The sequence below is a fragment of the Myotis yumanensis genome, unplaced genomic scaffold (assembly GCF_028538775.1).
Source record: "Myotis yumanensis isolate MYYU_CA2020_CCGP unplaced genomic scaffold, mMyoYum1.0.hap1 SCAF_18, whole genome shotgun sequence".
In the NCBI taxonomy this organism is placed as follows: Eukaryota; Metazoa; Chordata; class Mammalia; order Chiroptera; family Vespertilionidae; genus Myotis; species Myotis yumanensis.
In genome coordinates this window covers 28,169,091-28,308,066 of record NW_027223769.1, presented here as the reverse complement: position 1 = coordinate 28,308,066, position 138,976 = coordinate 28,169,091, and the positions used below count along the sequence as shown (strand labels likewise).

Below are 138,976 nucleotides of genomic sequence, written 5' to 3'. Positions count from 1 at the left end.
GTGTGCCCTTCGGAGGCCAAAGCTACAGGCTGCGGGGAGATGGGATAGGCATGTGAGTGGGGATTGGTAGAGAGATTAAGAGTTGCAGATATGCAGGGGTGAGGAGGAGTGGAGAGCAGAGCAATGTAAACCCAGGTGCCTGTCTTCTAGAAGCTTCTCAACTCATTCTGTTTGTTGGCTCCTTCTCATGGCTTCCCAACAAAGCCTACCATGTTACAGATAATCCTGAGTTGGATACTCCACCTATTAAGTGCATGGGAACTTCAGTTAGTGGGAGGCAAGGCCCCATTTTTATTGTTAGGGGCTAAATCTGAAGGACTTTACAGTGAAGAGCACTAACTGTTTAGGACAGTTTAGTTATGTGCTGTCCAATGGGGTAGCCATTAGCCACACGAGGCTAATGTGACTGTCTGAGATATATCATAAGTATAAAGCACACATCAGATTTTAAAGACTTAGTACAAAAATAGAATGTAAAATATATCAATTTTAATATTTTGATTACATGTTGATATGATAGTATCTATATATATAAAAGCCTAAGCGACTGAATGACCAAACAACTGAACGACCAGTCGCTATAACATGCACTGACCACCAGGGGGCAGATGCTCAATGCAGGAGCTGCCCCCTGGTGGTCAGTGTGCTCCCACAGCCAACCTCCCATGGTCCCTCCCACTGGCTGGCCGGCCCCGATTGGCCTTGATTGGGACTGGGCGAGATGGCCCCGATTGGTCCCATTTGCTGGCTAGGCCGAGGGACCCCACCCATGCACAAATTCCTGCACCGGGCCTCTAGTTTTAAATATATTGGGTTAAATTTTAAAAATTGTTAAAATTAATGTCACCTGCTTTTTTATTTTTTTAAATGTGGCTACTAGAAAATTTAAAATTACATGTGTAGCTCACATTATATTTTTATCGCATCCTCTCCTTTTATCCTTAAAGCTCATGGGAATAACCAGCTGCCTCCCACTTGTCAGGTAACCTCTCAAAGCCTCAGGCTCCTCACATGCAAAGTGGAGACAGTAAAATCTGGGAGGTAGTGTGGTAGAATGCTTTCAGTAAATACTGGCTGAATGCATTAGGTTGTGCTGCCTGAGAAGAGTCTTTAGACTAAGAATTGGCAAGCTCCATTTTCTCCAAGCAATTGTTTGTACATTTAGGCAAGAATCTGAGTCTCTGAACAGGCCTTAGTGAGGAAAGTGATGGAAATGTGTGAGGCTGTTGATTTGCTTGATGGCTGTTCATTCTCCAGCTGTATTTACACTCAGCTTCAGTGAATAAATACAGCTTCAGTTGTGCCAACCTAAATGTTTATTATTTTTGAAAACACCATTTCCAAAACATAAGCACTTGTTTTACGATCTTTTTTAGAAAGGCCAATCCACATGATTCTTCGAATACTCTACCGCACACAATTTGGAATTTTGGAATTGGACCAAACTCATTGGCCTCTGAATGGTTACCTCCCATTTAGAAATTGTTTTCAGTTATATTTTGTCTCAATTTGGGAAGTGAAGACAGCAAAGGAGTTAAAGGGTTTGATAAATGTTTGTATTACAGGCTTATGTAATTTAGAAATGGTTCTTCAAAAAAAAAAGTGCCTTTGTCTCTTTGGCTTTCTGTAATGAACAAGTGGCTCCTTCCTTTTCCCACAAAGCCGTGCCTTGTTAGAGTCATCAGCAATCTTGACATGCCAGGCCATTTAAGTGATTTTGTAGCCACTTGTAAGCAATTCTAGTAGTCCATTCTTGGGGTAGTTGAAAATTTTTAAAATGCAGGTGGGTAGTTTAAAAAGGATACTACAACCACTTGCACTGGAGTATGTTAAGCATTTTGATTTCTAAATATATAATAACTTTTAAAAGAAAACATTTAATTATTTAGTAAGGAGTTTCTATAAAAACATACATTATAAATGTTCTCATTCCTACATGACCCAGACATGCATGGTCTACCTCAGTTTTCTTCTAAGAGGTGTTGGGGAGGCACAGTTGGTAGCGCACTGAGCTGCAGTGTGGCTTGTTGGGTCAGTGAATGTGGAGATAAAATAAGTAACACCTTGTCCAGACCGTGGGATTAATCTGAAGACTAGCTAAGGGTCCTTCCCAGTCATCTTCCAGGAAAAGAAAAAAAAAAGTGATTGCAGTCTAGCAGGTGTGGCTCAGTGGTTGAGTGTCAACCCATGAAACAAGAGGTCACTGGATTGATTCACAGTCAAGACACATGCCTAGGTTTCAGGCTTGATCCCCAGCAGGGGGTGTGCAAGAGGCAGCCGATCAATGTTTCTCTCTCATTGATGTTTTTATCTCTCTATCCCTCTCCCTTCCTCTTGCTCTAAAAATCAATAAAAACATATTTTTTTCAAAAATGTCATTGTTAAAAAATTAAAAATATACTAAAGATAAAGCACAGAAATGATTTCTATAATTTGGAGAAAATTTAAGAAAAAAGGCAATGGTCTTTGGTGCTACTTTAATGGTTACAAGTAAAGGCATTTAAAGCTGTTACTCACAATGAGAAAACAAGGAGTCTTGGAAAACAGAGAAGTGAAGGCAAAGGAAAGATTATGCAGTTTGGAGGACTTTTTGCTTTGCTGTAAATGTTGTGGACTTAACAGGCAAAATGAGAAGTAATACTCTTGATCAATCTTTTGATTTTAAATCTCAGATACAGTGCATATAACAAACCCTATAATTTATAAAGTTTTCACCTTTTAAAATTCAACAACAAAAACAGTATACGCTTAAAATAGGATTTTCAAGAGTCAAGAGCATACTCTCAGGAGATGGTAAGTCTCATTCTGGGTCTATGTTGGCTGCTGGTATAGATTAGGCAGAATCAGGATGAAATCCTTTATTTAGAACATGCATTCTCAGTGTATTCTTACTTTAACTTACTCATCACACTTTTCCATTAAGAGGGTCATCTTAGCAACCAAAATACAAAACAACATTTAGTGATGTAAGGCCTATGTTTACTGATCACCACTCCTAGAAGATAAGAGTATCTTACCTGTAGCAAAGGCATCAGCTGCAAACCCAGTGCTTGCTCATAGAGCAAGTTCAGTTCTGCACAACTGGAGAAGGAGAGTTTGGAGGTGTAGAGGTAATAGTGCACGTGCCTAAATGTGGAACCATCTCTGTCAATAAACAGCCTCTGGTTTTCCAAAGAAGTCAAAGCTGAAGCCTCTTTCCACAACAGGGAGTCTGGGAATTGAGCGAGTTTGCTTCTGGGAACTGAGAAATGCCAGCCCCCAACGTTGAAATGAAACAAATCCTCTGCTGACTCGTGAGGCATGCCAGGCTCCTCCTAAAGGGGAATGAAAAGAGAGCTATGCAGGAAAAGAAATAAAAAGCATCCATATTGGAAAGGGGAAAGTAAAACTACCTCAATTTATAGATGACATGTTTTTTTTCATATAGAAAAGCCTAAAAAATTCACTAAGAAATGGTTAGAATGAGTTCAACAAGGTTAATCAACATAAAAAGAAATCAACTATATACTATCCAAAAATGAAATTAAGAAAACAATTCTATTCACAATAGTATTAAAAGGTGTTACTTATTTTATCTCCACAATCACTGACCCAACAAGCCACACTACAGCTCAGGGCACATCCAACTGTACCTACCCAACACCTCTTAGAAGTACAAAATATTTAGGAATACGTTTAACAAAAGAAGTATAATACTTATACTCTGAAAACTTTAAAACATTGTTAAAAGAAATTTTAAAAGACCCAAATAAATGTAAAAAAATAATCCCATGTTTATGGATTGGATGACTTAATATTGTTAAGATGGTAATATTCCCCAAATTGATCTACAGATTGAATACAATCCCTATGAAAATTCCAGCTGTCTTTTTTTGGGTAAAAACTGACAAGCTGATGTTAAAATGCATATGGAAATACAAAGGGCCCAGAGTAGTCAAAACAATCTTGAAAAAGGAGAACAAAATTTGAGGATTCACACTTTCCGCTTTCAAAACTTACTACGAAGTTACAATAATCAAGATGGTGTGCTACTGGTATAAGGATAGACATATGAAAAAGTGGAATAGAATTAAGAGTCCAGAAATAAACCCTTACATTTAAGGTTAACTGAATTTTGAAAAGGGAGCCAAGACAATTCAATTCAAAGAATAGCCTTTTCAAAAAATGGTACTGTGCCCTAGCTGGTTTGGTTCAGTGGATAGAGCGTTAGCCTGTGGACTGAAGCAGCGGTCGCCAACCGGTGGTCCGCAGACCACTGGTGGTCCATGACGTCCTAAAGGTTGGCAACTGCTGGACTGAAGGGTCCTGGGTTTGATTCCGGTCAAGGGCACATGCCCAGGTTGTGAGCTCGATCCCCAGTGTGGGGCGTGCAAGAGGCAGCCGATCAATGATTCTCTCTCATCATTGATGTTTCTATCTCTCCCTCTCCCTTCCTCTCTGAAATCAATAAAAATATATTTAAAAAGAACTCTTACAACTCAATAATAAATAGATGAATAACTAAATTTAAAAGTTGGTAAAGAATCTAAATAGACATTTCTCCAAAGATACATAAATGGCCAACATCATGTGTAAAGGTACTTAACATTATTAGCCTTCAGGAAAATGCACAAAATTCACAACGAGATAGCACCTCACACTCACTAGGATGGCCTGAATCAAAACACTAGATGGTAATAAGTGTTAATAAAGATTGCAGAAATTGAAACTCTCATATACTAGTGGGAGTATAAAATGGTGCAGCTGGCTCTGGAAAAGTTTGCTGGTTCCTCAAATCGAGTTACTATATGACCCAACAATTCCACTTCTAGGTATAAACTCAAGAGAAATGAAAACCTATGTATGTCCACACAAAAACTCGCAGACAAATGTTCATAGGAGTGGTAAATAGTGTATAAAATTTTACCTAAGAAAGAACCATAAAACAATGTTGAATTCTAGGTAAGAAAATTATGCATGCTGAAGTGATTGGGATACAATGTACTGATATTACAACTTATTTTGAAATGCATAAAAAATAAAATGGATTAATGGAGGAATAGATAGATGAACATGGACTAAAACAAATACAGCAAAATGTTCATTGTAGAATCTAGATGGTGGGTGTAAAACGTTCACTGTACAATTCATTCAACCTTTCTGAATGTTTCAAAATTTGCATTAAAATGTTGGTGGGAATAAAGAGTGTTAAAGTAAGAGGTGCTTGCCTAAGAGAGGAAAAGTCCATTTCCCCAACAAAACCCTGAATCTCCAATTTTGACAACTGAGGAAGGAAAAGAAATGCTTGCAACAAAGAAGGGTGTGGGGTTCTTTCCTCTCATAAGCAGCCTGGTCTCAATATTCAGATATAAAGAAGAACAATTCTGGATGTCACATTTGAGGCTAGAAGAGTTTAAAGGGACTTAAAGGGAATTACAAATTGTAAAATGGTGTCGTGACTCAGAAGCGGAGCTAGAAAAGCCAAGCTAATGAGTTAATCTAGGCTTTTGAGTCCTGACCCTTCTAAATATGGGTAATATGATCAGCTGAGAGTAACTAAGGGCCTCGCCTAGACCAGAAACCATAAATATGCAAGGACTCTTGACTTTGCTTTCTGTTCTCCTTAAAGGTGACTGGATGGTTGAGAGCTCGGTGAACAGTGCTGTGAGCGTGCAAATTTTAGATGCTAAAGAAAACCTGCTCCTGAAGGTGAGCCATAGTTCTGGTCTCCGTTCCTCTTTTCTTATTAAGGATAGAGTTTGACAAGAGGGTCTCAGCTTAAGAGTTTGCCCCCTTCTTACATATGCATGCCCCATTCGAGAGGTGGCTGCTGTAGTGAGGGTAGGGGTTAAAGATGTGGTTGTTCTTTCCAGTTTTCTTCCCCAAGACTGCTCAGAGGCTGGTTAGTGCTGAACTGTCCCAGCTTGGGGAGAACCCTTAGTCACTGGCAAACTTTGGGGCCTGCAGTCCTTATAGGGCAAAAGGCCTCTTGCCAGACCGACTTCAGGAAATGGACTAGCTCTAGTATAGCCATCTCCACCCCCTCCCAAAGAGCATCTTTCTTTTCCACACTGATCTCTCTCCCCCAGATCAATTTCTAGAGCTAGAACCACCTCATGCTCTAACTTCTCAGAGCCAAGTTCCCCAACGTTTCCCCTCATGACTCTGAGGGCTGCTTCCCCATACTTCAGATCTGGATCCCCTGCTCTCCCCCCACCCTTTACCTGCCCACCCACCACCTAGCCTCACAGTCAACATCCACAAGCGCTGAGATGTAAAGACCTTCACCCGTCAAGAAGCACACCCCACTCATCAGACCTGGAGTCCCCCAAATCCTCAAAGCTGGAACACTTGAGCATCCTTCCAATGTTCCAGACCCAGCACCCAGAGCCTTCAAAGCTGGGGCCATATCCCCCCAGCATGTCCCAGAGCCAGTAACCAACCCTATCCTCCACCACACCGCCCCCAAATTCGCGGTTTCAATAGGTTTGGTGCCCCAAAAGAGTGGGCTCCATACCATGGTTCGGACTCCTGCAGCAGGCGGGTGGGCGGGCGCGTGACCTGGCAATAACGGCCCCCTGACGAGAGGGAGGGGCGGACAAGGGGCGGGGCCTGGCGGCGAGGGCGGGGTCCGGGACGCTGGGCGGGGCCTGGCGGCGAGGGGCGGGGCCTGGCGGCGAGGGGCGGGGCCTGGCGGCGAGGGGCGGGGCCTGGCGCGCGCCGGGCGGGCGCACGGGCGTCAACAGGTGAGCGGAGAGGACCGGAACGGCCCGGCGGGCGGGCGGGCGGGGATGGCGGAGCAGTGGGATCTGGACGAGGAGGGCATCTGCCGCCTGGGGGCGCTGAACCTGGAGCACCCGGGTAGGGCCAGGCCTGGAGCCTGGGGTCTGAGTCTGAGGGGAGAAAACTGAGGCAGAGGCAGGGAACCTGAGGTAGACTCGGGGGTTGGGGCTGGGGTGGGGGCGGTGGAGGCGAGGGCCCAGAGGCGGAGGAGGGGGTTATTGGAGGAGCTGAAGTAACCGGGGAGTCCGGGCCGCAGGGCGAGGAATTGAGAGAGAGGAGCAGAGACACAGGATGAACTCGACGTTGCGGCCGGAACGCTGAACTGGACTGGGTCTGGTCTAGTGGAAGGAAACGGAGTCTCAAGAGGGGTGTTGGCGGGAAAAGGAAGGTGCAGAGAAGGGCGTTTGAGGTCGGGGTGCTATGGAGGAGGCACGAAGGGCGGGCCGGTTGGGGTGAAATGCTCGTCGTCCACTCTCTGCCTTAAGAACTGGGCCATTTCTCGGGCCCACCTGGATGCGTAGCTTCCTTTTAAGAGAGACTCGGAAAGGGGCCGGAAGCGAGAGGAATAGCATTGGGTCTCTCAGCACCTGGGTCAAGGCCCCAGCCCTGACTTGGTCCTGGAGGTAACGCTGGCTGAGCGACTCCGGACCCAGCCTTAGCCCTGGGGTCTGACCCACACAGGTTGCTTTCTGAGTGTCTAAGGGATGGAAATGTTGGGAAAGTTATCAGCATTTCTAATTCAACTTTTACCCTTTCTAAATATATTGTTAGTGCCAAGCCCTGAGTTAGTACTTTCCTTGCATTATTCAATCCCCCAAAGAGCTTCTGAAGCGGACGCTGGCATTGTTCCCATTTTACAGAATTAGGTTTAGACTCTGGGCGCGTACTCCAAAGTCGCAGAGCCCCAAGGGATGCAGCCAGGGTTTATTAACCCCAGACTCTGATCCCAGAGCCTGGGCTCTAATCGGAACACAAAGTTGCCCTTTTTGCTTCTAGTACTTTTTATTTGTGGGATATGAAATAACTCGGTTTGTTTTATTTAAAAGTTACTATTTTTAAAAATTGATATCAGAGAGGAAGGGAGAGAGAGAGAGAGAGAGAAACATCAATGATGAGAGAGAATCATTGATTGGTGGCCTCTTGCACGCCCCCTACTGGGGGTCAGCCCGCAACCTGGGCATGTGCCCTGACTGGGAATCTAACCGTAACCTCCTGGTTCATAGATCAATGCTCAACCACTGAGCCACGCCCTTCAGGATAAAAATTACTATTTAAAATTTATCAAAATTAGCCCATGTTAGTAACAGTCAAACATTACATGAGTGAATAAAGAGGATATTGCCCAAGCCAGTTTGGCTCAGTGGATAGAGCGTCAGCCTGTGGACTGAAGGGTCCCAGGTTCGATTCCGGCCAAGGGCACATCCCTGGGTTGCAGGCTCGATCCCCAGTAGGGGGCGTGCAGGAGGCAGCCGATCAGTGATTCTCATCGTTGATGTTTCTATCTGTCTCTCTCCTCCCTTCCTCTCTGAAATCAATAAAGAAATATATTTTAAAAAATAAAGAGGATATTAATTTTTCCTTCCTCTTGAAATCTTCCTCCCACCCCCACCCAAAGATAATGGTTTGTTGTGTGGAAAAATAGATGCAGATATTTCAGATTTATTTTTTTCTTTTCGAAACTACTTTGAACTTCCTTATTTTACAAGTTAGCTGAGAAAAGCTTGGCTTACACAGTTTTACACCTTTCTTGCCTTTAAAAAATAATTCTCAATTTGGGGGGGGGGAGCGCATACCCCTTCTATACTCCAGCTAGAGCAATATATGGCAGATTTGTTTTGTTTGCTTGCTTGTTTTTATAACAGACATTTGAATAACAAAATTGTACTCATTCTAACAATTCAAACAATACAAAAGTGTTTAAAACAAAAGAATGTTCTAAACATAAAATTTAGTGTTGGGCAAAAGCAGCTAACTAGTCAAATACCTGAACATACTCTCCCTCCTTCCATACTGTTCCAGTTGCTTATAGAAACATATACACATAGGTATCCTTTTTTTAAGAAAAGGAATAAGAGCGTATGTATTATTTGGCAATTCACTTTTTTATTTACCAATAAAACACGGATGTTTTTCAGTTAAATGAATGTGCTGTTATATGCATCATACAATTCTTCTGTAAAAAAAAAATCACAGAGGTTATCTTTGGGGAGAAAGATTTTCACTTTTATTCTGTACTTTACTGTTGAAATTTTCTGAATGTATAGTAAGTGTTACTTTATTTTTAATGTCCAAAGAGATCATCTTGATAGTGAAATTACAGGCCTTTTTGTTGGCTTGTTTTCTTTGTTATATTTCTCTGTACTAAAAAATTCCAGTAAACATTTACATTAATCTTTGTCATGCAGAAAATTTTCATTTTAAGATAGTCAAGTTTATTTTTCCTTATGATTTTTGCTTTTTGGGTCTTATTTATGAAGTTTTTCCCTATACTGGTGTAATAGGCTCCTGTATTTTTTATAAAAATTACGCAGCTTTGTTTTTTCACATTAAGCCTAATCTATATAGTTTGTTTTTATATGAGATGTATGATATATGATATAATTATATATTTTTATGCTGATAGCCAGTTGCCACCCTATTGTCTGTGTCCATGGATTATGCATCTATGCATATAAATTCTTTGATCTCTTCCCACCCACCCTCCCACCCACCCAGCTCTGCCTTCCCTCTGAGATTCAACAGTCTGTTCCATGCTTCTATGTCTCTGGATCTATTTTGTTCATCAGTTTATTTTGTTCATTAGATTCCACATATAAGTGAGATCATGTGATACGTGTCTTTCTCTGATGGCTTATTTCGCTTAGCATAATACTCTCCAGGTCACTCCATGCTGTCTCAAAGGGTAAGAGATCCTTTTTTACAGCTGCATAGTATTCCACTGTGTAAATGTACCACATCTTTTTTACCCACTCATCTACTGATGGGCACTTGGGCTGTTTCCAGATCTTAGCTATTGTAAACAGCACTGCTATGAACATAGGGATGCATATATTCTTTCTGATTGGTAGTTCAGGTTTCTTAGGATATATTCTTACATGTAGGATCACTGGGTCAAATGGCAATTCCATGTTTAATTTTTTTTCTTTTTTCTTATTTTCCGTTTTTTAATTTTTTGAGGAAACTCCATACTGGTTTCCATAATGACTGCACCAGTCTGCATTCCCACCAGCAGTGTACTAGGGTTCCCTTTTCTCCACATCCTCGCCAGCACTTGTCATTTGTTGATTTGTTGATGGGTAGCCATTCTGACAGGTGTGAGGTGATACCTCATTGTCATCTTAATTTGCATCTTTCTGCCTTTTTGAGCATTTTTCTATATGCATTTAAGCAGATCTTTGACCCAGGCATGATTTTCTAACATCATGCATTGGTCATTTGAAAAATATTAACTGGCTGAGATACAATATCTTCCAAATATTGATAAATTTCATTATATAACATTAAAATCACGTTAATATAATCCCCAATCTCATTTTAAAAGTCTTTAAGTGTTGGGAAACTGTTAAGTTCATGGTGACAAATACAAGTTTTCCAAAATTCTAATTTTTGCTTGGAAGCTCAAATGTTATAATTAACAATAATTACTATTGGTTCTTTTACTAAAGTGACAGGCTCACTCACTTTGTTTATTTCCAAGAAAATTTCTGTCAGATATTAGGTCTGAATAACCATAAATTATCAAGTTTTGTTTTTTCAAGTAAAAATGGTGTTCCATAAAAAAAGTGACTGGTTCACTGGTATCTCAAAATTCACACAAGTGTTTTTCCTTAAGGTATCCACCATATATTATTACGAGGCAGAAGTACTTCATGCATACTTCCCATTTAGTCACACAATACAAAAAAGACATGTACTCAGGGGTCAAGATATAATAAAACTAACCATTTTTACTGCTTTTTCAAGGGCATTCTTTTTAAATATATATATATATATATATATATATATATATATATATATATATATATATATATACTAGAGGCCTGGTGCACGAAATTCATGCAGGGGGGGTGTCCCTCAGCCCAGCCTGCACTCTCTCCAATCTGTCCGGGCAGTCGGACATCCCTCTGACAATCCAGGACAGCTAGCTCCCAACCACTCGCCTGCCTGCCTGCCTGATTGCCCCTAACTGCTCTGCCTGCCAGTCTGATCACCTCCTAACCACTCCCCTGCCAGCCTGATCGATGCCTAACTGCTCCCCTGCTGGCCCAATTGCCCCTAACTGCCCTCCCTTGCAGGCCTGGTTCCCCCCAACTGCCCTCCCCTGCAGGCCTGGACCCCCCCAACTGCCTTCCCTTGCAGGCCTGGTCCTCCCCAAGTGCCCTCCCCTGCTGGCCTGATTGCCCACAACTACCCTCCCCTACTGGCCATCTTGTGGTGGCCATCTTGTGTCCACATGGGGGCAGCCATCTTTGCACACATGGAGGCAGCAATCTTTGACCACATGGGGGCAGCCATCTTGTGTGTTGGAGATGGTCAATTTGCATATTACCTCTTTATTATATAGGAGATATATATATATATATATATATTTTATTGATTTCAGAGAGGAAGGGAGAGGGAGAGAGAGAGAGCATTGTTAAGTGTATAACTGGCTTCTTAAAAAAACTGCAAACATATGATAGTGAAGAATACAGTGACTCACCTTGTCATGGTATACTCTAAGAATATTTCAGTTCTTTTTAATCTATTTATAATATTAATAGGTCAAATGAGAAAAATCAGAATCACCTTAATAGATACTAACAAGACATTTGATAAAATTTAAAATTTACTCCAGATTTAAAAATTAAGCAACAATAGAAACACTTAGCAAAATACATATATATGTTCACATATATTTATATATTGTACATATTAACTATGATGGTTCTAAAAATAAAGCATTTATGACTAAAAAAAGAGAATACAATGACTATGAATGACATTTAATGCTACTGCTTTGATATAAGGCCCCCAAAGTTTTTAAATATATATATATTTTTATTGATTTCAGAGAGGGAGAAAGAAATATAAACATCAATGGTGAGAAAGGACCACACTTTGAGAACGCCTATATTTTGTCGCAATATCTTTTAGCTTTTTTTGAAATATTAACTTACAGTTTTCTTTTGTTTTGTGGGTGTTACTTTCTGGAGTGCTTTCATTCTTTAGGGATGTTATTATGTTCTTTTTTTTCTTTTAATAACCTCATATAAAACTTGACCGTCATTCTTTTCTGTGGCTCTGTTTAAGTGCAGTAAGTTTTCCTATACATTTGGATGAGAATAGCTTTTCTAGTTTCAAGGTTTTGGAGATAACTTCTGCTTGATTCACAAAGTACTAAAAAAAGCGCTTTATGCTTCCTGAGATCTGCCATCTTTGCTTCCTTCCCACACTTGTATCTAGTCTTTCTCTTTCCTTTGAACTTGTTTCTCTGTCCCATTCAATGTGAATTCTACTCCCATTAATTTCTCCCTGGAATAGGTATTGTCTTGAAAGGGAGCTTCAGCCGAAGCCGGTTTGGCTCAGTGGATAGAGCGTCGGCCTGCAGACTGAAAGGTCCCGGGTCCGATTCCGGTCAGGGGCATGTACCTGGGTTGCGGGCACATCCCCAGTGGGAGATGTGCAAGAGGCAGCTGATCGATGTTTCTCTCTCATTGATGTTTCTAACTCTCTATCACTCTCCCTTCCTTTCTGTAAAAAATCAATAAAATATATTTAAAAAAAAAAAAAGAAAGGGAGCTTCAGTTTATTACTTTCTAGAATTTATAGCTCCCAGCCTGCTCCAGCACCTTAAGACCTTTAAAATGCAGTTACACACACACATACACACACAAACATACACAAGCACACTTTTCCTTCACTTAATGTCTTGGAGATATTTCCATATGAGCATCTATAAATACACCTCATTCTTTTTAACAACTGCATAACAATAATTAACACACATATATATTCACCATGTGTCTGGTACTGTTCTAATCCTACAACACCTTATGAATAAGTACTGTTATTATTTTATTTTACAGATGTGTAAACTAATGCACAGAGAAGTTAAATGACTTGCACAAGGTCACAGATCTACTCCATTGTCCATTGTATCAATGTACTGTTCTTTAGGACTCTAGTTCTACTCTTCTGCTGTTAGACCCTTTGACAATTTTCATTTTCTTTTGTGTTCAAATTACCCTAATTTTTCTGCAGTTGACATCCTTGTGGTATATATTATATGCCTTGAAAAATGTTGTGAGTAGTATCTACAGGGCTGAATCCTAGCAATGGGATTTCTGAATTTCTTTTAAATTTTGTTTTCAGAACTTTTAGAGACTTTTATTATATCCTTCAGGGTAATTAGAAAAAAAAACAACAAGGGTTTTGTAAAAACAAGTTTTATAATGACTGTATTATACTGCATTGCTGCTTTTAAAAGAAAGATCTAATCTTCTTATGAGCCTTGGATGTAGGGCCCTTCACAGATGGGATATGGGAAGAAGGAAGTCCTATTTTCACTGACTCTACTATTGATCCAAGCAGAGAGCATAATATATCTACTGATGATCTCTTTTCAGAATTGGTGGAGTCTCTTTCATTGCAGGGATCTTATGCTGGAAAAATCCACTCCATTGGTGATGCCTTCAGAAATTTTAAAAACCTCCGGTCCTTAGATTTATCAAGAAATTTGATCACTAGCTTGAAGGTAAGTTCTGTATTCTCTGCTCAGCCAGTTCAGCCCAATATATTAGTTTTTTTATGGGAAGAAATAGATCAATAATGTCAGCTAGAAAAATATTTGATCTTCCTTTTAAATGTATCCAAACTAAATTTTATTATTCACTGTAACATTCTTTCAACTTTGTTCTTTGTTTGAAAAATTTTTTATTATAAAATATGGGAAAATTTTCTTCTATACTCAGGGAAAACCATATTAAATTATTATATTCTAGAGCAATAGTACACATTTTAAAGTGTATACAAAATTTATGAGGAGCTCTTATAAAATTACAGATTCTTAATCCCTCCTTCAAGAGAGATTCTGAGTTAGTAGGTCTGGCCTGGGCTCAGGACATACCCCAGGGGTTTCTGATGATGTTGTACATGGAACACACATGGAGAACACACATGTGAGTTTCTCTAAGGAGGAAGAGGAAATGGTGGTCTTGAAAACAAAAATTTCCAGGTCAGGGAATGGTGGAGCAGAGGGCAGTGCAAGAAAGTGCATCTGTAGGGGAGGCTTGAACAGAGTGTGAAGATTAGTAAACACCCCAAAAGAGTTCTACGGACATAAGCATACACACACAGAGATGGAAGTTTTGTTTCCTTTGAGGTAGACCTCCAAATGGTGTTTCTTCCACATGTTCCCATTTTGCCCCGCTGTGTACCTGTCTTGATAAAGCCCTTCTCTGCAAGACTAAAAAAGATGAAAGGCTCTCAGATGCTAGATAGGACTAGTTCACAATCTCCTGGATTATTCTGTCAATTTGTCACTTCGTAGGGGATATTTGTTCAATAACAGAAGCCAGACCCAATGTCAAGGTCTACAACTAAGGGCCCTAAAAAGAGAAAGTCCAAGGAAGATCAGATTTCCAGCTAGGACCGTAAAAGCAGAAACTCCAAGTTGACCTGGGGCTTTAGACTATTTGGTAGCAGCCATTTATATTTGGCCCATCAGATTCAGAAAGTATTAGTACAGAGTTACTTAGGTCTTCACTTTTCACATGTATTTTTTTTCTTTTTTAGGCTAAAAAAAATGAGTAAACATTGCCGTAATTTGTTTTTATAATCCCTTTTTTCACTTCTATAAATGGACATAAAACTATTTTGAAGATTGATTAAATTAGCTTATGTAATTATATATAGCATATATAAGACTGTTGGTACAGCGCTTCAAATGGAAGCACTTAGTAAATGTTAGTTTTCTATATTCTTTTGTATCTGATTTATTTTCATATATTAATTTCTATTAACTATGAATCATTTTACTTAGTTTTCCCAGGGGAGATATGTTTTGTGATTATTTCTATTGTAACTTTGGAGAATATATGAATACATGCCAACTAGTAAAAGTGAGAGGCGGTTAGAAGTAATTTCCTTGACTTTTATGCTGAGAGACATTAAAAGATTACTTGAGCCAGGGCATTAGACACACTTAAAGACAGTCCTAATGGTGTATTCCCTCAGTGTGGGGCCAAAGGCATCAGTAACTATTCTAACCACTGACCCTTTCACAGTATAAAAGTTAATGGAATTGAAAAAGCCAGAAAAAATGCTTCAAAGTGTAAACAGGCTTCTGTTTGGAAATGTTTTACACATATCTTTGAGTTTTCTGTATTTCCTGCAATGAGAAAAAGGTAATTTTAAAGTGAGAGAAGAACAAAAACATTATTTTATAAATACATAATAGAAAATAATTTTACCTTCTTGAAGTAACTCCTAATGACAGACTTTCTTTTATGGTAAGCATTTTTATTACTAAAAGTATGTGATTATGCATATATGCACATGTTTTGAAGTATTATCCTGAAATTTAGTGTTGGGAAAAAGCAGCTAACTAGTCAAATACCTGAACATTAAACAGGTATTTTCAGTAATAGGTTTCAGCAAAGGAGGAAGATTGTGGCTTTTCCTCTAAGTTTCCCATCCGGATTCTGTTGTTGCCAGATAAATGGAAAGGTGGGGTTGCTAATTCCATGGGAAGAGAACGGAAGAAGGAAGAATTTGCTTGTGTGGGGCAGTAATTCTGAAAGGGGAAACAAGGACAAGAGGGGTTCCAGACTAGTCTAGAGCTGTAGGTAGCATTGTTTTCTTTTCCAACTGACCTTCTCTTCTAGAACCATCTTTTTTGCCTACTTCCCTTCCTCTTGTAAATTGAGGTGTTTCTGGGGTCAGGAGTGTGGTTGTGGCAAGGGTGAGAGAAGTGCAAAGGTCACTTGGCCTGTCTGCCACTGGGAAGGATTGGATTGGGAGAGTGATCAGGGAGCAACAGAAGTAGAGAATTGATTGCAACTATTTAAATGTCAGATTTTGTAAAGGAGATGTATGAGATCTGTGAATTACTTAATGTATAGAACATCCATTGCCCATGGGCTGCAGTAGTCTTTTGTAAAAAAAGTATGTCTTTATTGATTTTAGAGAGAGCAAGGGAGAGGGGTAGAGAGATAGAAACATCTCTGAGAGAGAAACATTGATCAGCTGCTTCCTACCAGGGATCGAGCCCACAACCTGGGTATGTGCCCTGACTGAGAATCAAACCGGTGACCTCTTGGTACATGGGTGGACGCTCAGCCACTGAACTACATCAGGCGGGTACAGTATTCTTATCCTCAGGCAACTAAATGGGAGTTTTTCTCATTGGTGATTCAGGTTACATGTTTAAGGATGGAAAGTAATAGATATATTTCCACCTTTATTTGTGAGATTCCTAGTCCTTACCGATGTGCAGTTTCATAATGTGGCCTTTTCCTTGCAGGGCATCCAGTATTTATGTTCACTCCAAGACCTGAATTTATATTATAACAACGTTCCTTCATTAGTGGAGGTGTCCCGCCTACAGCCTTTACCCTTCCTCAAAGAACTAGATTTGAGACTCAATCCTGTTGTCAGGAAAGATACAGATTATAGGCTCTTTGCTGTGTATACGCTACAAACTCTGGAGAAATTGGGTGAGCCCCTCCTCCCCTGTTCTTTGCCCCAGAATCTTATTTAAACCAGCTGCCTCTTAACTTTCTGGATGTTAGCCCAGAGTGTGCACTGGAAGGATATATTTGTTTATTAGTCAATATTTATGCAACTCTTTTGTTGGCAGGATGTATTGTATAACAAGTCCTTTTATTGTTTATTGAATGACAATCTATGATATTATCAGTTACTTCCAGCTTTAGTTTTCTTCAGTTGATGGTTTCACCACTACTTCCTCCCCAACAAAAAGTTTCCAGATTGAGATTTATTTTTCCAGGTGCTCCAAGTTTGCAACTGTATTAGCAATAGAAAATGAATATAACTCTTTGGGGCTTAGATGGCAAGGAACAATAAATATTCCTTTCAAATGAGCTAGTCTGTATTTATTTATAATGTTACTGCTGAGTATATGTTTATTGATATAAAATTTGATTTCACATGTTCCTGGGAAAGTTATTATAGGGAAACTAAGTGAAGTCTTTCGTAAGTGGTGTAACTTTCAGCTTCAAGATTGGGCCATTTGGGCTGTTTGCGTCCCAAGCTCTACTTTCCTGCAGGGCTAGTTACACCTATGTGGCAGTTGTTGCTATGGTATCCATGCAGTCTCCCTGAGTTACTACTTGCTTCAGTGACAACATAATAGCATTATTTTGTGACCTGTCTCTAACAAAAGATAAGACTGGTCTTTAGTTTTTACTTTTGAATAGGATTTTCTGACTCATTACTATATATTACAAAAAAAGAAACATGCTTAGATCACGGTTTTTGCCTCTAGATGACCGAGTCGTACGAGAAAGTGAGAGAAAAGCTGCCAAGCTACATTTTAGTCAGCTGGGCAACAGTGAAAATTTTCTTTTAGAGGTGGAAAAAAGGTAAGAAGAATCTTTAAAAAAATTTTTTTTAGTTTAGTTCTGGACAAAGGGAATAGTGAATTCCTGTTTAACTTTCATTTTCTAGCAGAAATCTTCTTAAGTTGTAAGAATCCTCAGATCAAGAATAAAAGTATCTGTTAACTTAATGAGATTTATCTGAAATGAGAATCTGACCCTCAGTGGGAACATTTCTTCTTTCTTAAACTATTGGGTCTGCTTTGAATATAATTGTTGTAAATTCTCTGAAGTTGTTTTCAAAGCTTATAGATAGAGATACTATGAGATAGCTTACCATCCCCACAAATGCTTGCAAACCCTTTCTTGGTAGAGTTATGATCATTACATGGTATTTTTCTATTGAATTAGGAGCATTACATTACCATGGGCAGGGTTGTTTGAGATAAATTTGTTAAGGGATAATAAGGGAAGCATTTCTCATCAAAACCAAAAGTAAAATAGACTTTGAAGCTCTAAAGTAGCTGAATGGTTGAATTTCTACTCTTTGTTACTAAAAGCCTATCAAAATAAAATACCATATCTTCTGCCCCAAAGCCCATGCTTTTTTGTAAAGTGGCTTGTCAATTATTTTTATTTTTTTGTAAATATTCACCTGAGGATATTCCTCCCCCCGACCCCCATTGAATTTTAGGGAGAAACAGAGAGAAAAAAATATTGATGTGAGAGAAACAAATCAATTGGTTGCCCCCCACACGTGCCCTGGCCGGGGCTGGGAATTGAGCCTGCAACCAAGGTATGAGGTACTTGCCCTTGACTGGAATCAAACCCTTGACCCCTCAGTCCGTGGACCAACACTGTAACCTCTGAGCCAAACAGGGTAGGGCAGGCTTTACAATTTTTGAGAAATAGAAGTTAATTACAAACAATTTAAATAATACAGAAAAGTACAGTAAGAAAGGTCAAAATCACCCCATGTTCTGCTACCAAGAGTTAACTACTAGCATTGTTTGATATATATCCTTCTAGACATCTGTGTGTCTATAAATAACATGTAGAACATGTAGATGTATCTATTAGTGTTTTTTTGAAGATAAAAGTAATGCATGCATATTATTGAAAATTTGGAAAGTACACAAAAAACACAAAGAATAAAATGGTAACTCATAATCTCACTACTCGGAAATAAACACTAATTATATTATGATAAATATCCTTTTAGTTTTAGGTATATGTATGTGTGTGTGTTTTTATAAAATAATATATAATAGTATATGTTACATAATAATAAAATTAATAAGATATATTTAATTTATAGTATTTCCCTTTTTAAAAAAAATCCCTATTTTTATTTTAATCCTCACCAAGGATATGTTTTTATTGATTTTGAGAGAGAGAGAAACATCAGTTGGTTGCCCCCCATACATGCCCAAACCCAGAATTGAACCTGCCACCAAGGTATGTGCCCTGACCAGAAATAAAACCTGTGACCCTTTTGTGTATAGGATGACCCTCCAACCAACTGAGCCACACTGGCCAGGGCTAGTTCCTTATTTTTAAATCGGGTTTATTGAGGTTAATTTATATCAAGTAAAATTTACCCTGTAGTAGAAAGCAATGGAATGTTTCTTTTAAAATTATTTGTACACTAGAGGCCCGGTGCACAAAATTCATGCATGGTTAGGGTCCCTAGGTCTGGCCAGCGATCAAGGCCAATTGGGGCCTTCTGGCTGCTTGCTGGGGCCTCCCTTCCCCGGCTGCCAGCCTTCCTTCCCCCAGCTGCCAGCTGCTGGCCGGGGCCTTCCTTCATTCTGTGCCACCCCCTGGTGGTCAGCACACATCATAGCAAGCGATTGGTCTCCCAGTTGAACTCCTGAGGGAACACTTTTCGTATTAGTCATATATACATATATATATATAGACTAGAGGCCCGGTGCATGAATTCATGCACCAGTGGGGCCTGGCTTCCAGGATTGGGCTGAAACTGGCTCTCTGACATCCCCCGAGGGGTCCCGGATTGCGAGAGGGTGCAGACCAGGCCGAGGGACCCCACTGGTGCACGATTGGGGCTGGAGAAGGACACAGGAGGTTGGCCAGCTGGGGAGGGACCTTGGGAGGACTCCAGGGCATATCCAGCCTATCTCGCTCAGTCCCGATTGGCCAGACCCCAGCAACAAGCTAACCTACTGGTTGGAGCTCTGCCTCCTGGTGGTCAGTGCACATCATAGAGAGCGGTTGAGCAGCCTTAGCATATTATGCTTTGATTGGTTGAACGGATGACCAGACAACTGGACACTTAGCATATTAGGCTTTTATTATATAGGATATGTATTTTATAAAGTAATTCCTATTTTAAAGGCCTTGGGGTACCCTGCTTCCTATAGAAATACAGAGATGAATTAATGTATAACTGAATAAACTTTCTAGTAAGGCAGATAATTAGTGCCATCATATTTCTGTTTAGTTACCATATAATGATTGCAAAACCAGGGGTAAAATGTTACTAAGTATTATCTTACAAGCTTTCCAATCTTGGGTGAAAAAAAATTTTTTTAAGCCTTTCTTAGTCCCAGTTCCCTGAACCCATAAAATGGGGATAATATATCATAGGAGAGCTTTTATGATTAAATGAAATGTTGGGTATAAAGTGCCTGGCTCATAGTCTAGGTCAGTGGTCGGCAAACTGCGGCTCGGCAAACCGTGGCTCGCAAGCCAGATGTGGCTCTTTGGCCCCTTGAGTGTGGCTCTTCCACAAAACACCGGCTCTTCCACAAAATACCAACTTCTGCGCATGGGCCACAAAGTTTCAATCACACTGTACATGCGCGCCCGCACATGGTATTTTGTGGAAGAGCCACACTCAAGGGGCCAAAGAGCCGCATGTGGCTCGCAAGCCGCGGTTTGCCGACCACGGGCTCTAGGTTGTTTGCTTACTGTAGTTCACAATTTAATTTAGTACATCAGTGAAGTGCTAATACTTACTTGCCTTTCATGTCTGTTTTTCTAATTAATGGCTGTTTGTCTCTATTATAATTCTTGGCAGCAAAACCTTCCTTTCTGTGTTTTGAGTTTTTAATTCCAAAGAAAATATCTTATTTCCTCAAAATCATTCAGACCTAAGTCTGTATCAAGAAGACAGAATGCCTAAGTTCTGAATTTTCTGGCTTTAATACTTTAAAGGCTCAGCTATAAGTGCCCTTCTCTATCATGTTCCCAGTAAAAATATGACTTTAAAAAAATGACTTTAACTGAAATTTTGTGAAATTAATATGTTCTACAGCATTTAAAAATGAGATCATATCGCTTCTCGGCCTTTTGGCTAAGATCAAGTGTAGTATCTGTTCTTATCAGTTTAAAAATGAGATCACTGGCTCAGTGGATAGTGTGTTGGCCCACAGACTGAAGGGTCCCGGGTTCAATTCTGGTCAAGGGCACATGCCTGGGTTGCAGGCTCAATCCCTCGCCCTGGTCAGGGCGCATATGGGAGGCGGCCAATTGATGTTTCTCTCTCACATCCATGTTTCTCTCTCTCTGTCTCTCCCCCTCCCTTCCACTCTCTCTAAAAATCAATAGAAAAACATCCTCGGGTGAGGATTAACAACAACAAAATTTTTTTTAAATGAGATCACCATGAATTAGTATTTTCTAAATAGCATTTATTGGTGATCTCAGAAACCTTTTGAGTTTTAAATAAATTATTCTACATGGCAGCTCTAGGGAGAAGACCATGAAAAACTGTGTGACAGATGAGAGCTCTGCATCAAAAGTCAGTGCTGATGTTGATAACAGGATTGAAACTGGTAAGCTTTCTCTCTCTCATCACAAATGATTAAAACATTAGTTGTTTCGGCATTTGTGGCCAATCTTGGGTAGAATGAAGACAAAACAGTTGAGAAATGACATAGATTTGAAGCAAACACAAGATTTACTGGCTGTTTTTCCTCCTTCCTCTCCCTGCCAGAAGGACCCTATTTATTGAGCAGGCCTAAGCTAGAAGCCATCAAAGCACAAGCTGCACTCAGAGTTCAATTTCATTTATATCATTTTGCATCATTAGTACATCCTAAAAATTGCATTGCCAGTCCCCATGGGCCCTTGGCATTGCCAAGGTGATTGATTCATTAGCCAGAGACTTGTGACTCCTCTGCATCAATGTAGCTCACACTCTGGGCCTTCTGGGCTTTTCTACCTTAAACCTTTGCAGCTGCAGAATCTCCTGTGTTTTGTGCTGGGAGTGTTCCCTGTAAGCATTGTTGGTAATCTAATATGACTAAAGTGGTTATGCCACATTAATGATAGTGCCACAGGATAGGAGAAAGCTTTCCACTGGAGAAATTGCATGCAATGGATCCTTGTGGATTAACCTGGCACTCATCAGATGACCTTTTACTTGAGACAGCTTTCTTCTGTGTTGAGGCCTCTCTCTCTCTGAAGGATCTATTGAATTATATACAAACTCTAAAAATCAATCCTAAAGTTCCAGCAATAACTTTAGTAGATTGACTGTGTAGTTTAGGTATTAAGGGTTTATAACATATAGTCTTTTGTTTTCCTAACTTATCTATTCATGTGGACATTTATTGATGAGTCATTTTTATAGTATTTAATGGTAAAATAAGTCATAGATATGATTTTTATTTTCCTTTCTTGGAAGTCTCAATGCATGTAGCTCATGGACCATGCATTTCTTTATTTCATTTTAAATAGCATTTTAAATATTTCAGAATTGATTATATTGTAATAATTTTGAAAAATATTGAAAAGCATGAAGAATAATATTTTAATCATTTATAAACCTTTTCCCTAAAGAGAATCCCAGTTAATTTGGTATACTACCTTCCTGTCATTTTTTTAGGTGAAAGTGTTTATATATCCATTTCCAGAAAGACAAAGATACATTGAAGCATAATTGGTCTTTTCGTATGAGCTGAATTAAATTTCACCTATGTCATATTACATCATTAGCACACACAAAGATTCACTCCATGAATTAAAATGTTTTATAGTGTACAATCTCTGCTGAGAACAAACTGCTTTACTAGACACAGGCCCATTTCTAAAGGTTCTTAGAAACTCCAGCTGTTGCCTGGATTTTAAAAAAAATAAAATTTATTTTGTTATTTTGAAGCATTAGGAGCTTTGCTTCCACTGAAAATTATGTTTGTACTAGATCCCTGGAGAGTTTTGCCTGTAAGCACTGTTGGTAATTCAATATGACTAATGTGGTTATGCCATGTTAATGGTCCTGCCACAGGCTAGGAGAAAACTTTTTGAAGAATATCTCTCACTAGCTCAGTTGTTCAAAACAGTGCTTTCCCATCAACCATTTAGACAAGGGAGGGAAACTCCACTATCTTGGATCCTCATCTGACTCTTCTAACCACATAACCTTTGTCTCTTTCGAAGGTTCCTCTCCCTTTCCCCATACTCCTAAAATAAGCATATCTAGACTGCCTTTAAACTCTCTTCTTTCTCTACTTTTTGCCCTTATAGATCTGATCTATTCCCACAGTTTGCTTTATTTCCTCCCTGTAGATGACTCTTAAATATATTGGTCTAATTTTGACAAACTGTATCAGTCTCTCTCTGCACCAGTCCCCCATTTCTGTTGACCAAATAGTAATATATACTTAGAATCACCATTGGATAACTTTCCAGTCCCTCAATTTAAACATGTTTAAAAAAAACCCACACAAATGAACCCCTTTCCTCCAACTGTTAGCACCACTTTCCCATTACTCAGGCTCAGCACCTTAGCAGTTGATGTTGCTTTCTTCCCTAAAGCCCAGCTGAATGTCCATACTCATGATCCACAATTGACAATCCTTCCTTTCCTTTTTAAAAATAGTTTCTTAGCAAGTAAGCTTAGTAGCTATCATTTACTGAGTGCAAATGCTGGGCCAGGCCCTGTGCATTATCTCATTTAATCCTCACAATAACCTTGAAGATGGTTATAGTTATCCTTGTTTTACAGATGAGGAAACTGAGAACCAAAGAGGTGCAATAACTTGCTCTAGTTTTACAGTAAGTGGCAGAGCTGAGATGCAAACTCTGGTTGATCTGTCACCAAAGATCTCTTAACCATTACACCATGCTGCCTCCCAGTCTCTTCTTCCTTCAGTGTATTTTGTACATTCCTGTCAGATTAATTCTCTTAAAACTCAGCTGTGATACTCATAGTTGCCTGCTCAAAAACTTCCATGGCTCCCACTCACCTACTAAATTAAGACTTCATTGGTCTGACATACAAGCCTTCCCCTAAACTCTGGCTGCAGTTTGTCTCTTCAGCCTAACCTGTAAACTTATCTATTTCTCAACTGCAATGTCCAATCCTTCAATCAAACCAAACCACTCCCTCTTCCTCAAATAGTTCTTCCTTTCTCCCTCCTCTGCCCCTGAACTAATGCTGTCCCTTCTGCTTGGAATGTTTTAATCAAAATCCTACCCTTTCACCCAGCTGGCGTGGCTTGGTGGTTGAGCGTCACAGTTTGATTCCTGGTCAGGCACATGCCCCGGTTGCAGGCTCTATCCCCAGTGTGGGACATGCAGGAGGCAGCCAATCAATGATCTCTCTCATCGTTGATGTTTCTATCTCTTTCTCCCTTTCCCTTCCTCTCTGAAATCCTATTTTTTTAAAAATCCTATTCTTTCTTTATGACCCAACTCAAAGTCCATCCCTTGAGTGAAACTTTTAAAATTGCTCAACCAAAAAAAAAAAAATTTCCTTTTGTCATAAATCCACATAACTTATCTTCTGGAAATAGAAAATAACTTTTTACTCTGTGGATATTGTTTTTAGATGTATAACATTTTTAATGAAGTCCAATTTGTTTATTTATTCACTTAGGGAATGTGTATAACATTTGCCTTCTTCTTAATTTCTATTGAGCCTTTCATAATTTATGAAGCTGTTTCATACCCATTATCTTGTTTTAGCTTCAACTCACCCTAAGACAGTGGTTCTCACCTTCTGGCCCTTTAAATACAGTTCCTCATGTTGTGACCCAACCATAAAATTATTTTCGTTGCTACTTCATAACTGTAATGTTGCTACTGTTATGAATCATAATGTAAATATCTGATATGCAGGATGGTCTTAGGCAACCCCTGTGAAAGGGTCGTTCGACCACCAAAGGGGTCGAGACCCACAGGTTGAGAACTGCTGCTCTAAGAGATAGGCAGGTTAGGTTTTTATCATAATGTTTTACAAGTGAGGTGACAGATTCAGAGAAGTTAAGCAATTTGCCCATTTACACGTGGTTTCCAAGTAGTGTCACCAGAACTAGCTCTCAATCTTGTGACTTCCCTCCTAGTATCTTTCCACAGATATGTTGCCTTTGACATCTGGTCAGTGCTCCATTGTATGCCTTTTCTTTTAACACAGACTCAAACAAAGGACTGTTTATTCCCTTCCCCAACCGGGAAATAAAGGATTCCCTCACAAGCACTTCTGCAACCCAAAGCAACAGTATCCCAGATCAGAAATCAGACACTTTCCCACTGGGGACACAGGTAACGTATTCCCTTTCCTGCTGATGCATTGACTAGTCAGTGATAAGTACTAGTAATTCAGTGGACTCTCAATTATTTCTGAAGATCTAATAAGACTTGTTTGATCAGGGCATTTTAGACCCTTAAACAGGAAAAGGCAGGACAGGATACAGAGGACCTTCTGCATTAATTTTAATTTCCCCTTTCCCACTCCCCACTAACCTGTTATCAAATGTGGTATATTTATGCATATAACTTTAGCACATTTCATGCCAGGTGTTTTGGCCCTCACACAGGGATGCAGCTGTTATAATTTTTGGCTGGTTTTTCAATGTCTTCTCTCTACCCAGTGTCTCCATCTCCTATTACCTTGTTCTTAAATTTTCTACCTCTGCCTTTTAATTACTGAATCTTACATCTCAAAGCTGGCTTTCCCAACGCTGCTTCTTCATTGGAACAAACCAAACCAAACCAAAACAAAGCAAAACAGAAAACAGGTAAAGATGGCATAGAAGCCCTAGCCGGTTTGGCTCAGTGGATAGAGCGTTGGCCTGCAGACTGAAGGGTCCCAGGTTCGATTCTGGTCGAGGGCATATGCCCGGGTTGTGGGCTCAGTCCCCAGTGGGGGGGCGTGTAGGCCAATCAGCGATTCTCTCTCATCATTGATATTTCTATCTCTCCCTCTCCCTTCCTTTCTGAAATCAATAAAAAAATATATTTAAAAAAAAAGATGGCATAGAAGTTGTGGGCAATGGAAAGGTAGAGATCATACAAGATGGGGGAAATTTTAAAAATAAGTTTTTAATGAAAAGCATTGGTGGGAGAGAGAATACAACCATTATGTAAGACTTATTTATAAGACTGAATATAATGCAGAATTGACTTCCTTACATTCAACTTCTCCTTTTGTTCTATATTTTTTAAATATATTATGAGCAATGAAATTGCTGAAAGTAGCCAGAAGGAGCGGCTACTTAAATTAAGCAAAGGCTCTGATTAATCCACAATTTGGGTAATCAGTACTGAACTAGTAAAAAGTTAGTAATATTTTTTTAGTTTGAGTATATAACTTTATCTTATAAAAAGACAGATTAGCATTTAGTTGGTTTCTTTGTTTTGGGGAATTCTACTTGGGTGACTTAGGAACTATCTCAGTTACCATTTTTAATATCTTAGTATTGATTTAAAGGAAATGGAAACAATGGATACTCCAATCTACAGTTGAAGTTAAATAGCTCTTTTTAGGTTAACATACCCAACTTTAAAAAAATTACTTCTTGAAGTGAAAGAAAAAAGGAAATTGAATAGCTTGCTGTTGTATCCTTTTTCATTTAAGAAATAGGAACTTGGATTTCTTTCTTTGCATAACTACCAAATATATACTAAATACTTTAAGATGAGTTTTGAAAAAGCAAACCCCAGATGGCTTCCTATTTTGTATCATCCTTGCTTAATTATGCTTCAGATTAATGTTCCGCCTATTAAAACTCCCAAAAGCTCCTGTGGTCAATACCCAGCTTTACCAGAAGGTAAAAATAAGTGTGGGAGTTCCTCAAAAAGAAAAAAATAAAGGTGGAAAGGGTGGCACCATCTAACTTCTACGCTGTGTTATCTAAGAAGGAAAATAAATAGTATTTCACGGGTATGGCTTTTACTATATAAAGATATTTTGTATTTTCTTTTCTTTTCTTTTTTTTTAAAATATATTTTATTGATTTTTTACAGAGAGGAAGGGAGAGAGAGATAGAGAGTTAGAAACATCGATGAGAGAGAAACATCGATCAGCTGCCTCCTGCACATCTCCTACTGGGGATGTGCCCGCAACCCAGGTACATGCCCTTGACCGGAATCGAACCTGGGACCTTTCAGTCCGCAGGCCGACGCTCTATCCACTGAGCCAAACCGGTTTCGGCGATATTTTGTATTTTCAAGGAGTCTCCTTACCTACTCCAAAGCAACTCTGGAACATCTTTGTATTGTGGCAGTTTTATTTATTTTTTTAAATATATATTTGTATTGATTTCAGAGAGGAAGGGAGAGGGAGAGAGAGGTAGAAACATCAATGATGAGAGAGAATCATGGACTGGCTGCCTCCTGCATACCCGCCCTGGGGATCCAGCCCACAACCTGGGCCTGCGCCCTGAGGAATCGAACTGTGATCTCCTGGTTCATAGGTCAACACTCAACCCCTGAGCCACACCAGCAGGGCATTGTGGCAGTTTTAAAATAGGCTTAAACCTGGACCTTTGCTTGAAGGCCTCTTTCCCTAGTCTGCGAGGATGGTCTTGATCACTAATAGAAAAATATTCTGAATGCCCGGTGTAGTAAACTCACCTTCTCTTAAACTTTCAAACTTCTTTTTAGATGCAAGAAGTGGGAAGAAGGGAGATGCCAACTGATAATCATCAGGAAGATGGTAAATATTTTGCTCACTGAGTATTTCTCACCATACTAATCAGAGAGATCTAGATGTGATGGGATTTGGGAGAAGGAGATGTCTCAGCCCTGGGGCCCTTTGTGGTCAACAAACTCTTTTCTGCTTTTGTGAGGGGCTGCCCTGTAAAGCATTTCTGGTTGAAAAATGGGTATTTTGACTTCCTTTGTTCTTGACTTTTTGTATTAGTTGACTATTCCTTATTTCTTTTTCTTACCTTTCTTGCCATCTTTTGGATTTATTATGTTTTTATTCGTCTATTTTTACCCCTCTACTAGTTTGTAAGTTATACACTGTTTCTATACTTTTAGTATTATTTCCAAAACTACAATATGTGTTCTTAACTTACACAATTTTAAAATTAATCAATACTTAAATTTTTCTCTCGGATAATTTGAATACCTTAAAGTACTTTACTCCTTTTAATCCCTCCTGATTTATACTATTATAGATTTTAATTCTATTTTTTAAAACCCACAAGATATTTTTTATACAATGTTCATTTAAATTTGTCCACTTTATTTGCCATTCATTTCTTTTTTTATCTCAGATTTCTCTTCCCCAAGACCATTTTCTTCTAGCTTATAGTACATCTTTTAGAATTTCCTTTGGGTCTACTAATGATGAACTCTTTCAGTTTTTGTCTGAAATTGCCTCTATTTCATCATCATTATTTTTAAAAATAAGTTTTTATTTATTTTTTTAGAGAGAGAAACATTGATATGATAAACATTAATTGGCCTCCTCCTGCACGCACCCCAACTGAGGATCAAACCCACAACTTGGAATCAAACCAGTGCATGGGATGATGCTCAACCAACTGAGCCACACTGGTCAGGGCTTCATCATCAGTATTATCTTTTAAATATTTTTTTTTATTTCAGAGAGAGGAAGGGAGAAGGAGAAAGGGAGAAAAACATTAATGATGAGAAAGAATCATTGATCAGCTGCCTTCTGCATGCCCCATACTAGGGATCAAGCCTGCAACCCAGGCATGTGCCCTGATCAGGAATTAAATCGTGACCTCCTGGTTCATAGGATTTCTCTCAACTACTGAGCCACATAAGCCAGGCTCATCATCATAATCATCATTATTAAAGGGTATTTTTGCGGGGTATAAATTTCTAGGTTAGCAGAATATGGATGGTTCGACTGTATTCCATCTTTTGTGGTTGCTTTTGAGGAGTCAGCTGGAAGTCTGTGACTCCTGCAAGGATAATCTCTTTTTTTTCTTTGGCTGCTTTTAAGATTTTCCATTTGTCTTTGGTTTTCTGTAGTTTTACTATGTCATGTGGATTTCTTATTATCCTGTTCTATATTTATTACACTTGAATCAGTGAATTGTGTCTTATTAGTTCTGGAAAATGTTTCAAATATTCTGTGTCCAATATTCTCTAATCTTTCTGGGACTCTTGATTAAATAAATATATGTCAGAAATTATTCACTTTGTCTTCTTTGTTTCTTACTCTTTCATCATTTTTTGTCTGGTTTCTTAATTCTGGATAACTCCTTCTGATCTATCTTTAAGTTCACTAACATTCTCTTCATCTATAGTCTAATCTGCTGTTCGATGCATTCTTAATTTCAGTTGCTTTAGTTTTCAGTTCTATAAATTTGATTTGGTTCTTTTTCAAATCTGCTGGGTCACAGATTGCGAGAGGATGCAGGCCAGGCCAAGGAACCCCACTGGTGCACGATCGGGGCCGGGGAAGAATGTGGGAGGTTGGCCAGCTGGGGAGGGACCGCAGGGGAGGGACTGCGGGAGGGCCCCAAGGCGTGTCCAGCCTGTCTTGCCCAGTCCCGATCAGCCAGACCCCAGCAGCAAGCTAACCTATCAGTCGGAGCATCTGCCCCCTGGTGATCAGTGCATGTCATAGCAAGTGGTTGAGTGGCCTTAGCATATCATTAGCATATTACGCTTTGATTGGTTGAATGGCCTACCGGTTGACTAGACACTTAGCATATCAGGCTTTTATTATATAGGATAGTGTCTAGAAAACTGACACTACAGTTTCAGGAGGAAATTCCTAGGGGATTAAGTTGACATGAAATTGATCTCAAGAATGTTATAGATTCTTCACTGTTTACATAATGTCCAATATGGTGGGGGTTTTTTGTTGTTGTTGTCCGTGCAGAAGTCCTTTCATCACTTTATGCTACCATTTATCAAAATTATAAACCATCTATTCCTGAGAAATTTTTCTGATAGAGAGAGATATGTCCAGTGTAGTGAGGTATCCTAACTGGGCCAAGAAGAGTTCTCATTGTATTTTGTTCCTTTTATTTTCCTTGGTGGTGGTTAGAATTCAGACACTACTCACCTCGCCAGTCCACAGTCCGATCCCCAGAGAAGATGGCTAAAGAAGGGTACCGAATATCTTTTGTGGACAATAAATCTTCAGGTTCTTCTCCAGAAAAGGACATGCTACCAAAACCTGATGCTTATCAGCTTACCCATGATGCCTTATTGGGTAAACGCTTGGATGTCGGTGATTCTAGCCAGATCCATCCCTATCAGTTACCTTCAGATATTGGTCTAGACAATTATGATAGTCATTATTCTCACACTCTATCCCTGCATGGAAGTCTTGGTAAAAGGCCTCAGAGAAGCAAGAACTACCGTGAATATAACATAAAGCCTTCAAATGACATGAAGGCTACCACATCCCATTCCTGTGGAGACTTACTGACTCCTCTGTCAAACCCTGACTCCAGCACTGGAAGGCTTTTGAAGCTTAGTTCAGGTAATAGCTTCCTGTCAGTTTATAGGCCTTTTCATGGACATGAAAATGAAGGGTATAACTGGAAATTTTGGAATTCACATTTCTTAAATTGCATTAGCATTACTTAAATTGTGTTCAGAGTTGCCAGTGGTCCATGGAACCTCCAGAAATCTGCAGAGTATGAGTTTAATGTGATAGATATATTAGAGAAATGTGAGATATATTATAGAAATATATGTAGACATGTGAGCTTCATATATGTTATTTTAGTTAAATAGCAACCCAAGACATATTTCTAGTAGCATCTAGTCTTCTCTGGCCACAAATCACTTCTATTCTGGTAACTTTTTCAGAAAAATCTAGTTTTTGGTAAGTGACAGAGGTACCCTCTTTAGTTATTTATTAAGTATACAAAAATTATTAAATACCTACTATATGCCAGATAATGTTATAGCTCTGCAGATAAAGTAGCAAATAAAAATAAAGTTCCATCTATATTTTACCATAATAATAAAAAAGTCTCTACTTTCATGGACCTTCTATTCTAAAGAGGGTAAGACAGATGATAAACAAGTTAGCATATAAATGTATGTCAGGTTATGATAAGTGCTATGAAGAAAAATAAGATAAGGGTATAGAGTGTAATAAGGGGGAGATGATGTTTTAGAATGATCAGGGGAAGTTTCTCCGATGAAATATAATAAAAGCAGAGACTTGAATGAAATGAGAGTATAAGCCATGAGGATAAGGGGAAGAACTTTCTAGACAGTGGAAATAGTAAGTGCAAAGTCTCTGAGGCTGGAACATGCTTAGTATGTTTAAGGAACCACAAGGAGGTCAGTACGGCTGCAGCAAGGTGAGCGAGGTGAAGTGTAAAGAGGAAACAAGCAGTCCGACTGTTACTCTGGGTGAGATGAGAAGACATTGGAGAGTTTGTAGTAGAGGAGTGACATGATCTAACTTAACAATTACTGTGGCTTCTGGGTTAAGAATAGAAAATGGGAGCAATGGTAGAAACTTAGAAAAACATTTAAGAGGTTATCTAGTGGTAGAGGTGGTATTGATTCTGAATATATTTTGAAGACAACATCCCATTATTTATTGATGGATTGAGAGAAATGAGGTCAAGGATGACTCCCTCTTTTGAGTCTGAATAACTGGAAGAATGAAGTTATCATTTGCTAAGATGGAAAAGAGTGGGACAAATAGGTTTTAGGGTAGATATCAAGAATGCTATCTTAGACATCTTAAATCTGAGGTGCCTGTTAAAACTTTTCAGAGATGCCAGTTAGATAATTAGACATATTAGTTTTGTGTTCAGGGAACCAAAAGTGTATGGATGGCATTAAAACTGAGACTGGATAGGATCTCACCTAAGGAGTGAATGTAGAAAAGAGATCTGAGGACAAACCCTGAGCTCTCTAACAATTAGAAATCCAGTAGATGGAGAGAAACCAGCACAGAGAGCAAGAAAGAAGCAGCCAATGAGGTAAGAGAAAAAAAGCTGAGAGGGAGTGGTCTCCTGGAAGCCAAGTGAAGAATATATTTCAAGGAGGAGGGAGGGAGTGATCAACATATTGTGTCAGATGTTTTTAATAGGAAGTGAGCCTGGGAGTGAGAAGTGATTATAGCATTTGGCAATGCATTAGTGAGCAGCTTCAGGAGACTCGTGCTTAATAAAAGCCTCACTAACGTGAATTCAAGAAAGAATTGGAAGAGAGGAAATAGAGTTACCAAATATATACAACCCTTTCAAGGAGTTTTTCAGTGAAGGGAAGCAGAGAAATGGAACTATAGCTGGAGGAGGGATGAAATTAAGGAAATCATGATGGAGATGATCCAGTAGAGGGAAAATTGATGATGCAGGAGTAAAAAGGGAAAAGTACAAGAAAAATCCTTAGGTAGTCAAGAGGAGATGGAATCCTGTCCACCAGTGAGAAATTGGCCTTAGATGAAACATAGACAGTACACCAATTATAACAAGAAGGAATTCAGAGAATTTATACAAAAAATACATAAATACATAGATTTGGTGGTGGAATCACATAGATGTTTCCTTTGATTGCCTCTGTTTTTCTCAGGGAAATAAAGAGATTAGTACCTGAGAGTGAGGAGGGAAGATAAGTTGTTCAAAGTTTCAGGAAAAGAGAGATGTGAAACGGTCATCTCAGAGAAGAGAAGAGAAAAGTAAATTGACTAAAGTAATGTATTAAGACAGCCAGGCAATACAAGAGCCCAGTTACAATAGCGGTCATGTATGTAAAGTGAAGACGGTGAGAAGAAATGCATGTTCTCCAGCTACTTCTCACTGCTCTGGTGTAGGCCTGAGTGTGTGGGCAGTTGGATTTAACCAGAGTTGGGGTTTCGTTGGGTGGAAGACAAGAGTCCAGAGAGTTGAGGGCATATACTAGGGAGATTATGACTTTTGGACTCTGGGTGGGGTAAGGATGGAAGTGAAACAAGGGAGAGTTGAAGAGCAGATTCATCTCCCAGCCTGTTCCTTTCACAGATCTGTATGCCACAACCCATTTCAATAGTGACCCTGCTCTGCTGGTCAATGTAGAGCAACAATTATGCACCGGCCTTGGGGATTTGACCCCAGCACATGGTCATTTCCCAAACAACTCCGTCCTGGGAGACTCTCTACGCACACTGCTGTTGCCTACTGGGACTTCAGAAAACAGAGAGAGTTTGACCAAGAGGTCACTAAGCCCATCGAAGAGAGGATTCAAACGGAAGGACCATATCTTTGCCACACTGAATCCAAAGCATGGTTTCAGAGATGCTACAGGCAGCGAGGCAAGTGTTGGCTTGTTTGTGCTTATGAATGAAACACCTCAGATGTAAGACGAGAATAGGGTTCTTTTTGGGGGTGGGGGTGGTTCTGACCAAGAGCGCTAGAAACTCAAAGGGATTTTCAGAGGCCAGTAGTTAGTACTGCCAGGCCAAAGCCTGGGATTCTGCCCTTGGGAAAGTCGTTCCCCTTCTGCCACATTGCTTAATTGTTGTCACAGGGAGAATCTACTGCCAGAGCATAAACATTATGGGGAAGTACTTCGATAATAATAAGTGGCAGACAGAGTTTACCCAAGGAAGGAATGCAAAAGTTGCTTGGGGCTCAGGGGTGGCTGAAGAGTGATCCCTGTGGCCTTGTTGTTTATCATGTTTATACATTTGCTTTGGCCACAAGCAACTTGCTTGAAACGTTTCTTCTAAAAGCATTACTTTTCTGTCTAGAAAGTAGAATTATTCCATTTGTTCCCCAAAGTAGCAGCAGCTAGAAAATGAATTAGATTATCCAAGGTATTTTTAGCTGAGAATGGTTCAGAGAATGAACAACGAATCAATAACCATTCCCACATATACAATATAATTAATTTTATAAAGTTATAGTATGATAGCAGTGTACTATGGAATGTCATTGTTTTTCAGTTTTTATTAGGTAACTAAGTTTTGTCACTGCCTTTGCATGCATTGTCTATAAAGAATGCCTTGTACTCTCATCTGTTTGAGTTTTAATTTTTCTCCAGGCCCCACTTCCATTATGAAGCCTTTTTCTCTTTATTTAAAGAAACCTCACCTCTCATGGCCCTTTCTTTCCTGGAACCTATGGTCCTTTGCCATATGAATCATTTGTTATTTAATCATGTGCTGTCTATAAGGAAGCAGTGACTCCTTCTAGTCACTTTGTTTTCAGTTGTGGGAAATCTTTTTGAACATTGGCATGGGTTTACAAGTTTGATTTTTTTTTTTTTTTTTTTTTTTTTACTGTTTAAATACTTTCTGTTCCATTTTCAAAACTTCAGAGGTGGCTGTAATTTTTGTATACCAAAGGGGGCAGTCTCGTAATACTTTCTTTGCTTTCTGGTCCATTTGTCCCATTTTCAGTCACTATTTTTCCAGACAGCACTGTGTGTTAATGTATTTAGGTTCAGGAAGGTACAGGAACACTTAGAATATTTGGGATGCTATATTAATAAGACATGTTCTAGGAAATTTTTTCACCTCTACTCCATATATATTGTTAAAATAGCAATTAAAATCTCAGTGCACTTTCCTGGATAATCTTACAAACTCATTCCTTTTTTCTGTTAGATACTATTTTTATTTTTATGAAGATCTGTAAAAGAGCAACTTGGATGTAAATATAAAAGAAATATACTGTTCAGTTTCTAGAAAAGTATAAATCAGAAAATTGCTGAAAAGAGCATTTAAAAAGTTATTAAAAGTAATTCCATGATATGCAAAATTAAACTGAACATGAAATTGTGATTAGAAAATTTATTTTTGACCAACTGACTTTAGAATCATAAGCAAATAATAAAAATTTATTTTTAAAAGCCATGAGCCATAATTTGCTAAAAATGTAAAGACTCGTAAAAATTAATAAAATTATTCCAAAGTTTATAAAAATTATCCCCAACTCTAACCACATTGTGATAAATGAAAGAAAATCTGTAAAAGCATATATGTTTCCAAGTTGTCACATGATATACACACAATTATCAATACATAAAACCAAGGGCAATCAATGTTCATTTTTGACGAGTTAGGCCACATGTGTAACTCACATTATAAATATCACTGTCTTTGGTGTTCTGCTTCACAGTTGGTGGGTATAACAGCATCAGCTAATTAATCATCTATAACTTTTTATATCAAAAGAGCCAAAGATTGAGAAATAATTTGGCTGTTTTTTGTTTTGTTTTTGTTAATCCTCGCCAAGGATATTTTTCCATTGATTTTTAGGGAGAGTGGAAGAGAGAGGGAAAGACAGAGAGAAACATCGATGTGAGAGAAACACATCGATTGGTTGTTCCTGCATGAGCCCCGACTAGGGCCCAGGATAGGGAGGAGCCTGCAACCGAGGTACGCGCAGTGCCCTTGACCAGACCCGAACCCGGGACCCTTCAGTCTGCAGGCCGCCACTCTACCCACTGAACCAAACCGGCGAGGGCTAATTTGGCTGTTTTTAATATATATCAGCTTTCTTGAAGTCCATAAATCAGAAAATTGCTCTTTTAAATGCTCTTTTCTTGCAGACCCCACAGAGAAGATTGGTAAACAGATCTGTCCAGTAAAATCCACAATTTCTTAAATCATTTAGATATGTCTATATGTATTTACTCATGTCAGACTTAATAAAAAACAATTGTGAATTTTACGAGACAGATCTACCTATACATCTATATATAAAATTTGTACGGAATAAGATGTCTTTAGTACTAGGTCCAACAATAGCATTTAACATTTAAAATGTTATAAGCTTATTGTAACATCATAACTCATAAGGTTATTATGAGTTATGCTTTTTATTAAATTACTCCCCATTTTATTTTATGATATATAATAACTTTCTGAAAATGTTCTGCAATTTAATCTTTTCACATTACATAACATAATATATTGAGTCACTGATGTAGCTGTCAAAACATTTTTTGTTTTCTTCTCAAAAATCTCTACAGAAAATCATGTAAGAAGATACTATTAGCTTTGAATTTGTCCTTGAATATATTATCATATTTGCCTTGGACATAGATAATATTCTATTCAAATCTCTTATTTTTTCTTTTTCTTAAAATGTTAACACTTTAAACGTCTGAATTCTTATTTCCCTTATTGTGTAAGAATGACGAATGGTTGGGTCTTTTGTTTTTTTCTTGAGCCTCTCTCTAGTGACCTGGGCAGTTTGCACGGTTTGCCAGGAAACCACAGTTCCCAGATCTCTGCCAGAACCTCCCATGTGGCCACTGTCCTCAGACAGCTCCTGGAGCTCGTGGATAAGCACTGGACCGGCTCCGGCTCCCTCCTCCTCAACAAGAAGTTTCTGGGTGAGTGCTTTCTCAGTTCTGGAAGAAGGGCTCCGACTTTGCTTCTGTTCTACAAGGCAAACTGTTCTCGTGATCACTTACCAAATTTCTCAATAACACAGTAATGGAAAAGTCTGCATTTTTCTCATAATCTTCTTCCTGTTTGTTTTATCAGCACTCTTACATCATGTACCAATTATTTTGTTCCTCCTGTCATTTTTTTTTTTTTAGTAGTCTTTGGGTAATATGTAGAGTGATGAGATATGTTAACATGACAGAGTGGTCATATTAACGGTTACAAAGGATTTTATGATCCTCAGGAAAGTGCCAATAATAAATACAGTAGAAATTAGGTTTGATCATCAGAGTTCTGAGATGCCTGTTCAGATGTTATGATTTGAAAACTTCCACTGAATAAATTACCTGGGCTATTTTTAGGGCATCTTTCTTTTTAGGAATTTGGGGAAAATGGTTTGCAAACCTTGGCCCCATGTGTTTAATAGTTGTTTAATGGAAGAAGAATTCAAGGAGTTCTTGGTGGTGGAAAAGTTTAAGTAAAAATTAGAAACTTAGAGTTATTTGGACTTAACTTTTTTTTTAATTTCTAAAGGGATATACAGGAGAAGAAATCTTAGCCCAATTACTTTTCTTCCCACATTGACCCTTTGTTCTCATTTTGTAGGAAATTATCCCCAGGAGCCCTCCTCAGTGACTAGAGAATAGCACAGAGCCCACATTCCAGAGGGTCTGCTGTTGTTTCTCCACAGAGGATGTGGGATATAACTTCTCCAATCATGAAACACCTTTTACAGCCACTTATGAAATTCTCGTAAAAAGGAGATATTAGATTACCTTATTTATGCTGCAGAGCTAGTAGTTATTGACTAGGAATTCTGTGCTTTAGCTTTAAGATTGGCCCATGTGCCCAACCTGAATCTTTGGCAGGTCCTGCCCGAGATCTGCTTCTGACTTTGGTAGTCCCTGCTCCTCCTCAGCAGTGGTGTCGCTCACATCCTGAAGATGCGTCCAAAGCATTCCACAGGAGGGAGATGGAACTGAAGGAGGCTGGGCAGGTGGTCCCTAATGACATGGTATGCCTCTTTCATCTCCCTTTCCTACTTTTCCTTTACTAGAAAAGGACGGAGCAGCAAGACTAGAACAGCTCTGTACCATAGAGGTCATCATCACCATGAACACTTAGATGTTCCTGAACCAAAATACAGAAAAGTCATTCTGGGCAAATCAGGAACACAGAACTTGCCAGGACAGGGACAAGTCAGAGGTTCTACAGGGATGACTCCTTAATCCTAACCCTCATCCAAAAATTCTAAATAAAGACTTGAAATGGGAAAAGAAGAAGAAAAAGACCCTAGAATGAAAATGTTAAGGATCATAGCCTTGAAGGTCATGGTTTGATTCTGATGAGGGAAGGCACATGTCTCTGGGATTGTCTTTCTCCCCTTGATGGAGCAGAGAGCCCTGAGCCAGAGGCCAGGCCTCAAGCATCAAGCTGCTGGCTCTGGAAGAGGAAGAAGGGACTCATATCCTTAAGTCTCCCCTCAATTTTAAAATGTATCCTTTTGTTGAAAGTATAACATATGTCCTCTTTTTTCCCCATTAACCCCCTCCCTTTTTCTTAACATTAGAGGATTCTGAAACATCAAGTTCAGTTTCTACAAACTTTAGATAAATGACTCAGAATTCTGGCCACTTGTCAAAACGACCACTTGTTCTGCAACAGTAGTGGATAAATCACAAGAAAAATTGCAACTCTGTGTGATAAATTTGTTTGCTGCACTTGAGCTATGTTTATCAATGAATTACAATTCTAGTGAGAGACTGACCTCCATTCCATTATCACTAAACAGGGGAACGATTCTTTCAGTCTCTAAAAGCACTTCTTATAATTTCGGATTCTTAATGTGTTTGTATTTTATTTATTGACCCAAAGGAAAGTTTGAAGCAAAAATTGGTCAGAGTGCTGGAGGAAAACCTCCTTTTATCAGAAAAAATCCAGCAGTTGGAGGAAGGTGTTGCCACCTCAGTTGTGAGTGGGCACCAGCCCAACACTTACGGTAAGTTCAGGAAAGCAGGGCGTGGTGTGTCCTAAGACAATTGTTTGTTTATAGATGACCCAATTAATAAGCTTCATTATCTAAAGCTCACATGGCTACCTAAATGGAAACCATCACCGTGCCTCAGAGGGTTGTAATGCAGGTGACTTGAGTTATCAGATGAAGCTCTTTGTCATTGTAAAGCAAGTACAAATGTTGTTACTGTTTTTCAGAATACTTTTTTCTGATTATAGCAGAAGATTGTGTTCTTTATAGAAAGTTTGAAAAAATATAAGAAAAACAAAACTCCACTACCCAGCAAGAACTACCATCAGTGTTTTGGTATATTTTCTTTCACCATACTCCTATACATATATTTTTAACTCAAAATTAAAATTTGTGCCTTGATTTTTAAAAAATATTACAATACAACAAAATGCACACATTTTAAGTTTGATGAGTTTTGACAAATATATACACTCATTTAATTCCATCCTAATCAAAATACAGAACATTTCTGTTACTCCAGAAAGTCCCCTTGTGCTGTTTCCCCGACTCTGTACCCTAGGACAATGGACAATTTGATTCTACACCCTAATGTTGTCAATTTAATAGTACAGGCCAAGCATGTCACACTCGTGGCCGGCGGGCTGCATGCCTTAAGGGAGACATGCGGCCCCCCGGCCGTGAGTCTGACATGCTTGGTATAGGCATTTACTACAGTGTCACACAAATGTGCCTTATTTATCTAGTCCTCTATATAGTTGTTTTTAATGTTAGCGATCTATAATAATAAAAGCATAATATGTTAATTAAACCGGTTGTCCTTCTGGACGAAGCCGGGGCTGCAAGGGAAGCCCAGGCCCCGGTGCCAGCAGCCAGGGGAAGGAAGGCCTACTCTTGCACAAATTTCGTGCAAACGGGCCTCTAGTTATAAATGAAGCTGCCATTGTTTATAATATAAATAATTTTAAAGAATTCCCAGCCTGGCTGGTGTTACTCAGTGGTTATGCATCGACCCAGGAACCAAGAGGTCACCCGTTCAATTTCCTGGGCAAGGCACATGCCTGTGCTGCAGGTTCAATCCCCAGTTAGGGGGTGTGCAGGAGGCAGCCAAGTAATGATGTTTCTCTCTCATCAATATTTCTATTCCTTCTCCCTTCCTCTCTCTCTAAAAAAATCAATAAAAACATATTAAAAAAAGATTTTCCAAACATTCAAAAGACCTGAAATGAAAGAAAAGACATTAGAGTGAAAGTGCTTCTCTGAGATTGTCTTTCTTCCCTTCTGCCAGAACTGAGTGTCCTAATATTTATACTACAATAAATAATGCAGCTAATAATATCTATGTACATAAATCTTTGTGTTCATTTCAGACTATTGTCCTAGGGACATTCCTGTCAGTAGAATTAGTTGGTCAAAAGATGGGGACATTCTTTTTAATCTTTATTGTTTAAAGTATTACATATGTCCCCTTAAGATGTGGACATTTTTGAAGCTTTCATTATACATTGCCAAATCACTCCCCAAAAAGGTTTTTTTCAATTTACACTCACATCAGCAATGAAAACTATCCTTGTCCCCACTGGGTAGTTTTTAAATTTTTGCCATAGTTATAAGTGAAAAATACCTCATTGAAATTTTGGTTTTGATTTGTACTACTTTATTATTAGCATAGTTTAGGCCTGTATTTTAGATAAAGCCTACCATTGACTTTAACCCTCCAGCTCAGCACCCCTAAGCAAACATTTCATTTTATACAAGGAACTTGATTTGGAAGTCAGCACTGAATTTCCAGAGTTCAGTCTCATCACTGTCTGATTTTACAAGCCTGAATAATCAAAGCATCTCTACTTACCTACTCTGAAAACAGGTGATTGTTCACTAGATACCTACTTTCAGTCAGCCCTGAGGCCCAGTACTGGTGTTGGCTTACTGGTGATAAATACAGCTATTGTAGCTCTGTTTTCCACCTTCTCAAATCTTACTGCTCAGAGTGTGACTCACAGATCAGCAAGCTTGTTAGACATGTAGACTATCGGGCCTCACCTCAGACCTACTGCATCGGAGTCTGTTTTTTAACAAGATCCCCAGGTGATCTGTAAATATACTAAAGTTTCTAAAGTTTAAGAGGTATGGTTCTAGATTTCCTCAGAACCGCATGCTTCTTTTTTTTTAAATATATACATATTTTGGTAATTGATTTCAGAGAGGAAGGGAGGAGAGAGATAGAAACATCAACGATGAGAAAGAATCATTGATCAGCTGCCTCCTGCATGCTCCACACTGGAGATTGAGCCCACAACCCAGGCATGTGCCCTGACTGGGAATTGAACCATGACCTCCTGGTTCATGGGTCGAGATGCTCAACCACTGAGAGACACTGGCCGGGTGGAATTCAAGTGCTTTTACCTACCTCATTATTGCAGGCAGTGGTAATATATTTGGGGAACTACATATGAGTGTCTTGGTTACAAATTCAGTTTCTCCAAGCACTCAGTAAGTTATTACTATGTGCCTGACACAGTTCTAGATGTTTCCACATACTCCATACAGAGTGAAGCACATGTATTCATAAACTAAAATGGAGAATTCAGAGACCCAATAATTATTGACTAATTATGCTAAATGAGGATAGGTGTCTCATTGATGGCTTATAATAGTGCTATGGGGCAGGGTTATTAGCTCTAGCGAACCTCAGAAAAATGAACTAACATGTGGTATTAAGTGGTTGAATTTTAATTCAGATCTGTTTGTTGCTAAATCCCATATTCCTGCCACCATATCTGCTGTGTCTAAGGGAAGGAATGGCGCGTGGAGTGTGGAGGCGGGTGCAGTGAGGGGGCCCCCATTCTTCAAGATGTCCTTAAGCTCTGCTCAGTGACCAGCTGCTTGGAATCCTCTCACCCATGGCTACTGTATTCTTTGTAGATGATCTTCTGCGCAAAAACCAACAGCTGAACCTACAGGTGGCTTGCCTGAACCAGGAGCTTTCCCAGCTGAAAAAGCTGGAGGAGACAGTGGCCCTTCTCCATGAAAGTCAGAGGTAGGAGCGGGTCTATCTAGCAGGCTTCGAAAAGCAGGTGCTTACTTTCCTTTATCTCCTTTGTTTTACTGGCAAGTTAATATCTATATGCTTTTCAGATTAACTCCGTGTTACATGTAAACCACTTGTATCTAGGCCAGTTAGCTCAGTGTTCAAAGTACTCTTTTTCAGGACACACCAGGGACTAACTGTCTTAGCTGGAATTGGTGGATTGTACCACCTCAGTACTCAGTAGTTTCTCTTTAGATCCAACAGGACCCTTGTTTGAGTCAGCTAGCATTTTTTTGGTCACTATGTACCCCCAAAATCAGTCATCTGGCTCTTCTGGAAAATACCTGCCTGCTATTGGTCACAGAAAATACAGTGAGCACTCAGAGTAATAGAGAAAGAATCCAATGTCGTGTTTTCTTTGGAGGAGCTCAGTAGCATCCGCCTCTTCAAAGAATAGTACCCTCAGGATGCAGGCTAGAAAATCAGAAGAGGCCTCAAGACTGTTGGTACATTTAGAGAAGCCCTGGACATTTTGATTTGACAAACACCTTTACTAGGACTTTCAATGAAATTTAAATATAAGAACCCCATGCCCACATCTTCCGTCTCAAACTTCAATTCCTGATTTTCCTTGGAATAACTTCATATTCAGAGGATTAGACCCAGGGCCATTCTGGATGGCTTTTTAATGTTTTTAAAACTTTTCATTACAATTATTTCAAACATATACAAAAGTTGAGCAAGTAGCATAAAGTCACGGTTCTCAAACTCAGGTGTGCATCAGAATCACCTGAAAAACTTGTTGAAATGAAGATTGCTGGGCCCCACCCCCAGGGTTTCTGATTCAGCAGGGCTGGACTGGGAACCGAGAATTTGCATTTCTCATCAATTTCCAGGTGATGCTGTTTCAGGTGGTCTGGGACCACACTTTGAGAACATTAGGGTGCATCTCTTTAGTTATATACAGTAAAATTGCTATATTTTAAAGTAACTTGAAAATAATTTTTCTCTGTGTTAAGCCATCCATTCAATATACAGGTTCAATTTGTTTCAATTTGCTTTTGATTCACAGGAAATTTTTATTGTTATTTTTATTTAATTTTGTTTTATAACTATGTAAAAACATTTACATGGTCCCAAAGTCAAATCTACAAAATGAGATAAATTCAGATAAATCTAGCTTCCTTACCTGTCTCCTCTATCCTCTCCTTCCCTCCCACTAGCCTTCCACTGTAGGTGTGAGTGTGTAGAGGGGCACTCTAGTACATAGAAAGAGGCATAATGATACTTTAACAGTTTGTCTTAGCAATCAGTTCACAGTGGTGTATAGAGGGAGCTCTCATTCCTTTTTATAGTTGTACTAGAGGCCCGATGCACGAAATTCGTGCAAGGGGCTCGGCCCTCACAGCCCTCCTCGCAGCCCCGGCTTCGTCCGAAAGGTCCTCTGGATGGTCGTTCTGCTGTTCAGTCTAATTAGCATGTTATTTCTTTATTATATAGGCTGGGACTCCATTGTGTGTTTAAGTATTCCTCTATTGATGGGTATTTAGGTTGGCAGTATTTTATAGTTATAAACAGTGCTGCAATGAATAGCATTGTGCATGCATCATTTTTTACCTTTTTTTTTTTTTTGGCCAGTCTCTGATGGCTTTTAACATTACATGGTAATTCAGAGTCCAAAAGTATAGCCATGACCAGTACCACTAGTTAACTGCAGAGGCAGGTTAGATTAGAAGTAGAAGTTAAAATTTGGAGATAGAAATTGGAGGCCTGGTCAGGTGCCAATCTCCCAGTGCTTCTACTTACCTCATCATGAAAGTGCTTTGGAATGGATAGAGCAATCACTGTATAAAATGTGAACTATGTTCCTGCTACAGTCAGGAACATAAACAGAATCATAATGAAGAAAGAAACTGTTGGCCTGCCTTTAAAATAACCCACTCATAAATTGGACAGTTCTTTCTATTTAAAGATGTTACTTTTTATATTTTATATTTGTCTTTAGCAAACATTACAGGTCTGAATGGCATCTACTTTGCTTTTATGATTTCATAACTGCCTTTTCCCCCGTGCCTCAGATCCCTGGTGGTAACTAATGAGTATCTGCTGCAGCAGCTGAATAAAGAGCAAAAAGGTTATTCTGGGAAAGCTCTCCTGCCTCCTGAGAAGAATCATCGCTTAGGGAGATCATCGCCCTTTGGGAAAAGCACGCTGTCCTCCTCCCCACCAGTGGCACGTGACACGGGTCAGTATCTAATACAGAGTGTCTCCAAGTCTGTGGCAGAGCCTAGTTTATGGAGCTAGCACTGAATACCTTCTCTGCAGCTTCCCTCAGCCACAGGGGACTCAGTGTCATTTCCACCAGTGTGGTGGTATTTACCCACAAGATTAAGAAAAAAAATCTTATTCTGATTACATTGTATTGGTCCTTCTCTTTATTTCTCTTCTTATCTCCTCCCATCAAGTCATTCTTTCCTTCTGCCCACAGAAATAGTTGGCACTTAGTCCTAGCGTCCTATCACATAGAAACATTTGGTTGAAAATGTCAAATAGGAAAAAACACTAGACATTTTTCCCAAGTGTCACTTGAAACTGTGTGGTAGGACATTTAACAAGAACATCCATGACCAGGTGTGTTCTGTGTTAGAAGAAATTTCAGAGAATCCATATTGACTGGTTCATCAAACATATTTTTAGTTTTCTTCCACCATAGTGAAAAGGTAACAAGATCTGGTGTCTGCCCTGGAGATTCAGTCAGGGAGGAAAGCACAAACTGGTGTGATAGAGCTCCAAGCTTGGCATTGATACCAAACAGGTCTAAACAAAAGCCTAAAGGTGCCCTGAAAAGCGAGAGACAGAGACCAAGAGAGAGAGAAAAATCCATACCCTGGGGAATTGAAGGCGTCACTGAGGACTTGTTTGAGTGGAAGCTGCAGAAGAGTGGAATGGTAACATGCAGAGCCTTCTCAGGCCAAGAGTGGAAGAGTCTGGAGCCCCAGAGGGATCGTAGGGCAAGGAAGATGTGGGTCATGGTGCCATGAGTATATAAATGGGGGAGCAGTCCAAGCCTGGGAGGTGTGTCAGGAAAATGTCCCCTGAAGAAATGTTCTTTTAACTGAGACCTGAAAAATGAGTAGAAGGTTACCAGGCAAAGTACAGGGTCGAAAGCAGAAACAATGGGGAGAGCTGCAGAGAGAAACAGCACGTGTAAAGGCCATGAAGTAAGAAGGAACATGGTTCATGGAATTGAGGGGCTGAGAGGAAATAAGCGGGAGCGAGGTTGCATGGCTCCTTGGGGCTTTTACACTGGGAAGGCAGAGGAGTGGTAGATTTGTGTTGGAGAAGCTGTCTTTGTAAGAAGAATGGAGTGACGATTGTGTGTGTGTGTGAGGGGGGGAGGTAGTGGGCAGCAAGGAGCTAGAGAGAAGAGAGAAAAGGCTGGTGAAGTGTAGACCAGAGGTGCAGCTTCTGGGTGTTAGCTTTGGGCTCAGCATGCACTGTACTCATGAGTACTCTGTATTTCAGACAGAGGCACAATTTTTCTTTTAATTCTGAACGGAGGGGCATTTTAAAAATCAATGGGAAGAGATGATGAAAGTGGCTCTAGGTGTGTTTCTGCTTCAGGATTGCCCAGAGAGCTAATGTAGCCAGAGAATGTGCAGGGCAGTCCAATGCCGGCCCCAGACAGAGTCACCTTCCACCATATTTTCTAATGTCACTGCAGGTGGCTGGCCATGCCCCAGGCCAGGCACCTCGCTAGGGTTGATGGCCACATTTGGGGAAGTTGACTGTGTTTCTCACTTGCCTTGTGTGGCACTTGGTCCACAGGGCAAGGGTAGGGATTAAAGGTGTCAAGGGAAGGGCCAAAGAATTGTTGGGACTGTGTGAACTCAACATGGAGAGGGGAGATCTGAAGCAACTGGAAAATAGTGGAGAGGAATTCCTCACTCAAGGCCTGGCATTATGGGGAGAAAGAATGAAACAGGGCCGAGTCCTCCGGCCAGTGCTGTGCCCCAAAGGAGGGGCAGAGCCACTGGGACAGGTTTGGCCTTCCCACCAGCTCTATGTAGGTTTTAATGACCCACGTGGCTTTGCTAGCAAGGGTACCCAAAGCTCTCCACCATGAGGGGGATATGGAGGGTGGAGCAGTGATAACTAAAGGGTTGAAGTGCAGTTTGGTCAGTCACTGCCTTGTAACAGATTCTACTGGTCAGCCTGTTGGTCTTTAAGGGTCTTCCTGGCTCTAGGTGGGCCTTGATTTCCTTCAGGCTCCACAACCACTTTTCCAGAAGAGGGGGCTTTACTCCTACAAGGTGGAGTTTCAGGGCTCAGCCAGTTCTCTCTCTGGGTTCCTCCTCTAAGCCAGTGGTCGGCAAACCGCAGCTCTCGAGCTACATGCGGCTCTTTGGCCCCTTGAGTGTGGCTCTTCCACAAAATACCACGTGCGGGCACGCGCGTACAGTGTGATTGAAACTTCATGGCCCATGTGCAGAAGTCGATTTTCGGAAAGGAGATAGACGAAACAAGTATACAAGACGAGTGTGGATGGGAGAGTTGGAAGGGGTTGACCTCAGCGAATGTACCTCAATCAGATTGAGGTCGTTTTTAGCAAAGGCCAGCTTAGGAGCACCCTAATTAAGTTAATAACAATGTACCTACCTATATAGTTTAAGTTTAAAAAATTTGGCTCTCAAAAGAAATTTCAATCGTTGTACTGTTGATATTTGGCTGTTGACTAATGAGCTTGCCGACCACTGTTCTAAGCCACACTGCCAGTCACAGGAGGGCTGAGCTGCTGCTCCCCTACAGGTTGGATGGTACTCTCACTTAATCACTTAATAGCCTGGACCAATTTGCAATCCAGTGAAATTCTTTTCACTAAGAGGATATTTTAGCAAGTGAAAGCCAGAAGGCTTTGGCTTTCACTCCCATTATGCTCATGTAAGTAAGCTTACAATTCAAATTCCCCAAGGCTGGAGGAATCATTTTTACCGGTGGGAGAGGCAGAGCTCTCTGAAACTCTTCCCTGAGCGGTGCCCCTGAGCAGTGCGAGGTGACTGGTCAGCCTAATGGGGAGGAGCCCACAGCTGTCAGCTGTTAGGCTAGGCTCTCCCGTGGCCAGGAGTTGACCCTCCACCCTTTCATTCCCACCTCCCTCCCCAGCATCCCTGTCCTGAGCCACACTATTTCTCTACATCCCCCACTCCCAAGAGAACTGTGTTCAAGGATGGGACTGGATAGCCAGCGATAGAGCCTGGGGCAGGAACATCCCAGAATAGTCTGTGGGATGAGGGAATAAGCAATTGCACTACTTGGTCATGTTAGCAGGACCTTTGAGCCTTTTTCTAGCTCCCTTGGGAACTGCCCTCTCCTCTGAAGGCACTCAGTCCCATCCAGCCTGTTTGTCAGCAGGAAGAGGAGAGTTGGCCCCAAAGCCTTGGCCTTGTTATAACTCGGAGAGAAGAAAAGGTTAATCCAGAAACTCCCAGGAGCTAGAGAAGACCAGAGAGCCCCCACCCTCCTCCCAACCTGGGATGTTGAACAGGGAGTCAGCAAGGAAGAGGCCCCTTCACTGTTGGATGCTCTGCTCCCCTGGCTGGTGTTGGGTGCCAGGCTCTATCCCTGGCCATCCAGTCGCGTTTTTGGTGATCATGCTGGGCATGGTTCTGCACCCCCCCCCCCGGGCCCCCCACCACAGAAGCCCCTTTGTTCTCTGGGCCTCAGTTTCCTCAGCTGTAAAATTAGGGAAGTAGACTATCTACCCCATAAGATTCTTCCTGCACTTTCTGATATTCTGAAGCTGGAACCCAGAATGACTCGCCTTGGTAGCCCCCGGGAGTGGGGGCCTGTCAGCAGGCTGAGACCGAGGCCTGGCACTGGGCCCCCTGCCAACACTTGGCCCAGGTCAAATCTGCTGTCTCATCCCTCCTCCTGCTGTGAAAGCAGAGAGGCTGAGACTGAGGCCCTAACTGCAGGAAGGCAAGTTGTGATGTTAGGACTCTGGGTCAGGGCTGGGGCAAGAGGCTCTGGATTTCCCTAAGGAGCATCTCCGGCAGCCTCGCTCTGTGCTGATGGAAGGGATGTGTTTGTCTTTTTGGGGGCAGGGCCACCAGTGGAAGGATCAGCAATGCGAGAGGCAGGGGAGTGAATGCGAGGGCTCAGTGGGGTGTGAGTGTCATTATCCCCATTGTCATATACCCGACCAGGCCACATTGGTACAAAAGGTGTCTTTATTGAGGTCTGGGTAAGAATTAGGCACTTGGCCAGAGCAGCAGCTTAAATATGAGGCAAGCAGTCGGGTTAGCCGTGCCCGGGGCTAGGTTGGGGCGGTGAGGCTATAGGCACAGACTCTCTCTCCCCAGAGGGACAGAAGTCATGGAGGAAAGGGGAAGGGGACACAGAGCAGTCTGGGTCAGTGGCCTGGTGGGCTGGCCTGTGGGGCTGGGCAGGAAGCTCTGGATGGCAGGTCCAGCAGGGAGGGGACCGGGCTCTCTTGCTCCACGTGCCCCTTAGGCCCAGGCCTGAGCCTCTGGCCGGGGCAGCCATGCAGGGGGCCTTCCCAGGCCTCACTTCTTCACCTTAGTATCATAGGTGCCAGCATTCTTGTAGGCACTCACATAGCCACTGTCATCCAGGATGTCCTGCCGCCCGGCAATGCCCTTGCCCTTGCCGCTCTCGTCGAAGCGCTCCTTGTGGGAACCCGTGTACTTGCTGGTGTCAGTCAGCCGGTCCACAGCGCCCCCTGTTTTTGCTTTCTGTTTGGACAGAGTTCCCCCAGGAGCACCTGGTTAGGGATCCCAGCCCTTCCCACCCCTAGCTGAGATTCCCCACACCCCCCAGTGTCTCCCTGAGACCAGCAGGGCACTTACAGTGACGCCCACATTGGCTGGTTCCTTGCCTGCTACCAACTGGCAGATGGCATCGAAGGCTTCCTCCTTGCTCTTCCCCTTGAATCGCTTGATTGCCAGCTCTTCCAGGGCCTTCTTGAACTCCTCATAGTTGATGACCCGAGCAGACTTCCCCCTGCCAGGTATGTGGACACCATGAGTTTCCCCCTTCTCCATGTCCTCCCTGCTTCCAGCCCCCCCAACTCCCCACCTTCCGGGAACATCAGAAGCAGGGATTGCCTGGGAGCTCACTTGACTTTGGAGAAGACGATGTCCACATCAGTCCCTGTGACAGCCTTCCCGTCAGTCACCTTGCAGTCCTTGCATAGCTTGGCCCAGTTCTTGCCGTTCATCTCTTGCCCACTGGCCTTGGGGTCACCATGGATGGCAAACTTGCGGAAGCTCTCCTCCAGCCCAGCCACGTCTGTGCTCGCTGCCATGCCACCCTATAGGGACCCACCTTGGTCACTTCCCAGCCAAGCTGTTCCTCCCTTCCCCAAGGCACAGAACATGACTGCCACTACCTCAAAACCTGCAAGGTCTGAGTTGGGGGCATTTAAGCTGCATACCCTCAAGAGCTGGAGCAGGAGCTGCCAGCGGAGAGGGGCCAGCACTCAGTGTCTCCCTGGGCCCCTGAGCCCTGAGGGAGGGCCTCGAGAGGAAAGGTCCTATTGTTAATGCCAGCCCTGGCTTGGAGTGGAGTTCAGATGAAATCATGATGCCATACCAGGCTGGGAACAGAGTGGCACTGTCGAGAAAGACTGTGAGGGCAGCAGCTGGGACCATGGCTTTGTCTGGCCCTGGCACAAGGCCTGCTTGGGTGGAAGTGAGGATGGCAGATTAGGCCTCCCTCCCTGGGTGTTCCATGCCAAGCTGGGTCAGGGCCAGGCTAGGTTGCTAGTTAGGCAAGTATCTAGTCAGGACGGTGTCTTTGTCAGGGTCATGAGGATCCAGCAAGACCCAGCCCAGGCTGAGAAGGGAGCCAGAGCACAGGCAGGGGTGCATGCCCTAGGCAGGGGTGCAGCTGGCCCAGCCGGGACCTTGTTACTATTTGCTGTTAAACAAAAACATGAGGGGAGAAGGAGCCTAGAGCTGGCCTGGCCACAGTTTGTGAAGCCTGGAGACGGTTGCTAAGGGAGGTGGTGCTACTTGGAGAATGTTGCTAAGGGCAGGATGGTGTCAGAGTGGCTCAGGGAGAAGCTCCCATTGCTGCTGGGCTGGGCTGGGCTGGGGAACAGGGGCCCACGGGTGGGGCACACCAGCACTCCCAGTGCCTGGGGCACAGCCATGGCTTCCTGGCCCCTTGCCACCCATTGGGGCTGTAACCTCCCAATTTGTGGAGTTTAGGAGGAACAGGAGATTGGGGGGCTAGCCCAGGGTAGGGGTGTAGAGTTAGGAGCCCCTAGAGACATATTGGCAAGTGGGACTGTGGCCTTGGCCCTGTAATCCGCACACCTGCACTGCAGCATACTTCCCCACCTTCAGCCCTCCATTGAGGCCCCTTGACCACACCCTGAGCACTGCCAACCAGCCCAGACTCCCACAGCTGGTGTACTCAGCCCTGGCCCTCCACACCCTCAACCTTATTCCCCCTGACTACACCCTTCACCTGGTCCTCAGACCTCCCTGACCACACCCGCAGCCCTGAGACTGAGGGCTTGGACCATTCTCTCAGCATTCACCCTTGACATATATTAATAGCACTGTATCGAAGACTTCCCCAATTATACCCTCAGCCCTGCACTGAAGGGTCCTCCCACACCCTCACAGTCCCCCTGCAGTCCTCTGACCACACCCGCAGTGCTCCACTGTGTAACCTAGCACAGCCCTGTAATGGTGCCTCCCTGACCACACCCTCAGTCCTGCACAGCAGCCGCCTCCATCCACACACCTACAGCCCTTCAGAGACCCTAACCAAAGCCTTATAACCCCCTCTCCACACACCCTCAACCCTGATCACACCCATATACTGCCCCCCCTTGTCCTCACACCCACAATCTCTGGCCACAATCTCAGCCCTACACTGAAGCCCCCCAGTGTCCACATCCACAGACTTGCATTTCTAGACTCCCAGGTACTATATTGAGACCACTCCTGTGTTGAGACACCCCCCCCCCCCCAAGCACACCCACCTCCTCCACTACAGCCTCCTGACCACAGTCGTATCTTCAGCAACCATCCTATAACTCTGCCTTTTATACTAGAGTCTCCAGTGACCAGGGCCTGGGCCCCCTCTTCAGCTACCATTGATCCATCTCTAAGTTGCAGTTTCTGAGCTGCTACATTGCAGTGACTCTGTCCACAGTCCCAGTCCTGCACTAACCTTCCCTCTCCCTACACTACAACCTCCCACCAGAGACCCAGCGTTTGGTTCATGAAGGGTAAGGTCTAGGGGAACTTTCCTCCCACAGAATGTTTGTCCTGGAGGACTGGCAGGATCCTGCATCCAGTCTCACTCCTTTCCGTGGGAAGATGGATTCTTGGTCATTTCAGGCTGATCAGATAGAGCCGGGTCACAGGTTCTATCTAGTCTCAGGGGTCTGCAGGCCATGGATGGAGCAGCCACACCCGTGAACTGGGGCCACCAGCTTGCCCGCTGGGACAGCTGGAGTCATCAATCAGCCCAACATGGAGGTGGGGGGAGGGGGCGGAACGCTCGGGCCCGGGGCAGGGCAGCTCAGCTGGCGTCCTCAGCTCAGTATCCTCCAGGGTTGGAACCCCTTCCAGGCCGCTCCCACCCCCAGCCCCTTCCTTATCGTGCAGGATACTGATTAGGGTGGTCGGCGCCCGGGTCTCCTACCGACTTCTACCTCGTGGCTGCTCCTGCAGTGCGCGTTCGACGGACCGAAGGACACAAGAATGGACCCACTGACGCGGGAGACCGGGCGGCTCTGCAGCTCTGCTCCCTGCCGGCTCCGGGGCGGGACTGCAGCCCGGGCGGCTCCGCTGTATTATCCCCTGTTTCTCGGTCTCCATAGAGACGGCGAGTCCCACCCCCAGGGCTGTCTCGGCAGACTGACCAAGGTCATGCTGGCTCCACCCACCGGACCCCGCCCCATCGGCGCTCCGAGATCCGCAGGGGCGGAGCTGCGGCTACAGCCTCCTCCGTTTGCTCCCCGGCAGCTCCGCGGCCTTCGCGACCGGGGAGGCCAGCCCTCTGCAGTCTGGACGTCCTCGGATGGCTCCCTAATGGGAAAGCCGCCCCCCATTCTGGGCCCCACCCAAAGTTCAAAGCAGGCCTCCTCCTCCAGGACAGATCCAGCTTCCCAAGCCCCAACCGGGAGGGAGAATAGAGGGCTGAGGATCGGGTCCCTAACCTCAGTGACAGTGGGCAGTGGAGTCTAGAGCGGGCTCAAGACCACGGTTCGCCAGTTAACGTGTGGCAGCCTCAGGTCACAACTCCAGAGACTGGGAAAGGGGACAACGGGGGGATCAAGAGTGCCCCGCCCCAGCATCCTGGTGCACCGCGGCCACCCGCCACCAGGACGGAGCTCCTGGACTTCCCGGTCTGCGGTCTGCTCCCGAGGCTGCCTCCGGAGCGCAAAGCCTTCTTCCCCTCATGTCTCCAAGTGAAAACTCTTCAAGAAAAATAACCTCCTCCAAGCAGCCTTCTAGGATCTTTCCTAACCAGGAGCCCTGAGCCTGAGCGCCTCCGTTTTCCGTTTACCTCCATATGACAGTCTGGGTTGCCACCCCATCCTCTGCCCCTAGGCGACGGGAAATGGTCCAAGTCCAGGAGAGCCCCAGGCCCTTGCTGTTAAGAAAGTATACTGTAAGTCCGCAAAAGCATAAAAAAGTTTATTGGAGCATCATGGCCGGTGGGAGGGTATTGCTGAGTCGTGGGGAGAGTGGCCGATCCCGCCGGCCCGACGGGCTCCTCAAGTGCACTGGGTCGGCAAGGGTCGAGGTGTTGCATAGAGAGTCGGGCCAGCCGCTCCTGCTCGGCCTCTCGGCCCAGCTAAGCCAGGCAGGCCTCCGAGCTGCCCCGCGCCCTGGGCTCGCCACTGCTCGGGCTCACGAAAACAGCAGGCACACGGGCCTGCAGCTCCAGCCCTGGCTCTGGGCCCCTGTCTCCGGGAGCGGCCAGAGCGGCGCTGCCCAGGCGCGTCTGAGCCACGGGAATCTCGTCCATGGACTCCGCTGACGCCGAGTGGTAGGCGCCTGCAGGGCCAGCGACGAGCACCGGGCTAGCGCCCCGAGAATCCGACGACGAGCTGGAGCGGTGGCCCGGAACCGGGGGCCCTGCGGGGGTGGAGGGAACTGTGAGACTAGGGGCTGTTACTGGCTCGGGCCCCTACCTTTCCTTCCCTCGGAGCTCCCGGTGCAGGATCCAGTCAGGAAGGGCCCTCACCCGGCTTCCTCTTTTTCTGCAGAGACAGAAGGGAGGCTGAGTGTCTCTCCCCCAGGTCCCCATCGCCAAAAGAGGCAGAGGAGTGAGGCAGGGCAGAGGCTTCTTTCCCATCCCTTTCCACCGGGGCCGGGGACCAAGCACAGTACCCCCTACCTGGGGCCGGATCCTGGGGGGCAAAGCCAGAGTCTCTGGAGAGGAGGGTAGTGGAGGCTCCACTTGGCCACTGGTGACAGGGAACCGGGAGAGACTGAGGGGGGAGCAGGAGGGTGAGCTCTGGATGTGAATGATCCCTCAAATCCCAGCCAGTTGGAGGTTCTCATATAGGCCTCCCTTCCCAGCAGAAACAGATGGGCATTGATCTGTCCTTGCCTTGGCCTTGGCCTACCCCCTTTCTCCCACCTGAGATGGCCCTGTCATGCCAATGGGAGATGTCCAGCTGGCACATGTCCCTATTGCACTCACTTGGCACTCACTGCAGCAGGCCTGACCTGGCCAGGGGGCTCTGGGCGCACATGGCTGAAGGTCCGCATGTAGAACTCCATCTCCTGGGGAAGGTGGCGGTCAGGGAGGCTGGACAGCCCGGTGTAGACCCAGAGCCTTCTAGGTCCTGAGCCCAGCCAGTCCTGGACACAACATTCCTGCACCCTCAACCCCCAGGCCTCTGTGAGAGGTCTGAGTGCAGATGTCTGCTATTCTCCTCCAGGCCTGACAGCTATGCTGGAAAAAACTCTCTGCAGGACAAGGCCTGGAACACCCATTTCTGGACCTTACCCCAATCCCACAGACCTCCTCACTTCATCTAGACCAGCAGTTCTCAACCTGTGGGTCGCGACCGCTTCGGGGGTCGAACGACCCTTTCACAGGGGTCGCCTAAGACCATCGGAAAACACATATATAATTACATGTTGTTTTTGTGATTAATCACTATGCTTTAATTATGTTCAATTTGTAACAATGAAATTGGGGGTCACCACAACATGAGGAACTGTATTAAAGCGTCCCGGCATTAGGAAGGTTGAGAACCACTGATCTAGACAAACTCTGCTTCCTTCAGGAAGCTCCCCCAGCCTCATGAGTCCAATGCATTGGTCTAGAGCTGCTCTGGACAAGGTGGGTGGTGGGGAAGAGGTACTTAGATATGTCCTCTCCTGCTCCCAGTCCCTCCCAAGACTCTAGGCTCTGAATTGATTCCCCCCCACCCCCACCCCAGCTGAGACACTGGGTAGCCGGCTGTTCATAGGCCAGGTGGGCACCCAAGGTTTTGTGCATGGCTCCACAGCTTGGCAGAGCTGACTCCTCAGAGTACCAACCATAATCCCAGCTGCTGGGGAATGCTCTGTTTCCCCACCCCTAATCAGAAAGGGAAGGCAATGGGTAGTGGAAAAAACAGCATTGCAACCCCATCCAGGACCAGGCTTATGAGGGAATTCTGTGTCTTGTTAGTAGCTGATCCTAACAGCGACCCTGGAGTTGCAGACCCAACCCCTGAAAGCGAAGGGGCCTGAGGTCGGAATGTTGCAGGAGTGGCCTAGGCCTGCACCCCAGCACGCGGGACGCGCTCCAGCTACGCCTACGAGGACTGCAGGTAAGGAAACAAAAGCTAGGAACAAGCCAGCTCGAGAAGACCTTGTGCCAAAGATGTAGGGCGGGGCCTCGTCCTTGTCCTGGCCCCGCCCCACAGGGCGGGGGTGGGGGTGGGGGAAGGGCACCCGGACAGCTGTCGCGCGATCCGCAGCTGTTTCCATGGAGACCCAGGCGTCCTGACTAATGCAGAGACGACAGTGTAACAGCAAACGCGGTCTCTAAAACAAGCCTATGTTTGGGGGCAACGGCTCCAGAGTGGGGCCCCTCCCGCATTCCTGCTCTGGGTGGGGGTGGGGAGGCTGCCTGGGGCACTGGCAGATTTAGGGGACAGAGCTCAGCCGGCCACAGGCTGGCTGCACAAATGTAGAGATTGACACCTTAGGAAGCCCTGCCCCACCTCTGCCCAGGCTGACCCTCTGGGCAGGAGTGTCGGGGTGCCAGCCTAAGCAGAAGAGCCCTGGGAAGAGGCAAGGGTTCTGAGGCCAGTCACAAGGACTGGGGCCTCAAGGAACCCTCCCTCCACATCTTTCCTCTTCCCCACTGTGGACCTCGCACCCCTACAGGGCCCAGCAGAGAGGGCCAAAGCCTACCCTGGGGTCCCTGGGCTCCACAAGGGTTGGGCAGAGGAATCTGGCAGTAGTAGAGGATGGTCCCAGAAGCCCGAGGGGCCAGGAGCCAGGCCCTAGCCAGCTGGGCAAGTCTGAGAGTGTCACCAGAGTGTCCCCAACTCAAATCCTCCTCCCCTCACCACAGCTGTCCCTCAGAGATCTTCAACATTTGCACATTCCTGAATGGTACTGTGGAACCTTTCAGCCTCTGCTCTCTCTTCTGCACACCCCTCCTCCCACTGGGAAGCCTCCCTCAGGTCATTTGCAGATGATATTATATGTCCTTGCTGCTGGCACATCTGGCCTCCAAGCCTAGGTAGGCAGTGACTACTGTGCAGGGGCCCAGAGCCCTGGGGCCTGGATATCCTGGGGCCAGCCCTGCCTCATGGGCACTGTTGTGCAGCCAGAGCCTCAGACTCCTCTGTGAAGTGGGGGATGAAGCCCATTCCTCAGAATGGCTGCCACTGTGCTTACAGGGCACCAGTGCCCAACACCAGGGCAGGTACCCAGTAGTGTGGCAGGAGGCTCCCCATTAACAGCCAGCGCTCTCCCAGACCGGGCAGCCTGGCCCACCCCTGGCAATGAGAACAGGAGAGGCGGGTCCCAAGCCCTCTCCCAACCCGCCCACCAGCCTGTGTTTGTGTCCAGTTGCCATGAGGACTTGGGATCCAGGGCTCAGCCTTCCCAGCAAGGGCCTGCCTGGGCCCCCTGCCTTCCCAGTCCCTGGGGACTCTGAAGACCCCCCCTCCCCTCAGCTGCTGACCTCAGGAAACCATGGGGCGTGGGAAAGGGGATCAGCTGGTCAGCAGCTGGGCTGGCCAGGCCCTAGCTTGGGCTGGAGGGTTCCTGCTTCAGAGTATAGAGACCTTAACTCTTCTCAGACCCAGCTTCTGTTTAACCTTTCTTGGCCTCAATATGCTCATCTGCAACATGGATGTAGCAACATTACCTGCCTCGTGGGTTTTTTAAGGATTAAATAGGGTAATGGGTATGAGGGCTCAGGTGGAAGTAACCGGTGACCACCTCTCTTCCCCCACAGCCCCACAAGGAGCAGGTCACCCAGTAAGGCAGATGCCATACTGTGTAGAAAGAACCTGGACCCGCTGTGGGCAGCTGTCAGCCCCTGGGTGCTCCAGCTGGGAAAGGGCCCAGAGCTCAGAAAGACTCAGGGCTGGGATGGGGAGCAAGGCCTCTGATCTGCCAATCTGCCCCCTTCTAGGCTCCCACGTTCCAGACCCTCCAGCGCACACGGGTTTGGGGGAATGCAGGGCTCCTTCGCACTGAGCCTGCACTTGAGCAAGCAGGCATGTGCTCAATACAGGCTTGGCTTCACCCCTGTTGCCCAGCACCCCTACCCCAGCTGCTGTTCCAGACCTGCTTCCCTTTGCCCTTTCTTATCATTGGCTGCTATCTGCACAGCCCACCACCCCTTCCGCACCCAGGCCCCATCTCCCACCCCCTCAGCCCTCAGGGCTACTTCTATACCTGAATGGGTCGCATCTTGGGGGGACATGAGTCGAGCTGCCTGTCAGCCCCCTTTGCCTCCTGTGGTGAACGATGCTGCACGATGTACTCATAGGTGGTGAGCTTGTGCCACACTGTGGGGGTTAGGGGAGGGCTCAGTGCAAAAGAAAGGGGACCCTGGAGTTCTGAAGGTGAGGGAGGATACCCTGTCCCAGGCTGAAACCACTGTCCCCATATACACTAAATCATGGAGTGAAACCAGGCCACCACATCCAGCCAGCAGGAAGGGGCATGGCTTCTGGGCTCTACAGCCCAAATGATACCTCCCTGTAGCCCAGGGACCCCTATGTCCTGCAAGGCAGGTGTAGGGGGCGGAGGGGCACTTACTGAGATAAATGTGGAAGCAGAGCAGGTGGCCGAGCAGGGCTGTGGAGAGCAGGCCCAGAAGGATGAGTAGGGCGGCCAGGGCCAGGATAGCAGGAGCCTGGGTTTCCACAGGGGCAGCAGGCAGGAAAACGAACCACACATCTGTGTGATTCTTCAGGACTGCAAGGCACAGACTGGGCTGTGACCAGTGACCAGACAGGCCCAGGGCTGAGGGTGGGAGCAGGCCTGGAGCCCAGTCTGACCTTCAAAGTGGTAGTTGGTACGCAGCCGCATGGGATTGACAAAGAACTCCACGAAGACATAAGTGGCCACCAGCACGAGGAGCAGGACACCCAGTAAAGCAGATGCCACACTGTGTAGAAAGAGCCTGGGCCCGGCCGTGGGCAGCTGTCAGCACCCGGGTGCTCCAGCTGGGTAAGGGCCCAGAGCTCAGAAGGACTTGGGTTGGGATTGGGAGCAAGGCCTCTGATCCTACAGCCCCAACTTCTCATGAAGCCAAAGGCCTTAGGGCAAAGGCGAAGCTGGGGGGCCACCCCTTCAGGTCCACACTTTTCTATGGTCCCGCAGAGGGAAGACCCCAGCCTACCCTCAGCAGTCCCAGGAGGCAGCCATCAGGAGCACACACACATGCACACCAGCGCCCAGCTCCACGTACACCACCCCCCCCCCTTGCAGTCTCAATGTCCTGACTCACACACTCAGACCCGCGCATCCCCAGGCATCCCTGCAGCCAGGGTCCGCTCTCACCGGTAGTTCCTTTCTCCCACACAGTTGTTGAGCCACTTGCAGTGGTGGTCGAAGCCGCACACGCACTTGTTGCAGGCACTGCAGTGCTTGGAGCGAGCGCTCCTGCGGGGAGGGAGGGAGCACAGCGCGGTTAGACCACAGGCTGGTCCTCCCTTCCGCGGCAGGGCCTGGCTGGAGCCACGGGAGTCCGCGAGGGGCCAGAGTGCTTGGCCTGGAGCTGGTGATCAAAACCCGGCGCCTCCAAGGGACCAAGGAGCTCAGCGCCGGGGAGCGTGCGCGCCCTCTGGCGGCACTGCGGGGCGGGGCACCCAGAAGAGGCAGCGTTTCTGAAGATCTGGGGACCCAAGGCAGGAGGAAGGAAGGGTGGGGCGGTATTACTTTGCCCCACTCAGGGAGTGGACACCGGGTGACGGGGGTGTGAAACAGAAATGGGGCTTCCGTTCCAAGCAAGGACCCCTGCATTGAACCAGGAGACAAAGCAGGTGAAGGGCCGGGAAGCAAAACAGGGTAAGGCTGTCAGGCCCAGGGCCTACCCTGCTCTTCCCAACAGCTCCACTTGTTTGAGTGCCCGTTTCTGTGCCAATCTGTGGGAATTATACTGGCATTCTTCCAGAAAACCCCAGCTTGTCTGGGCTCATCCAAAGGGAACCAACAAGATGACATCTGGATGAACTCGGGGCAGTTCACCACAGATGAGGTGAGACCACTTAGGAATGTGAGTCTCCCAGTCCCAGGGAGGGACTGGGGAAGCCCAAAGGAGTGCAGAAGAGTGGGGAGCACTCCCCCAAACTGGACAGAGCCCTGGAATGGGCAGCAACTGCCAGGGCCCTCATTGAGGAACAACACACTGCCTGGTGCCTAGTGGAGGAAAGGGTGGTCTGATGCCCAAGTCCTCAGTACCCTAACACCATGGACTCTCTCAGCCCTGTGGACAGACCCCCTTCCAACAGGCTGCCTGAGTCTTCAGGTTGGAAGGGTAGAGCTGGCCTTGGACCACAGCCCCATGCCTAATCCTCCACCTGAGGCTGGAAGCTCTAGGAGGGTGGGGAGGGATCTAGGGAGGCCATCTGGACCAGTCAAGGCCTGGGCTCCGCACATTCTGACTCATCTCCCCACTAGCAATGTGACCTGGAGTAAGTCGCTTGGCCTCTCTGGGCCTGAGTCCTCATGGGCAAACAAGGATCACAGGATCTGCTCGGGGACTAGGCCAGTTGGTGGTGAATGTGGCTCTGCTGCCCAGGATCCACATAACCTCAGGCAAGCCTCTGAGCCTTTCTGAGCTCTGGGCTCTCCCCCGTGGAGAAAGATGCTGCCCACCCTGCAGGGTGGCTGTTCCAAGCACTTGGCAACAGTAAGTCTCAAGTGTTAACTCCCCTCCCTGTCCCTATCTGGGAATGCTTGTGAGATTGGGGTGGGGGGTGGCGGGTAGAGTTAGTCATTAGAAATGTTTGTGGGTTTGTGGTTGTGCCAAATGTTTCCTACATTTACTGTTGGAAATGCTATTCCTCATCTTCTGTTTCCAATTACCTTTTCTTCACCTTCTCTTTCACCCAATTCTCTGTCACTCCATCAAGATCCTTGACTGTAAAACACGTGTGTTATCAGGGTGACTATAACGCCCTGGACATGCCCCTCTCTGCCTTGAGCTCCCACAACAGTTCCCCAGGCACACTCATCGCCCGCCCACACTCTCTGTCCACACGCACTCACACATCCACGTCACACAGATTGCAGTGCAGGTCTTCGATGACATGTGCGTGTTGGCTTCGGTTGAAGATGGGCAAGGGCCCGGCATAGCTCTTGTCCCTCACGTTGGCATCTGCTGGATCGATGGAGACAGCAGTCAGGTGCACCACGAGATGGCCAGCAAAGATGGCGCCCATGCACTGGCCCAGCAGGTTAAAGGCTCACTCCACACTCTGCCAGCTGAGACCCCACCCCTGCTTCCTGTGGCCAGAGAACTGGTCCCCACCTCCAGACAGCTCCCTCCCAGAGACTCAGCCTGTGCCACGCCCTGCCTCCAGGTCCCTAGAACTTCCTTGTCAGACCCCTCCAGGGTACCCAGGCCCGGATGGAAGGGGGGAGCAGTCATCTGGGAACACAAGTGAGCACTGCCTGCTGCTGCCCAGGGGCCCCAACACAAGGCCATGTACACACAGGGCTGCGGCCTCACTGTTCCAAGCCTGGTGCAGGCCCTGGCTGGTCTAATCTCCAATTCTGATCTGGCTTCAGATTATAAATGATGAAGTGAGACTGAAAGAAACCATCCTCTTAGGTCGAGGGACCTAAAATATAAGTTCAAAGCTTGTTTGTCTTGCTTTCAGAGGAAGTCTTCTCTGAGAGGGAAAAAGCGATGCTCTCTCAGTAGCCGGCCAGACAGAGAGTCACTTGCGATGGGGCCCATCCCCACCACCTCGCGGACCTGGAGTTCAGGTATTTGAAACCCTGGGGCTGAGGATCTAGGATATTCTGATGCATTTAGGGCCTGACCAGAGACAACATCTCTAATTCCTGGAGCTGAAACACAGCTCTTCCAGGACGTATCTGCTCAGTGATTGTACCAAATTCTGGAGATGAGTATGCTGACAACTTGCTGCAAAGTCTAAATGTGTAAAAATTCCCTAATAGATTCCACACAGGCAGCCATCTCCCTTCCATTCATCCATACTCTGGCTGGCCAGGCAGACATCATCCCTCCATCATTCAGCTTCCATCCATCAGCTGTCCAACCTCCTTTCTTCCCTTCCTCCTCTTCCTTCCAGCGGCCAAACTTCCCTGCGTGTCTGCATGAGCCAGGCTCCACCCTCCTGTGCTGGGCCGTCATTGAAAGAGACAACCCTGTGACCAATGAAAACCCTCTACAGCCCTGGCTGTGGGTCAGGCCTTGGCACTGGCCTGGGTTATTCCATAGTCTCACGACGCTGTTCCTCCTCTCTGGGTCCTCTTGCTCTGCCCTTCACTTGGTCTTAAAGTAGTTTTGAAGAGCTTAAATCTAAATCCTTGCTTGCTTAACCTCCTCCACTGGCTTTCAGGGGCCCTCAAACTAGAGTTTATTCTTCAGCTCAGCGCTAGGCCCTTATGCTCTGGTTCCTCTCAAACCTCTCTGGTAACAACCACTCCTCCTCAGCATTCCAGGCTCTCTTCAGACACACTGAATGTGGGCAAACATTTAGTTTCCTGCCTGCTCCAACACTTCTCCCGCCCCCACACCCTGGCTCATTCATTCAACTGTTTACTGAGGTCTTTCTCTATGCCAGGCACTGAGGAATATGGCAGAAGCGAGACAGACACGGTCCCCTAGCTCCAAGGAGACTACAGTCTGGTAGAAAACAGAAATGCTAATCACATAAGGGGTTGACTGCAACGGAGAAAGTTCATGGGACAATGTGAGTTTGTGTGACCTCAACCAGCCTGAAGGGATCCAGAAAGCTCCCCTGCGAAGGGACCGCCTCAGCTGAGACTGGCAGGTGATGTGAGGAGGAAAGGGAGCCTGGCTGGTTCCTGGGAGCAAGCAGAGTCCCAGCCAGAGGGGTGGTCCCAGCTCAACTCATGGCTGCCATGCGAGAATGAGGGCCCATGTCCCCAAATTCTGGCTTTTCAAAAGGAACCAGAAATCTGGACGTTTTTTGGTGAGGTCTCTCATGTTTTAAATGTTGACAAGGAAATTATTTTTTTAAATCCACCTGCCAAAGGTCTGTTCATTTTGCGTGCTAATTATCCCTCAATTTAAAAAAAAGAAAAAGTCTGTAGGCCAAACTGGTTCATGGGCTGTCAGTTCTTGACTTCTGACTTAGCTGGGTGTTGGGGTGGAGAGAGGAGCAAGGGGCTTCCAGGCAGAGACCAGTGTCACAACAGAGAACAGAGCAAGTAACGTACGAGGAGGCTGGGAGGCGGCAGAGGCTGGAACACAGAGAGCCTTGAGTAGCCAGAACCTCATTCCTTAAGGCGGGAGAAGCCATCAGAGCAGTGGTTCTCAACCTTCCTAATGCCGAGACCCTTTAATACAGTTCCTCATGTTGTGGTGACCCCCAATTTCATTGTTACAAATTGAACATAATTAAAGCATAGTGATTAATCACAAAAACAACATGTAATTATATATGTGTTTTCCGATGGTCTTAGGCGACCCCCAAAGGGGTCGCAACCCACAGGTTGAGAACCGCTGCATTAGAGAGTATTTAGCTGGGGAACAACGTTATCGTGTTTGTTTTTGGAAAGGCCACTGTGGCTGCAGCTACACACATGGACTGGTTCGAGTGAGAGTGTGTGTGGGGAGACTGGTTTGGCAACAAAATGGTCCTCTAGTTAAGAGAGGCAGATGGAGGTGGGGGAGAAAGAGGGTGATTTGATGGCTATTTAGGAGATAAAATCAACAGAACTTGATGACCGACTGGATACAGGTGATGAAGGGAAGGGGCGGGGTCAAGAGCAAATGGACAGGTTGGTCAGGTGCTGTGAAGAGGGGAGCTGTGAGCAGCAGGGGGGCGTCAGGGCCTGTGGCGATGTTGGTCTAGATGGCCCATCTCCCACATCCACAGGATGCTGGAGAGCCCCTACCCCGTACTTGCCGCGGGATACTCCAGTCTACAAGGCTTCCCTCCAGCTGGAGGCTGAGCTCCCAGGGCTGGGGCCCTGTCTTGCTAATCTTTGCAACCTTCGGTCCCAGTTAGAGCCAGACCCCAGGTGGGTACTTGTTACACACTATCTCCCTCCCTCATTCCCCGGGGTCCTGAGGAAGCCTACAGAAGGGAGGTGGCTTTGAAGGAAGGAAGAACAATCCAGATCTGGTGGCTCTGTGAGCCTCCACGTTGCCCAAAGCAATTAATGTGGAGAGGACAAAAGCCCCAAACCATCCCAGTGCCTCAGAGTTGGAGTGCCCTGAGCAGCTCTGCTGGCCTCACTAGGCACCAGTTGTGTGACCTCAGGGAGTCACTCAATCTCGCTGAGCCCCAATTTCTTAGTGAAGTGGGAGGAATACCTCCAAATTAATATGAGGATCAAACAAGATCATCTACGTACAGGGAATGGCACAGGGCCTGGCACACAGAAGTGCTCAATAAGTGACAGTTACTCTGTTTACTGGTAGTGTCCTGACTGCACTCACTGCAGACCACATGGCAGAAACCCAGGTAGCCCTGAGGGAGGGGTGTGCCCATTCCAGATCATGAGGGGACTATTCCATGAAGCTTCTAGTTAACAGCCCTAAGGCCTGTTGGTTGCTTCTGGAAAAGGCCAGTTTCCCACTTACAGAGCTCATGACTGTGCCCGGGGGCCTAGTGAACCAGAAAGCCCCCCATGACACTGGTGGTGTCCGGGATGGCGTCCTTCTCCACACACTTGCCATTGTCACTCACCAGCCCAGGGCTCTGGGATTTCCCTTATGGCTAATGCATTCTGGTGCTCCTTGTTCCCACCCTGGGAAGCAGGCAGAGGAGGAGGCTGAGAGCTGGAGCTGGCAGAAGTCCTTATGTAGCCCTTAAAGGGCTGAGCTGGGACCAAGCTCCACTGCTGACTCTATGTCCAAGGAGGCATAGAGTTCATCCCTGATAACCTCCTGCAGCTCACCCTAGCCCTCCTTCCCTGAAAGGCCCAAGGGATCATCGCCATGAAGCACACACACCAGGCACACTCGCAGGGCCCCCTCTGGACAGGAGCACACGGCCGCTGGCTGCACTCCAATCTCAGCCTTGCAGCCACGGCCTCTGCTCCTGGGGTTGTGGTCAGAGCTGCTGCGGTCACTCCACTAGGCCCTTGCAAGTTTGTGTTTGTCACTGTTCTCAGGAGCCTCCAGGGCATCTCTGATCCCTCCTCTCGACAATCCAACCTCTCCCTAAAAGGGCATGTTTACAAAGTCAGTGAGCTCCTAAACCAGTGGTTCTCAACCTTCCTAATGCCGCGACCCTTTAATACAGTTCCTCATGTTGTGGTGACCCCCAATTTCATTGTTACAAATTGAACATAATTAAAGCATAGTGATTAATCACAAAAACAATATGTAATTATATATGTGTTTTCCGGTGGTCTTAGGCGACCCCTGTGAAAGGGTCGTTCGACCCCCAAAGGGGTCGCGACCCACAGGTTGAGAACCACTGTCCTAAACAGTCCTGGGACCGCATCATAATCTGTCCAAAATAAAACCACATTTTAAATGTACCAAAACCTTACTATGTAAAAGAATTCTACCATGACTCTTCTTGAAAAGTGAAAAATTCTTTCATAAGTGGAATAATTACTCTCTCATTTATCCCTTGTTGAGCTCTGGACACAATTAGCTTAAAGAGAGCTTTTGAGCGGTACCCTGGTTGAGAGGCTCCCTCTGTGTGGGCCTTTATATGCTCCAAGGTACTTCAGGTCTGTCAGCTCACTGCATCAGGCAGAGGGGGCAGAGGGGGCAGAGGGGGCAGAGGGAGGTTGGAGGTCAGGCAGGCAGGCAGCTGGTCTCTCCCAGGGAAGAAACGGGTCTCCCTGCGCTCTCTGAGGCTCTGGAACCCATCTTCAGGCCTCTGCCATGTCCTCCATCTACTGCCCCTACAAATCCATGAATCAGCCCCACATTTTCCCAAGGATACAGCATAGCCAGCAGGCACCCAGTGGTGAGGCAGGAGGGGAACAAGGACCCCAAAGCCGATCACTGCGAAGAAGAGGTACAGCAGCCAGGCCACAATCTGGAGCGGGTGCGGGGGCCAGCTCCACCCATTCCGGCGGGACCGCTGGCCCTGCAGCTCCGGGGAGGGTCCGCTGGCCTGTGCGGGTGCTGTCCACACACTCTTCTCAGGCGCTGTCTTGTTGGAGGGCTTGTTGCAGATGTTCATCTCCAGAGGGAGAAAGAGTAGAGAGAGCATTAGCCTGAGGAGGTCCAGGCTGGACCCAGAGCCCACGCATGCAGCCAGGTTTCAGCAGGAGGTAAGCAGGCTGGGGCACTAAGCCACCTCCCAGCTACTCTGCAGGGCGACCGGCGCCCCAGCATGATGAAGTCAGTGGGGGAGGCTGGTGTGGAGTGCTGGTCTCAAAGCCCCAGAGCCAGCTTTGGCCCTGGCCTTGGCCAGTACAAGGTAGGAGGGCCCAGGGTTTATTCAGGACAGTGTGGCTGCCTGTTACTCAAAGTGTTCTGTCTCCACAGCCATCAGTGTTAAACCCAATAAGACATGTTCTCATCTGGGAACAATATCTGGCTGGGCCAGACCGATGAGAACACATGCTGATTCTGTTACGATTAGTCACCTCTGTCCTGTGGCCCAAATGCAAGTGTCAGAGAGGGGCCCCTTACCGTTTGCTAAGGGAAACAGGAGCGGAGCTGTGTGGAAGGGGGATCTAGCCTCTGGTCCTAGTAAGCATGTACTCCCTTTAGGACTGGGGGAGGGCCTTGAACATTCTCCCCTGTGCCTCGGAAGCTGCCTGAGGCTTCTTGGCTGGGGAGGAGCCAGCCCACGAGAGAAGGAGGATTCCTCCTTGTTCCCCCCAGAAGAGTAAATGACCATGTTTCTCTAAGTAAAATCTGGGCCTGGTGCACTGAGAACAGACAAGTGGGCTGACCTGAGGGGGCTCAGGGAAAATGAGGGCTTGACCAGAGCCTGCCACCAGATGGCAGCATGCCCCCATCCCGCCAGCCTTGGGTCCAAGAGCTGGCCTAAGGGCCAAAGTCACCAGCCTGGCAGACAGGGTGGGCCTGTGCTAGCTTCTGGGCCGGAGGTGGAAACAGAGCCTGGGCAGGCAGCACCAGACTTGGGGAGACAGGCCAACCGGGAGCTCTTGGTGGGAAGGCAGGGCGTTGGGGACAAACCCTGGCAGCTGCACTTTCAGGAGTCCATGCCCGTGGGCCTTCCTCACTTCTCAGCCCAACAAAATGTTCCTTGACCTTTAGAGCCCACTGACAGCATCTCCTCCGCCAGGGGTACCCCAAGTCAGGGAGCTCATGCTCAGTCTTTACTGGGCAAGTTGCTGCCACTTGGAACACTCTGCCACCCTCCCCATATCCATTTGCCCGTTACCCCAGCTTCCCCCAAGGACAGTAAATGTGTGTGACTCATTCACCTCTGCTCCCCACATCCCCTCCCCCAGCACCCAGAGCGTACCTTGTACATAGAAAGTACTCAGTAAATGTTTGCTGACTTGAGAACATCTGAAATAAAAGGAAATGTGGGCATGGTAAATGGTGTGGAACCTGGTCCACCCAAAGCCATCTGTCCCACTCTGCCCTGCCTTCAATCTGCACAGCCTCCAGGCACCCACAACTCCCCTGTTTTGCACAGGCACAGCGCACCCAAACCTGCCCGCACCCTCACCTGCCCCGCCCCAGCTGCCCCTGCCCACTGGCTATTACCCTGACTGCGGAACATTTGCACTTACTCACTCTGCCCTTCATCCCGCCTGAGACTCAGAGCCTCCTGGAAGCTAAGCCTGGCATATCTGAAGACAACTCTGAGTAGCCTCACTCAAAGCTAAATGATATAACCCTAGTTTTCTTCCAGGGACTCTAATGGAGTCCTTTGTCTTCAATAAGAAGCAGCAAAAGGTGAAAAAAGAGTTCCAGCTTTGGAGGAAACAGATCTAGGTTCGAGTCCTGGCTCTGCACTTACTAGCTGATTGGCCTGAGTTCCTTCATCTGAAAACGGGTTAGGGTTGCCTACCTAGGGCTGTGTATAGATCAGCGACACTGTAGGTAAACCTGACATATGAATGCTCCCTAAAAGATAGGCACCATAATTACCCTTAAAATAGCCCTCTGGGCAGGTGATCCTCATCTTTCCAGACTGAGGCTACTACATCTGATATTCTAGGAGGTTTATGTCCAAAGTGATGGGGTTGGCTGATGTTGCTTTCTTATGTCAATGGTCCCAAGGAACACAGTGTCTTAAGAGCTGGGCCACTGGATCGCCATGTAACCTCACCTTCCATCAGAAGTGACATCACTTTATTTTGGATGTCCCCAGAGGTAGCAAATCTTTGTCCTTGATTTTTGGAAACAGTCTATGGTCACCATGTCAAGCCCTGTGAATACAGTTTAGCTGGGTGGTTCTGCTCAGGGTAGGGGACAAATCCCTGTGGCTTGCACATCGCTTCTCCAGTCACATCATCACCAGGGCAATGACTTTGAAGGGAACCCATGAATTGGAATCCCTAAGTCCTGGCTTTCCTTTTGCCTCATCACATCATATATATATATATATATATTTTTTTTTTTTTTTTAGAGAGAGAGGGAGAGGGATAGAGAGAGAGAAACATCAATGAGATGAGAGAGAAACATCGATGCCCCCCTCTGGGTACGGAGCCTGCAACCGGAACATGTGCCCTGACCGGGAACCTCTTAGTTCCTGGGTTGACACTCAACCTCTGAGCCACACCAGCCAGGCTGCCTCATCACATCTTAACAGCCCTACACCTGAGGGCCTTTCTAAAGAAAGCAGCGGAGGCACACTGCTGACATGCCCCACTGCCCACAGTGGACTAGCAGTGGCTGCAGGCACCCCTAGCCCCAGTGCAGCCCAGATACCTGATGGGGGAGGAGTCACCATCTGGGGCCAGAAGCCGATACAAACAGCCTTTCGGGTGGCTCTGACTCCAAACCAGGTACTCTTAACCCAGAGAAATACCACTGATGGTAGTGCATGAGGGGACAGTGCTATGAGGTCGAAGTCCCTTGAAGCAGTGGCAGCATTCTAGAGTAGATACCTCAGCTTGTCAGAAGACATGCCAGTTGGCCCAAGGCATAAGTTCTTAACTGATGATATTTTCCCTCACAGAGTTGACCACATTCTTTTGGCCTAAAAAAAATTTGATTAAAAAGATTGGGAGGGCCTTGGCCTGTGTGGTTCAGTTGGTTGGAACGTCATCCCGTATACCAAAAGGTTACAGGTTCAATTCCTGGTCAGGGCACATACCTAGATTACAGGTTCATCCCCGGTCAGGACACATACGGGAGGCAACCAATAAATGTTTCTCTCTCACATTGATGTTTCTCTTTCTTTCTCTCTCTCCATTCCCCCCTCTCTAAAACAAACAAACAAACAAAAACATGTCCTCAGTTTAAAGAAGACTGGGAGGTCAGAGAGAATCCCAGATGGGCCTCAAGCCTTGATGGGACCAGGCCCGGGACTTCACTGGCTGTCCCACCCCCTCTCAGCACTGCTCTTGGAGGCCAGATTGAAAGATCCATGGCTCTGCTCCTGGACGACGTGGAGTGTCACCTCTTGCCCTTCTGGCCTCACTAGGCTGCCATGTGAGTGGCCAGCTTGTCACTCACACCTTGGCCCAGTCAGTGCTTATTGGGGCCCAGGCCCCTGTGTGCACTGAGGATGTAAACACAAAATGAGACCAGGCGCCTGCCCTCAGGGGCTTGCTTTCTGGGGGCCCACACAGACCCAGACAGACATCAGAACAATGGGTGAATGGGTGTGTTTGCAGCTTTGCAAGGGCCATCCGTTCAGTGTGACAGAACACAGGGTGGATGGGTGGGAGCAGGAGTGAGGCAGGCAGTGGAGAGAGAGATGAGCCATGGGAGCTGCAGGGTTAGATCATAGGAAGTGAAGTGAGAAAGCTTGGGCATTGTTGAAAGAGCCACAGGAAGTCACAGGAAGTTTAAAGCAGGGGAGTGACAGAAAGGTGATAGGGGCTTTGGAAAGCTTTCACATCACAGTGGGGAAGCGAGCATGATCAAGAGAGGAAAGGGTTGGGGGGGGGTAGGGGGGCACTGACACTACAGCAGCTCAGCCGCCCTGTACTTTGGGAGGAGATGGTCAAGAGGTGGAGGTCAAGCCCACAAGCTCCCCCTGCCCACCGAATGCTCCCCACTGCATCTTTGGTGGGCTGAGATAGGGAGGCCTTGACAAATGATCCTTCATGTATCTTCTGCTGCCACAGAACAAACCAAGAGTCAAGCTGGCAGAGACAGAGGCAAGAGGCCCCATGGAGTGTCAGAGCCAAAGGCAGCTGCCACCTTGGTAAGCTAAGGATCCCCTGGCTTCTAAGGCGACTAGAGGGGCTGTGCAGGCCCCTGCCTTGCTCCAACAAGGTGAAGCCCATTGCCAGGATGACAATATAATCTGTTCTTGTTAACATTCACCTGCTAAAAGCCTAAAATAGCATTTTCCAAATAAGGTTAGGCTACCTCAATTTATTTAAATGAGGAAATCTTAACATTTCAAGTTCTTATTACAAGAACTGTGGAACATGAAACTAAGGGTAAAATAATTGCATGACTGATCCACTTCCCTCTTGTCCACCTCTGCTCCTATGAAAAAAATATTTAGGGATGTGATTCTGAGATTCGTGCATGCATGGCGTTGTCCAAAGAACCAAGGTGAGGAGGAAAGTGCCAGCCCTGGAGAGGGCATTCCTGGATTCCTGCAAGATGGTTAAGATCTCAGGAAAGAATCAACTCAATTACTAAAGAGGGTGTGTGGAGAGAGGCCATGGACTGGGAGGGTCAGAGGAGAGGCTTGGGGATCCAGACACCTGAGCCACCAATGCGGCAGGGGGGGGGGGGGGGGGGGGTTGCAGATTGGAGCAAGGGATGAGGGCTAAGCCCAGAGTCTGAGCCTGGTTCTGGTAGCTGTACTGCCGCTCACAGATTGAGGGACCCAGGTAGGAGGTGCAAATTTCATAAAGCCACCTCTTTGGGTCTCTCCTTCATTCACCTTTCAAACAAATTAGCTGGAAGGCAATCTGGCCACGCTGCCAAGCTTTAGAACACATATACCCTTAGGCCCACATTCCATTTCTAGGTACTTATCATATATATATATATATGTATATATATATATATATTCACAAAGTACACAAAGATACACACAGTCTTGTTTGTAATAATAAAGGACAAAAGCAATATGAACAAACTATGGCACATTCACACAATGGAATGCTATTCAATGTCAAAAACAAGGAGGGCGGAAATGACAGGTCAATGGAAAAGCAAGATGTATGATGGCTGTAGAGAGTGCCACCATGTGAGCAAAAACCAAGGCAGGTGGACAGACATCTGTGTTCCCATGTGGATGGGTTGTCTCAGGAAGGAAACACAAGAGAGCAAACACGGGGCAGCCTTCGGGAACGGGACCTCGTGGCGAGGAGTGAGACAGAGATGTGCTTTTACTGCGTATGCCTTGGTGCTGTAGGAACTGTGTTCTTGTTTTTACTGTGTGCATGTACTGCTTTTAGAAAAAAAAAAACAACCCTGTTAAATAATAAATAATTGAGCAGTGTCACCTCTTGCCCTTCCGGCCCCACTAGGCTGCCGTGTGGACCAAATGTGCTCACGTGAGCCGGAGCCCTGTACCATGCCAGACAAACAAGGAACTCCTGCCTGCCAACCGTGCAGCAAGAGAGCTCCGTTTTAGTTCAGGGCCTTCTCCGTCTCAAGAGCAGTTCTGACTCGCTCAGCTGCAGGGCTGTGAGGAAGAGCCGCAGGGCTCCCTACGAGCTGTGGGGGTCTTGTCCAAGCCAGAACCAGGCAACCAGAGGGACAGGAGCTGCTGGGCAGGACCTTGCTCCCGTCCTTGGCCTAGGGCAGCTCAGCTCCTTGTGACTCCTGAACCCAAAGCGAAGGAACACACCACAGAAATGTTTTGCTCCCAGTCATCTTTTATTTTGACTAGAGGATTTATGGTTGCCGTGCGAGTGACTTTCTACGGATACTTATAAATAAGTTATCTGTTTTTTCCCCAGGATCTGCTTTTAAAATAATTTGCAACAAGATTTAACAGATGCCCAATTTGACCATTTAAAGGAGGACATGGTGCACACTGTATTACAGTGTAAAAAGTCTTTTAAAAGAACTTCTAGTGGCAAGTTCTTTGTTTATTAAAATTCCCCACAGGTACCAGAGAAGTCTCTGGCCTTAAAATCCTGGGAAGTGACTAAGAGATGCACATCACAACAATTCCCAGAAAATAAACTGGAACTTCAGGCCGTTCTGGTAGACCTCTCAGGCCCTGGCCTGATAAGGCTGGGCTCCTCGCATAAACAAAGCGCCGAGGTCTGATGCGAGGTCAAGAGAAGCTTGACCTCGGCCATTCCTGAGCAGATGTGGTCTGCAAACATTTTGTGTCATTCTCCTCCCGGAGCAACCAACCGCTGCAAACTGGGATTCAAGTTCAGCCAAGGAACTGGGACAAGGAGGAGGGAGCAGTAACATGAAGCAGGAATGAGGCCAATGAGCGGAGGCCAGGGCTGTTGATTTTAACCAGGAAATCGATTCCCATGATTGTGGGAGTAAGCCTCCAGGAACACCCACCAAGAAACGGTCATTAAGAACAAAGTTTTGACAGAACAAAGTCAGAAAAACAAAACTGGCTCATTAAGCACCAGTGTTGCTTTTATTCCGTCTCATGAAGGTTGTGTTTATAAACCCGTCTCCAGCAGCGAACCACCAGCTAGTCCCACAACAGCAGGGACCACCCTTCTCCCGGGTCTGAACCCGGCTCTCCTTCCATAAGGGAAGTGAAGCCACTTCTTACCGTCGCTGCCGCCATCGCCCTCACCTAGGCCTCCACCATCGACCCCCTCCAGTGTTTTGATGAGAAGAACCACCACCAGCACTCAGAGGGCAGGCACTTCTTCTGCGCCAGGCGCTGCTGCCAGCGCTTCCCTGGCCTCCGAGGTGGCTGGCCCCTCGCTTTCTCCCTTAGAAACAACATGAGGGCAACTCGCCCCCCTCCCGGGTGCGGGCCCCGAGACTCAGTGCGTCTGGCGGCGCAGTGCCACTGGCGGGACGAGGCCGACCCTCGGCTGACTTCCCGGTGCCCTGTCGCCACACTGCCCACCGCACCCGGGGGAAGGCGAGCTTTTCAAAACGGGAAACGACGTCAAAAACGCTTCGATGGTGTCCTCCTGCTGCTGGGATGGCGTTAAACTCCCCCCGCGTTTCTCAAGGCTCCCTCGCCCTTTCTGATCCTTCATTGCACTTGGCTTTTCCCTCTTCCAGAAACTCCCCTCCCCTGTTCGCAACGCCGGCCCCTTTTCAACCTCAGGCCTCAGCCTCAGCGTCTCCTCCGACCGCAGACCCGGCCCCGCCGCCTCCCGCGCGCTCACCTCCAGGGCGCACATCCCCACCTGAACCCACTTCCGCCCCCGCCCGCCCCCGCCCCCGCCCCGCAACAGCCCGTGGAGATTGGCTGTCAGGAGCCCCCGGGGCCCCGCCCCTGGCACACAGTAGGCTCTCAATGCGCATCTGTGAACCTGATGAAGAAAAACGGGAAGGCAGCCTCCGCGCTCAGACGCGTCCCCGGAGCCCAGGCCGCGGGGTTCTAGGCCGAGGCGAGCGCAGAACCCGGCTGCGGGGCGGCAGCGCGACCCGGTGGCCGAGGCCAGGCTTCGAGGTGAGAACCGCGGCGGTAGCTCCTCACCTGCGCGTCGCGGCGGCCTCGCCAAGGTCACTCGGCGGCTCAGCCCTCGCCCGGCCGTCCACCCTCCCCGGGGCGGCCGCGCTTCAGACCCTCGCGGTCGGGATGGCCCCTGGGACCCGGCGGCGCCGCACCCCCGAGCGGAGCCCCATCCCGGGCTGCGCGGCGGCGATTAGGCCGGCGAGTCCTCGGGCTCGGGCTCGGGCTCGGGCTCCCGCGGGCTGGCGGTACAGCCGGGCCAGGCCGAGACGGGCTGGGCCTCGTCCGGCGCTGGACCCGTTCCCCTGGCAACGGCGCGGGCTACGGCGCCCCACAGCGGCCAAACCGCGCTGCGTCACTTCGCGCCGGCAGCCCGGGAGCTGTGGCTCGAGGACCCCTTGGCGCCCCGGCCGGCCCGTTCCCCGCTCCTCCACAGCCTTTCTCCTGGAAAAGTCGTCCCCCGCCATCCCAACCCACACCTTGTCTTCTCGAAACCCTAACTTGTTCCAAAAGCGCCCGCTTCCAGTTTCTCCCGAGACCACCGTCCTCGGGGAGATTCCTGCACATTTTAATGAGCGTATGTGCAGGGCACCGGACATACGGTGGGGAACACCCATGAGGTCCCTGCTCTTCATGGAGATTCCAGGCGAAGGGGAAGACAGAGCTAGACAAATAAGTATGCCGGAGCTCCATAATATAAAGGGTGAAATACAAGAGCTTAAAACAGTGGTTCTCAACCTTGGCTGCACATTAGAATCACCTGGGAATCTTGTTAAAATCCTGATTTCTGGGCCTCATCCTCCGGAAGTTCTGTTTCTTTGTTACTAATGATGAGGCCCAGAAATCAGGTTTTAACAAGACTCCCAGGTGATTCTAATGTGCAGCCAAGGTTGAGGACCACTGGCTTAAAATACGTTGTGCAGAGTATCTTCTTTCTTTATTTCCTGTAAATCAAGCATAAATCCTTCTGGGAGCCCTCATCTTCCAGCCTGGTGGGAAATTTAACCTTGGTCTCCACTGAGCTCCTCTTACCCAGGTTATTCCCTGGACCAGGATCTCCTACAGCCACAGTCTGAAAAGCATCCTGTGGTCCCGAGTCCTCTCTAGCACTGACGCCATAGCCACTGTCCTATCCAAAAGGACTTTGAGGTTTAGGCTCTGCTTCCCCGGGGCTGACACAGGACAGGCGCCGGCGTCCTCTGTTCCAGGGCCTGCAGACTCTCTTCTCTTTCCCCACCTGGGGAACCTCCCTGTGGACCTGGTTTCCCTGAAAGCTCTCCCCTTTTCCTTGGGGATACTCAGAATGGACTCGCCCATGAACTCGGGCTTTCTTTCTTTTTTTAAAGAGAGGAAAGGAGAGGGGAAGAGAAACATCAATGTGAGAGTGAAACATCTATCGGCTGCATCCTGTACGCCACCTCACCAGGGATTGAACCCGCAAACTGGGCATGTGCCCTGACTGGGAATTGAACCTGAAGGGGCAGTGCTCCAACCAACTGAGCCATACCGCCCAGGGCTATCTCTATGACATAGTCTTGTTTCCAGGCTGATAAACTCAAACTTGATGTGGAATAAAAATCAGTAGTCTCGGGGGTGGGGGGCGGTAATGAGGGGATAAGGACACATATGTAATACCTTAATTAACCCCTAGAGTGCCGGGGAGCATGATTGCCCGCCTCCTGTCTTTCGCCAAAAGTGCCGGAAGCGCTATCAAAGCTTCGAAATGGCGTCCAGTTCTAAGTCTGCTTTTATTAGTGATGATGATATTGCTAAATATGTCAGTGTAGTAAAGGTTTCCTTAAGTTTTTGAATATGTAACTTCATTTACTTGCGATTCATAATTTTTTTCCTAAACTGTAAAATCAGCAAAAATGCCTTGGCAATTTTAGCATAGTTCCTAGGATATTGGTTGGCACTCAAAGGGTTAAGAAAAAAAAGAATTCTTAGTACCGCCAACTGTTATTTTCAGAGAATATGTTTTGTCCATTAATAATATTTGAGAAGGAATGATTATTCTTTTTAATGAATAAATGATTATCATTGCTTGTGCAATGTTCTTACATTTTCACACACACAAAAGAAAAATCAATAGTCTCAGAAATACAAGATGGCCTCTCAACTCTTATCTGGAATAGAACTTAGGGTCAAACAGAGATGGTAACCCAGAAATCAAGGTGGAGAATAAGCCCGTGTATGCCCACAGGGAGAGAAGGCCGCAAGAGTCACAGCTCTCTAGACTCTGGGTCCACCTGCCTCCTAGGCACCTCTCCGGAATGTTCCATGGATATCTAGATGCAGCACGTCCCTACATGCCTCTCTGTCCTCGCCACAAACCTGCTTTTCCCCTTGGGCCCTCCGACGGGCACTGCCATCTACACAGTCTCCTCCTAGTCCTTGCCCATCTAACCCCACAGTTCCCAGGACCAGGCAGTCCTCCCTCTGAAGCATGTCCTGTGTTCATTCTTTCCACTCCATTCCTGCCCAGACCACCAGCATCTTCCTTACTGTCTCTGCAGCAGCCTCTGGTCTGGTCTCCCTAACATCAACCTGCCTGCTTCCAGTCCATCCTTCTCCTAGCTCCCAGACTTGCCATTCTTTCTCTTAATTTGTTAAAGTGGGTGTAGTCCCACTTTAACAAATTAAGTCCCCAAAATAGCAGCCCCCAAAGATGTCCACATCCTAATATCTGGAACCTATGAATATGTTACCTTATATGGCAAAGGGGACTTTGCAGATATGATTAAGGATCTTGAGATGCAAGATTCTCCACATACATTCTGTGTGATGACAAGAGCCCTTATAAGAGGGAGAAGGTCAGAGAGGGAGATGTGACGCTGAAAGCAAAAGTCAGATAAATTTGCCTGGTTTGGCTCAGTGGGTAGAGTGTCGGCTCACGGACTGAGGGGTCTCAGGTTCAATTCTGGTAAAGGGCATGTACCTTGGTTGCAGACTGGATCCCCAGTGCCGGTCAGGGCATGTGCGGGAGGTAACCGGTCGATGTGTCTCTCTCATCGATGTTTTTCTCTCTGTCTCTCCCCCTCCCTTCCAACCTCTCTAAAAATCAATGGAAAAGCCAAAACCGGTTTGGCTCAGTGGATAGAGCGTCGGCCTGCGGACTGAAGGGTCCCAGGTTCGATTCCGGTCAAGGGCATGTACCTGGGTTGTGGGCACATCCCCAGTGGGAGATGTGCAGGAGGCAGCTGATCGATGTTTCTCTCCCATCGATGTTTCTGACTATCTATCTCTCTCCCTTCCTCTCTGTAAAAAATCAATAAAATATATTTTAAAAAAAAATCAATGGAAAAATATCCTTGGGTGAGGATTAACAACAACAACAAAAAAGTTAGATAAGTTTGAAGATACTACACTGCTGGCTTTGAAGATGGAGGAAGAAGCCATGCGCCAAGGAATGTAGGGGCCTCAGAAGCTGGGAAAGGCAATAAAACATACTCTCCTAGAACCTCCAGAAGGAACCCATCTGCTGACATCTTGACTTTAGCCCAGGGAGACCCATTTCAAGCTCCTGCCCTCCAGAACTTTAAGATAATAAATTTGTGTTGTTTCAAGCCACTGAATTTGTGGCGATTTGTTATAGCAGCAACAGGAAACTAGTACAGTAGGTTTCAGATAGGGTTAAGTACACATACATTAACCAATGAAAGCTGTTTCATTTGAAACAAAAATCCAACTGACAGCTCAGACTCCCTTGATGTGTGTCTGAGTGACTCCAAGTCAGGCTTTCTGAGGACACCCTGACAGCTTTTTCATTTTAAATTTGCTTGAGGCATGGGCAGTTTGATGGTAATCTTCTGAGTTTGTCATCATCATGTGGCTTCCCATCCAGAGCCTGACACTGCCCAGGGCATCACTTCCGAAGGGGCCACATGTTGCCTGCTCCCCGGCAGGCAGAGGGTAGAAATCTTCCTAACCTGAACACATCACCTAATCAGTCTTCTGTTTAAGATAATGCGGGGTTTCCTTTGTCTTTAGACAAAGCATGGCTCCCAGTAGCCGTGCTCAGCAAACTCCTGTTCATCTCCTCGTCCCTGTGCCCAGTGAGGCTTGTGCAACTCCTGGAACCTGCAGATTCAGTCCCACCCCCAGGCCTTTTCCCACAGGGTTCCCATTATTTGAAGTGTTGTTACAGCTCCTCCCACCCGCTTTGTACAATTTCTTTGAAAATGTGACACATTTTTCTGGAACAGAAGTCAGTCAGCCCCTTGAGCAGGACTTGTTCCTGCCTATGATCTACAAGGCAGGTCTGCCCAGGGTTCACAGGGAGAAAAGCTCAACTGTAATTGGGAATGCTTATGCACACACACGTGTGAGAAGATCCTAAGCCAGCTTACGCGGCTCCAAAAAAAATGCCAGAAAACACTCCTGGGCTGCAGCCGGTGGCCTGTCCTTAGGGCCAACGCGTACTCAGGCTTCCTGGGACTTGTCACTTGTCCCCGGGCAGGTCAGTGGTTATTTGTTTCGACCCCAGTTCTGCCAGTCGCCAGCTGGGCAAATTCCTTAACCCCCCTAAATCTCAGTATGCTCCTGTGTGAAATGGAGGTAACAATAGCTACTGCATAGGGCTGAAAGTGTGGTCAGGCCTATAAACGCACAGAGTACTCAGTTGGTAGTAGACACTGATACACATAATCGAAACCTTTTTTGTCTTTCTACCAGGAATGATGCTAACCATTTCATCAGCTAATAGAATGACATGTTCATGATCAGATTAACCTGGGTGGGACGTGGTCAGCCACAGCTCTTGCTTGCCGAGTCCACTTCATCTGGGTCACGGTACCCTTTCCAATGGGCCCTGGATGACTCAGCCCATCCACTTGGCGCGTCCCCATGACCACCAGCAGCTCTTGCCCCAGCAAGCACCGAGGCCTCTGACTGGTCTTTCTGCTTCCATTGTGGGCTCCCACACTGTCAGTCCATTCTCCTCACAGCTTGTGGCCGTCTTTTTTTTTTTTTTTTTTTAAGCCAAGCTGATTCTTTTACTTCCTGCTTACAATGCTCAGTGACTCTTCCCTGCTCCCCCAGGGAGTGGTATTTCTATATCCCATAAAATTAGCATCAAAACCTCCTCCGCACGACAGCCTCCAAGACCTCCTTTGCTCCGTGGCTCTGGCTGACCCCTGCAGCTTCGATGGCCTCCCTTTCCTCAAAGGACCAGGCTCCCTCTCTGTAGGGCCTTTGCACGTGACGATCTCCCTACCTGGAACATCACTTTCTCGGGGAAAGCTTTCTCTGGCCCTCAGAACAGAGGAAGCATTGCTGCCATCGCACCATGGGACGCTGCTTTCTAGTTCCTTCCGTCCATGGCTCCTTGAGTGTGGGGTGATCTGATTAGGGGCTGTCCCTCCAGCCAGCCAGAGAGCCCACAGAGGAGGAATGATGTTTTTTCTAGCTCACCATGGCTTCCCTAGCACAGAGCCTGGAACAGAGGAAGGAAGGAGGAAAGGAAAGAACAAAGGAAAGGAGTGTGCTATTTATAGGAATTCTTGTGTGAGGCCCGTTGTAAAGTAAATACCACTCCTTGAATTATTTTTGGTGTAAAATGACTTTCCTATATTACCATCCCTTGGTAGTAAATCTATTTTTTCCATGTCCCTCGTAAAGTTGTTTTTCATTTGCTACTTTCAAGACATTTTCCTCCCATTAATTTTTCCTTGTTAAGTGGTTTTTATGACCGCTCTGTGCTGTAAGAAAGAACTGCCGCTCAGTGTTTAGAATATTCTCCCAGCTTCCTTGGTGGGAAGGCTCTGGCAGCTTTCCCACTGTTGACTATAACCAGTGCCGTTGGGAACACCATGTCACCCCTCCAGAACTCTCTGGGATCTAGATAAAACCTATTCTGTATCTCCAGTTGGGAACAAGGTGTTTGGAAACAGCACCTTATGCAACAGAGCTGCCACAGGGCCATCCCTTGGAGGCAAACAAAAAACAAAAAAATCATGGCATATGGAAAATGTGTCTGCGGAGTCCTAGGGACCAAAGACTTGAAGGCTTGGCTGCCAGTAATTCAGTTTTTTATTTTATGTTTCTTGGACAACCGAAGGCTTATATTTACCACATGTGTCACCTGAGATGCAGCAAGGGTGGAAAAAGGTACCCTGGGCCCGTGAGGTCAAACCTGCCCTTTTTGCAAACGACCTCCACCCGGCCCCGCACGTGCTCCTGCGGGCGGGGTGTTTCCACCGCTTGCTCATTTCTATGGGGAAAGGGTACCTGCATCAAAGCTGTTGGCTGTTCCTACTTTATCTCAAAAATGCACAGGGCTGGGACACCTGCATTTTTCCTCGAATACTTTAAAGCAAATTATATGCGGGAACTTCTCAGGCCTGCTCCCTGTGGAATTTCCTTTGTTCCTAGCTCTGAAACCTTATGTAACCTGACACAATTATCTGAAAAGGCTCGGAATCCAAAAGCACAGTGCTCTGAGCTGGGGATGAAGGTCGGAGCTGGAAGAGAAAGGCTCTCCCCTGCCTGGGGACTGGGTCAGACTTTCACCACGACAATGCCCCGTTCACGTTCCAAAGAAAAAGGCGAAGCCCCTGGCGCCCTGACCGTGGGCACACTTGCTTCATCTCTCTGAACAAGGAACCTCTTAACGAGGTGTTCGAGGGACATTACAAAGCCCTCGACCTGGCTGGCAGTTAAAAATATTTTGATAACCACCTTGAACCACTGGCCCATTTCGGGGTGGGGGGTGGGGGGTGGGGTGGGAGTAACCCCTTCCACTGACTCAAAAATCCACCCGTTCTGAGAGTTGGAGGCTCCTGCCGGTAGTTAGTGCTGCAAATGGTTGTGTATGTGGGGGGTCTGGAATCCACATTTTTTCACCAAGTGGTTGGTCCAGGTGATTCTGACTCAAGCCACAGCCCAGGACCCAAATCAGGAGATGACCCCGTTCCCGAGAGCCCCTGGGCCTAGAAGCTTCTTTCTCTCCTTTTGTTTTCACGTTAGAAACCCCAGCCCTGCTCACTATTACATCTCAGTATCGAGGGACCTCCAAGGAGAATAGGCACCACTCATAGGTGGCTGGCTTTTCAAGGAATTTGCGGGAGAACATTTTAGGCCAGGCTGTGAACAAAAACCCCTTCCATCTGGTTTCAGTTTATTTAAAAAAACAACACACACAGGCCTCCCCACCAGCAATCAGAAAACAGCCACAGCTTCCCCGCGCCTGGTATTAGCCACCAGGGGTGGGGCTGAGTTATGTATATGCAAATAAATTAAACCAGTCAGCCAACATCAACTAATTTTTGTATCTTTTGCAGTTGTTCTGCCAAGAAAAGGCCTGGATTGGGGGTGATAGGAGCTGTAAGGAAGCACGTTTTGGAATTAGTTTGAACCACTTGCCTTAATTCTACTGTTGGGAGACATGTTTCTAATCCGGAAGCAAATTTTAAAAGGTTGATGGGCTTTTGCCTGGGTATTGCCTACTGCACCATGCCAACCTCCGAGGCGGAAGGCCGGGGGGTAGTGCTGCCTGTGGTTAGGAACGTAGTGTCTGGGGGGCTGTGTGACGCAGGGCATGCCGTTTAACCTCTCTGAATTTGTTTTCTTCTTTATAGGAAGGGGATTTCCAGGTGCGCAGCCCAGATGGGGAGCCTTGGAAAATGTGGAGGGTGTTCAGTTCATGCCCAGGGCACGAGGAGGTGAGTCAGCTATCTCCCAGGCTCCCAGGCCATGTGAGTGATGTGCTAGTACCTGCTTCATAGTGATGATGTGAGAATAGCATAAGTAAATAAAGTACGAGCGAGCTGGACACAAGGACTGGCATACAGCAAACACAGTAAATATAACAGAGGATTATGAATAGCTCAAAGCCACACGGCAAGATCCAAGAAGGCCGGTGAGTCAGCCGAACTCTCCCTGCAAATGTTCCCAGCCGAGGCTTGCCTTTCCCTGGGGCTGGTCCCGAAAACCCTTTGGGACACTTTATCTTTGTGCTTCCCAACTTAGGGCCCTAACACCCAAACACCTGCCTCCAATTCTGGAGGCAAAATAAAAATTCAGAGGAGGGTACCACACAGTTTGAAAACACGAGTGATGCCCCTGCAACTCACTTTCCCCTCTCCCAGGTAACCGAAGGGCCTGGTTTCCAAGTGCACAGCCTGGATGGGCTACCTCGGAAAATGGGGAGAGGGTTCAGTTCACGCCCAGGGCACGAGGAGTCCCAGGCCATGTGAGTGATGTGCTAGGAACCACACGCTTCCAGCTACCTCTGGGCAGAACCCTTGCAGGTCTGCAAGCACCTCGGGCTCGGTTTGTCCAAAATAGACCTTGCTTCTGTCCCCTGGCCGGCATGCAGCAACAGGACTCCCAGCCTCCACTCTTCCCCTGCCCCCAGATCCATTCCCTGGCCAACTGGAACAGGGATCTCATTTGCTCAAGACCATCACCAGTTCTCTCCCTCATCGTGAAGTCTAGGAGGCCCTGCGCTAACACCTGAATTTGAATCTTGCCGCTGGTCCAAGATTCAAACTCAAGTGCACCTGAGCTTGAGACCTTGAGCAATTTTCTTAGCCGCAGGAAGCCTCAGATTCGTTGAAAGTAAAATTGTAATAATGCTGCCTGCTACAGAGGGCTAGTATGAGGCTTTGCACCCAAGCAAGGGCTGGGACAGAGCATTGGTTTGGAGGCCAGTGCAGGGAATGCAGAGGAAGGGTCATGGGGGTGGGGGTGGGGGGCTGCTGTCAGAACTAGGGAAGATGATGAGACCATCTTGGGCCTGCTGAGCGTGAGGGGCCTATGGGTATCCAAGGGAGGCCTCTCGGGGCAGCTGGACGTTGGGCCTGGAGTCAAGAGTGAGGAGGCCTTGGCTGGAAAGGAGTGTGGGAGTCACCAGCATGAGAGTGGGAAGATGAGCTCATGCTGAGGGAGGGGTCCCCACAGCCAGAGGTTCACCCAGAGAAAGAGAAGCTCCAGAAGGGGAGTCAGAGGGGTAGGGGGGCGCCCGAGGGAGAAAGGGGCTGGGGCATGAGGACTGCCACAGGGCAGAGGCTTCAAGGAAGCCAAGTTAACTGAAAGCAGAGATGTGTCCAGGGTATTTGGGGACTAAAATGGCATTCACTGGTGACCTTTGGTGAGGTCAGGAGGGGAAGCTGACTCCGAGCTAGACTGGGGGAGGGGAGAGTGGGGATGGTGATTGCAGGCGATTTTAGAGAAACGTGGCTGAGAATGGGGGCGGGGTGTGTGTGAGAACAATGCGTGCGGAAAGGGGTAGAGGATTGAGGTGAAAGAAGTTCTTTTTTTTTTTTTTAATTCTCACCCGAGGATATTTTTCCATTGATTTTTAGAGAGTGCAGAAGGAAGGGGGTGGGGGCTGCGGGGGGCGGGGGGGGAACATTGATGGGAGAGAGACACACCGATTGTTGCCTCCCACATGCACCCTGATCTGGGCAGAGGATCTAGCCTGCAACCTAGGCACATGCCCTTGACCAGGAATGGAACCTGTCTAACCACCGAGCCAAACTGGCCAGGATGAAAGAAATTCTTTTTTAAAAATATATTTCTTTATTGATTTCAGAGAGAAAGGGAGGAGAGAGAGATAGAAACATCAATGATGAGAGAGAATCATTGTTCGGCTGCCTCCTGCTTGCCCCGCACTGAGAATCGAGCCCTCAACCCAGGCATGTGCCCTTGGCCGGAATCGAACCCAGGACCCTTCAGGTCCGCAGGCTGATGCTTTATCCACTGAGCCAAGCCGGCTAGGGCAAGACATTCTTTATTGTAGTTGGTTACCAGTGGGAGAGGCCAGAGCCCGAGTGTGCTGCTGTGGGGAAGGGGCCAGTGGTTAGCACTCATATCCACGGTGCCCAGCACAGGGCCTAACACACAGAGGGAACTCAATGGAAGAGTGCTGTCTTTGAGGATGGGATTCAGAACCAGGGGGAGAGACTGGCCATTGGGGCCCTCTGCATTATGCCAGGAGGGAAGGGTGATGGGGTACCAGGGGTGAGCAGAGTGCAGGGCAGGGCCTTCCCGGGACTCTGCTGCCTCCTCCAAGCTGGCCACAGAGGGAGGAAGAGTGTTTAACTTCAGAAACCCTGCTGTGCAATCGGGAGACAGAGCCTGAGCTCTTGAAGACTGCCACCTGGCACCCCATACTCAGCACTTTGGTTCCCCATCCTCAAATCCAGCAGCCTTCACTTTATCCCCTTCAGAGCCACGCCCTCCCCCCAAGGCCAGCAGATGGTGCCAGTGAGCTGCTGGATTCAGCTGGAGCCAACCGGAGCCAGCCCTGGCCCCCCACCTACTCTGTGGCCCTCCAGAGCCCTGGGCATGCTAAGCGTTTGGCTCACCAGGTTTCTGACCAAGGGTGAGGGTGGGGGGCAGGACTAAGAACGAAGGGAGGCTATGGGCTGAGGGCTGAGGGGTGGAGTGACTCAGGGGCTCTTCTCCTTCTGGTTGCCCTTCATTCCTTTGCCCCTGCCAGGCCCTGCCTTATCTGCTGGGGCTCCTGCCCCCTTCCCTTCTCTTCCCTGGAGGCCCCTGCCAACCCAGACTCCTGGGTCTGGCAGAGGCTGGTTCTCTGCCCCTGGGCAGGCACAACCTGGCACCAGTTCTCAGACAGGGCTGGGCCAGCCACTCCCAGCCATGACTGCCCAAACCACCTTCATTCTACTTCTAGAACATCTCCACCTGATGAGGGGTAAGGGGTCAGTTTACCCCCGAGGAGGTCACAGGGGGCTGAAGCATAAATCCTGGGAAGCATAAATCCTGAAAATTATATATATATAATTTTCACATGTGGCAGATCATCTAGTCCCACAAGACCCAAGCCACACAAGATTAAAAGTTCTGTCCAAGGGGGCAGTGTCCCAGAAGCTGAGCCAGAAACACCCTCTCCCTGTCCTAGTCCTAGCCAATTTCTACTTTACAGTGAAAGACAATTCCCCACACCCCCTCTCAGCAGGTCCTTTGCCCCATTCCAGGCTTCCCAATGAGTCAGGATCTTTCATGCTTCCTTCCCAGGACAGTGTAGGATCCTGTTTCTTAGTCTCTGTTCATCTTGCTTTCCCACTTCTACCTCCCTACTTGTCAACTCCTGCTTTTGGCAATGCTGGTACTACTTATTATGTGGCCTTGACCTTGAAGGTTGCCTGGGATCCACCTCACCCTCTCCTCCATTCCCTCTCTCCAACCCTAAAGGGAAGCCTTTATGGACTAAAGCTGAAGAGACTGCAGCCAGGCTCAGTAGGGTGACTAGAACTGGGATGTGTGTGTGTGGAGGCGGGGTGTCCCACCAGTCCAGGTGTACAGCTCAGATCAGGGAGCCACGCCAAGGGTGCTGTGCCTACCTCTGGGTCTGGGCCATAGATTCAGGGTAACAGGAGTCAGCAGGTTTTGGGGGGGTGGGGGGATGTTTCCCTGAGTTTCCAAAGGATGACCCAGACCAAGGAAGAAAGAGTTACTGGAAACACATCAATATATACAAATGTCCTCACAGACACAGCGTCGGCACAGGGAGAGACGGTCCATATGTGCATAGACAAGCCATGGAGCCCATGAACTTGAGTGTATATAAATACAGGCACACAAGGTCATGCACCCAAGGTCCGGCACCACACCCTCTCCAAGCAAGTCCTGCCTCACAGGGCCAGGGCCGATCTGTCATCTGTACTTATAGGAGAAATAAGGGGGGCACTGCACTGCTCTGGGCAGGAAATGGATCCTCACCCAAAGCCTGTCCCTTAGGTGGGTCTGGCTCCCAGCCCCTCACTGAGATCCCCCTGGCCCACAGGGGTCACGCCTGGGTGGCAGAAAAGGCTTTTGAGAAGGCATATCTTGGCACAGCCTGGGCACCTAAAATATAGAAGGGGCGACAGAGCTCAGAGGGGTCCACGACCTTCCAGGACCTAGTGTGGGCATGGATGAGACACTGGGCAAGCCTGGAAGCCCACAGGAAGCCCAGAGAGAGCCCCTCTGCCATGGGCTGCGCCTACTGCCTTCAGCACAGGGCCTGGCAGCCAGGTACTGGCACCAACTCCTAATGCCTGGCAGAGCCCTGGCATGAATGCCAAACACAAGGTGCCAGACACGGGGGTGGGCAGGGTGGGGGGCCGCCAGGCCACACACAAACACAAGCCTTCATACACACAGGAAGGGAAATGCACCCACACTCACATCACTTATTTTATCCCCTGGGGAGTCATGGGAACAGGGCAGGCAACACCCTGTCCTGGAGGCTGCCCTCACTGACTCCCCAGGTGTCCCCACTGGCCTGGCTCTTGGAGTCCCTGGGGCGGGAGGGTGGGCTGGAGCTAATGGGAGGCCTCGTAGCCCCCGATGACTCCCATTCTTCTCCCCGCTCTGTCCCCCCAGCAACCCCGCACATGTGAACTTGTGGCAGGAGGAGGAGGAGATGGTGCATCCCCAGGGCTGGGAGGGGAAGGCAGAGCAAGGACTTCCAAGAACCGGGTGATTATCCTGCTTCCCCCAGTCCCCGCCCCAAGCCGGTTTTGTGGCCCCAAACAGCTTCGGTGTGAGTGCGCGTCAGGGCGTGTGCGATGGCCCTGCGGGAGTGCGGCGGCGGCGGCGGCGGCGGCGGCGGCGGCGGCCGGGCAGAGCGGGCGGGTTCCCCGTGGTGATCCGGCCCCGGCGGCGGCGGCGGCGGCGAGCTGTCCGTGTTGGGCGCTCGGAAGGGAGGTTGTGCGTGTCCTCAGGTGTCCCAAGCAAGTGTGAGCTGTGTTCGCCTGGGAGCGGCGGCTCCGAGGCCGGGGAGCGTGTGTGGGGCGCAGGCGGGAGCGGGTGCGGACCCCTGGGGCTAGCGGACCGGCCCGCTCCCGGACACGGCCCGCGTCGAGGCGTCTCCTTCTCCAGCAGCAACTTTGGAACTTTGTTCCGGCTTCTTCGAAAGCAGTTCTGGCTGCGGGGGCGGGGCGGAGGCGGGGGCACCTGCCCGGCGCGGGGTGCCAGGAGCGATGGAGGTGCCCCGCCCCCCGCCCCCGCCCCGCCTTCTCCCCGCCCCCAGGGCTCTTTATATGCTCGGCCCGAGGGCGAACCAAGCAAGCGAGTACTCCTCCGTTCCCCGGTCCGTTTTCTGCTGCACCCCGCGCCCCGGCCCCGAGTTCCTACCCCCGACCCCCAGCTCAGCCACCGGCCCGGCCCGCCCCAGCCCAGCCAGCAGCCATGGAGCGTTGGCCTTGGCCGTCGGGCGGTGCCTGGCTGCTCGTAGCTGCCCGAGCGCTGCTGCAGCTACTGCGCGCCGACCTGCGTCTGGGCCGCCCGCTGTTGGCGGCGCTGGCGCTGTTGGCCGCGCTCGACTGGCTGTGCCAGCGCCTGCTGCCCCCGCTGGCTGCACTCGCCGTGCTGGCCGCTGCCGGCTGGATCGCATTGTCCTGCCTGGCGCGCCCGCCACGCCTGCCCGTGGCCACTCGCGCGGTGCTCATCACCGGTGAGTGCGCGGGGCGCGGAGCGTGGGGATTCCAGGCTGTAGGGCGGGACCAGACTCCCAGAGGACTCCCGTGGGCACGCCAAGGCAAGGAAGGCACCCAGCGCAGGAGTAGGAGAGTCCCCTTCCCCTGGGTGCAGGGAGCGAACCAAGTAGGAAGCAAAGCACCGCCTCAAGTCTTGGTTAACTACCTGCAGCTGCGGGAGGGTTGGACCGAAGATGAGGCGGGGAGTGGGCAGGTGCGCTGGGGAACTGATGGCTGAGAGAGTCTCCTGGAGTTTGGGGTTTGTGCTTGGCCCCTCCCCAAGAGAGCAATCTCTGAGGGGCTTAAGTGGATGGTCGTCCCTTGAACGCTGCCTGACATCCCCATGTGGGATGCCTCATCTCTTCCCTGAGGCCAGAGAAAGGCTCTTAGGTGGGCAGTTGGGACCCTCACCACTCACTTGGCCGGTGCCCTTGGAATCCAGAAAAGCCTGAGGTCATCATGAGAAACAGCTGGGCATTCAGGCGCCTCTCAGGTCCAGCTGACCACCCTCAAACTCCTGAGAGAGGGTCTAGTCTGCACCCCAACCCCCATTCCTCCTGGTCCTTTGTGCCCAGGAACGAGGCCTTAGAGAGTTGGGCTCAGGTGCCTCTGGCTGCCCGGCTGAGCTCCCTTTGTCTGGAACAGGGAATAAATCTGTCACCAGATCGAGGGAAGGGAAAGGGGGGCTGAGGCCCGGCCGGAAGTGAGGAGGGGGAGAAAGGCCAGGGGCACTGGCTCTGTTGTATGGGGGGAGGGCAGCCTACTCTCTCCCCCACTCCCATGGCTTTGGACAGATGCTCAGGGCTCTGCCTTTACATTGGACTTGGGTCGGGGGTTCAGCCACCAGACTGGCTTCTCTGAGATCTCAGTCCAGTAGGGGGCCCTGCATGATCAGATGGAGCTCGGAGAACTTCTCAGAGGAGGCCATCCTTGAGCTGGGCCTCAGAGGATGGGTGGAGATAGGTGGAGTATGGAGGTGTTTTGTGTGAGACAAAGGGTGTGGAACAAAGGCTTCAGGCAGGAATGAGCATGGTCTGGATAGGGGACAATCCAGAATCAGTTTGGCTGCTGGGATGTGGTGGGGCCTTGAATGCTGAGCAAGAATCCAGACTGTGCCCAGACGGGGTGAGGGTGGCACGAGGACTTCGGGCTTCAAGCAAAGAGAGTGGAGAGAGAGCAGGGCTCGGGCTGGACGGGGGAGACCTGAGTTCAGGGTGCAGTGTAAAGACTCGGGGGGTCCTACTTCCAGGGTTTGAGGAAGAAAGATGACAGACCCTCCTGGACGAAGTAGGGACTAGATTGTGATCTGCCCCCAGAGACCGGCCAGCTCCCCTCCTGCCTTCTAATTTTTGAGCTTTCTCAACAGGACCCAGGCCATTGGCAAGTACTAGGTCTTTCCTGAGATCTCACCTCAGGCTTTGCTTGCTTCTACCAGTAGCCTTGAGTCTGAGTGGCAGCTGTGAGGAGGGATGCCTTCTGTGACTGGGCTCCCCCCCCACCCCCCGCCCTCTGGTTGCAAAGCCCCACAATGGGGGAGGGAAGAGGTCTGTCCATCCCAACCCATCTAAACATCAGATCAGAGGCTCCACATCTCCCAGTGCCCCAAACTCGGAGGCCCTTCATCACCTGTGAGATCAGTTGGGGACCAGGTCCTGCCCCACCTGCCAGAGCTGCCACCTACCCCTCCCTGAGAATGTCCCCGAGAATCCTGGCCAAAGCTACTGAGCAGCTCAGCCCTGGGGTCAGGGTTTGGGCTGAGTGGCTGGGTACCTCGAGTGCATATTTGTGCACAGATGGGTGGCAGGGTCTCATGGGAGTGAGCCAGTGTGTTGCTCACAGTTCACTGCAGGTAGGTTGGAGGTATGTACAGGTATGTGTGTGCAGGTGAGTAAGATGAGGTGCAAGGTGTCATTAACTGTGCTGGGAGGCCCAGTTTTCTTGTGAAGAACTGTCTGCTCTGGGGTGGGGTTGGAGTGAGGGTGTTGCTTAGGCAAATGGACACACACATGCTCATTCCCCTGCCCAGCTAGACTTGCCCAGGAAGGGCCCTCCCTACCCCCGCCCCAGCCTGGACTGGCTGGCAGGCCCCCAGCCACACAAAGCCCAGCTCAAGGCCCCCTGCCCAGCTGTGTTGTCTGCCTCGTGGCAGGGAGGGGGTGCAGAGCTGTCCTGAAACAGGAAAGCAGAGCAGCTTTGCAGCTTCTGCTCAGGGGGGAGGCAAGTGAGGAACCTGGATCAGAATGGGAACAATCAAGGAAGCAGGGGCTTATCGGACCCCCACGCTGTCTCTGCCTGGTGGTTTCTCTCTACATACCAAAGACAGGAAGTTATGTCTCCAAGAGTGGTAACTGACCTCAGGTCACACTTGGTGGGTTTGGGAAGGGATTAAAATGCAGGTCTGTTCTCCTCTCCATCCATCATTGTCCCTGTCCTGGGGGCAAGTGGTCTGGAGCTGAGAATGCTTCACTGTTGCCACTGATTGAAATTCCAAGGGTGGGGGTCAGGGGTGAGTTGGGGATGGGCCTCCCGCTTGCCTGGAACAACAGGAGGGGGCGTTGAGGTTGGGAAGGCAGGTTGGGCAGAGCCTGGAGGATGGGAGCAGAGGGCTTGGGCTTCATCCCACTCCCTGTGGGAGTCTTGGGAAGGTTTTCTCAGCAGAGTTATATTGTCATTTTTGGAAAGATCTTTACGGCTGCTTAGGAATTAAGATGGGACAGGACTAAAGAGGCGGCTGCTTCAGTGTCCAGGTAGGAAGAAGCCTGGGCAAGGGCAGCCAGAAAGAAAGGGAGGCTGTGCAGTAACACTGACCATTTGAGCAGAAACTTGGTATCAAGCAAGCAGAAGGACACGAGGACTGCGACTGGGTCTCAGGCTGACCTGGGATAGAGTCCCCACCTTACTGTGCTGGCTGAGTGACTTTGGGAAGCAACTTAGCAATACTAGGTCTCAGTTTCCTCATCTGTAAAGTGGGGCTCATAAGCCATGATCGATGGGGTTGCTATGGGGAGTCAGGGAGATGACAGCTGTGAAAGGGTTGATGCTCAAGTGCTCAGCCAGGGGGCAAAGCCTGCCAGAGATGGGCCTAAGAGAGGAGGGAGGGCTGCTGACTGCTGGTAGGTTGGGTGTCAGGCCTGGATCCCATCTGGTCCCTGGTGATCCTGGGGTTGTCTCAAGCCGGACTAGGCCACAGTGGGAGTTCACTGGCTACCCTGCCCTGGCCAGGCTGTGACTCTGGTTTTGGCAAGGAGGCGGCCAAGAAGCTAGATGCCATGGGCTTCAGGGTGCTGGCCACTGTGTTGGACTTGAATAGCCCCGGCGCCCTAGAGCTGCGTGCCTGCTGTTCCCCTCACCTAAAGCTGCTGCAGATGGACCTGACCAAGCCAGGCGACATCAGCCGCGTACTGGAGTTCACCAAGGCCCATACCACCAGCACAGGTCAGTGGGCGGCTCCCGGAGAAGTGTGGCAGGGTGGATGTGAAGGGGCAGGGATTGTAGGTTTGCTGCTGGGCTGACCCATCATTTCCCTCCCTGCTCCACGCCCTCAGGCTTGTGGGGCCTGGTCAACAATGCAGGCTTCAATGACATAGTGGCCGATGCGGAGCTGGCTCCACTGGCCACATTCCGCAGCTGCATGGAGGTGAACTTCTTTGGCACACTGCAGCTCACCAAGGGCCTCTTGCCACTTTTGCGCCGTTCCAGGGGCCGTATTGTGACCCTGGGCAGCCCGGCAGGTGAGTGCATTCCCACACTGCAGCGAAAAAGGAGCCCCTCCGTGGGGAGGGATGTGGGAGTCACCAGCCCAGGCTGAGCTCCCCCCCCCCAATCCATCCCCAGGAGACATGCCATATCCATGCTTGGGGGCCTATGGGACTTCCAAAGCAGCTGTGGTGCTGCTCATGGACACTTTCAACTGTGAACTTCTGCCCTGGGGCGTCAAGGTCAGCGTCATCCAACCTGGCTGCTTCAAGACAGGTGAGGGTCAGGGTTGGGGGGCAGGTCACAGTCTGGGGCTGGAAGAGGGGTGACTGTGGGGCCAGGGACTGGTTGGAATGGGCGTGGCTTTGGCAGGAAGTGGGTCACTGGTGAGTTGGCTTCCCTAGCTGATTTTATTACTTTTTCTCCAGAGTCAGTAAAAAACGTGAGCAACTGGGAGCGGCGGAAACGGCTGCTGCTGACCAGCCTGCCCCAAGAGCTGCTGCAGGCCTATGGAGAGGACTACATCGAGCACACACACGGGCAGTTCCTGCACTCGCTGAGCCTGGCACTGCCCGACCTCAGCCCGGTTGTAGATGCCATCATCGATGCACTGCTGGCAGCTCATCCGCCAAGCCGCTATTACCCGGGCCGCGGTGTGGGCCTCATGTACTTCATCCACTACTACCTGCCCGAGGGCCTGCGGCGCCGCTTCCTGCAAGCCTTCTTCATCAGCCCCTGTCTGCCAAGTGCACTGCGGCCTGGCAAGCCTGGCTCTACGCCCACCCAGGATGCTGCCCAAGACCCAGACCCAAGCCCAGGCCCTTCCCCCACAGTGGCCCAATGAGCAGTGTGCATCTCTGGTCTCGGCTATTCCAGCAGAGGATGTCCCATGAGCCCTGGGGCCTCCCCTGGGCGTTGTGACCGAGTCTGTCCTAGAGCCTGACCTCAAGGGCCCTAGCCCACCCACTGCCGATCCCCAGGTGAACCACTGGGCCTCTCTACTGCTTCATGAGCCCAAACGGGGAGCACACGGCTCGCCCTGCAGCTTGGAAAACCCAGCTGGATGGGGAGTTCAGTGCAAGATGTAGCTGTAGCCTTTGACAGATTCCCATAGTCAGTGCCTCTGCAAACTAAGTGACAGGGTAGGTTGGGGACCCCCCTCAGGTTATTTCTCAGCACGAGGCCTCAGTGCTGCGATTCAAAGGGTAAATCCCAACTGTTTCTTGACTGGCTCAAGAATTAGGGCCCTGACCACCCACCCCAAGCCCCAGGGAGGCTGCACATTCTACTTGCCCGATTGCCATTTTTAAATAAATGTCTATTTCTCCTAGAATGGGGGAGACCTGTGTTTGGAGGGGTGACAGGCTGTGTGACATACTGGGAACTGCCTGGGGAACCTCTGGGGCTCAGCATGGGGGACGAGGCTCCGGGTACAGACTCTGGTTCTCACCTTCTCTCTTTACTGACTCGGACAGATCATTTATCCAGAGGTTTGGGTTTCCTCCTAGTGAAATGGGGGTGATAACCTTGGCCTGGGGAATGGGGGAGCTCAATGAAGCCAACAGGGAGGCCTGGGGGCTCTCCCCTAGTGGCACCCCCGCACTGAGGAATCTGGCCAGCCTGGGACTGCCATTGCTAGCGACTGAGGGAGGCAGAAGGCTTAGGCAGGCAGGAGTGGGCTCAATAAGGGTGAACCCAAGGGGAGCAGGGAGCCCCAAAGGAGAGAGCGGACACGGGGCTTAGGGCAGTTTATTGTTCAGAGGGGCAGGGCTGAGGGAGAGGGATGCACAGCTGCTTCCCCCAGGCCCCAAGGACACACACACACAGTTCCCCTGGGCCATGGTTCTGGGGGTGACCCACAGAGGGGACAAGAGGCTCACGCTGCTACTAGGGGTTCTCATTCTGGAGGGGCACAAAAGTGACCACATGCTTCTCAGACATGTGGGTGGCTGTAAACAGGGCTTGATCTGGAGGGGAACTTGGTCTATCCTCGGTCAGGGGAGCAGGCGCCCAGGCCCAAGAGCAGTCTCAGAAGATGAGGGAAGCTGGGCAGCCGCCAGGACAATGTGCTACACCCCCAGGGCAGGCAGGTGAGCCGTGGCCTTGGTCACATCACACACAGACACACACACTCCTGGGGAGTCCCGGGCCAGGGCGTTAGAAGATGGGGATGTAGTTGTCAATCTTGGCGCGGTGGCGCTGGGCGATGCACTCGGCGATCCACACAATGTTGCGACACTCCTGCTCCTTGAGCTTCACGAAGGCGTAGAAGACACCGAAGTGGAACTGGTTGAGGAAGGCCAGCTTGTTCAGTTTCACCTGCGGACAGAGGCAGGCGTGGTGGGCAGGTGGCCACGACCAGAGTCAGGCCTCAGCCACCCAACCCTCCCTGTGACGGGCAGGCTAGGCACCCACCTCATGCTCAAAGAAGCGGTCCTCCAGGGTCTTGTCTCCAGGGTTGCTGCCTGCACCCTCAAAAAGCAGCTTGTACTCCTGGCCCAACAGAGTGGTGGGAAGCGTGAGCATGAGGGCACAGGGGGGTGTGGGGTGGGGATGCAAGTGCCAATATGCCCGCCCCTCGGTCCTGCAGCCAGGGCACTCACCGGGTAGTAGTCGGCCACGTTCTTGACCTGCTCGTAGTCATCAGCCCGAGCTAACTGTGCCAGGCCCTCCGGGTAGAGCCGCCCACAGTGCGGAAAGAGCTTGGCACGGTCCTCCTTGGACAGCTCTGTGCCGAAGGAATTGATGGTGATAATGAAGGCGCGGCGGTCTGCTTCAAACTGTGGGGCCAGAGCATAGGCAAGGAGAGAGGGAGAGAGGGAGGGAGGGAGGCAGTGGCCGGTCAGTTGGCAGGGCTTCCCCTCGGCCTGTCTTTCCCAGGGGACCAGCAGGCGGGAGGGAGGGAGGGCGCTTACCTCCAGGATGGGGCACATGGCATCGGCCGTGGTCCCGCCCAGCAGGGTGCAGAACTTGTAGAAGGACTCCAGGTAGGCCTGCACAGAGCATGGGGCTTGTTCAGCCCAAGCAGGGAGACGGGGGGGGGGGGGGGGGGGGGGCTTCCCAGGCCTCCTACTCATAGTCCCCGCTTCCCTCCCCAGGCCTTGCATGGGCCATGGCAGCCCCACGTCAGAGCCCCTGCAAGAGCCACAAACTCCAACTGTTAACCAGCCAGGCAGCAATAGCCTGCTGCCTTGTTCCCAGCCCAGGAGTGATAGCAATTTCTGGCCAACTGCCTGCTTCATGGTGCAGTGCCCCCCACACCCTCATCCCACAGAAGGCCAGGCTAAGAGGGAGACTCTGCCTTTCTCTACTATTCTGTCTGCCTTTCCCCCCGATCTTCTCTCCTCAGTCTAGAAAACCACCGGCCGATGGGCTAGTGAGGGAAGGTTACTCCTGAGAGTTCATGGAGATGGCCTGGCCTGGGTGCCCGGGCCCCTCCTGGCCTCCACCTTACAGAACACTTCCTCCTCCTCCCACCCCCCAGGCATCACGCAGTAGGAACCAAACTGTCAACCCGATTCCTACTGAGAAATGATTATTGCCCCCTGGACCCCCTGGACGTCAGCCCTGCAGAGCAATGGCCATGGCGGAACATGCGGCTGCCTGCGGGGGTGGGGGTGGGGGAGGGACAAGCACTCCCTGCCCAGGCAAATTGGATCTGCTGGGCATGGGGAGAAGACAGGTCAGCCCCGGCCCCAGGCCCCCAGCCCTCACTCCTAAGAGCAGCCACACAGGCTCCTTCCCCACGCCTCCCTCTGTCAAGGAAGGGGATGGTCTTGCAGCTCCTTGGAGAGCTCCCTGCACTCAGATCCTCCTGGGTCCAATCTGGTGGCCAGTCTCAGGGACTCTGGCTTCACAGGCTGGAGACGACTCTTGGGGGCGAGGACTGGGAGGCGAGGGAAGCTCCCCATGCCAAGGTCTGCCCTCCAAGGTGCAGAGACCTTTGCACCCACTACCAGCTGACTTGGGCCACCAGCTGTGCTGCCCCAGGAGGAGGCGAGATGAGACCTGGGAGTCAGTAAGCCCAGCCCAACCTGGCCAGCAGCACTGGGCAAGCTGGGCTCAGAGAAAGGCCTGAGGTGACCACTGAGTCACAGAAAACAAAAGTTCAGGGCAGGGCAGGGAGTGAGAAACTGGAAGGGGAAAGGGGTCATAGCACAGCGGATCCCCAGGAATGAGAGAGGGGCAGAAACAGCTGCCCACCCTACCATGGCTTGGGGTACCTCTCAGTCCTTCTAGCACTGTCCCCAGCTCCTTCCTTCCCCGTGGCCAGCCACACTGGCTGCACCCAAATCCCCAGGCCTGCTCCATCCAGTGGGGTCTGCAGTTCTTCCCCGTCGGGGATGCTAATGCAGATAGGCTGACCCCGGGATGAAGGAGGCTGGTGGACAGACCGAGACGCTCTTCTGGAGACCAGGGCAGTTGAAGAAACTGGCAGGACCCCAAAGGCCCAGGTACCAAGGTCATATCCCCACCCCCACCCCATGCCCTGGAGGAGTCTGCTAGCCCATGGCTGTGCCAGCTAACTACAGTTCCCACCCGGTAAGCGGCTGAGGGTCCGCCTAATCTCCCATCTGTGGCCACTGGGCTGGGACATTGCCTGCTGGGCGGGCAGTCCTGGCATGGTGCCTGCAGCATTGGATCAATGTTTACAAGCTGGTGCCCAGGCAGCCCTCGCCAGTGACTCCAGGTAGAACCAGTCAGGCCCGGTGAGGGTGTGGGTTAGGCTGGGGGGACAGCCGCACCCCTCACCCTGTGTCAGGGCAGGGATCCCGGCAACAGGCCAGCTGGGCAGGCAGGAGTTCTCTCTCTCTCTCTCTCTCTGCTGATTGCTAGCCTGCCTCCTTACTAGCGGGGTGGATGAGAGAGCTTACTTTGCAATCGGGCTGAGCCAGGTGTGATCCCCAATGCTCTCAGTATAGCAAGTGGCTTCAGGCAACCCATTCTACTTCTGAGTCCTCAGTTTCTTCATCTTACAAATGAAAACACTGATAAGGCAGTTCTGAGAATGAAAGAAGTTGAATCTCCCTCCCTCTGGTATGGTCCCCTCTACCCTGTCCTCCACATTGCAAGTCCTCCAGAGGGGCTTTCTGATGATACTCCGATCCGTGGGAAACCTCTACTGCTGGCCCTGCACACAGGATAAAGTTCAAACTTCTGACCGGACATTCACGGCCCTGGGTGACTTATCCTGTGCCTGCTTCTTTTTCCAGACCCGTCTGCTGCTGTCCATCTGGAACCTGCACTTCGACAGCAAACCGCCTGCCACTGGCCCATGCTCCATGCTTGCTCTGCATGTGCTGTTCCTCTGCCACACCACTGCGCCCCCAGGCAGGTCCTTCACTACCACCAGACTCTCCCTCACTCTGGCCCAACCCCTGCAGGGCGACTGGAGGGCCTGGGCTGAGGATGCAGCCAGGAGTCAGCCGCCTGCCTCCAACCAGGGCAGGAGAGGACCCTCGCTATAAAGAGCCCATAGACCAGGGGTGGGCAAACTTTTTGACTCGAGGGCCACAATGGGTTCTTAAACTGGACCGGAGGGCCGGAACAAAAGCATGGATGGAGTGTTTGTGTGAACTAATATAAATTCAAAGTAAACATCATTACATAAAAGGGTATGGTCTTTTTTTTTTTAGTTTTATTTATTTCAAACGGGCCGGATCCAGCCCGCGGGCCGTAGTTTGCCCACGGCTGCCATAGACAGATGTTCTCAAGGTTAGGTCAGCAGGGCCCTTGGCCAGTGCTAACCTCAGCCCCGCTCAAGGCCCTACCCACTGCTGACCCATGTTCCTGGCTGCAGCCCCTCGGGGGTCCTGGTACCACAATTATAGCCCAGTCTATCCCAAATGTCCCTCACTGGTCCCTGGCCAGCTCTGCCCTTCACCTCTTTAAAAGCCAGGGCAGTGCTGACCTAGGAATCCCAAGCCCATTCTTCCTCCAGGGGTCTCCAGCCCATGGCACAGCCTGGTGGGAAGCAGAAGGTAGGTGGGGGATGAGGATGATGGGACGTGGCACTGCTCTGGCCTGGGAACCTGACGGGGACCTGGCTACACCTGGCTGGGTCCCTCTCCCACCGTCACTGAGCACACTGTTGCTCAGCTCACGTGCCTGTACTTGCTGGCAGCAGTCCAGGTGGGGAGAGCTGAGAGCTAAGGCCTGGGTGGTAGCCCATGACCCTGCGGGATCGGGGAGAGCAGTCACCCAGGAGCCAGCTCTGACAAGCCAAGCTGCGGAGCACCCGCCACGCCTGCTGATCTTATCTAGGCTGCCGTGGGCATCTGGGGATGGAGAACCTGTTCCATGCGGCCTTGAGCCCATCACGGGAGCCAGAAAGTGAGTGGATAAGCCCCCAGGGCGAGAGCCTGGTGCAGCTGCGCCCTGCCCCAGCACCCACATAAATCACAAGCCACCACGCCCACAGCCTGTCGGCCTGCAAGCCAATCCCCCACTATTCACGGGGGGTGGGGGGAAGGGGAGACACTACCTTGTAGAGCGTGTTGCGGATGATCTCGATGTTCATCTCATCGAGGTCCTGCTCTGAGATGCAGTCCTGGAAAAAAGCCGCTGGGGAGAAAAGAGGGGTGTGAGGCCGGGTGTGTGCACTTAGGGAAGGGTCCTAGGGCCCCTGCCACAAGGTCCACTTGGCTGGGTATTGGGGGCCCCCACCCTGGTTATTGCCTTGGAAGTGGCAGAAGCAATCCTCTGGACGATGTACACTGACCTGAGCCTTCTTGCTCCTAAAACTGATTTATAAAGCAGGCCGCCAGCCATAACATGACCTAATCGCTGCTGGGGCAGACCCAAGCTCCGCCATGCCAAAGACAGGCTTGCATAAGAGGCCACAACATCCTCTCTTCTTGGGGGGGGGGGGGGCAACTGTGGATTTGGGGCCTGACGCCCACTTCTTCGCATCCCCCACATTTGGAAAACCAGCCTCCTCCTCCTTAGGACAAGGAATGAGTTCGGCATCTGGGTGGGCACAGGCCAGATCAAGGGGCCACTGTCGGGCTGGAAGTAGTGGCCAGAGCAGGATAAAGCCACTCCACCCAAAGCAGAACCTGTAGGCTCACTGCCTCTTCTTTAAAGATGAAGAAACTGAAAAAGCCACAAACAGCTCCGAACTACTGGGAGATTCTGTGACAGATGAGGCCAGCAGGTAGGGCTCAGGCCTCTTGGTGTAGGACCAAGTGCAGCTTGGTGCCCAGTGCTTCAACCCTGGGAGCTTCCTGGAGGTGGTGCCCTGGCTCTGAGGACACTCGCTGGGGACAGCCTTAGTGCCTTCTACCCAGCAGACACGGCAGGCAGGAGCCAGCACTGCCTAGGCGGGGCCCTGCAGGAAGCTCTCAGTTCCCCTCTCGTGGCCTTGAACATGAACTCTGTATCCTGCTGGACACTGCCTGTCCTGGCCCCTGGGACCTGCTCAAGTAGAGGCGAGTGAAGCTACTGGCTTCCCTTCCCTGCTCATGGGCAGCCCGCCACTCCCGCCCAGCTTGAGGCCACAGTCTGACAGTACTCCGAGGGACCCGGGCCTCTCAACCCTCTCCCTGAGCTCAGCCTCCTCTGCATTCTGAGAAACCATCCGATTCCACAAAGTTAGGTGGTCTGAGTCGGGCCCTGGGTGTAGCCTGCCTGACCAAGCAAAAGCACAGAAGGCCGGTGAGGAGGAAGGAATGGGAGGGGAAGCCAAGAGGGAGCATAAAGGTAAGCCAGTGGGTAGGCCTCAATTCTGAGTCAGGGTCACCCCCAGGGTTCCGCAAACCGCACACTGAGGCACTGGCACTGATGCCCACCCCTCCCTCCACCAGTGGCTCACCCAGGGGCGTGTCCACCAGGATGGCATTGTAGAGCTCGGCAGGTGTCTGCGCAATGTTCACGGCCTCCATCTGCTCAAAGCTGCCTAGCGGGTGGCATTTGGGCACCAGCTCGGCGATAGAGCGCTGGTGCAGCGTGCCCGTGATGAGCAGGATCACGTTGTCAATCATGTAGCTGTAACTACAGGAGGCACAAGAGCAGGCAGCCTGTCAAGGGGCCTGGAAGTCCTGACACCATGCCCCTGCCCCCACCCTGCACAGGTGACCAGCCCCTGGACAATGAATGCTGCCTCCTTTCCCTGCCCAAGTGTGCCCCCTACTCCAGTACCAGGCACACAGGACAGGCACGGCCCCTCCCCTGGTGGAGGGAGGATGGAATCCATGCCCCACAAGTGATTGGGAAACGGGTGTGAACAGTGTCCTGGCAGGACAGGGGAGCCGTGGGCACATGGAGGCAAGGCCACTGGCCAAGCCTCTGGATGAAAGAACTGGGAGATGAAAGAGTGTTCTGGGGAGAGGGAACAGTGTGTGCGAAAACCTGGAGGCCTTCACTGAGTGACGGACGCATTCGAGGAACCGAGCACAGCCAGGGTTGGCAGAGGGAAGGGAACCAGGGCAGTGCTGCCAGCAGGCCGGGGCCTGGAGGCTGGTCCTGCAGACTGGGCTGAGGGTCCCGCCTTCATTTTGAGCTCGAGGGCTCCGCGAGCAGCATATAAGCAGGGGTATCCAGTCCAGTCAGGGTCCCTTTGGCTACTGGGAGGGAACAGAGCGGGAGGGGAAGACGGCGGGGGAGGAAAGTGAGGGGTGGGGTGGGGAGAGCTTCTCTAGGGGAGGCTGGAGGGAGCCGGTGGGAAGGTCCCTCTGGAGTAAGGTCCCAGGTCAAGCGGTGATGAGCAGGCAGACAGCTGCCCTGTGCAGCCCACTCCAAAGACCGAGCACCGCCTCCTCCTTTAGGGCCTGAAGCCAGGGCCAGGCGTCTGTCCAGGATGCCTGGAGAAGACCCAGAGACCTGGACAGGAGGCTGGGCTCAGGTCAGTCCCAAGCAGAGGCTCCCCGCCCCCACCCCCGCCGAGGCTCTGGATAGTACACAGGCACCAGAGGGGGCTGTGGAGCTGGAGAGGGTGGGGCGGCCCAGGTCACCATGCCAAGGCAAGGGGCAAGCTCTGCCTCCAACAGTGAAGACAACAGCTCAAAAGGACTGGAGCTAGTTCTGCGCAGTCACCTATGTGGGGATGAGGTGAAGGCCGGGGGGGGGGGGGGGGGTCACAGTCCGACTGCAGTAGCCACAACATTCCTCAGCCTGGCACCAGCGAGGAATTCAAGGCACAAGGGAGCTGGCTGAGGCCTGGGGGGCGGACATCCTCCAAGGCCGAAGTTGGGTTCCCATTGGAGGGTGAGGTTGGGGTGGAGGCTGCTGCCCTGAGCTTTTGTGTGGGCCACGGCCAGGCCCCTGACCTGAGGTAATCACTGCGCACCAGTGCCGATGCGATCCAAGGAAGCTGGCCCCCATACCAGGGGAAGGAGGCCGAGGGCCCAGGCTTCAGCTCAGAGGGCTGGCCGTTGGGGGAGCTCCCACAGGGCCCTCCAGGAAGGCGGCAGAAGGAAGAAGCCACAGCTCCTGTCCTGGCCTGACCCCCACTCTCCGCCTGCTTGCTGCTCCCCCTGCTCCCACCCGGCCCAGCGCCCTGCTACAACCTCTGCTCTCCTGGGCTTGGGGCCAGGCAACTGCCCTCTCTCCGCCCTGTCTGGCTGGGTCAGCTACAGGATATGTGCTGAGAAGAGACAGGCCCCTTCCCTAACTGAGGGCTTCAGGCAAGGCCCATCTGCAGCTATAAGCCAGAGGCCCCAATGCCAGCCTTCTGACCCCGACCTAATAGCCGGCAAAGTGGAGGCACCTCAGAGAGCTCTGTGCCTTGGTCTCGGGCCCCAGCCTGCATCTTCTCTACCCTGGACAGCACATCCCTCCTGCCCTCATGCTTCCAGAATATCATGGACCCCAGGACCATGCTACACACCACACCACCTCCCGCGACATTCCTGCTTGCACCTCATCCAGCCCCACTCTAGCCATCATGTTCCCCGAACCTAACGCTGCTCTTTATGCTCCCACAACACACTGGGCAGGGAGGGAAAAACGAGTACTATCCATCTGATCCCACAACCACCTGCACCATCAGCTGTCGGAGGAAATAAGGCACAGAGTGCAGGCACCGGGCCCCATCATTGCATAAGGCAGAGGAGCTCTCTGTCCCCATGGCCAGTGTCCACACACCTCCACCCATGCCTAGGGTTCCCATGCCCTAGGGCTCTACATTCCCCATCAAGCCTTATCTTCTCAGCGCGATCCACACACGTCAGTCTTTGTTTTCTAAACCTCCCCACTCCTTGTGCCCCCTCTGAGGGTATTAGTTTATGTTGGGAGTGGGGCTGGGGTCAGGGCCCAAGGGAGGTGCCTCCGGGTCCAGCCCCCCCTCTTCCCCCAAGAGGAGAACCCTGTGGGAAGACTCCGCCATTTGGCGTTGCTGCTATCCCTCCAGTGATGGGGAACAGGCCAGTTATGACTCACTTTTCAGCCTTGACAGCAGATGTGGGGGCTGGAGGTAGTATCCCCTGGCTGCCCCCAGCCTCTCCTGCTAGATCTAGCTGGGCACCAAGCAAAACGCTGAGCCAAGTGAGGGTCACTTGCGATCACACCCCCCAGCCCCTTCCAGGGCCCTCTTCCAACCCAGGCTAGGCAGCCCGATGATCCTGTGCCAGGTCCACCCTTCCTCCCCGTGGGTCAACCACATGGTTACAGCGGCAGCCCCCGATATTCTCCCCTGCCCAGTGACAGCAGAATCTTCCTTCCTGGGAGAAAGGAGATGACACTGGCCCAGCTGTCCGCTTCTCTCCCAAGGACTTGAGCAGCCAGGGAAATCCTCCTCCTCCTTGCCTGGCTTCAGCAGCTGCCTCCCAGCCCCCAGAAAGCCGCTCCACCAGTCCTCCCTTCATTTGGCCTCACTAGAGAGAATGAGGTTCCAGCTGGTCAGCGTCTCCCTCCAGAGGGAGACAGCTGGGGGGTGGACAGGCGGCTGCCCGCCAGGCCAAAGAGGCCCTCGTGGGATGGGAGAGGGGCAGTCTGCAATCCTCTGCCCAAAGGCCCTCCCTCGCCCTGTGTCCCTTAGATTCGAAGATTCAGCTCGGGCCCACAGGAAGCTCGGGTTGGAGTACAGGAAGACACTTCCTCCAAGAAGTCTTCCAGAATCCCCAGGGAAGCCCTGTCCCTCTGTGTGCCCTTTGGCGCCACCTGCTGGAGCACCGTGGCTTACTTCCTGTTCTTACCACCCAGCCCTGGGGGCCAGCCTGGCACTGGTGAGAAGGCCATGATGACTAGGTACCCTGCCGGTCTATCCATCCAAATCTCTCATCATACCAACTGCCAAGCCTCAGTTTCCCTTCTGCAATCAGAATGACTGTAGCGTGGCCAATAGCAGAACTAGAGAGGCCCTGACCTTCTCATTAACATGGTGCCCTAACCCCAGAGGCGCAGGTGCGTCCTCCCACTTGACCTGAGCCTTCTGGGCCTTGAAGGGCTCCTGTGTGCTCTTCCCAAGGCTCAGGAAACAGTGTAGGTACTGGCTTTCCCTCAAGGCAGGAACAAGGTCAAGCCCAGGGCCTAGAAACCCCAGCAGGTCTAGATCCATAACCCGCAGAGACTGTGCCATCAACCCAGAAACACTAGTTGTGGACAGCAATGGCTGGAGGGCCCAGACAGGGAGGAAGCCTATCTGGAAACCTGATGCAGCAGGGCCCACGGCTGCAACCACGTGTCCTGGGGAGAATGGCCAGTGTGCTAACAGGCCCACTGGGCACTTGAGGCCATTGTCCTGGGACAAAGCTTCCTTCCAGCTGCCCACTCCAGGCTGCTAACACTGAGGCTCCTGGTCCACCAGAAAGATGGGTGCCATGCCAATGGGTACCTGCCTCAACCCCTTTCAGCAACACCACTCCTCATTCCTGGCTTGAGCCAGAGTAGGGGAGGTGGAGTGGAGAAGAGCAGCCAGGCAGGTAGGAGTTAAATCTGAGACACACCATGAGAGAAAGGAGACTCCAGGATCAGGTGGGGTTAGCGAGGCCACTTGGGAGAGCGGGTGGCCAGAGCGGAGGCAGTGGCCTGGCGTGGGGCAGACAGACCCTAAGTGAGAGGTTCCTCTGGAGTAGGCTGTCATCAGCCATATGGTCTTGAGATGATTCAGCTCAGTCTCCTGCAGTAACATGTACTAGTACCAAGGGCTGCTTCCAGGCCCAGCCATTAACTTGCTGTGAGACTTGGGATACAGCCTCTAACCCCATCTGATCCTGGAGTCCTCTCAATTCGGAGAAGCCTCTTGTGACCCTTAGTTCTATTTGTGGCAGCTGCTCACAGGCCTCTCCAGGAGCTATCTACACCACCACTGGCACCCACCCCACTGCAGCCATGCACCCCTCCTGCCTCCTGGCACCGGGCCTGGCCCAGAGCTGATTCTGGTCATCTGTGGTGGCTGACGGCTGGGTGGACACTGTCTCTCACCAGGGGAGGGCAGGGGAAGTCTTGAGCTTCTGCTTGCACACCTGCAGTGACAAGGAACTCACTGCCTCCTGGAGAGCCTTTTCCTGCCACCCTGAGGCAGCTCCGAAGGCAACGAAGAGATTCTGAGGGATGGAGATAAGGTGACCTCTGTGTGTGGCTCCTAATGAGGCCTGGAGACCTTGGCCACATGAAAGGCAGTGGTGACTTTAGCCAGGGCCTTGTGGTAGAGTGATGGGTCTGCTGCAAGCGGACTGGAGGCTCGAAGGGTGTTGGAAGGTGAGAGAACAGACATTGAATGTAAAAGTTTAGGCCAGCCCTGGCCAGGTAGCTCCATTGGTTAGAGCATCATCCCAATACACCAAGGTTGCAGGTTTGATACCCAATCAAGGCACCTACAAGAATCAACCAATGAATGCATAAATAAGTGGAACAAAAATGGATGGTTCTCTCTCCCTCTCTCTCTCTCTCTCCTTTCTAAAATCAATAAACAAAAATTTAAAAAATAAATAAAAGTTTAGGCCCCAAGAGACGGGTTTTTTAGATGCTAATGGGCAGAATCCAGAAGGGAACGTGGATGCACAGACAGAAGTGTAGAGGACTGACCACTTGGGGTCCAGCGAGTGGGGTGAGGGGACAAAGGACATTGGCAGTAGGACCCCAAAAAAGAGGAGAGCACCTCAGCCACTGGATTGGGGTTGGAGGTACAGATGCAGCAATGGGAGGTAGACCGGCCTCTATTATCTCTGTGGAGCAGGAGGTAGGTGAGAGAGAAGGTTGGGGGACCGGGAGAGGGATGGTGTTTAAGATAGGGAGGTGGTCTTCCCACCCTTGAGGGGGATGCTCCAGGGGCTGAGTAGGGAGAGCCAGCGGCTGGCTGGGCAGGGACAAGTCAAGGCCAACTGAGCTGGTCTGTGTGCATGTCTGGCAGCTGGGTTCACCCGCCCAACGCCGCTGCCGGCTTCCCCAACTTTGCTCCCAGCAGCGGAGGTGGGGGAGGGTGCCTCCGGGCTGGAGGCTGCTGGGATTCCTCCAGGGCTGGGGGGCTGCCAGCCGGGTGGGACCATGAGATGGGCAGCCAAGAGAGCTGCGGATGTTGGCAGAAGAGTGCTCGAATGATGGACCAGGGAACCTCAGCTGGGGAGGGAGGAAAATGAAGAAAGAGAGGCAGCAGGGGAGGAAGCAGGGCCTCGTGTCCTGCTGAGTCCGGAACCCGTGTCCCACAAGGGACTAAGAGTGGGCTGCAGCGCCTGAAGGCTGTGGGTAGAGGGGGGGTGTCTGACTCAGCGATTTCAAGGGTGGAGCAGTTCCAGGGGGTGACATGGTCTTGGGCAGCCATCGGTGGGGGCGGCTCAAGCGGAGAGCAGAGGAGCAGAGAGATGACGAGGTCATGGACTAAGCAGCCACAGGTTCAGACAGGCTGACACGTGGCTGCTGAACTCTTCCCGAGTGAGGGAAAGAGTAAGGGGTTGGGGAGACTGTAAGCCACAATCACCCGTGAATGGAAGGGGCGGGAAGTGACAGCCTGCCACAGAATAGCGCTTGGCTGCTCTAAGCATACTTGGTGCTTACAGCCAACCTCCAGCAAAGAGCTGGCGGCTGTGTGGCCTCAGTCACGCTCAGAGCTCTCTCCAGCTTCATGGCCTGGCAGGCAGAGACCAAGCCTCTAAGGGCACCAAGACAGGCCGGGGGCGAGCTACATAGGCAGGTGGCCAAGCGGGATGCAGGACATCTGCCCTCTGACCACTGGCATGGGGTTGGGTCAGGCCTCCTCTGGCCAGCCCAGCAAGAAAGACCAGAACATTCATCAGGAAACTGGAGGAACCTTGTGCAAATAAGATGAAGGCCAGGCTCTGGCAATAAACACACAGTTTCCTTGTATGTCCTCAGCTCTGGCCTTGAGGCAAGGGATACACAGGCCCAGGCTAGGGGCTGACTGACAAATGGGGTTCCGTGACATGATTCCCCAATGCTACAGCCCAAGACACACCTCATCTCTGAACTCCTGCCCCAGGAGGACCATGTCGGTTGTACCTTTTTTTTTTCAGTTGTACCTTGACCGGGGCTAGGGCAGTGATTATGGGTCAAGTCAGGACAGCAGGGGGCCCCTGGGCACCAGCTGGGCACAAACTTTCTTTTTATTATAAGTAGAAAGAGTACACTGTAAAGGCCCGGGCCGGGTAGCTCAGTTAGTTAGAGCGTCATCCCAATACACCAAGGTTGCGAGCTCAATTTCCAGGCAGAGCACATACGAGAAGCCATCAATGAATGCATAAATAACAACAAATTGATGTTTCATTCCCCTGTGGAGAGAGCCTGCTTCCCAGCCTGGGCAGGTTCCCTGAGCCCTTTGGGTGTCCCAGCCTGTGGCCTCTGCCTGAGGTTGGTGCTCTTATGGCTGCTGACAGCACTTGACCTAGTGGATCGTGAGTAAGTGGCTGCTCCTGGGGGTGGGGAGTTGGAGGGTATCAGGCTAGGCAGCAGGAATCTAGCCCTGTCCCTGCAAAGACAGGGCAGGTATGTCAGGTCTCAAGGAAGAGGGTGAGGACACCGCAATCAGGGAATGGGCAAAGCAAGGTGGTGCCCAGGAGAGTGCCTGGAAACCTTCCTTCCCACAACTCACACACACTCCACCAGCTCAGGGCAAACTCCTATAAACCAGCCTCTGACATGCCTCTGCTCACCACGCGTGAGGCAGCCACGTGGACAGAGGCCCTCTGTTTGTCCATCAGGCCCTGGCTCATGGTTCCTGGGCCGCCACTGCACAGGGGTCTCTCTACCTCCGTTTCCAGAAGTACACCCAGCGAGCACAGGTTGCCTTGTCCAAGTGCCCTCCCCTAGCCTGCAGGTCACAAGGCCCTTCCTCTCTCAGCACTGCCAGGAGCTTCGTGGAGGCAGGGCTACACCCAAGGGTTAGACAATGGGGAAACTGGGCAGTCAAGGGTCGCAAGCATGGCGGCCTGGCCAGAACTGGAAAGGCAGCCAGGTGTTCAGCTTCTACTCCCAACCCCACCATCCTTTCTCCCTGAAACCCAGGGCCATGGTCAGAAAGCCTGAATGGTCCATCCCATGAACCTGACTCTTCAGAGCTCTGCCCATCCCTGACCCCTGATCCCTGACCCTGACATGGGGGTCAGGGGCCCAGTGAGTGTTCATTGTGGGTGCTGTGAGTGAGGAAAGGGTTCCCCACCCCAATCTCTGTCAGACCAGTGGTGCAGGGAAAGGGGCTTCATCCAGCACCACAACATGGGATACGTGCCTGCCCACCAGTATCCTAGCCAGAGGTGAAGTGGCTGGTGACCCTATTCTATGGTTGTGGCCTGGAGGTCCAGTGTTACTGAATGACCAGCCCAGCCATTAGCCCAGGAGGACTCGACAGGCAGCTGACCTAAGCCATGATGGGCCAGGTCCATCAGATGCAGCCGTCCTGCCCAGCTGGGGAGGAGGCGAGGCACTGCAGGGAACACTCACGTAATGAAATCCAGGAAGCTGGCGAGCGGCTCATAGGCGTGGTTCCTCATGTGGCGGAACTCCACCACCATCTTCTCCTTGAGACGGTCATCAATGACGGACACTGTCAGTGGTGATGCCTCGTTGGCCAGGAAGTTGCCGTAGTCAGTGCTCTGCAGGTGCAGCTTCAGGTCTGAAACCCAAGGGTGGGGTGTGAGGGCTGGCCATGCTGAGTCTCCTCATCCCGACCCCGATTCCCGGCCCTAGCCTCTCCCCTGGAGTTGAGTCCTGCTGCTCCCCTAACTTCCTGTCTCCACCTCCACCTCCCTGTTGGCTCGGGGCCTACTCCAAAGCAGTCAGCCAAGGCCCTGGAGATGCCCCAGACCCTTGGGCCATGAGCCAGTATACTGTCCAAGCACAGTACAGGCTAAGCACAAGTAGAACCATTGTTCCTCCAAATGACAAGGCCGGAAACTCCAACCTAAGGTGCCATTCACAAGCCTTTGAGGCCCTTCTGCATGGCAGGCTCTGGGGTGACCCTAACCAGGAGCAGAATAAGGCACACACCCTGCCTTCCACAGCCTCCGGGCTAGTAGAGGAATCCAGCATACCCCCCAGGCAGAAATCATACAGATGAAATAAAGGACATGCCGTAGCCCTGGGGGGAGAGTGGAGAAGGCACCAAGATAGGACTGAGAAGGCGAGAGGGCATGCTAGGCTGGGCCACAGCAGAGGGCAGGGACAGGAAAACACACAGGTCAACAGCCAGGAGGCTGGTGTAAGGGAGCGGTCACCAACCGGTGGTCTGTGAGGTCTGAAAGGTTGGCGACCACTGGTGTCAGTGACAAGTGGCCTAGAGAGCAAATGTGTTAGGTGGAGAGGAAGCTGGAGTGGCTGGAGCAGGCAAGCCAATCTCACAGGCTCTCCTGAGCTCTTAGGGACAGTGGTGAGGAAAGGGAGGAAAGGACTGAGGAAGGACAAGTGAGGCCCAGGGGATCAGGGCAACAACCCCACAGTCTCCCGCTTTTGCCCGTTTCCCACTGCCCAGTCTGTTCTCCACACACAGCCAGAGTGATCTTCTTAAAGCACCAAACAGCCCACACCACTCGGTGAAGCAGCCTCCTCTCAGGGCCCTTCCTGTCCCCTGCCTGGAAAGTGAGGCTCGCTCTTCAAACGCCGCCTCTTCAGAGGCCTCGGCTGCAGCCCCGTCACCCTTCACTTGTGCCACTTTTCTTTGTAACACACATCCCCTTGCGCACAGGACATATAAGCTCCATGACAGCTGGGACTTTCACTGTGGCGGCCTAGAGTCTAAAACAGAGTAGTTCTGGTGCATTTTGATGCTCAGTAAAGAGCTGTTGAATGAATGAGAGCCTGGGCAGAGGGTTGGTGAAGACAGCACAAGAGTCACTCCTGAAATTTGAAAGGGGACACTGGCAGTGATGGTATACCAAGGACGGTGGCTGAGACGGGTCCATGGGCGCATGTATGTGTGTATGAAGGCTCAACAGCCGGAGCTGCCTCTGCTTTCCTCCACTGGTGAGGTTACCCAGAGGACAGCAGGAAAGGTGACCATTTCCACCAGCCCCCCGACCAAGGCCTGTGTGTCTGAGAGCCTAGGAGGCCATGCTATCCTGGTTGCTTAAAGAAGAGTAGGGCATATAATCCACCGACAGGCTTAAGGGACCCCTGTGATGCCCCTCCTCCTGTACCCCATCAGTGCTCCCAGCCTAGAGTCAGATGTGCTAAAGGAGAGATGGGAGAGCATGTGGGAGGGGGTGGGGGGAGGGAGGAGTACACCCCTCCCACCTGCATCTCTGGGTGGCACCCGGGAGCAGGCAGCACTCAAGTCCTCTGCGGCTCCTGGGCACACACAGAGTGAACTTTAAACTCATGAGGCTGCGGGAGGCCTTCACCATCGCTCTACCATTCACGCCTGCTTTTCTCCCATGGCCAAGCTAAAGGAGAACAGAACTAAGGGCAAGGTACAGCAGGGAAAAGCCGACAGTCTCCTGCTCTGCCACATGGATCCTGCTGTCTTTTTGCCCAAAGGATTGTGCACACTCCTATGTTCTCACCCCAGGCCGTCTGCCCGGGGCTCTCCTTCTCCGCATCCTCACCAGTCAGGCCATGGCCCACTTATGCCTAGAATAAGGCACAGGTGGGAGGACAGGTGAGACCCAGTATTATTGCTCAGTAATAATACAGTTGTTACATTATTTGATTATTCATTTGGCTGTTACAGAAAAATCCTTAACTGTAACTGATGGTTGTTGATGTAATAGTATATCACCTGGCCTAGCTGGTTTGGCTCAGTGGATAGAGCGTCGGCCTGCGGACTCAAGGATCCCAGGTTCGATTCCGGTCAAGGGCATGTACCTTGGTTGCGGGCACATCCCCAGTACGGGGTGTGCAGGAGGCAGCTGATGGATATTTCTCTCTCATTGATGTTTCTAACTCTCTATTCCTCTCCCTTCCACTCTGTAAAAAAAAAATTCAATAAAATATATATATTTTTAAAAATAGTATAGCCCTGGCTGGTTTGGCTCAGTGGATAGAGCGTTGGCCTGTGGACTGAGAGGGTCCCAGGTTCGATCCCAGTGAAGGGCACAAAAAAAAAAATAGCATATCACCTGTATTTCTACTTTTAATGGGCTTTATGTGCTAGATGTTAATATCCTTGACCCTAGGCAAGGGCAGAAGTTCTTTTAAAAGAAACATGGTTTACTTGCATAAAACTGATCAGTTTTGAGAGATTGTTAGTGTCCTTGAAGTGGTTTTTGTAGGTGTGAAACGAATGGTGAGAATATGAATTGGTCCCTCTTATTCTAGTAATTCTAGTACTAGAGGCCGGGTGCACGAATTCATGCATGAGTGGGGTCCTGGGGGGGGGGGGCGGATTGCAGGAGGTTGGCCGTCTGGCCCCGCCCCTGATTGGGGTTGGGGGTCCAATTGGGGGAGAGGCCGTGGGAGTTTGTGGGCTGAGGAGCGGCGCGCAATCAGGCCCCCATGGGGCCGGTAGGCTACCGCAGTGCGTATCATAGCAACCGGTTGTTCCGGTCATTCTACTGTTCTGGTTGTTTGGCTTTTGTATATATAGATTGAAATTAAGTCTAATGAATTTATCAAGTCATGTTCATGCCCTGATTTTATATACTTTCATCTCTCAGTAAGTACTGCGATACTTGAAAGAAAAGTGGGTGGGTGTTCTGGCCTGGGTACAGCAGATGCAGATGCTCAAATCCCCACTAGGGGAGGCTGTGGAGCAGACAGTAGCTGGAAGCCAAGCCTGGCCCAAACCTGTCCACTTCTCTCCCCTTCGCTTACTCAACAACTCCCCCACCGCCAATTACCCTCTCCCCTCTCCTACCCCCACTAACTCCATCCAACACATGGCCCTGGCCAGGTGGGAGTCAGCACCCCCAACATAAGGGGGAAGCAACACCCACTTTAACTGGAAACAGATGAGGCCCTGGTGAGTACCTAGCCACTGCCAGGAGCAGCGTGTGTGCTGGGCCTCCCAGGCATGCCCATTTCACAGACTCAGAAAACAGAAGTCAGAGGGAATATGAAAACTGACCAGAGTCCAACAGTCAAACACAGAGGGGCTGAGATGTGGATCAGGCCTCATGGATTCTGTCCATCCCAACTCTGGTCTCCTCTCCTCCCTTTGCATCCTTGACCACATTCTCCCATAGCCCTTGGCCCAGGATGGGCCTTCCAAATATACACCTACCTGCCCAGACAGACTTTAGTCCTACAAAAGCTGGCAGGTGGCAGAGAGGCCAGAGCCTCCACCTGCATCTCTGGATGGCACCCCATGACCTCAGAGGCAGCCTGGACACTCACTGTCCACCTGACAGAGGCCTTGGCCTGTCATGACTCATTGGCGAGCCTCTCTGGCATCACTTGTGGTATCAGCCATTCCTCGAGAAGCTAGGGACGTGTGCATTTAACCTAGAGAGTAAAGCCGAGGGGTGGGCTCTCCTTTGCAGCCCCTTCCTTCCCGCCCCTTCCCGGGCTTAGCACAGGCCTTAAAGCAAACCCCCTGTGCCTTGGCTGCTTCATTTTGCTGACGCTGCATCTGGGGAAGCCACGGCTCCCAGCACTGCTGGAAGGCAGACAGCCGGGTGGTTTCTGCTGGCGTTTGTCAGATCAGAGCAAACCCGGGAGACTCTACCGAGAATCCTGCCCAAGGCCTAAGAGTCTTCCTTACCAGGAAACTCATTTTTAAAAGTCCCCAGGGACACTGTCGAAGGGCCGTTCCAGACCACTTTCCCTGGCCAAGCCTCGTGTCTCCCTGTGACCCAAGGAGAGGGGACAGCCTGCCAGCCAGGAAGGCGACTCGGATCCCTCAGCTGGGCCCACACAGGGCTTCTGAACCAGCTCTGACCCTATCCGACAAGCTGGCGGCTGGGCTGTGGAGGCAGCCCCAAGCCCTTCAGACAGTCCTCAGGGCTGGACAAGGCCCGTTAGAAACCTCCCCACCCCATCCCCCACCCCCCCACCCTCAGCTTCCTGCTCCCTCTGAGGGACGTGAGGAGGAGGGGGTGTGACTGGGGGGTGGGATCTGAGCACAGGAGGAGAGGCCTGGAACTTGTTGAGAGCTTCGTGGGAGACCTGGCCACCCAGCCCTGGCCCAGCCCCCGAGGGCAGCCGAGGACGCCAGGGGCTCTGGGAAGGCAGGGGCTAGTTCTGCTCTGCGCCTTGAGCTCAGCAGCCTGACAGCCCCAGTGATGGCCCCAGAGAGGCCCAGACATGCCTGGGCTGAAGCTGAGCAGTGTTCTGGTTAGCACAGACTCGGGGTACCGCACTGGTCTACCCACATGCCCAGCTGTCTACCCCAAATCCTCCCATCCGTGGCCTGGCACCAAGAATGTCTGGTCAGCTTGGATCTCACAGTAAAAGGCTTCCTCAGAGGACGATTTCTCATGTCCAAGAAGATGCTGCTGCTATCAGAAGTTCACTCTGCATTCTGACCTACATCCCTCCACAAAGGAAGCCAAACACAGCTTCCCAGTGCCACCGGCCTCACCTGAGGGCTGTGGGCCTGCTCCTCAGCACTCCTCGCCCTACCCAGGACCTTCCCACACCTCTTCCACTGCCCAGTTTTGCCTGTCCTGACGTTCTGGTGACGTTCCCCCAACTCCATTTCCGGGCGCAACCCAGGCAACCTCACCACCACCACAGGGCCCTTTTGCTGGGCTCCTGCTCCCAAGTCCATTCTCTTCACCATTTTAAGGCTGAAGTCCTCAAACGCGTTAGTCACCTTTACCCAGCAGCCCCTGTGACCCCAGAGCTAGGGCCCTGCCACCTCCCCACAGCCTGAGGCCCCATGCCCTCAGTCCTAGCACTGCTTCAGCCTCAGCCCTGGACTCCTGGGCCCTACCAGTGCTATTCTCCACCTAGGGTGGCCTGCCTGTGACCTCTGCCCCCAGCAAGTGCTCCAGGGAAGTCCACAGGATGCCCTAGAAAGAAGCCCTTGAAGTGCAGGAAACAGGGCTGCTTCCTCAGGCCCAGCCAGAGCAGCTGAACTGGAGGGCACACCCCAAGCCTGGAAAGTGAGAGCCCCTGCCCCTCCTCTTCCACAGGCACTGCTGTCCACCCTGCGGTTGCCTGTGTCAGAGACCATGGCTGCGGCTCCAGCAGGACCCAGCTGAGCTCTCCGAAGGCGCCTGGGCAGGCTGTAGCCCAACACCACCTGGAGTGGCTCTTCCTCCCAGGGCTCCTAGGTAGGACCACACCAGATTCAAGCTGGCCCCGCAGTTTCCATCTGTCCTTCCACCTCCTGTCTACTCCTCAACCCAGGACTTCTGGTCCAGGACCCCCCAGTGGTAAAGCCCTGATCCCATCTGGCACCTCTGATTACAACTGCAGCCCTTAAGAGGGGGCATGGGGAACCCTAGCCTGATCTGCACTCTCTGCAGGACAAAGTGTGGGCTTGGCAGCCAGCCCTAGCCGAGCCTTGAGAGGTGGCAGCTGGGCAGCCCTGCTCTCCATCCACTTTTTGAAAGCTTTCCCAGATCCTGCCAGCCCTGAAAGTGATCTTTCAGCCCCTCCAGAGCTCCCAAGGGCAGGAGGCACGTGGCCTCGCTAGCCCCCACACCTCTGCAGCCCCTTCCTAAGGGCCCTAGGAAGACAGGAAGGGAGGGTCTTGGCCCCACTCAGTCCAGGGGCCCAACAGGCATCGAGGCAACCCCTGGCACAGTATCCTAGGCGGGGCAGCCCCCTGCTCTAGACTCACCCATGGCCTCATGGCCCACGGAGGGACCCTGCTGGCCAGCTGGCCACGGCAGAGTGTGAGAGGACAGCGTGTTCCCAGACTTCACTTCTGCTTTTCCAGAGGTCACTCAGCAACACTCTCCTGGGGAGCTCAGGGGTTTTCAGGAATTGCGGCCCGCTGAGTGAAACCAGATGTGCAGACATGCTCCCTAGAACCCAGTGTGCCCATCCTGCCACTCCCTGTGAGGGCGCAGGGCACTGTAGCCGGTTATACCTCTCCCCTGGCCCAGGTGAGGGGTCTGCTTTGAAGGGACCGGGCCTGGGCTCTGGCTCCAATACTCACTCTGCCCCCTGAGGCTCTCGGATGCTGCAACTTTGGGGGCTCAAAGCAGGGAAACTCAAACAGATGCACAGATGTGACCAGATGGCCAGGCTGGTGGCCCGACGGAGCCAGAGCCCCCCCACCCTCAGCGAATGTGCTGTGCCTGAATCTCCTCCCCAGGCTCTGGGGGTGGGTGAGACCTCTTCTTCATATCAGCTCCAAAGCAGATGTGTACACTGGCGGCCTGGCTTGCAGGGTCAGAGCACTACATCTGGAGCTCCCAGTGTGGGAGCCACAGCATGGAAACCATTAACTCTGGCTTTACCTGGGGCCTGAAGCACAGGCTAAGCATCCTCTTCGCCTCCAGGCCTCTGCCAGAGCCCATGACAGACTCCCTGCAAACCTCATGCAATACCAACTAACCGAGTCCCAACTCCTCCTGTCAAATGCAGTTCCTCTTACCCTCTCTCGGGTGCCGCCTGCCATTCCCCGTCCAGAGCTTTGGCACTGCCCCTGCCTCCAACTAAGATGTCCATGGCCTCTTGCCCTAGCCAGTGCAGGGCCCACCCATCATCCCTGCTGGTCGCTACAGCACCAGGCTTCCTCTGCAGCCCCGTTTTGCTGGATCACTGGTCTCAGGATATTACTTCTTAGGCGGCTCAGTGGGGCAGGGGAGAAAACCTGGGCTTTGGAGCCAGCCTCCTGGGTTTGAATCCTATCTCACAGCTTGGCCCTGAGCAGCCTGTGGAATCTCTCTGAACCCAGGCTGCAGGCTGGTCACCCAGTGAAGGTCCCTATAGTGCCCGCCTCCCAGGGCACCCGCCACAGACCCTGAACAGAGGCAGTGCTACAGAGAGGACTGAGCCCAGCCCCCCACAGTCCATCTCTCCGGGCAGAAAGGATCCCACCCAAAGCTTCCCAGCTAAAACCCTCAGCCCCTGGCAGGTGCTGGGTGCTTGACTGCAGGCTGTTGCTCAGGCTGTCCTACTCAGGGCTCCACAGAATGCCCCTGCCCTCGCTTCCCGTGGTCCCTTTCTGCCCCACGGGCTCAAGCATGTTCTCCTCCCTGTCATGAAGGCTGCGGGGGCCTCGTGCAGCCTGGGCGTGCAAACACATAGGCCCTACTCTGCTCTCTCCTGGCAAAGGAACAACAGAGCTGGCTTGAAATTTGGGACTCCTGTCCCCAAGCCCACGTCACCTCACCTACCAGCAAGATCACACAGAGCTATGGGCAGCCCCAGGGACTCGGCAGAGGTAGGACCTAACTCTGCACCACCTGCTACCCCTGGAGCTGCTGCCCTGGGGGCCACAGGAGCAAGCAGGAGGTACAGCCAAGGGCAACCTTTGCTCCATGGGAAGCCCCTGGGCTGGCGGGCCAGCAGTCTTGGGAAGAACCTGGAGTCTACTGCTGGCACAGCCACATGCAAGCTACTGGGTTTCAGCTGGTGCAGGGCAGAGCTCCTCCAGGGAGAGGCCAGGAGTTCTCCTTCCTCGGTCCCTAAACCAGCATTTTATTTCATGCCTGAGGCCTTTCAATGAGGTGAAGCATTTGCAAAAGGGGATGGGACTGATCTGCAGAGGTGGCCCAGCTGATATGTGGGGCTAGTGACACCACCCACCAGCATATCAGATACAGGGATCGAACGGGAGTGTCACTCCCCATGTCCAGGAGGCAGCAGGATGTCTGACCCAGGTTCACCACCCTTCTCCCCGCTCTGAGACAGGTGGCAGGTGATAGCAGAGCCACATTTAATTGCCCTCATGCTCTCCAGAACACCTCGTCCCTGTGGCTGGAAGAATGAAAGCATCTCTCATATCCCATGAGGAAGTCAAGCTATCCAACAGTCAGGAGGGTGCCAGGTAGGGAACAGTCCCATGTGCCAAAGGGAGGGGCAGAACTGGTTACAGCTGCACCCAGGGCAAGTTCCAAGAAGTTCTCTGTGCGGAGATCCAGAGAACCGTCGAATAGCCCCTCACCAGGACACCCCACCCTGGCTCCACAGGACGCGTCTCAGGACACAGGACTGGAAGGGCAGCTTCCCTATGTGTTGCTCTGCCACAGCCCCGCCTGGGAATCAGGAGACCCAGCCTCACCCTGGAAGGCAGGGGCCACACCTCTGCAGCTGCCACGTACTTTGACCTTGAGTGAACTCTTTCCTCTCCAGGTCTGCCACTGCAGTTATAGAACCTGGAGGCTGCAGTGAATCTGGGGCTGCAAGGAAGAGCTTCTTGTCATTTCCCCAAAGATGGAAGCTGGCCTGAGTGGGAGGGAGAGAGGTAAAGTGGTCCGGAGTGGCCAGGTGCCAGGCCACCCAGGGAAGGCCAGCGGTGGCAATGAGCTTGCTCAAAAGCTGGCCCATGCCATGGGTGGCTCCTGGGTCTGCTGGCCCTCAGCGCCTGAGCAGCCCTGCCAGCCCTGGATGCTGGGCTTCTGTTCTACGCTAAGGAAAGACACTAAAGAAAGCAGCAGCTCCCTTGCACGGGGGCAGGGCAGTTTTATGGCTCCCAGAGGCTGCTCACAGTGAGATGAAGCCAGGTCAGGAGGGATCCTGGCTGGAGCATCCTGCCAGCTCCACGGTGCCTAGAACCAAAGCTATGGAAATATTCATTTTGCTTAGACTTAGGCCTCAAGGATGGGCTTACAGGACCGAGCCTCATCTGGGGCTGCGAGCCATGCTGCTCTCAGCACGAAGCCTCATCCCCTGCAGCTCACAGAACCTGGTGTGTGCAGCCCAGGCCAGGAGCAGAGCTGATCCATTCCATACCTGTGCCCAGCAGAGCCAAGAGGCTTGAGCCAGGCAGGAAGTGGCAGGAGCAGTAGGCATCCAAGCTGGTCCTGTATAGGGTCCCAGACCCCCTCACTGCACATGTTCTGCCATCCCCGTGTGCACACGGGTGGTCCTGAGGAGTGGCAGGCAGGATTGTGCAGGGGAAGCAGCAATAGGCCACATTAAGTGTAGTCAGCACTGTGGACCTAGGCCAGCCCCTGGGAGAGGGGTGGTCGCCTGCTCAGGCTGCCTCATAGAAGAAGCTAGGTCTGAATGATGTAAGCAATGGAGGAATGGCAATGACATGGAGCCTGGGCCAGGTCTGAAAGATTGCCTCCAGAACCCTCATTTCCCCTGGGCTTAAAGGTTTGAGGATCGGGGGCAACGGGGAAGCCACAACCCCATTTTCTGGACTTAGGGCCCTATGTGCCAGGTCACAGGTTGTGGCTCACCCATATTCCTCGTCTCCCAACCCTTTAATCTCCAAGCTAGACACCAAGTGGCAAGGCCTGGGGTAGTAACTACAAGGGCCCCAGAAGCAGGGCCTCTCTGACTGCCCGGAGTTGGGGGCCAAGCACACAGAGGCCTAATCCTTCAGTGAACAAATGAAGGATTACATCCGAGAATGTAGGGATTGCACAGGAGGAGCCAAGACGGTGTCAGGAGATCAGGAGATCATAGGCAAGCCCATGGGCCTCACCTGGACCCAGTTTCCCAGGTAAAATAAGAGGGTTGAGTAGGGTTACCTCCAGGGGCGTGGCCAGCTCTGATCTTTACCTCGTCAGACCCGGATCACACTGACTCTCTGCAACCCTAGCCCCCGAGGGTCACTCAGGAGCTCGAGATGAGCCCAGAGGCCTGGGTACCTATGGGGCAGCCCTGGCAGGACTGCCAGCAGGTGCAGGAGAGGCCCGGGGCTGGGGAGCCTCTAGCAGCCACCAGAGCAGGGCCCGCAGAAAAGAGCAGCAGCGAGGACACCACAGATGACTCCTCAGAGGGGAAAGCCCCATCCGCCAACGGAACACGAAGCCTCAGCTGAGGTCAAGGCCTGGAAACCATTGCCTGAGTGGCCAAGGTCTGGGCAAATGCCAAGGACCAGAAAAGCAGTGCCCAACACCGAGTCAGAGCTGTTCCTCCATACACCCCCTTCCCCTGCCACAGTCCTGCCTGCCACTCCTCAGGACCACCTGTGTGCACACAGCCCAGCCCCTCACGCTGCAGGGTGAGCTGCAGGGTGCTGGGTGCAGACAGGCAGAGTGGGCATCAGGCTTTGCAATAGCAGCCTGGCCTACTAAGCGCCTTTCAGGCCCTTGATCTTCATACTCTAACAGAGGAGGAAGGCCAATATTCCAGTAAAAAATAGATTTTTTTCCTAAAAAAATCATCCAAGCAGTAGGTGCTGAACGAGGCAGGAGCCAGGGAGGCCAATGGAAAGCACCTCCCCCACAAACTTGGGGTGCAGGAGAATTGTCATTCACCTGATAACAGCCCCACTGCAACATTATGTGTGTACCTAGAGTACCTATGGAGAGTTTGGGGTACCTGGTTTGGACCTCTTTCCAAGTCACCTTATATGCATGTACCTGCCACATACATTCCACATGTCCCCCAGAGAGCTGAAGGAGGTGGGGGGGGGGGGGGGTTCTGTCCTGAGGATGGCTTTTCCCTCTCCTGGAGGGACCACAGTGGGAGGACCAGAGTGGAGTGGTGCCTCTGGGAACCTAGAAAGAATAGCCCTGACCTCCTGACAGCCTCAAGCTCCTACTTGGTGCCCCCCACGCCCCTGGCTCATGGCTGGCAAGCACACTGCTGTAGCTGCTGCTCTGACTTTGAGAGCTGCCAGCATGACCCAGGTAGAGGGAAGTGAGGACAGCTTGAGGTCAAGGCTGGAGCAGCTGCACTGGACACCAAGGCAGAGCGCACTAGGGAACTGTCCCCTGGCCTTCCCCTTCCCAACCCAGGAAGCTGGGGCACAGGGAGAGGAGGATAAGAAGGGATGGACAGACAGGAAGACACCATGCCACGAGCCCTACTTAATCTAAGAAGGTCAACTGGACCTTGGGTGAAGGAAGTAGGGCTCAGGGAAGACACCTGGGGGACAACGACCATAGGCAGGTGCTGTCCAGAAAAGCAGAGGAGACCTAGCTTGGCTGACTCACAGCTTGGTTGTTCCAGCCTCAACCCCTAACCCAGCTCTCGGGCAGCTGAGTGGTCCCGGTGCACCATCTTGTGGCCAAATGGAGGATGGCACTGTCATCCTCTAACTCTAGCTCCCTCTCCAATTGAATCACTGCCTCCGCCCGAGGGAGTAGACTGCAGGCACCCACAGAGCCAAGTATGTGACATAAAGAAGAGGGAACAGGCCCGAGGTGGACATGAGTGTGGCAAAGCCAAAATGAGATGAGGTAGGCTTGAGTCTGGTCAGGAGGGATTGGTCTGCCTTGCATTGGTGGAGACAGAGGCTTCTGGGGCACAAGAATGAAGAGGACGAAGAGGAAGCTTGCGTCTCCTCAGGCCTCTACACTCTTGTTCTCCAGCTTGGCCAGACCCTCCCAAGTTTCCAAGTCCCTTTATCTAGCTCCCTACCCCTGCTTTCTATTGCCCAAAACTGCAACTAAAAAAATCAAGTGCTGCCTGGCCAGAGTGGCTCAGTTGGTTGAGCATCACCCAGTGCACCAAAAGGTTGCTGGTTTGATTCTCGGTCAGGGTACATGCCTGGATTGCAGGTTTTGCTCCCCGGTTGGGAAGCAACACTGATCTCTCTATCTCTCTCTCTCTCTCTCTCTTCCTCTCTCTAAGCATGACCTCAGGTGAGGATAATAAATACATACACACACACACACACACACACACACAGTTTAATCACCCAGAAACAGGACAATCGAGGACATGGCACACCCCTCTAAAATGGGGATCTCAGCTTCTCCTCTTCTGCACCTCAAAGCCTAGTCCCCTGCCAATACCAATAAAGCACTGTCACTCATCCAATCATACAAATACCTATTGAGCATTCACTAGGCACTGTGCTGCTGAATCCTAACAACCTGCAAGTAATTTGTTTCATTTTACAGGGGAGCAAATAAGCTTCACGGCTTAAACCACATGCTTAGCATCAGGCAGCTGGCCAGAAAGGGAGCATGGTCTGCCTGATGCCTGGCCTCACACAGAACTCAAGAAAGGCAACTCAGAGAGGCCCTAGGGCCCTGAGCAGGTACCGATGATTCACAAGAGAGACAATTACATCATGTTCATTTTTGATGTAGACCCTCCTAACAAACTAGCGTGTGTCTGGCAGCTGAGCCCAAAGCACGAGAACAGCCACAAGTTGGAAAAGGGGTCTGGGTGCTGTATCAGGCACTCTGACCACGGCGGGAAGGGTGAGGGGGTAGCCTGACAGGGGGCCCAGGTACAAAACTATTGGAAGCAGAACTGGGCCCTCAGGGACAGTTCTGTTCCATCTCATGACAAGTCTAACAGCCCTCATGCGAAACAGCTCCGCTATGTTCAGTGTGTGCTGCTAAGAAAAGAGAAAAGAAAACTAATACATTCTAGAAGTGTTTTATGCAGAATGTTTAAAATAAAGTGTTGGGCCCTAGTTGGTTTGGCTCAGTGGACAGAGCGTTGGTCTGCAAACTGAAGGGTTCCGGGTTCAATTCTCGTCAAGGGCACATGCCCAGGTTTCAGGCTTGATCCCCAGTAGGGGATGTGCAGGAGGCAGCTATCAATGATTCTCTCTCATCATTGATGTTTCTCTCTCTCCCTCTCCCTTCCCCTCTGAAATCAATAAAAATATATAAAATGCCCCTTTAAAAAGTAAAACAAAGTCCTAGCCGGTATGGCTCAGTGGATAGAGCGTCAGCCTGTAGACCAAAGGGTCCCAGGTTCGATTCCGGTCAAGGGCATGTACCTCGGTTGCAGGCTCCTCCCTGGCCAAGGCCCTGGTCGGGACATGTGCAGGAGGCAACCAATTCATGTATTTCTCTCACATCGATACTTCTGTCTGTCTTTCCCTCTCCCTTCTACTCTCTCTGAAAATCAATGGAAAAATATCCTTGGGTTAAGGATTAAAACAAAAACAAAACAATAAAAAGTCATAAAATTAATCTCATTTAAAAAACAATAATAATAAAATAAAATAAAATGTTGGGGCTTTTCCTTCTCTTCCATCCAGAAACCCTGATTTATCCAGAAAGTCTTATTATCTTCAAAAGTCCCGATGGCTGACATTTGCCTATGCTGAGGCCTATTCCAAAGGCCCTAGGTACCCTAGCTGGTTTGGATCAGTGGGTGGAGCGTTGGTCTATGGACTGAAGGGCCCCAGGTTCGATTCCAGTCAAGGGCCTAAATTCCTTGATTCCACTGAACCTAAATTGCAGGCTCACTCCTTCCTCCCCACCCCCACGCCCAACCAATAGATGTCTCTCTCTCACAAGGATGTTTCTCCCTATCTCTCCCCCTCCCTTCCACTCTCTCTAAAAGTCAATGGAAAAAATATTCTCGGGTGAGGAGTAACAACACAAAATAAAGGCCCTGGGCAGGAGTTCAGACACTGGCTCCATCTCAGAAACCAGGCCCAAGAAATCACTGAAAAGGCATGTCACCACCCACCCGAGCGAGTTCTGACACAGCCTCCTGGGTGAAACGGGGGTTATCAGTTCCCATGTGGACTGTTACTGTCTTGACCATAAAAAGCTTCCCAGATAACATCAACTAAATTATACACTAGTGCAAGACTTAATCTTGCAAAGGGAATGCAAGAGGTGGGGCTGGGAGGAGGAGACAAAGGAAAGAGAAAAATGGCCAGGTGAGAGGTGAGCAGGGGAGCTGTACCTGAATAAGGGCCCTGGGTGATGTGTCAAGAGAAGGTTTTCTAAGACTCAGACAGCTCTGAATGTAAAGTCAAATCCTCAACCAAACAATGAAAGGGCACATAAAGTAGAAATTGAAATGTTCCCCTCCAGCCTTCCCGTCCTTCTCCCCAGAGGCTGCCACTCCTAGACAACTTGGTATCTATGCTTCCAATACTCTCCCATGTACATTCACCTAGTATTCTACTAAAATGGGAATATATTATAATAATGCTTTGCGCCCTAGCCCAGTGGTCGGCAAACTCATTTGTCAATAGAGCCAAATATCAACAGTACAACAACTGAAATTTCTTTTGAGAGCCAAATTTTTTCAACTTAAACTATATAGGTAGGTACATTGTTATTGACTTAATTAGGGTACTCCGAAGCTGGCCTTTGCTAAAAACGTCCTCAATATGATTGAGGTACATTCGCTGAGGTCGACCCCTTTCAACTCTTCTATCCACACTTGTCTTGTATACTTGTTTCGTTTATCTTTTGTCACCACGCGCGATTTGCGGACGCGACTAGCACTAACCACTGCACATGAGACTGCTGACTGACTGGCTCACTCAACTCGTGCATGAATCCCGCGCGCCTCCCCCCTTTAAAAAGTAAAACAAAGTTCTAGCCTGACTAGAGTGTGTCTGGCAGCTGAGCCCAAAGCACGAGAACAGCCACAAGTTGGAAAAGGGGTCTGGGTGCTGTATCAGGCACTCTGACCACGGCGGGAAGGGTGAGGGGGTAGCCTGACAGGGGGCCCAGGTACAAAACTATTGGAAGCAGAACTGGGCCCTCAGGGACAGTTCTGTTCCATCTCATGGCAAGTCTAACAGCCCTCATGCGAAACAGCTCCGCTATGTTCAGTGTGTGCTGCTAAGAAAAGAGAAAAGAAAACTAATACATTCTAGAAGTGTTTTATGCAGAATGTTTAAAATAAAGTGTTGGGCCCTAGTTGGTTTGGCTCAGTGGATAGAGCGGGGTCCCATTTAAAAAACAATAATAATAAAATAAAGGATAATAATAAAAGGATCTCATTTAAAAAACAATAATAATAAAATAAAATAAAATGTTGGGGCCTTTCCTTCTCTTCCATCCAGAAACCCTGATTTATCCAGAAAGTCTTATTATCTTCAAAAGTTTTTTAAATGAGTATTTTAAAAGAGTTTTTTATTGTTTTTTAAATGAGATCCTTTTTTTATTATTATCCTTTATTTTATTATTATTGTTTTTTAAATGGGACCCTTTGGTCTACAGGCTGACGCTCTACACACTGAGCCATACCGGCTAGGACTTTGTCTTACTTTTTTAAAGGGGCTCAGCTGCCAGACACACCCAGTGCTGCGTATCCCAAGGCCCGCCTGCGCCGCGTCGCCCGACCAACCGACACCCCCCCACTTCTAACGCCACTGCTTCAAAATAGACTGGCCCAGGCCAAAAACCGACTTCTGCGCATGGGCTCGCACGCGCCTGCAAGTGGCACGTGGTATTTTGTGGAAGAGCCACACTCAAGGGGCCCAAGAGCCGCATGTGGCTCTCGAATCGCAGTTTGCCGACCATGGGACTAGGGCAGTGGTCAGCAAACCACGGCTCTCAAGCCACATGCAGCTCTTGGGCCCCTTGAGTGTGGCTCTTCCTAAGCTTTAGGAGTACCCTAATTAAGTTAATAACAATGCACCTACCTACATAGTTTAAGTTTAAAAAATTTGGCTCTCAAAAGAAATTTCAATCGTTGTACTGTTGATATTTGGCTCTGTTGACTAATGAGTTTGCCGACCACTGCCCTAGCCGGTTTGGCTCAGTGGAGAGAGCATCGGCCTGCAGACTGAAGGGTCCCGGGTTCGATTCCAGTCAAGGGCACGTGCCTGGGTTGTAGGCTCAATCCCCAGTGAGAGGCGTGCAGGAGGCAGACGAGCAATGATTCTCTCTCATCATTGATGTTTCTATTTCTCTCCCTCTCCCTTCCTCTCTGAAGTCAATAAAAATATATTTTTAAAAATGCTTTGCAACTTCTCACCTAACAATGTATTTCTAAATCGGTTCTTAAGGAACTTCAGACTTTGAGTACTTGTAAGCATAGATGATGGTTCATTTAACAAACCCCTGTCGATGGATATCCCATTGGTTCTAACGGGTTACTGATACCTACTACAAGGCTGGCGTGAACACCTCTATACATGCCATCTGGTGCTAATCTAGGGGATATAATTTGTAAGTGAGGCTATAATGTAACAGTGCCCCCCAAAAATGTATCTACACAATGTGAATAATTATAAAGGCAGTGTTTATTAAAATACATTTCATTTTCAAAATTGGGCTATCAGCTGTTAAAGTGTGTATACCTTTTTGGGGGGGACACCCTATATATATATATATATCAATGTTAATAAAGTAGTGGAAATTTGTCCCCCAAAGAATCCACACTGAGTCACCATTCCACCAACTTAACTTTCAGAAATGAAAGACATATATGTGCCGAACCAGTTTGGCTCAGTGGATAGAGCGTCAGCCTGCGGACTCAAGGGTCCCGGGTTCGATTCCAGTCAGGGGCATGTACCTGGGTTGTGGGCACATCCCTACTGGGGGCTGTGCAGGAGGCAGCTGATCGATCTCTCTCATTGATGTTTCTAGCTCTCTATCCCTCTCCCTTCTTCTCTGTAAAAATTCAATAAAATATATTTAAAAAAAAATAAAATAAAGACATATATGTTTAGTTAAAAAGAAAACAAAAATCACCACGGCCAGTCGTGCAGGAGGCGGCACAGCAGGCATCGGGAGGGGGAATCCCTGGCTGTTGCTCTCCCCGCTCCACTTGCCAAATTGAGCTCCATGCCAGGTGTCCTCATCAGGCACGCTTGTGTCCACTTGTGTGCACTTGGCCCACTGTGGAGCCTGCTCTCCAGCCTCTGGCAGGACTAGCTTCGAAGAGAGGCCTGCCCTGACTACAAGCCAACAGATGGCCAGGCGTGGGCTGAACTGCCGCCAGCCAGCGTGCTGATGACTTCCAGATTGGTATCTTGAGAGCTACTTCCCCTAAGCTCCAGGCCCACACAGCCACCTCCCTCGTACACTCCCATTCAGCACATCTGAGACAGAACACCTCCTCCTCAAACCTACTCCTCTTCTGGTGGTCCCCATCTCAGAAACAGCTCCAGTCACTGATGAGTCAGAAGCCTGACTTCTAACCTCTCACACCCTCCTGTCTAATCAAAACTGGCCCAATCCTGTGTGCTTCATCCCCTAAGCTGGTCTGTGACCCAGTGCTTCATCTCCCCGCATGCCACGCCTGCCCCAGTTCAGCCCACGTCCTCACCTGGAGAGCTGGCATAGCTGCCTGCCTCCAGCCTGCCTCCTTCTAAGTCCATCCTCCCCAACCCCAGACCAAATTTCTAATTGCATCACACCCCCAAATCCTCCCTTCTCCATCCACAGAAGGACCAAGACCTCCCTCCTGCCTATCCCTAGCCTCCTCCCTCCTTTGGGGCTAGAGAGGAACAAACAAGGCAGAATGCTGTATGTTCACCACCGATGATCCATGCCAGATCCGATCATGGGGCATCAGGGGTCTCTTTATGCAGTGATGCCACTGCCCAGGGCTGACGGGACAACATAGATCCCTAAATACTGATGGGAAAACTTCAGATACGTGTGGGGCCTAGGGTCTCACAGCTCAGAGACTCAACACACTTGTTCCCTTCGTTCCAGTTATCGCCTTTGACACACCCTTCCCCCCCATGTGCCCTAAACTCTTTCCTCTTGCTGTGGTCACTGGATGGTCAGGACTGTATTATCTCTTGCTTTGGACCAGATCTGACTCTGAGGGAGTTTGGATTGAGCTAAACTAGTGTTCTGTCCCAGCTATAGTCATCTAAGCTCACTAATTCAATATAGTCTCCTTTGACAAGCAGAACAGAACATAAAATGTTTCCAGACAAGAACATAAACAGAAAACCTTAGGCAACATTTCCCACACATTAACTTTCACCTAACTAAAGAATGTGTGTGTGTGTCTCTCTCTTTTTTAAATCATAACCTCATCCCTCCTGAGCTGCATGTCCTTCCAAGATACTCAAGCCCTTCCATGCAGCAGCCGAGGTTCCTATCCTCCCTCAGCCCTGCACATCCCTGACACGTGCTCTACTCTGTCTTCCCACTTTCTCAAGCTCCGCTGACACTCCATGCAGTTTCACATTTCTGAGAGCACTAATACCATTCCTTCTTCCCGCCTCCTTGGCCTAATTTTTTTTTTTGGGGGGGGGGACAGTTTTACTGAGATATAATTCATATACCATACAATTCGCCCATTTAAGTGTACAATTCAATGGTTTTAGGATGTTTATATAGCTGTGCAACCATCACCACAAGCAATTTTAGAACATTTCATCACCCCAAAAAGAAACCATATATCCTCTGTCACTTTTCACATGCTCCCAGTGCCCCAAAATGTACCCTGCACCTACTGTACACCAATGCTGTTTTTGTTGTTGTTGTTAATCCTCCCCCAAGGATATTTTTCCATTGACTTCTAGAGAGAGTGGAAGGGAGGGGAAAGACAGATGAGAGAAACATCGATGTGAGAGAGACACACCGATTGGTTGCCACCTGCACTTGTGATCGATCGAGCCTGCAACTGAGATATGTGCCCTTGACCAGAATCAAACCCAGGACCCTTCATTGAGCCCTATTCACTGAGAAAACTGGCTAGGGCTCAATGCTGCTTTTTAAAATATGTTTTTATGTATTTTCAGAGAGAGGAAAGAAGAGGGGGAGAGAGAAACATCAATGCTGAGCGAGAATCATCGACTGGCTGCCTCCTGCACACACCCAATGGGGGATGGAGCCCACAACCTGGGCATGTGCCCTGACCAGGAATCCAACCATAATCTCCTAGTTCATGGGTCAATGCGCAACCACTGAGCCACACCAGCTGGGCATCAATGCTGTTTGATGTCCATCAGTCTGCCCATTACACAGGCACACTTGCCCCCAAGCAAGGCCTGTGTGACATGTTTGCATTACCCACTCCAGGCCCATCACGGAGCCTGCTTCCGAGGTGTGACAGGAGGGAACCTCCATGGTGACTGCTCACTCTGCCCCAGGCCCCGTGCTTACACTTCACCAATATCTCATAGAGCTCTCATTAACTTTCCTGTTGTACAGCTGAGGATAAATGACTTGCCCAAGGTCACAAAGCCAGTGAGTGGCTGAGCTCATCAGCAATTTCTGCTCTGTGTATACAATGTCTCTGCCCATCCATTCCATGCACTGTCGTCAGCTTCTAGCCCCTCTCTCCGCTATTCTCATTAAAGTCGCCAATGACCTCTGAAAGGCAAAACCAAACGGAAGGCTGCCTGGCCTTCTTTTTCAGGTCCTCTCCGGTGGCTACCCGCCTCTCAGGGGCTGCCTCTGGCCTTCTGGCAGGACTGTCATTACCCCATCCTTGCTTAATTGAAGCCTTTCCTGGGGGAGGGTCTCATCTTGGTCCTCTACTCTTCTGACTCTATACTCTCTCTTGGGGTCAATGGCCACACTTCTACCTTGATTCCCCAAGCTGTCTCCCAAGCCTCCACAGCTCCATTCAAACACAGATCCATCAATCCCATTTTCTCCTTCTCCAACCTGTTCCTTCTACATTCCACCAAATTTCACTCTGCCACCTACACAACTGCCTAAGCCAGAGATGAGAACATCAACCTTGACTCATTCTTCCTCAGCCTCCTTATCTAACCCTCCAGTCCTATCAATTCCTCTTCCTAAACTTTCCCCACAGTGCTCCCTGCCAATGCCTGAGAACAGACTGCCATCATCTCTGGCCTAGATTACTGTAAGACTCTGCAAAATGTTCTCCCCACCTCCAATGCAGCCCTTTCCTCCAATTCACTTTTCTTTTTTTTTTAACTTGTTATTTAATTTTTTCCAGATTTGCTTTAAACTTACAAATTAAGTATGGTGTACATAAATATTAACTTAGATAACCACATATTATAAGGAAAACAGATATATGGACCAATGCAGAAAAATTATACATTTTTTAGAAAAGAAAAAAACAAAACGTGTAACGTAAAATATGAACATGAAGCCATATCACATAAAAATAAAATTACCCTATCAGAAGTGATTTAAAATTAAATCTTTGGGGAAGTATTTTGACTAATTCAATGAATTCAATGACCAACAACTTCCCGTATTACACAGAAACAAACCACAAAATCATCTAAAGTTTATATGCATTATCAGTTCTTAATGCAACCTCAAACATTTTACTAGCAAGTTTGATTTCCTTTTGAAATAGGCTTCTGTACATACGCATTTATGTGTCACTTTTCTCTTTTTAGTGGACAAGTTTCCAGATGTTTATTGCCAGGACCTTCTGCTCAGAGTGAAAAGAATGTCATGTTCCTCTCCCGCATCTGCCATCTTGATCAGAAGACTCTCTCCAATCTGCTTTTAAAACTACAAATAGCCGAACCGGTTTGGCTCAGTGGATAGAGCGTCGGCCTGCGGACTGAAGGGTCCCGGGTTCGATTCCGGTCAAGGGCATGTGCCTTGGTTGCGGGCACATCCCCAGTGGGGGACGTGCAGGAAGCAGCTGATCGATCTCTCTCATCGATGTTTCTAACTCTCTATCCCTCTCCCTTCTTCTCTGTAAAAAATCAATAAAATATAAAAACAAAAAAAAAACAAACTACAAATACATTCTCAAGTCCAAGTCCCACGGTTTTGCCCTCCCATCAGCTGCGCTCAGGGAAAAGCACTTCCTACAGCTTTTGCAACGCTCCCAGAGCTGATCTCTGGCTAACTTTCCAGTCACACCATAATTAGTACTGAATGACTTGCCACTCCTGGAAGACACCAACCACATTTGCATCTGCAGTTTCATGTGACTGGTGACTGGGCAAGCCCAGCTTGGAGTCTCGCTTTCTTCTTCCCATATGAGACTGTCTCTTGTGAAATAATGTTGAAATGCAGAAGGAGGTGGTGCAATGAACAGAAAACAAATGACTCGGGACGGAGAGGGATAAAGTGTTCTGAAAGACAGCCAGCGTATCACACGTGGGAGCTCTTCAACAAAGCTCCCCAACTGACTAACTCACGGGCTCTCCCCTTCCTGAATGTTAGTCATGTTTCTTGAGAACAGGAAGGAGAGGTCCCGACTGGCCCAAGTGTCAGGCAGTGCCTCCACTCCAAATCTGGAACCATCACCTGAGTTGTGGCTGCATAATCCAGCAAGCTGTATGCTTTTCTGTATGTCCACAGTTCTGAGTAATAAAAGAGCTAATCCATAGAAAAATCCTAGAAATAATGACTAACCCAGTAGCAGTGAGAACCCTCTGGACTCAGATTGTGGTCTCTAAATATCAGTTTTCAATAAAAAGAGCCAGGCCCCCTAAGAGAAATGATGACTCTAGGTCTGGTTCAGGAAATGTACAAAATAAGATTAGAACATATTGTCATCCAGAAATAGGGAAATTCTCCAAGTCTACAACAAGCATGTCAAACTCGCGGCTGGCAGGCCTCGAGTTTGACATGCTTGGTCTACAAAGTTGTATCCAAAAGACATGGCAGGCTATTGAATAAGCTCCCATGGCCAAGGGACAATTTGAACACCACAACAAATAGATTAACATCCATACTGTGTTATGATACTAAAACAAAAAGGAGAACAAATAAACCTCACAAGCATCTTTGGAGAATGTTAGAAAACCAACTCATTATTTTGAAAGCTGGTAAATATGAGAAACAATCAAGCATTTATCCTGCCTCTCCTAACTAGACTGAATTTCAGAGTAACCACGTAGGTGATTACTGAAAGTTTCCAGGTATAAAGGTATTCAAACTAGCAACTGCAGAAGGAAACACAGAATATCACCATTTTGCAAGCCCTACTGAAATAATTATTCTAGGCGATAAATATCAATGATTCCTTATGTCACAAAAAGAGAAACAACTAAGTATCGTGTGCCTCCCAATGGAAGTACAAATATTTCTTCTTAAATATTATTTTTAAAAATCAAATATATTGCCCTAACCGGTTTGGCTCAGTGGATAGAGCGTCGGCCTGCAGACTCAAGGGTCCCAGGTTCGATTCCGGTCAAGGGCATGTACCTTGGTTGCGGGCACATCCCCAGTAGGAGGTGTGCAGGAGGCAGCTGATTGATGATTCTCTCTCATCGATGTTTCTAACTCTCTATCCCTCTCCCTTCCTCTCTGTAAAAAAAATCAATAAAATATATTTTAAAATAAAATAAAATAATAAAAATCAAATATATTGCCCTGCCCGGTTTGGCTCAGTGGCCAGAGCGACGGCCTGCACAATGACGGGTCCCTGGTTTGATTCCAGTCAAAGGCACTTGCCCGGGCTGCGGGCTCGGCATGCAGGAAGCAGCCAATCAATGAATCACTCTCATCATTGATGTTTCTATCTCTCCCTTTCCCTTCCTCTCTGAAATCAATAAAAATAAAAAAAATATTTTTTTAAAAAGAAGCGCTTTCCCTGATTCATGTTAAAAAATGCTACATTAAAAATATTTTTAGCCGAAACCGGTTTGGCTCAGTGGATAGAGCGTCGGTCTGCGGACTGAAAGGTCCCAGGTTCGATTCCGGTCAAGGGCATGTACCTGGGTGCGGGCACATCCCCGTAGGAGATGTGCAGGTGGCAGCTGATCGATGTCTTCTCTCTCATCGATGTTTCTAACTCTCTATCTCTCTCCCTTCCTCTCTGTAAAAAATCAATAAAATATATTTTTTTAAAAAAATTTTTAATTAAATATAATCAAGCCTCTGTATCTAACCATCAATTTACAGGAAAAACAAGGGACAGGAGAACCTATTAAACTAGACAGCAGGGGTAATCAGCAAAATTGAGATGGAGGGAAAATCTACAAATTAAATAGCCAGGCTTCTTCAATAAATAAAAGAAAAACTAAGAGAGACAGAGAACCTATATATTAAAAGACTTGACTTTGAGACAGCATGGAGGGACCTGGAGAGTATTATGCTAAGCAAAATAAGCCAGTCAGAGAAAGACAAGTATCACATGATCTCACTCATATGTGGAATCTAATTAACACCTCAGGATACTGCTACAGACCTCATTAGGCACCACAGGCTTCCTTGGTGTCCCCTTCCCATCTTCCTCCCCCTTCCCCTGGGGATAGGGAGGCAAAAACATCCACAACAAAGACCTGGAGGCCAGGCCTCTGCTGTCACCTTTAGAAGCAGAGGCGGCCTTTCTGTAGAGGGCAAATTGGAGTTTATGATCACTTCTTCCTGCTTCTGGTTATCCTCAGCCTCTGAAAGTCCTCATCATAGAAGGTCCCCAAAATCCCAAACTCTATTTCAAGAAACATCTAGGGAAGCAGCACACACAGGAGCTGTAATTGGGTAGAGGGAACAACATTCTAGGCTAGCAAGGCCACAGAGAAGTTCTATGATGGGGTGCTGCTGGGGTTGGGCCTTAAAAGGTGGGAGTCACAGGGCTTCATGGGGACAAGAAGGAAGCAGAGCCCAGGCGATGTGGCTCAGTGGTTAAGCATTGGCCCATGAACCAGAAGGTCATAGTCTGATTCTCGGTCAGGGCACATGCCCGGGTTGTGAGCTCAATCCCCAGTAGGGGGCGTGCAGGAGGCAGCTGATCAATGTTTCTCTCATTGATGTTCTCTATCTCTCTATCCCTCTCTCTAAAAATCTATGGAAATATATTTTTGTTTTTTTAAAAAAAAAAAGGATGCAGAGGGATGGCCGGTGCAAACTGTACTGAAAACAAGAACTCCCATTTACCCAGCACTTACTCTGTGCTTGGTGCTGGGCTAAGTATTGCACACATAATAGTTTGTTGTCATTTCACAACCTTCTGAGATAGGTACTGTTAATATATTAGATGAAGAACCTGAGGTCCAGAGGGGTTAAATAACTTGTCCAAGGTAATCCAGTAATCGGCAGAGCTGGGATTCAAACTCAGATTTGTCTAACTCCGAAGTCCACCACACTATGCGCACCAAGAGCTGGAGGCATGGCTTGTGTGAAGGTAAGTAATATGTGTGAAAGAGCAAGGGAATCCCTGAAAGTCATGCTAAAAGTCTGTATTGTGGTCCACAAGGGGGCTATGTCCCAAGCACTATTATAGGAAGAATGGCCTAATATGTTTGTGGAGGATGGCGTAGGGTCTTGCTGGGAAGATGGGAACCCTGTGGCCTCAGAAGCTGGGGGACGGGGAGGGTTAAGGAGGAGTCAGCAGCAAGAATGAGGAAAGCCTTGAGAGAAACAAGTTTCCCAAATGTCAATTAGTAATCAATGGAGTTCACCTTCAGATCTAAGCAAAGACCTTCCTCCAGTGCCAGTCAGTCCACAAAACTCACATTAAGTATCAGCTGTGTGTCAGACCCTGCCCCAGAGAGAGCCCCTCTCTTTCTCCTTTTCCAACAGTGAGGAGAATTAGGTTGCTGGTAGGCTCCTACAACCCAGCACCCTAAATGCTCTCCTCTCCTTCCTCACTTCCACTCCCATAAGGGAGGTGAACAACCTTTTTTTGTACACTTATGCTAAAACCACAAAGTCCACAAGTGTATTTTAACTTCAGGAAGTTGTAAAAATTAAAGGTATGTTTTTGCATTATTGCAAGATAAACAAAAACTGGGGGTTTTCATTGAGCTCACTTTTAACCTCAATACATTTTTTATTTGAAATTTTTCTCAAAGGGTGAATCATCGGGTCATCTTCCCCTTCTAGCTACCATGAGACTTACTTCAACAGTAAACTTGGGGGTCTGGGATGGGGATTACATCCCAGCCACTGTGTCCTTCACTACCACCTGGGAGGAGGGAGAGGAGGCAAAGACTGGAATCAGGGGCATCTCTCATTCAGTAAATTTGATGCAACTGTGCCTCGGGGGTCCATCCCACATTGAAGCTGCGTGGGCTGAAAGGAAAAGGGAACTCAGCCTCTCTCACAATTTTTGTGCTAGGAAAACCCTATCTCAACAAGCATCCTTTTCGCTGAGGATTTGTGATTTATTGGCCAAATCCATTTATTGGCCAAGGACTTCCCTGATTTGCAGGGCCACACCTTGCTCTCTCAAACACTGCCTTCAGAAGACTGCTCAGCCAGTGGTTCCGCGATGGGGGGAAACTCTAAGCAGCCTCAGCAATTCCCCAGGAAGGTTCACCCCTCGGACAAGGAGAAGACACAATGATCCCCCAAAAGCCCTGGTGTACGTGTTACGAGGGAAGTGGGGGGCTTTTCCGTTGCCACGGAACAGCTCACTCGGGCTACGTCAGGGTAACGAGACTTGTTTGGGCACATCTCCCACCGACCAACCACTCACTCCCTAGAGACCCTCGCTTCCAAACTACATGGGGGCCGTAACCGGGGAAGAGACGGCCCCAGCAGAGGCGAACCACTGAGGTTTTAAAGCTTTGTTTGCGTTTAGGCCTGAGTCGAGCCGCAGCTGGAGGTAGATCCCCTTCCAGCGACCCCGCCATCAGCCCCCGATTCCGAACGAAGCCTCTCAGGCGCTTCTAGAACCCCCGCCATCGGCTTCCCCGCACAGAACTCGGAACCCTCAGGCCCTCGCTAGCCTCCTCGCCGGCCTATCAAGGCCGGGCACCCCAGCCCGCCGCGGCTCACCCTCGAGCGTCTCGCACTGCACCAGGTTGAGGTAGTCCGCCTGGCTGAGCACCCCGGCCTTCAGGCCGCGCACCAGTCCCTCCAAGTAGCCATTGTCCACATTGAAGTATAGCTCCGGGAAGGACGACATGGCTGCGGAGGGACCGGAGAAGCCCGACCCGCAGGCAAGCAGCGCAACTCCAAGATCAGCTGACTCGGCGCCCGCAGCGTACTGTCAGGCGCATCAGGTGACACGTAAAGAGGGTCACGTGACCACCGCAAGGCGGGGTTCTGAGTGGTGCCCTTCTTCCTGGTGCTTCTAGCGGACGCACTGCGCAGGTGCGGGCTGGGACGGCCCTCGGCGCCTGCGCGCAGAGGGAAAGAACGCCTCTGGCTCCCGGCTGAGCCGCTTGGAGTGTCTAAGACCGGCCGCGCGGTGGTGCCCGTGCCGTGGAAACTGAATCGGGTCCCTGAGCTTTCCCGGGTCTGGTGTATCTGGCGCTATGAGGGCGTGCGGAGTGAAGATGAGAGCTATTTATGCTTGGAAATATTCCAGACTGTGGAGTCCGCCTTCCCCCGAGGGGAACAGGTATGGCAAGGGCGGCCTTCGCTGGGGGTCACACGAGTTAGCTGCGAGCAGGTCCTGGAACCTAATGCTTGTTCGCCAGAAGTCACAGCCCCTCTCCCGCGCCATGCCCCCTGCCCCTCTTCCCCTAAGATTCTCGAGGGCTGAAGAGCGGCTCTCCTCTGCTTCCCCAACGGCGCCTGGTGCCCTAAGAGTGTGCGTATAAGTAACTCAGATGATGGGGTAACACAGGCCCTGGGGTAGGTATGAGGTTTCTAGACTTGGCGGCCTGCCATGACCTACCCCCTCCAAAGGCCACGTTCGAAATAATGTCACAGCCTTGGGGTTGGTCCCAAGCTTTATTCACGCCCCCACCCCCACCCCCACCCCGTCACAGCCCCGACCCTGACGTTGACCAGTTAGGTGCGGCTGCAGGGGTTCATGGCAGTACCCAGCTTGCGGCAGTAGCAGAAGGCATTGAAGAACCGGCAGTAGCACGTGGCACATGGGTCACAGCACGGTACTTGGTGTCCCAGACAGGACTCGTGCAGCCGCACGCAGCGACGCAGGGAGCGTGGCTCCCGTTCTTCCGGATCTAGCGCCTGCAGGGATGCGAGAGCATGAGCCTCTGAAGGCAAGTCCAGGGACCTCACCTGCCCCATGCAAGTGGGATGGCAGTGGAGCATGGGGGTCTGCAAGGTTGCTCCAGGTAAAGGGGGGCGGGGAGTGTCAGGTAATGGAGAGTGGGAACCATGCCCGATGTGCCCTCCCAAGGCCTGTAGCCTCACCCCTTGCCCTGAACAGTCAGTTACCTCTGCCAAGTCCTTGGCCTCCTGCAGCAGAGCCTCTTCTGCCTGTTCTACCGCTGTCCTCTTCAGCTCACGCCTCAGGCCTAGATCTGTGACAGATGATGTGAGAGCAAAATCCCCCCACCCCCTGCCATGCATAGAACGCCCACTTCCCAGGCCTGGGATTGGGAGGAGAGAAGGAGGGCTCCTACCAGGCTGAATAGTTTGTGGCCAGAGGGTATCCAGGCCCCACCCAGACCCACCCCTGCCCACACTGACCTGACAGCTCTGAGAACAGGGCCTCGTCAGGACGTCTGATGCCCTCCAGGGGTGCCAAGCTCATCTGGGCCCCCTCCATGGCAGGCAGTGCCAGCAGCAGGGCACAGCTCAGTATTGCAGTCAGCATGGCCTGGCTCGGCAGGAAGACCCAACACTTAGTCCCTCCTCATCCCTGGATGCACCCTCTAGGTGCCCTACCCCCAAGAGAGGCCCCAGAGAATAGGAATCTCTGCCCAACCGGAGACTTACTTCTGCTTGCTGGATCCTTGCCCCGAGCATTCCTGGCCACCTTGTGCCCTCCGCTTATATAGCAGAGTCTAATGAAGGGCCCACACGTGACTATTCCCTGAAGCCAGGATATGAGGGGCCTTCCCCAGAAGAGGGGACGTACAGTTTAAGCCTCTCTCCCTGAAACCTGAGTTTTTGGGTGCTCTGTAAGAGGGTGACCACCTCCAATTGTGTGTGAGGTCTCCAGGAGCCAATTAAAGTTTGGGAACAAGATAAGGTGCCCAGGGCCCCCAAATTTTGACAGGACAGGGACCCGTTGGGGGCAGGCTGGAGCCATTAGCAGTAACAAGGCAGGCAGCCTTGAGAGCTTAATTTAATTTGTGGGCCCGGAGATGCTCAATCAGACATGTTGTAGGGCATGTTGTTTGCTTTGCTTCCAGGAACTTGGGTCAAGGGCATTGAAGGGGGTGATGGGCCAGTGGCCAGAGTGAGGCAGAGGTGGGTGCAGACCTATAGTCCTGGGGTGTTTTTTTGGGGGGTGGGAAATGGAAGAGAGAAACCCACCTAGCAACACCAGCCCCTCCTGCTTCCATCCCTAGCTCTTCCTCTCTCCTTCTCCCTCCAGGCCTTTTCAAGACCCCCACCCCTTCTCCTGTCCCCAAACCCCTTTCTGCCTGGGGTTCCTGGAAGCCGAGGAAGCAGAACGGTCTGTTCCCTGGGTGGGCGAGCAGCTTCAAAGTAAAAAGCTTTCAAGCCGCCTGCCTCATTAGCGCTAATGGTTGCTCCCTTCCTCCCTACATGGTTAGGCTCTGCCCACGTCTGGGCTCAGCAGCACGAGGCTGTGGTGAGGACTGCCCTTTTGTGGAGATGGTGGGACACACAGGACCCCTGCCACCCCTCACCTCTCTGGGGGGCGGTTTATCACACACTTGCCCGTCAGATAAAGGGATGCAATCTGAATCAGCTTCAAGGCCTCAGTGTACAAAATGGGCTGGCCCAAGGCAGCGGGAGGAGGAGGAAGGGGCTGTTTGTGGCCCAGGTTCACACAGGCTGTTCTGACCAGGCAAAGGCCTGAGGAAGTTCCCTCAGCAGCGGGTGGAAATCATAGGTTGCCATCTGGGGCCCCTTGGCCTGGTGCCAACACCAACAATTGGTGTTGGGGTATGGGCTGCATGGGGAAGAGATGCTCCACAGAGGGTGGCCCTGTGGCAGTTTCTTCCACTGATGTCTGGTCTAGGATCAGGTTGGCATTGGACTCACTTGTGTTTGGCTCAGTCCTAGGAGCTCAGAGGGTCCCACTGCGGCTGGGGGTGGGGGAGGAGGCTAGGGGCTCCCGGAAAGCCTCTCTGAGGAGGTGGTCCCTGAATAATCCAGTAAAGGGCCGGTCCCTGTTTCTCCGCTGGCTATTTTGGTGACTCTGTCACAAAGCTAACCTGGTGTCAAGGCCTCCTTGGACATTGAGCTTTCTCTGCAAGAGGCTGCTGGGCCTGGTGGCCCAACCAAGGGCTTTCTCTTCTCAGAGTGGTGCAGAGTGAAGGTATCTGGCGCCCATGTGTGACGACATTCTGGTGGGGGCCACTAGGTGTTAGAAAGGGCAATACATCAAATATACATATACCTGGGGCATGTTCCCCAAATTCTTGTGCATTGGCCCCATCCTTGGAGATTCTGGCTGAAAAGACAGTGGGGGGGGTGGGGGGAGACAGGGACTGCGTGTATATTTTAGAAAGGTGCCCGGCTGAGTTGAGATGAGCCTGGTCAGCACACGTGCTAAGGACAGTTCTTCATATTCTAGGGGGCGGCCTCCTTCCACTCAGGCATTCAGGGTCTTTACTCACCTATGGAGCAGTGACTGTCGTCAGCTGGGTGTGTGCACACAGGTCTCTCAGCCCCATGAACAGTGATAGATAAGGACTGAGGCACTCACACAGGCAGCCGGGTCCCTGATCAGGCCCATGGGAGATACAGTCAAGAAAACCATCAAAACATAGTGGGATGATCAGAGAAATATAAACATTGGATATTTGATGACATTAAGGAAGAATTGTGAAATTTTTTTAGTGGTGATCATGGTGTTATGGTTATGCTTTCTTTTTTTTTTTTTTTTTTTTGTAGGACTCATCTTTCAGAGAAACATAATGAAGTATTCACTGATAAAATGATAGGAAGTCTGGGATTTGCTTCAAAATAATCCAAAGTAGGGGGGATACTGGAGGTGATATAGAAGAAACAGAATTGTTCATGAGTTGGTAATTGTTGAAACTGGGTGATGGGTACATGGGCTATATTATCCTATTATGCTGCTTTTGTTTATGTTAGAAATTTGCCATGATGAAAATTTAAAAGAAAAGAAAAATTTAGCCCTAGCTGGTTTGGCTCAGTGGATAGAGCATCGGCCTACGAACTGAAGGGTCCCAGGTTCGATTCCAGTTGAGGGCACATGCCCAGGTTGTGGGCTCGATCCCCAGTGGAGGACTTGCAGGAGGCAGCCAATCTGTGATTCTCTCTCATCATGGATGTTTCTAGCTCTCTCTTCCTTCCTCTCTGAAGTCAATAAAAAAAATATTTTTAAAAAAAGAAAAGAAAAAATTTTAAATGCAGTGGGATAAGTGCTTTCATAAAAGAATGCCCCGCCAAAACCGGTTTGGCTCAGTGGATAGAGCGTCGGCCTGCGGACTGAAAGGTCCCAGGTTCGATTACGGTCAAGGGCATGTACCTGGGTTGCGGGCACATCCCCAGTAGGGGATGTGCAGGAGGCAGCTGATTGATGTTTCTCTCTCTCTCTCATCGATGTTTCTGACTCTATCTCTCTCCCTTCCTCTCTGAAAAAAAATCAATAAAATATATTTTTTAAAAAAAAGAATGCCCCAAGGGCAGGATGGCACCTGCTCTCGCTCAGTGAGGGGGAAGGAAGTTAGCTAGGGAAAGCTTCCCAGTCGAGGAGACCTTTACTCGGTCATGAAGCCTGAGTAGGAGTTGGGGAAATTCCAGGCAAGGGACATTGTAAGCTTCCTGGGCCCATTACTGGCACGTGGTTTATCACGCTGCCTAATTATACAGCTTAACACTGGCACAGGCTCTGTCCCAATCCTAGTTCCCTCCGGAAGGGCCCCAGCCTGGTAAACAGTCATAGATTTTTTTCCCACCTGGGATCAGCTACCTCTAGAGTTGGTTCAGTCAGCCCATGAGCCAGTCAGCAAACATCTTAGCCACCTTCCACTGTCCAACTGCTGTGAGTGTGCACAGGCCCAGAACATAGCAGCACTCATGCCACCCACAAAGCCAAGTGGAGTCCACAGAAGGAAATCAACATTTGTTTATGCCCTTTCCCACCCCACCCTCCTCTGCCCTCCAGCATGTGTCACCTACCTCCCACCACCAGTGAATTGGCCCAAAACACGGCCTATGAATTTCTTGTTATAGCTCTCTCACTATATCTGTATCTATATATGTAAGTGAATTTTCCATTGGGTTATCAAATTTTATTAGTTTTTGCAAATAACCAATCTTTGGCTTGATGTATCAAATGTTGTTACAATTAAGTTTCTATCATTTTCTATTTTCTTTGGTTTTGTCAAACCTTACATTTACCTTTCCTCCTATGTTCATAGGAGTCTCTAAAAGACCCCTCGCCCGGAGCCCATTTCCCTCGCTAATATATAAGTGGTCTTACTGGTCAGAAATTGACCCAATGTTCCCAGGACAATTCTTGTTGGCAAAGGACTTTCAGAAATGGGTGGGATGTTCTGGGTGGGAGACCTTGGATACCTGGGGGATGCAGAACCTATTTGTGAGGCTGGGAACGCGGAACATAGGGATCCCGGCTTCAGGGAGGAGATAGGGGAGAGTGTGGATGCTCTGTGCCTCCTGCAAAATAGAGCGTGTTTCCTGATTGGTCCAGCAGGGGGCAGCAGAGCCCTAAACTCCCACTGGCTCTCCCCAGTCCAGCTTCATTCTGAAACCCAGGTCCCCAATCCAGTGCACTGCCCCTGCCCCTGCCCCTGCCCCTGTGGCTCATCAATAAGATTTCCAAAAGGCAGAGGTTGCCTGGAGAGGTATGGTTCCCTCATCATCCGGGAAGGAGAGCAGGATGGATGGGGGTTATTTCAGACTGGTGTCTTTTTTTTTTTTCTTTTGTTTCTTTTTTCTCTCTCTCTTTTTTTCTCCTTTTCTGTTTCTTTTTTTCTTTTTTATTTTATTCATTTATTTATTTTTCTTCAGACTGGTGTCTTGAACCCTCAGCTGAAGGGGGTCCCACTGTGATCAGGAGCTCCATGTTTGTTGCATGAATGCCAGCACTTGCCGTTCTCCCATTCATTCGAGAACTATTTTGGAGGGCGTGCTAAATGACCAGCACTGTACCAAGGCATCTAAACTGAGACCAGGTCAAGGCCATGGTGACCTGAAGCTTCTGATTCTGGGGTCAGCTAGGCTTTGTGGTCTTGCTTGTTGCCAATGAAAGTGTAGGCTGGAGTCAGGCCAGGGAGAGTGGGGTGGGGTGCAGGGCCAGCTGGTAGCGGAACAGCTCTTCTTCAGACTGTAAGGAGGCTCAGGCCCAGAGACTCCCTAGCCTTGCTCTAACTCGCTCTCCCTCTCCCCCTTCATGGCTGGAAATGGGCCCTTTATTGGGGGCCCAGAACAGCTGAGCTGTGGCTAGAGTGCTCAGATGACACTACAAAAGGCTCAGGATGACAAAGACAAATAGTCGCAGCCCTTCTGACTGATAAGCTATGGCTTGCAGTCTGGATCCATGGGTCCCTTGAAGGTGGCAAAGGCCATCCTAACTCCTAGCCCAGCCCCTTCTGAAGAGATCTACAACCCACAATGTCCAAATCCCCAGAAACATGGAGAGGGTGGCCAGTCTTTCCTCCTGCCTGCCAGGTCCCATTTTTCTGTGTGAAATCTTGTTTCTGGGGGTGTTGCAGCACCCTGCCTTCGGCCTCAGGGTGAGTCCTCACCCTCAACTGGACATCAGCCCCTGCACTCACAGGGACCCCACACAAAGTGGTGAGGCGCTTGTCCCACCCAGGCGATGAGAGGACCCCTGGGTATTACAGGATTTCTGAAGAAGTTCGATTTGAGTCCCCAGCAGCGCTCCACAGAGGCATGGCGCTGTAGGGCTGGCAGGGGTGCCCATGATGTCCCCTGCATTTTTTCTAATCCATCCCCGTATAAGGGAGCAACCAGACTCCCTGAGGATGTTCAGTGGCTTAACTAAAGCCGCAGGAACAAAGGTATTTGCACAAGAGGAATTGTTGAACTACCTGGAAATGATTCTCAACCTGGAAATCGCTTTCTGCCGGAGACTCAGGAGCTCCCCAACCTGCTCACCCCCACTATTCAGGGTCTATGAAGGTAAGAGCAGAGGCTGCAGGAACTCTGGACGTAGGCAAGGAGATGCTGCCTAGGGTGCCGGGCGCAGGGGTGAGTCGGTGCCTCGCTTTCAACAGGTTCAAGGTGAGCTCAGGATCAGCTGGAGAGAGCAGAGAGGACTGCGGTGGCTCTCTGGACTTTCTCCTTTCTGCTTTTAAACCCTTTCCCGTCCGCTGTGCCTCTCACTGAAAAGCAGGCTGGGAGGTAGAGATATGGGAGTGGGAGCTGGGAAGGGGGTCGAGTCCCATGGGGAACAGTCATCTGGAGGCATTAGATGGAAAGGATACGTTCCAGCTTAAAATAACCCCTTTGGGGCATAGCTATTACCTAGGCACCAAGCCCCAGCCCTGTATGGAGGAAGAGCTCATAGGGTGCCCCCTCCCCTGCTGGCAGTAGGACCTGCATAAACTGTTTACCAAGCCCTGGATAGGGGTCCTCCTCCCAACTCTGCCCAAAGCCAGACTTTGTATCAGGACCTGGTGTAGAGGCAAGTCTTCTCCCTGCCTCCTCCCTTTACTTGCTGGACATGCTGCCCGAAGGTGTCTCCACACACCTCTTGGTTATGGAAACGGTTGACCCACCCACAGAGCTCCCAGGGTGGTGCACAGATAAAAGCCCGCAGCCGCTCCACCCACCCTCAGCTCATCCCCCAGGAGGCTGAGTTGGCTGCCAGAGCTGTGCTGAGTGTCCTTATGCTCTTAGACACGTTTCTAAATAATCCATGAATCAAAGGAGAAATCACAAGGGAAAACAGCAAGTTTCAAACCAAATGCAAATGAAATACAGTATACCAAAACTTACCGGATGCAGCTAAAGCAATGCAAATATTTAAGTGAATATATTATAAAAGAATGATTGAAAATAAATTATGTAAACTTCTTTAAATGAGGGAAAGACATTTTCAATAAATGGTATTGGAGCAAGTGACTATTTTACCTGAACCTTGCAGCCTTCAGAAAAATTAATTTGAGATGGATTATAAACATAATTGTGAAGGTAAAAAATCCTAGAAAAAATAATATTTTCATAACCTTTTCTTAAATAAGACAGAAAGTACTAACTATCAAAGGTTGATAAATTAGACCATTTAAGAACTTCTGGCCCTGACCAGTTTGGCTCAGTGGCTAGAGCGTCGGCCTGTGGACTGAAAAGTCCCAGGTTCGATTCCGGTCAAGGGCATGTACCTTGGTTGCGGGCACATGCCCAGTAGGAGGTGCGCAGGAGGCAGCTGATCGATGTTTCTAACTCTCTATCCTTCTCCCTTCCTCTCTGTAAAAAATCAATAAAATACATTTTAAAAAAAAAGAACTTCTGGTCATTGATTAAAGATAACTAAGAAAGTGAAAAGACCCCTGGCTGGTTTGGCTCAGTGGATAGAGCATCAGCTGTGGACTGAAGGGTCCCAGGTTCGATTCCGGTCAAGGGCACATGCCCAGATTTCGGGCTTGATCCCCAGTAGGCGACGTGCAGGAGGCAGCCGATCAATGATTCTCTCTCATCATTGATGTTTCTACCTCTCCCTCTCCCTTCATCTCTGAAATCAATAAAAAAATATTTTTTAAAAAAAGGAAAGTGAAAAGATAAGTCACAAACTGGGAAAAGAACATTGCAATATATACTAAAAAATAAAATAAAATAAAGACCCATAGGAACATATAAGGAATTCCATCATCGTTAGAGGAAAGGGACTTGAACGGGCCCTTCACAAAAGAGGATTTTCAAATGGCCAATAAGCATGTGGAAAGGTGTTCAGCATCACTAGAGAAATTTAATCCATGGAGAAATGTGAATTAAAACCACAATGAGATACTACTATACACTGACTAGATTGGCTAAAATGTAAAAGATTGGCAA

At 49.6% G+C, this 138,976-nt stretch overlaps 7 protein-coding genes, 1 long non-coding RNA gene and 1 pseudogene across 14 annotated transcripts in view; 4 read left to right on the top strand and 5 right to left on the bottom strand.

Moving 5' to 3' along the window:
• The window catches only part of KCTD19 (potassium channel tetramerization domain containing 19), a 23,785-nt gene extending 17,286 nt beyond the window's left edge, over window positions 1-6,499 (bottom strand). The window contains exons 1-2 of the mRNA XM_070398936.1: window positions 6,440-6,499; window positions 3,018-3,314 (exon numbers count right to left, since the gene is read on the bottom strand). Of these exons, the coding sequence (XP_070255037.1) occupies window positions 3,018-3,314; window positions 6,440-6,499 (357 nt within the window). The remainder of the gene's footprint in view (window positions 1-3,017; window positions 3,315-6,439) is intronic.
• Window positions 6,500-6,770: 271 nt separating this feature from the next.
• LRRC36 (leucine rich repeat containing 36) lies at window positions 6,771-43,268 on the top strand. 2 transcript variants are annotated; one of them, XM_070398238.1, is made up of 14 exons: window positions 6,771-6,840; window positions 13,371-13,498; window positions 16,268-16,460; window positions 17,252-17,348; window positions 21,015-21,103; window positions 24,688-24,815; window positions 27,159-27,210; window positions 29,533-29,700; window positions 32,462-32,751; window positions 35,618-35,783; window positions 36,708-36,853; window positions 37,714-37,837; window positions 40,748-40,862; window positions 42,932-43,268. In XM_070398238.1, the coding sequence occupies exons 1-14, from the start codon at window positions 6,771-6,773 to the stop codon at window positions 43,155-43,157; spliced, it is 1,992 nt and encodes a 663-aa protein (XP_070254339.1). In that variant the 3' UTR covers window positions 43,158-43,268. The 2 variants fall into 2 exon arrangements, with proteins under 2 accessions (XP_070254339.1, XP_070254338.1); XM_070398237.1 differs by having other exon boundaries at window positions 29,533-29,973.
• Window positions 20,603-20,704, top strand: LOC138997515 (U2 spliceosomal RNA; annotated as a pseudogene).
• Window positions 43,269-47,065: 3,797 nt separating the features above from the next.
• TPPP3 (tubulin polymerization promoting protein family member 3) lies at window positions 47,066-50,693 on the bottom strand. 2 transcript variants are annotated; one of them, XM_070398526.1, is made up of 4 exons: window positions 50,541-50,693; window positions 47,993-48,186; window positions 47,723-47,876; window positions 47,066-47,608 (listed from the first exon to the last, which is right to left on the bottom strand). In XM_070398526.1, exons 2-4 carry the CDS (start codon window positions 48,178-48,180, stop codon window positions 47,420-47,422), a joined length of 531 nt encoding a protein of 176 aa, XP_070254627.1. In that variant the 5' UTR covers window positions 48,181-48,186; window positions 50,541-50,693; the 3' UTR covers window positions 47,066-47,419. The 2 variants fall into 2 exon arrangements, with proteins under 2 accessions (XP_070254627.1, XP_070254626.1); XM_070398525.1 differs by having other exon boundaries at window positions 50,551-50,692.
• A 716-nt stretch (window positions 50,694-51,409) lies between these two features.
• On the bottom strand, window positions 51,410-71,496 carry ZDHHC1 (zinc finger DHHC-type containing 1). 3 transcript variants are annotated; one of them, XM_070398519.1, is made up of 12 exons: window positions 71,221-71,496; window positions 64,954-65,000; window positions 63,451-63,693; window positions 58,592-58,767; window positions 56,882-56,983; window positions 56,377-56,501; window positions 56,135-56,293; window positions 55,769-55,881; window positions 52,554-52,636; window positions 52,245-52,338; window positions 52,039-52,107; window positions 51,410-51,494 (listed from the first exon to the last, which is right to left on the bottom strand). In XM_070398519.1, exons 2-11 carry the CDS (start codon window positions 64,960-64,962, stop codon window positions 52,075-52,077), a joined length of 1,137 nt encoding a protein of 378 aa, XP_070254620.1. In that variant the 5' UTR covers window positions 64,963-65,000; window positions 71,221-71,496; the 3' UTR covers window positions 51,410-51,494; window positions 52,039-52,074. The 3 variants fall into 3 exon arrangements, with proteins under 3 accessions (XP_070254620.1, XP_070254618.1, XP_070254619.1); XM_070398517.1 differs by lacking the exon at window positions 51,410-51,494 and adding an exon at window positions 51,518-51,982 and having other exon boundaries at window positions 52,092-52,107; XM_070398518.1 differs by lacking the exons at window positions 51,410-51,494; window positions 64,954-65,000 and adding an exon at window positions 51,518-51,982 and having other exon boundaries at window positions 52,092-52,107.
• Window positions 71,023-89,667, top strand: HSD11B2 (hydroxysteroid 11-beta dehydrogenase 2). Of its 3 annotated transcripts, XM_070398522.1 has the most exons (6): window positions 71,023-71,193; window positions 78,774-78,857; window positions 87,869-88,058; window positions 88,169-88,354; window positions 88,458-88,595; window positions 88,748-89,667. In XM_070398522.1, the coding sequence occupies exons 1-6, from the start codon at window positions 71,038-71,040 to the stop codon at window positions 89,161-89,163; spliced, it is 1,170 nt and encodes a 389-aa protein (XP_070254623.1). In that variant the 5' UTR covers window positions 71,023-71,037; the 3' UTR covers window positions 89,164-89,667. The 3 variants fall into 3 exon arrangements, with proteins under 3 accessions (XP_070254623.1, XP_070254624.1, XP_070254621.1); XM_070398523.1 differs by lacking the exons at window positions 71,023-71,193; window positions 78,774-78,857 and adding an exon at window positions 79,306-79,387 and having other exon boundaries at window positions 87,846-88,058; XM_070398520.1 differs by lacking the exons at window positions 71,023-71,193; window positions 78,774-78,857 and adding an exon at window positions 84,221-84,601 and having other exon boundaries at window positions 87,846-88,058.
• A 383-nt stretch (window positions 89,668-90,050) lies between these two features.
• ATP6V0D1 (ATPase H+ transporting V0 subunit d1) lies at window positions 90,051-130,099 on the bottom strand. The gene is made up of 8 exons (XM_070398524.1): window positions 129,911-130,099; window positions 104,148-104,319; window positions 96,133-96,311; window positions 94,804-94,883; window positions 91,235-91,312; window positions 90,923-91,099; window positions 90,735-90,812; window positions 90,051-90,638 (listed from the first exon to the last, which is right to left on the bottom strand). The coding sequence occupies exons 1-8, from the start codon at window positions 130,038-130,040 to the stop codon at window positions 90,477-90,479; spliced, it is 1,056 nt and encodes a 351-aa protein (XP_070254625.1). The 5' UTR covers window positions 130,041-130,099; the 3' UTR covers window positions 90,051-90,476.
• A 237-nt stretch (window positions 130,100-130,336) lies between these two features.
• LOC138996896 (uncharacterized) lies at window positions 130,337-134,568 on the top strand. Its single transcript, XR_011468872.1, has 3 exons — window positions 130,337-130,478; window positions 130,991-131,088; window positions 133,865-134,568. It is a non-coding gene; the product is annotated as an uncharacterized lncRNA (long non-coding RNA).
• Window positions 130,874-131,648, bottom strand: AGRP (agouti related neuropeptide). Its single transcript, XM_070398150.1, has 3 exons — window positions 131,522-131,648; window positions 131,267-131,352; window positions 130,874-131,056 (listed from the first exon to the last, which is right to left on the bottom strand). Exons 1-3 carry the CDS (start codon window positions 131,646-131,648, stop codon window positions 130,874-130,876), a joined length of 396 nt encoding a protein of 131 aa, XP_070254251.1.
• Window positions 134,569-138,976: the final 4,408 nt, after the last annotated feature.

Coding starts and splice junctions, on each gene's coding strand:
- LRRC36 (XM_070398237.1), top strand. CDS start 6,771: ATGGCGGAGCAGTGGGATCTGGACGAGGAGGGCATCTGCCGCCTGGGG. Junction 21,104..24,687: donor TGATAACAGGATTGAAACTG/GTAAGCTTTCTC, acceptor CTTTTAACACAG/ACTCAAACAAAGGACTGTTT. Junction 35,784..36,707: donor CCTCAACAAGAAGTTTCTGG/GTGAGTGCTTTC, acceptor AATCTTTGGCAG/GTCCTGCCCGAGATCTGCTT.
- TPPP3 (XM_070398526.1), bottom strand. CDS start 48,180: ATGGCAGCGAGCACAGACGTGGCTGGGCTGGAGGAGAGCTTCCGCAAG. Junction 47,877..47,992: donor ATCGTCTTCTCCAAAGTCAA/GTGAGCTCCCAG, acceptor CATACCTGGCAG/GGGGAAGTCTGCTCGGGTCA. Junction 47,609..47,722: donor CAGCCAATGTGGGCGTCACT/GTAAGTGCCCTG, acceptor CTGTCCAAACAG/AAAGCAAAAACAGGGGGCGC.
- ZDHHC1 (XM_070398517.1), bottom strand. Junction 58,768..63,450: donor GGGTGCCTGCTGGCTATGCT/GTATCCTTGGGA, acceptor CTGCTGGGCCAG/TGCATGGGCGCCATCTTTGC. Junction 56,502..56,881: donor GTGGGAGAAAGGAACTACCG/GTGAGAGCGGAC, acceptor GGCCGGGCCCAG/GCTCTTTCTACACAGTGTGG.
- HSD11B2 (XM_070398520.1), top strand. CDS start 84,337: ATGGAGCGTTGGCCTTGGCCGTCGGGCGGTGCCTGGCTGCTCGTAGCT. Junction 84,602..87,845: donor TCGCGCGGTGCTCATCACCG/GTGAGTGCGCGG, acceptor TGCCCTGGCCAG/GCTGTGACTCTGGTTTTGGC. Junction 88,059..88,168: donor GGCCCATACCACCAGCACAG/GTCAGTGGGCGG, acceptor CCACGCCCTCAG/GCTTGTGGGGCCTGGTCAAC.
- ATP6V0D1 (XM_070398524.1), bottom strand. CDS start 130,040: ATGTCGTCCTTCCCGGAGCTATACTTCAATGTGGACAATGGCTACTTG. Junction 96,312..104,147: donor AGCTTCCTGGATTTCATTAC/GTGAGTGTTCCC, acceptor TGCCTCCTGTAG/TTACAGCTACATGATTGACA. Junction 90,639..90,734: donor ACCGCTTCTTTGAGCATGAG/GTGGGTGCCTAG, acceptor CTCTGTCCGCAG/GTGAAACTGAACAAGCTGGC.
- AGRP (XM_070398150.1), bottom strand. CDS start 131,648: ATGCTGACTGCAATACTGAGCTGTGCCCTGCTGCTGGCACTGCCTGCC. Junction 131,353..131,521: donor CCTGTTCTCAGAGCTGTCAG/GTCAGTGTGGGC, acceptor CATCTGTCACAG/ATCTAGGCCTGAGGCGTGAG. Junction 131,057..131,266: donor AGGCCAAGGACTTGGCAGAG/GTAACTGACTGT, acceptor GCATCCCTGCAG/GCGCTAGATCCGGAAGAACG.